This window comes from Megascapheus bottae, chromosome 9 (assembly GCF_031878675.1).
Source record: "Megascapheus bottae isolate mThoBot1 chromosome 9, mThoBot2.hap1, whole genome shotgun sequence".
Taxonomy (NCBI): Eukaryota; Metazoa; Chordata; class Mammalia; order Rodentia; family Geomyidae; genus Megascapheus; species Megascapheus bottae.
The window spans coordinates 30,760,567-30,904,745 of record NC_143517.1 but is presented as its reverse complement, the minus strand read 5'-3'; the positions used below and the strand labels follow the sequence as shown (position 1 = coordinate 30,904,745).

The window sequence follows — 144,179 nt, the reverse complement described above, 5'->3', positions numbered from 1 at the left end:
AATAATAGAAATAGGAGAAACAAATAGAGTTCAAAACTGATCTCAATGTGTACAGAAAATAAAAGGAATAAAGTGGGTATGATGGTATATTCCTATAGTCCCAGGAGTGAGGCAGCTGAGGCAGGAGAAACATGAGCTCAAGGACTGCCTCAGCCTCACAGGTTAGTTACAGGACAGTCTGGGTTAAATTTCAACTCCGGGTCTCACACAAAAATAAATAAAATTGGTAGGAATAAAACCAATGAGTAAAAAAAAGCAAACTTTATAAATTACCCAAAAGCTGTCTCCTTTTTATGATCAACATCACATAACACAAAATTACACCTTGACTTAAGTGTATAATGTTTAACAGTGTTAACTAATGTGTATTATTGTCTAATTTGTCTCTAGAAAAATTTTACCAAGACAAAGGAATCTTCCTACTCATTGAACAAGAGCTCACTTATTTCCCAAGTTCCTGAAAACATCCATTTTACTTTTTTGCTTATAAGCACTGCTTTAAATTACCTTATGTCAGTGGATTCAAATGGTAGTTATCTTTCTATCCTTTAGTTATCTCACTTAGCTTAATGGCCCCAAAGTTACTCCATATTATAAAAATATAACAGATCTTTTTTGCTTCAATAACTTCTACTGTTTATTTCCTCCTTATTATAGGCATTTTACTAGCTTTTAAAAACTATAATTAATAGAAGGGTTATAGTTATATTTGCCAGATAGAAGGTGCATTACTTCACACACATTGATACCCCTTCTCATGTTTTTGTCCCTATTTCCCTCCCCAACCTCCTCCCCTCATCTTGTTTCCTCCTCCTTCCCTTTCCTATTTCAAATAAACATATATACAAATATCAGAAAATAAGGTAAAATAATGTAACAATATGAGAATAATCAAGGGACAACAAAAGAGATGAGAAATAACAGTACATTAAGAACAACAATCACACATTATATAGCTCTTATTTCCATATCCTGGAGGTCCTTTCATTTAGTCTCATCTAATATGGCCTTATGTATCTAGGTTTTGAGCTATTGCAATCCTCTGCTAGGAGAGTCCAAGGTTTGTACGTATTATTACAAATGAGGGAAACCATTGAGTCGTTTACTAGCTTTTTTATGCTTTGATTTATTCCTAAAAGTGTATAAGGGTTGGGAGCATGGCCTAGTGGTAGAGTTCCTGCCTAACATGCAGGAAGTCCTGAGTTCTTTTCCTCAATGCTACATACACAGAAAAAGCTGGAAGTGGTGCTATGGTTCAAATGGTAAAGTGCTAGGCGTGAAGAAGCCCAAGGACAGTGCTCAGCCTTGAATTCAAGCTCCAGTATGTAAAAAAAAAAAAAAAAAACAGTGAAGTACTTAGTAATGAGTTACTTATGCTGTTCTCTTCTGGCATCTTAATGAATTATTCTAAAAGAAGTAGATACCGTAAGTGGGACTGAATAGAGGAAGAGATTGAGAAGCTTGTGAAAAAGATATGTAAGCTGTGTCCATAAGTAAATGACAGATCTTTTTAAGACAATAATTGATTGTGAGTGCTGGACCTTTCTTTACATGTTTAAATTAATTGTACAAGATGATTATGGTTTTGACTTCTATTTCCTTATTGATTGGCAATGTTCAACATCATTTTTTATGCACCTGTGGCCAATGTAAATTTTCACTGGTGAAATTTCTATATATTCCTTCTCCTCTTTAGATAATTAGGTTGGTACTATATTTTTCTATTGAATTGTTTGAATATATATGTGAATTTTATAAATTTAAATAACACCTGCTTAGAATTTTGCTAGAATTTTAGCCCAAGATGTTCAGAAAACAATCTACTTATATTTGTAATATACATCCAAATAAAAATCAATTTATTTGTATATTTGCTAATACACTCATTTTTCATTTCCTGTGATTTGGGAAATTTTTATTATTTATATATGTATGAACATATGTATACATAAAAGAACTTTAAGTTGAGTACAATATATGTAGATATTACTTTATTTTTATCTTCATTGTAACTGCAAATTTTCCTTTTGCATTCTGCATTTTTTCTTACTTTGCATGTCATTTATTTTTCTTTTAAATCAATCTTGCCAGATGCCTCCCTGAATCATTAATCACTTCAAAGGTCTATTTGGAGTTTAGTTAATCTTCTCCACTGTTTTTGCTGGAGTTATTTTTGTATAGTATTTCACGGATCTCTACCCATTATTATTTCCTTCCCAGTTGTTTATTTCATTTTTCTCAATGCTCCATTTCTAACTTCCCAAGCTGAGCCCTTAAGCTAACTTGTTTCGTATTTTCTGATTAAAATTTTAACGCCGTAAATCATCACCCTCACTCTCTTCCTAGTTCTGCTGGAACTATTTCTGACAGAGAAAAGCGGGTATAAGATAACTGACCCTGGGCAGAAAATGAGTCAAGGTCTCAGATTTTACAAGATACTCCTTGCTTTCACTGTGAATGTTCAAATACCATTACAAAAAGATATGGAAAACATGAGATGAAAATGGGAAAGTCAGAAATGGTTAATTTCACCCATGTATGTTGATTGGTAAAGGAAGAAAAAGAAGCACTGGAGATGGGATTAATAATGAATGCCTTTGATATTGTGATTTGTTTTAGTGAATTGTTCCCCTCACTCTAGGATAGTTCCTCTTTTTATGTTTATTTGGCTTATCTTATTTCTTTTCCTCTCATTTCTTTTCCTCTTTCCTGATTCCAAACGTCAAGTGAGACCCAGACAGGCTCCTCAAGCCGTTACTATTTGCCAGGCCTTTACTATATGAGCTAAGCATTGGAAAAGTCATGAGAAAGATAAGCATATTCCTGCCATCAACGTTTTAAATCTGTAAATTCTTGTACAGAATACCTGATAACTCTGATTAAGCATCTTCTCAGTAAATATATGAATAATTGTCACTTTTCCTGTATGAAAAAAAGACTAATAGTGATATTGACTAGACACTAAGTTGACAATGTAGTTTACAATTTGTGGGAGGAAGGGAGGAAAGGAGAGAGAGGGTGGCAGAGGGGTAACATTGCTCAAAAAGAAATGTACTCATTATCTTACTTATGTAATTGTAAGCCCTGTGTACACCACCATTACAATAAAAAATAAGAAATAAAAAATAAATAAATTTTAAAAATAAAGTCAGCTCTGGCAGGATAAAAGAACTATAGATGCTTAATAAGCACAATAGAGTTCTTAATTGCCTTGAGTGGAGTTTGCTCCTCAAACTAAAAGTGAAGAGTTGGGTGTTGGAGTTATGTGGCAAGTGGGATATGCTAATTTCTTCACTTTGGCTTGTATGAGGTGCAGCCACTGGTGTAGAAAATATATAAAGATGAGGGATATGGTTAAAGAAAGCTAGTTCAGGATTTTACACACAATTTGGGTTTTTTCATATGAAATTCAAATAACTGCATATTAAGTTATAAATACATATTGTTGGTTATACTGGTCTAGGTTTTAGGAAACATTTAGTCTGGAGAATAAGATATGGAAATCATGTTTCCATATATGTTTATCAAAGATATTACTATAGATGCTATCACCCAAGGAAACATACAGATAAGAAGAGCACAAAACCAACATTAACTGCAGCTCCCAAAGCTAATGGTTGTAATTCCCATCTTCATACTCGTTTAACTTAATGGATGAGGAGTTATCATTTACTGTCCAACAAACTCCTACTCTCCTGCATCCTCGATTGGATGCACTTGATGAATTGCAACATTACCAGTGTTCTATTTGTCTCCAGTCTGTTGATTATACCACACAATTACTTTTGTATAAGCTACAGAATACATTCATCCAATGAAGCTGACATAAGATATTAACTATTAGTAGTCCATCCTTTTTCAAACTTGGCATCTTATAAGTAATCATTAGTTTTCTGCTTTGGTTTACATATTGATATATTTGTATATATATTATTTTAATCTTATTGAAGCACAAGATGTGTATGTGAAATACCATAGCAAAGCCCCTGTGGACAATTAGCACATCTTTTAACAGGAATGTGTATTAAGGAAGTGAAACATATCCTGAAGAGATTATGTGTATCAGTAGAAGTTTTCAGGGCAAATGAAAAGAATGAAAGAGGGTGGATATGGTCAAAATACATTACCACTTGTGTAAAAACAGAACAATAAGGCTGTTAAGTTTGGTTGGGGAAGAGAGGAAGAAGCATGAGAGAGACTGGAGAAAGGCATATGCAGGATTAAGGCACATCATGTACAAATACAAACTTACTGAAGTGAACCCCAACCCATACTGCTAATTGATACTAATAAAATCTTAAAACTGTTTTGCTTTAATTTTGATTTTTAACTATTCCAGTTTTATATTCTAAAATATTTGTATTAAAGTTTCATTTCGAAGTAGGTAATGTGAACTATATACTGGTATAATGACATTAAATATTCATAGAAAAAAAGGAGTCTCAATGTGACTGCTTAGTGAAGTAGTATCTGGGGAATGAAAAGACAGGAGGGTTTTAAGGAATTCATCTCTTTGATATTGTAGCACATTTAAGCTTCCCAAGGAGATACAGGTTACCAAAGGTAAATTCAGGCAACCAATCTCTCATTTTAACTCTCTTCTTCAAAAAAAAAATCTTTCCCTTCCTTTGAAGTTTGAGAGCTCTAAGACTTATAGGAATTGGTCCAGAAAAATAAACCTGTTTCTTTCCCACTGCCTACTGGAGTAATGGCTTCTTCTACACATAAACAATATTTGAAGAAATAAATAAATAAATAATCAAAGATTATACACTCTGTTTGAATAACTTACACCTACTATATACTACTTAAATCGCTATTCGCCATGAATATTGCACTAAAGAATTTGAAAGATATATTAATGTTCACAGAGACACATTTCCCATCAAAGCACGACCTACAGGTCAAATTTGTCCTGACATATTGCAGAATTTCAATTAGTGAATCATTTGGGAAAACAGAAAAAAATGTGATGGCATGAAAATTAAACATGGGGGCATTTAAGATATGAAAGCTTTCATGCACATGAACTAAAATTGTATTCTTCTCCATCTTACAATTGGTTAAGTCTTGACTACACAAAATCCTAGATCACTTGAGAATTTATAAAGAAAAAAAATATCAGAAATTGTATCTCAAGCAACAGAGCACTCACTTTGAGTGAAAAAGCTAGATAAGAACTGGAGACCTGAGTTCAAGCCCCAGAACTGGCACAAAACAAACATACAAGAAATAAATCATTTTTAAAAATATAGGTGGTGGTGTTCATACTTCTAGTCTTAGCACTTCAACATATTAAAATCTGAGTATGTCAATTCAAAGCCATTATGGGCAGAAAATCCCATGACACTCTCATCAAAATCAAACCTTAATCACAGAGTGCAGCAATGGCTCAAGCTGTAATGTGGCATCCCTGAGTGAAGAGTCTAAGGAATAATATACACCTCAATACTGGCAAAAGAAGAAGAAAAAGAATGAAGAAAGAAGATGAGGAGGGGAGGAGGAGAGGAGAAGGAAGGAAGGAAGGAAGGAAAGAAGGAAGGAAGGAAGGAAGGAAGGAAGGAAGGAAGGAAGGAAGGAAGGAAGGAAGGAAGGAAGGAGAAAAGAAAGAGAAGAAAGAAAGAAAAGAAAAAGAGGGAGAGAGGAAGGGAGGAAGGGGGGGAAAGAGGGAGGAAAGGGAAGCAAAAGGAAGGGAAAGAGCCACTAGCACTATGATGTTCATTGCAGCAGTATTTACCTTAGCAAAGATATGGAACCAACCCACATGCCCCTCAGTTGATGAATGGATCAACAAGATGTGGTATTTATACACAATGGAATTCTATGCTACTCTCAGAAAGAAAGACATTTCCCCATTTGTAAGGAAATGGAAAGACTTGAAAAAGTCATATTAAGTGAAGTAAGCCAGACTCAAAGGAACATAGGCTCAATAGTATTCCTCATCTGTAATAATTAGTACACATCTAGGACTCTCCTAGCAGAGGATTACAATAGCTCAAAACCTAGGAATATAAGGTCATATAGGATGAGACTAAATGGAAGGATCTCTAGAATATGGAAACAAGAGCTTTATCTTTTTATTTTTCTTGTCTTTTTTGACCCTTGATTAATCTCATATTGGTACTGTTTCTGACTTTGTTACCTGGTATATTGTATATGCGTTTATTTGTTTGTTTGAAATAGGAAAGGGAAGGGGGGAAACAAGATGGTTGGGAGGTAGTTGGGAGAGATAAATAAGGTAAAAGATATAAGGAGTATCAATGTATAAGAAGTAATGCACCTACTATCTGGCGAATGTAACTGTAACCCTCTATACATTACCTAGACAATAAAAACATAAAAGAAAAGAAAAGGAAAAAAAAGAAAAGGAAAAGGACTGTTATAAAAGGTATCCATAACTTCGAGTAAAGCCTTGGTCTGCTGTCTTCTGATGCTAAGTTAGAGGCATTCAGTCATAATCCTACAAAGGCTGGGTTAGGCCCATTGGCTCCTCAGCCAAGCACACACAATTGTCTGAACATGAGGCTCCTTTCCTACTAAAAAGGACTACCATGGCAACAAGACATTTGTCAGTAGGTTAAAACTAACTCAGGACCATTGAATCCCAGTTTCCTTTCCCAGTTAGTGGATGCAGCCTCCAATGCTGGGTGACTTGTGCTTCACAAGGAAGAAATGACATCAAAGGTTCAAGAAGCAACGCCACTAGGCACACCTGGCTGCCACAAGCCATCGCCATTTCACCTTGTATTACCTTTCTGGTGCCTCCTGTTTCAACACAAAAGGATGTGAAGCCCCAATTTCATAGTTAGCACTTGTACTGAAAGTTCAGATCAAAACCCAGGCACTGGACAACAGAAGCACAATGACCTCAAGGCAGGAATGTTAGTAAACATGCAGGTTCTGATTCAGGAAGTCTATTGGGTAAAGCCTAAAGAGAAGCTTATTCTTAACTGTTTTCTTTTTTTATTTTTGAGAAAAAGTCTTGTTTCATATCTCAGACTGTCTTCACACCCACAACTCTCCTGCCTCCACTGCCCAGGTATGAGAATATTGGCAATGTAGTCATGTACAATCATGCTCAGCTTCAAACAAGTCTTCAAGAATCTGTGTCATGGGGCGGGGAATTTGGCTTAGTGGTTAAAGTGCTTGCCTAGCATGCATGAAGCCCGGGTTCGATTCCTCGGTACCACATACATAGAAAAAAGCCGGAAGTGTGCTGAGGCTCAAGTGGTAGAGCTCTAGCCTTGAGAAAGTCCAAGGACAGTGCTCAGGCCCTGAGCTCAAGCACAGGACTAGCAAAAAAAAAAATCTGTGTCATGCCAGGGTTTAAGAGTGTTAAAGTATTTCTTCATACCAAGAAACACAAGTGAAGATTCGATAAATTGCCAGAAGCCTCCAAATAAACGGGATTAAATTTTTCATGGAAAAAAAAAGAAAAGAAAACCAACCTATAGGACAAGTCTGTAATCTCAGTTACATGGAAGATAAGAAAGAGTAAGATTTGAAGATGAACTAGGTAAAAACACATGATCCTGTTTGAAAAATAACTAATAGAAAAATAGCTTGAGGGATGCCTCAAGTGCCAAGATGCTTACCTAATACTCTCAAAGCCTTGAGTTCATTCTGTACTCAAAAATCACACACAAACTGTTAATTGTTGACAGGGACATTTAGTAGTCTGGTGGTGCTCCAATTATATGGGGATTAGGGTAAAGGTTTGGCAAATTAGGAAATTTAAACATGTAATCAATAAATCATGTTATCTTTTTATGAAGCAAAAAATATCACCACAAAATTTGGCAAATAGGAAAAATACAGAGGAAGAGATCTGAAAAGAAAGCAGGGCTGGGGTGTCGCTCAGAGGCAAAGCACTTGCCTACCATGTGGGGTTTTTTTTCTTGCTATTTTGTTTTTGTGTTTCTCCTTGGATGGCTATTTTTGCTTTCTGTATCTTGAATCTAAGGTTTTCTGTTTGGAGGATGGTAAGGTGGGAAATGGAGAGACAAAGGGTGAACAAATGCAGCCATTATGCTCACCAGATACTATGTTGAGAATGAAATAAACAACTTGTGGGTGAGTAAGGGAGAAAAAACTGAGAGAAAGTAAGGAAGGGGGTGACACTATTCAAACACAAATGTACTAACTACCTGATCTATGTAACTGTAACAATGACAATTCTTTAAAAAATAAGCATCCAGACAGCATGCCCTCATCTCACAATGAAGTACCCAATCTTTCTTACATATACAGCCCGAGTGAAAGCGGTTATCTCCATAGACTGACACACTGTTCACTAAGATGACTTCTGATTATCATTTTTTTCTTTTTATAGTTTTCCTTAGAAGAAAGAAAATTCACTTATACCAATATAAAGAGTCTTCCTTACCTGAACACTCAGTATTTAGAGTGGTAAATTAATAAGCTGGAGTTCTTGACAACATACCAGTCTCTTAGGAATTGCATTTGGTAGCAATGCCCAGAGGATGTCAACTCAGAGCAAACTTGAAAAATTAATTTCTGGGCTTGCAGAGATGAGAATCAGACCTAGCAAGTGATGACCTCATCAAATAATGATTCTCACCTTGTCTAAACCACCAGCTGGCTCCCCTAGTGTGTACTTCCTTAACCAGGGCTATTACCACAATCTGCATAACCAATTGTCAGGGAGAAAAATGTTTTCTATACTACTTTTTAATTTCTGACTTCTTTCCCGGAGGTACAACTTCTTAATCAAAAGCTACTTTGTTTTCTTGCATTTCATGTTTAGTAACCCATTATCAAGCCATTGGCAGATGATAAATTACTCACAATTCTACTTGGTGTCTCGTTGAGGAAAACTGCAGCACAATCTTTTCTGTACTGAATCATTTGTGTGGGTTTACAAGGAATGTAGTGAGAACTGAATCTGGAAATGTGGCAGATAGGCTTTCAAAAGGGGAAAAGTAAGCATCCAAGGGATATGAGAGAGCTAATTCGTTTCTGCCAAAAGCCACTGGATAATTACAATATCATTTGCAGGCCATAGACCATGATCGGCACAGGCAGATAACCACGAACAACCGAGGGGAAGCATAAGAGAAGCATACTTGTCCATCCTGCCATGTACCAAATGCTTTCTGGGCCTTTAAATGGCCCTTAGACCAAACACTCATTGTCTCTGTATCTAATATTAAACATCAGTGACTTCAAAGTAAAACTTTCTTATACACAAGTGAGTTGTGGTTCTCAAACTTTAATGTATGTAAGAACTGGAGTAAAGAGCATGTTAAAATCCAGATTGCTGGGCTCCATTCCACAGGTTCAATTTGGGAAAGTCTGGAGCCTGGCCAAATAATTTGCATTTCTCCCAAGTTGCCAGATGTTGCTGATGTTGTTGGCCAAACGTGCATGCTTTTGAGAACTGCTGCCTTTATTCAAGGAAGGTTTCAAGGAATACTTGAAAAATCGGCTTACAACAATGCGTGGTCACACTGCATGGAAATCACCCGGATGCACCTCAGACCAGTTTAAATAAGGGTGGTTGTCCATGTTCTATGTTTTCATATTTTATTAATAAAAATCCAGTGTGTGAAGTTTGAGGAATGGTGGCAGGCTGCACTCAACAGTGCATGTGGCATACAGTCAGTGGATACTACGTAGGAAAATGACTCTGAGGCTCATTAGTTCCTATGAGATCATGAATCTTACTTAGATAAGTTCTTGCATCTTACTCATAAGAAGCAAAGTTCTAATCTCACTTCATCCTCTATGTGTCTTATCTTTAAAATAAATTAATAATAATAATAATAGCACTTGTGCCTAAAGTGAGGTGGATCTATCTCTGACATGTAGGAAATGCAAAATAAACATTTCCTTTTTATGATACACATATCTACTACATATAACATCCAAGGTTGCCCAGGATCTCAGCCCTTCTCAAAGTGACTCTCAAAATGAAGACAATACTGTCCAAAAATGACTGTGCACAGAAATAACTTGCCCGTTCCTCAAAAGACTAAACATAGAGCTCCCCTATGACCCAGCAATTCCACTACTTGGCATTTACCCAACCGTCCAGAAACAAGGGCATACTAAATCCACTAGCACAACAATGTTCATTGCAGCACTATTTACCATAGCAAAGATATGGAACCAACCTAGATGTCCCTCAGTTAATGAGTGGATCAAGATGTGGTATTTATACACAATAGAATTCTATGCTGCTGTCAGAAAGAACGACATCTCCCCATTTGTAAGGAAATGGAAAGACTTTGAAAAAATCATATTAAGTGAAGTAAGCCAGACTCAAAGGAACATAGGCTCAATGGTTTCCCTCATTTGCCATAATCAGTAGAAACCTTGGACTCTTCCAGCAGAGATTTGCAATAGAGTAAAACCTAGATACATAAGGCCATATAGTATGAAGCCAAATGAAAGGACCTCTAGGATATAGAAACAAAAGCCATATAATGAGTGATTGTTGTCCTTAATGTACTATGTTATCTCTCATCTCTTTTGCTGTCCCTTGGTTTTCTTGAATTGTTACAGTATTTCACTATGTTATCTGATATATTGTATGTATGTGTATTTGGTTATTTGAAATTGGATAGGAAAGGGAGAAAAACAAGATGAGGATGGGGGTGGGGGAGGGAAATGGGGACCAAGACATGAGAAAGGGTATCAATGTATGTGAAGTAATGCACCTTCCATCTGGCAAATGTAATGTAACCCTTCTATTAAGTACAATAAAAAATATATGAAAAGAAAAAAAGAAAAGATTTAATTATAGTGGCAGTACATAGTAAAGAGGCCTACTTATTTCCTTCATCTAGAGGAAGAAACTAAAGTTCATAAACTTGTGAATTTCTGAAATCTGAAGAGTTATTTACTGCTGAAACTGGATCTTGAAGCCATATTCTCTAATATGAAATATTGTACTTTCCCTATTATGTCTCTTTCTGATAACATAAATGATTCTTTAACTACAAATAATAAATGTACTAAATATCAATATGCTAAAATGAGAAAATTAAAACATTGTTAGTATTTCATAATGTACACAAGGTCCCTTCCCTCTTTCATCCTGTTGACAAAGAAATAAACTACCTGACATTCATAAGCTCTTTATTTACCTTCAATTTGTGAAGTAAAAAACTGAGCATAAGAAAAAAATTAGAAAAGTAGAACAATAACAGTGTTAGAGATTTATAGAAAGAACCAGGAGAATTTAGAAAATGTAACAGGTATTACAATTTAGTTCAAATTATATAGGCTTCTATTAGAAGATTCACTTAATAATTTATTTTCCAGATACACTATTAGCCATCAAAACTCTTTGCCTGCCTCCCAGTGCAACGTCAGTGTTCAATCACTAGTAAAAGTGACAATAGTTAAATTATACTCAATTTCAAATATAGGCTATTTTTCACAGAGATTAGGATATTTGACATCTTTTCATTACTATATGTATTTATTTGGCAGAATATAGTGCATGCTCACATATGCAGAAACAGTATAAAGCTCACAATTGCTGTGTTAACATTACTTGCATCTAAACTGGGGGGAGGGGAGAGGGAGGGAAAGAGTAGAGGAGGAAAGGAAGGGAAAGGAAGGCCAGGGAAAGGCAAGACAGAGAAAATAGATTGCAAAGTCATGGAGATTAAAATGAAATACATAATCTAGAAATGAAGTTTTGACTAGAAAAGAAAAAAAGAACATTCCGTAAATAACTGGTAGAATGCATACAAAGTCTGTAGATTGAATGGACATATCATTTTCTGTATTACTTTTCTGAATTGGAGGTTAAATTGAGGTCATATGGGACAGTGTCTAAAGCACAAAATGGGATATTTAAGTGTGAAGGGAAATTGCTTGCAACTTGCTGTCAAATCATTGAGAAAAAGACTATTAATAATTAATACATAATGTTAATATGTAGAGAATAGCAGCACAAGTATAATAAATGTAAAATGTTGCCAAACTGAAGAATTGTCATGAAGTGGGTCTTGACTTGTCTGTAGTGCTCTGTATAGTATCACTAACAAAATAGAAACTCAGAAATGATTGCTGAATTGGTGGTAAAAATGACAGATTTCTTTTTAAGGAGGGTGAATGTAAAATGATTTACAGACAGTCCAGACTAAACTTTGAGCAGACTGAAGGCATCATAGTGTTGAACACAAAGATAAAGTACTTCTAGGTTCTAAATGAAGAATTAATAATACTTTTAGAATCTTGGAAACTTATATCTTTGACATCTAGTCCTCTGTTCTCACAAACTAAATCTAGTAAAGTTTTTACCATTTGTAAATTTGACTGCTTGAACATAATATACTTCTGTCAAATCAAGGACTAAAACATGTTTTTGACATACTTTATTAAGATAATCAACAGCTATTACTCATAAACCAACAACCACTTTATTACAAATTGAGCATATGTTTTATTGAAACAAGACTATGCCATCTTAGAAATTTCTAAACAGCAGAATCAAACTGTTCATAAATTTACAATACAGAAAATAAAAAAACACAGTTAAAAGCAGCTTAGCTAGAAAGCTAATTGTGGATAGTCAATCTTCTTTGGGAATTGTGCTATTAATCTCCTTACATAACAGTAAATCTTGATGTCCAATTAACTGAAATGCTTTCAGTTAGATCAACAGATGATAAACAATATATAAATAAGTAATAATAGTGCATAATTGTAACCAAATAGTGAAGGAGGATAATCAACTTTTTTAAAGAATGAGAAAATGTCACATATATATTCCATATACAGAGAACAAAATCCATCACAACTCAATTACTGTTTATAAAATACTAACATAAGGAATTTTTCAAAACATTTATTCTATTAGTCACAGTCTAAACCAATATAGAATTCATTAGTCACAGATGCCACTAGTTATTAACAATTTCCTGAAGGCATTTTTACCCTTAATATCTGTTATATTTGCTGCTCAGACATTTTAATTGTACATTTTAAAATCATTGCAAATATGATAATCAAGGAAATGCAGTACATTTCAACTAAATAATATGTACATTTATTTATTTAAAAATCCCTTCAGTTTCAGAAATTCTTTATGTCAGCTGAGTTGTTTTACATTTAGTCTCATTATACCTGCGGGTGAGTGAAAAGAAAATTTCTAGATAGTCTAAATTTGTCATCACATAATCACACTGGAAAATATTTATAAATTGTGTTATACATGAAACAAGGAGATGCTGGTGGGGATGTGGCCAGGAGGGATTGATAGTACACTGTTGGGGGGAGTGTAAACTTGTTCAACCACTCTGGAAAGCAGTATGGTTCCCCAAAAGACTAAACATAGAGCTCCTCTATGACCCAGCAATTCCACTACTTGGCATTTACCCACTCGTCCAGACACAAGGACAAACTAAATCCACTAATACAACCATGTTCATTGCAGGACTATTTTTTAGCATAACAAAGATATGGAACCAATCCAAATGCCCCTCCGTTGATGAGTGGATCAACAAGATGTGGTATTTATATACAATGGAATTCTATGCTGCCATCAGAAAGAACACCATCACTCCATTTGTAAGTAAATGGAAACACTTGGAAAAAATCATATTAAGTGAAATAAGCCAGACCCAAAGGAACATAGGCTCAATGGTTTCCCTCATTTGTAATAATTAGTACACATCTAGGACTTTCCTAGCAGGGGATCACAATAGCTCAAAAACTGTGCACATAAGGTCATATAGGATGAGACTGAGTGACATGAACTCTGGGTATGGAAAGAAGAGGTTTAACTTTGTGATTGTTGTTCTTAATGTACTGTCATTTCTTTTCTCTTTTTTCCCTTAATAGTTAATCTCATGTGGTTACTGTATCTGACTTTGTAACCTGTTATATTGTATATACATTTATTTGTTTATTTGAAATAGGGAAGAGAAGTGGGGGAAACAAGATGATTGGGAGGAGATGGTGGGAGAGAAATGGGGATAAAAACATGAGAAGGAGTATCAACGTTGGAGAAGTGATGCACCCACTACCTGATGAATGTAATTGTAACCCCTCTATACATTACCCCGACAATACAATAAAATAAAAATAAATTTAAAAAATTGTGTTATACATATTTTATGATGGAATGTCTCCTTTGAGTGTCAAATTTTATAAGATCATTAAATATTCGATATCATCAACTCCAGAAAAACAAATATGTTTAGAAATTTTTTGCAGGTTTATTATTTTTGCAGTATATTATTGGCTCTATAAAAACTAAAAGGAACATGACATTGGTATCTTCATTCCCCTTTTAAAATGAGGTTGTTCAAAGGTAATACATATGTATAATAAAGAGGTAATATATATAATATGTATTGCATGTGTATTTCATGCTTATTACTAACATTTAATAGTATTTAACGTATCTTTGTTAGGGAGGTCTACTGAGAACATTGCTACACACAAATTGCTACCTATTTTAATACTTTAGCTAGATGCTGTTTCTGATGTCTTCATAGTCCTTCCTTTTCATGTTTGCTGAGAATTCCTCATCCTTCCCAACTATCATAAATATGAGCTCCTCAGAGCTAATTCTCCATTTTGCATCACTCAGGCAGACTGGGCCACTTGCATTTCCCTCCTAATACAGCATAGATACTTCTACCCGAGAAGTGCTCTACTTGCTCTTTCCCTTTCTCCCTCTTCCTTTTCCTCTTCCCCCTCTCTCCCTGCCCTTCACCTTACAGTACACCAGGGATAGGTCATGTGGTCACTTCTATGTACTCAGAAAAGCTACTAGAGCATCTGAAACACAATAACAACTCAAAGATTATTGCCCTATAAAATTATATATGGCTTCATAAGTAATAGTTCCAGAAGCATATTTTATTTCACACAATTAGTAGAAAAACTTTTGTGTGTCAGTCTTGGGTCTTGAACTCTGAGCTTGGGCACTGTTCCTGAGCTTTTCTGCTCAAGGTGAATCAGCTTTTCTCTTTCTCTTTTTTTTGGGGGGAAGTGGGGGGCCAGCCCTGGGCTTGGGCTCAGCGCCTGAGCACTGTCCTTGGACTTTCTCAAGGCTAGCACTCTACCACTTGAGCCTCAGCACCACTTCCGGCTTTTTGCTATGCATGTGGTACCAGGGAATCAAACCCAGGTCTTCGTGCATGCTAGGCAAGCACTCTACCACTAGGCCAAACTCCCAGCCCGGTGAACCAGCTTTTGAGTGGTTAATCACAGGTAAGAGTCTAAAGGACTTTCTTGCCCAGGCTAACTTCAAACCATGATCCTCAAATCTCAGCCTCCTGAGTAGCAAGGATTACATGCATAAAACACTGGTGCCCAATGATTTAACATTACTGTTTCCATGTTATTTCATCATTGAATTACACAATCTCCAAATTCTGTAAGAGCTGGTTCTCTTAGCTTCCATTGTGCTGATGATAGCTAAAACCTTGGGTGATCCAATAACAGAACAAGAGCTTTTGCCTCTGAAGCATTATAACTGAAACAAATACCCATAATTTAACACCTACTTTCCTGTCAGGAGAGTGATCTTTTTTCAAGACTCTGCCATTGCTTAAATGTATCATCAGTTACCTTTCTCCTATACATATGCATCAGTCTTATCAGAGGAGATAGGAGAACTTCCACTGCTTCCTCTCAAGTTATTACTTGTGGTTATCTATAGCATACCACTTATTCCTTTTATACTCAATGTTTGTTTCCTTTCCTTATGAAAATAATATTTAGACTATTTGAATTTAACTGAGGGGGGGATGACAGAGAATTGCTTAGAAGTTATTTTCCAGAAAGTGCAGGAGCAAAATGCAACTAGTTGGTGTTGTAGCTTTCATTTGTTTTCCATAGACTGTCAGAAAAACAGAACCACTACCCCACCAACCCATTTCCTATCATGTTCCTATCAAAAGGCATAAGAGATATTAACTTGAGTTCTGGGTAGAGAAGAAATGCTCTTTAATAATTGTTGATCTTCTACCTATACCTCACAAAGACTTAATGCTCAAATTTACGGACACACACACACACACACACACACACACACACACACTTTCACACACACATAAATTAAGTGGGTTTTTCAGCAATCTGGATCAATCATGAGCAGAACAATTAAAGTAAGTTTAAAAATAGTAAACCCCAAAGTGTAAGACTAGACAAGGCCTAGAAGAACCTCTGGGCATATTTTGCTTTTTAATTATTTTAATCATTTGCATATATTATTTGTTTAGATTTATACACATAAAGATAATTACAAAGAAAACACATAAAGCAATAGCATTATCACAGTTAAACAAATCAACCATAAACCATAAAGTTTCGTTTCATCCTCTCCTCATACGTGATTCACAGGGGACATTTGACTATCAAAAGTTCTGTGCAATTTACCTAAGCAGAAGTGATTTACTGCTTTTAAGCCAAATCCCTGACTAGCTAGGGAGTTGGCTGTAGGCTTTAGCCGGAACAAAATCCTGCTTAAACAACTAATTGGCTTGTCTACTAAGGAAAAGAAAAACAAAGTACATTTCTTTACCTATGATAAAAAGAGACAAGTGATTTCTAAGATGTGGCCCTCACTCACATTGAACAAGGTTGCACCTATCGAAGAGAAGAGTGAAAATGGACAACACTCTCATCCTAGCATTTATGCACACCAATCCATGCACCAGGTACGTTCTTTCCCATCCTGACTTTAATCTTGCCATAGTTTGCTTGATAATGGAAGATAACATCTGCTGGTATACACAAGGTTGCCTCAGAGTTGGACCTTCTATCCTCTGGGTTGTGGACTGTTCAAGTCACATCTTCAGTATTTTTTATTTGTGTTTTTATTAAAGAATTCATTAACATTGATTTTTACATCATATTTCAAATAACATGTTAAACAAATCATCTTCAGTATTTTTATGTATTCTCCAAGTACTTTATTAAAAGACGGGTTAATAAGTACTTAGGAGATTACATTAGAAATTTGAAAAAGCCAAATGAGACTGTTTCTTAATGATTTTCACCCCTATTATCATGAACAATGAATCCCTTCTCAAATATTTAAGTCTGACATCCTGTTCTTGGTGAATCACATTTTAACAATAAATTCCCTAGAAGAAACTTTCTCCACAGGAAGCAATTTTACCACTCAGAGGACATTTGAAAAATTCTGGGGATAATTGTGGTGCTCATAGCTTGTGGGTTACACACTGACATCTAGCAAAGTCCAGAAATGCTGCTAAGCACTCAAAGATAACTGCCTAGACCACGGACTTCCCTGCTGCAGAACACCCATCATGTCAAGATGGGGAGACTGACGGCAGACAAATCTTTTCTTATATTCATCTAAGCCTATTCATCTGTAAAGTGGAGATCATACTAGCTGCTTTTTAGCTTTGGTAGAAATGGTAATTGTGTTTATCAGTATTAATAATCTGTGCCTGATAATAGGTATAAATCCAAAGTGATAGTGACAAGAAGAATAATATGTAACTGTCTATGCTTTTTAAAATTACTCAAAAGAGGTACGTGAGAATTTTAGATTGATAGTTATTTTCCTTTGTGAGAAAGCTAGATGATGGATGTCAAGAAGAAGCAGGAATGTACCCTAGGGCCTAGGGCAGCACAGCCTAATGAGTCAGGCTAAATGATCCTAGAGGATGGATAACATTGTGATTACTTGACACTGGACTGGGAAAATTGCTGTTCTATTCTGATTAATCTTGGCTATTCTTGTGTGAAGAGAAGTAGAGGATTATACTTAGCATTACTTCACAAAAATACCTTGATTCCATTCTAATTCTTGTGTCAAAACAAATATTTCTAAATTCAACAGTTATTTATGTATAAGTTTTAAACACATAGAGTGTCACCAATATTGAACTTGATATGACTCTTTTTGCTTTATTCCCCTATATGAAATTCACAATATTCATATTTAACCATTCCCTATTGTGATTATTTTCACAGAGAGGCCAAAAAATAATCCATGCTTTATTCTCTTAGAGAACATAATAGCTAACTGCAATTACTGTGCTTTAAGTAATATACTAAGTCCTTTCCAAATACTGGTCTATGTAATCCTCACAAAAGCCAGAGGTGCTAGTTTAATTTGTAGCATAGAAAACAAATGGCAATGCATGGACTGGGTTCCTATTTTACTTCACATCAGTACATAAGGGCTAAAATATCAGGGTCTATGGCCTCAGGCATCAGGATACTGGTTGAATTTTCCTTTCCACATAGTTCTACCTACAAGATAACTAAATGATGGAGAAAAAACTGAGAAGAAAATGCTTAAAGTGTTATTCTTTAACAATAGCAGATTGTGGCACCTATCAGTTAGTAAGGAGGCCAAATCAAAGAGGATCTCAAGTACAAGGCCAACTGGGGAAAGAAAAACGAGATTCAATTTCAAAATCAAATTAAACCAAGCATGGAGGTTCACATCTCACTCCTCAGGGGACTGATATTAGGAAGATTGAAGTTTGAGGCCACACCTGGAAAAAAAATTAAGAAGACCCTCACCTCAACCAATAATCTGGATGTGGTGATATGTACTTGTGATCTGAACTATACAGAAAACCTAAGATATTAAGTCAGATCATATAGTTTGTCTCCCAAGGGATGCACAGTCTAATCATGGAAAAATGAATTCACAATCATGAGAGTGAAAGGAAATATAGGGAGTTATATGAACTCATGCCTTTCTAGCTTTGTACATCTGACTACCCACACAGTATCCTAAGTCAATAACACCCTCAACATTATCATATCAGTCTGATATAACACACAGGATTACTTTGAGACTTAAATAAAGTCATCTGATTCAGTATCTTTACAACCAAAAGTGCTTCTATAACACTATCTATAAATGAAGCTAGAACTCCCATATTGTGGCACTCAACACTTACCATGCTTCTTCCCACCAACTAGACTAGAGCCTTGTCTTATCCACTGCTTTCTCATCTAACAACTGTGTACAGTATCCTCTCATCCCCCCCCCTCAGCCCCCTGCCAAACACACACTCATTTGTCATCAATCAGTAACATCTGACTGGAATGCATGCCTTATTTTCATGGAAAACAAACAGGCCATCTGTGTAAAATCAAGAGTCACTCCTTTTTTAATAGTCCCCTTCCCTTTACTTCAACACAAGTAGAAATGACTACTCCGTTACACATTCCATCTCCATCCAATATTATCCCATCACCCACATTTCCTTGCACTCACATTTTTGTGTATTTGTTTCCTCCATCAGATTGTGGCATAGCTTGGAAGACAAGGTTTCTATGCTCTGAGTTAATATCTCATTTCACCATTGTCCCTCTGGCACACGTGACTTTCCCCTGTGTTACAGTGTGACATAGCTATGTTGCAGAGTGAAGTTTCAATGCCCAGGAAAATGTTGTGGTAGAGCCAAAACTAAATCATGGAAAGAATGAAGAAGTAGATGAAGGGATGAAACTGCCTTCTCTCTGCCATTTTAAATTTAATCAATAAATAGATCTACTGGCATCTGTGTTAGAGTTATGTGAGATTGAGACCATGATTGGGAGATACAGAAGCCAGAGTAACACTGATAAAATCAATATCAGGTGAAAATGAAAATAGTAAAACCAAAGAAAGTTCAACAGTAGAACCAAAGATGTCTAATATATGTATAAGAATTGTCATTTTTAGAAATCACAAATGCTCGGGTTTAATTATCGTACTAATAATGAGTGCCTTTTGCACTCATTTTTACATCATTTTTGAGAGGCTTTTTGTTCTTGTTTTTATTTTTAAACTAAATTGCATGGACAATATGAGGAATCAATTCCACTTATATGAAGAGTCTCTATTTTATTTCACAGAAGGGAGGAAACAAAAGCAAAAAAGAGTATGTGAAAACCAAGAGGATGCCAGTCACATTTGAAGAGTCACACATCAAAATGCAAGGTAATAATCTGTATGAAAAAAGTGAAATTCATCTTTTTCTGAAATGTATTGTCTGATAAAACATTTTTCCTTGACTAAGAAAATGATCTAGAGTTACAGTGAAGCTATCTGAAGAACTAACAAGAATATTATTTCTCCATCCACCCACTGGATTTTTTTTTTATCACTTAGCATGTTCCAGGCACCATTTCATAACCTAGAAATATAATGGTTTTACAATATAAGCCAATCTGGGCTAACACTAAACTTATATTCTACAGAAAATAAAATCAATATAAACAAATAAGCACATTTTTATGAGCAATGTAAATGACAAGAGTTAGTAAGTCAATAAAGCAGAAATAAATTGTACATACTTGAAAGTTCCTTGGTGGGTCCTCCACTGCTCTCCCTCTAAATCCCGTCCATTAGAAATCTCATCTGTTTATTGTCATCATATTCTTTTATGATTTAGAATCCATATCACAACTTCATTTTTGTTTTTGTTTTTGTTTTTTGCCAGTCCTGGGCTTGAGCTCAGGGCTTGAGCACTGTCCTTGGACTTTCTCAAAGCTAGAGCTCTACCACTTGAGCCTCAGCACCACTTCTGGCTTTTTTCTACGTATGTGGTACCAAGGAATTGAACCCGGGTCTTCATGCATGCTAGGCAAGCACTTTAACCACTAGGCCAAACTCCTGGCCCCACAACTTCATTTTTAGTACCTAGTCCAATTTACATATTTTTGTATTTTCAAAGAAAACATGTAGCCTAAGAACATGGCTCAAATGACAGAATATTTATCTAGCAAGTACAAGGTCCTGAGTTTAAACCCCAGTACTTCCAAGAAAAAGAAAGGAAGAAAGAAAGAAGGAAAGGAAGAAAGAAAGAAGGAAAAGAAGGAGGGAGGGAGGGACGGAGGGAGGGAGGGAGGGAGGGAATGAGGAAGGGATGGAGGGAGGGAGGGAAGGAAAGAAAACAAAGAAGAATGGAGGGAGGAAAGAATGAAAAGTGGAAAGAAAGGAAGGACAGAAGGAGGGAAGAACTTTTTTTTTCTAACAATTAGTTGAAGATAATATTCAATCATTACATTTTTAAAAGGAGAGGAAGACTCTTCTGCATGTCATTAAAAGGCCATAGAATTATCAAGATAATGCAAACTCAAGGTTTCTCAGGAGTTGCATGGTAATAGAGATGATCTCTAATATGCAGTTCCTCGAACAGAAAAATACAGCTTCAGTGGCATAAAACCAAGAAACACGTATTTAGGATAATGAGTTTATACTTGTCCTTATTTTAAAGTGTGCCTGTAAGCTGAAATTTTTCATAGCTAGTAGTAAAAACTCTTTGTGAAAGTTTCATTTAACAGAGGAGCTTTTGCAGTAGGAAGGGAAAAAATCATTTCATTTAAATCTGCAGAGTATGCATATCTTTAAAACATTCAATAGAACTAAGTTATATTTAAGATATCTTGTAAAAAGCAAAATTATTAGTGTTCAAAGATAGCTTTTCATATATGCTTGATATTTTTACGCTCTTTATTTCAAAACTTGCAGGTGCAATGTCACAAAATGTGCAGCCGCTGATTTCTGATTATAGGACTCTTATCTTCTGCAGAGCTTGGTTTAATTTATATCTGCTGTGGAAATGAGGAATGCAGCACATTTTGGATTCAAATAAGATAATTTACTAATGCCATCTTCTGATTACAATCATCTTTCTTAGGCCTCTACCTACTTATGTTACATCAAATGCTTCTTTAAGCAAATATTTTTGTGCCAGTAGAGAATATGTAAATGACTGAACTTTACAATGGATTATCATACCTGAAAGTGACCTTATTTGGGTCAAATTGTGTTCTTATCACAAGATTGTATGCTAGACTATATAATGGTTACTCAAAGGCTATGTTATAATCCCCAAAACACATAGATTCTGTTTTCTACCTGAAAGAAACATGTTTTCATGGGGATCTGAGATTGGAAAATATCTTGGATTATTTGGATATCTTCAGTGTAATGAGGGTTTCCTGTGAGAGGAAGAAAAGAGCGTCCAAAGCAGAAGAAAATGGAGAAATAAAGTCAAAGTTGAACTGGTACACTCTGGGAGTGGAGGAAAAGACCATAAGCCAAAGGATGCAGGCACCCTAGAAACAAAAATACAAAGAAATTGAACCCAAAGAACTTGAGCACCTCAAAGCCTTCAAAGCCCTTAAACCTCTAACTTCCACAACTAAAAGGAAATAAACTTTGTGTCACTTAAAGCCATTAACTTTGTGGTGATTTGCTACAGCAGCTATAAAAATCCAGCATATATCGCTTTAAAATATTCCAACTTTATAAGTAACCATTTTGAAAAGCAAATATCTTGTACTGTCAGCCATCATGAAAATTCATAGTAAAGGCAACAGATTATAGAAGGAAGAGCATATCAGAGTTGACACCCCTAAATTCAAATCACAGCTCCATTTCTAATCCTTGAGTCAAGATACTAACATCATTGAGTCTCAGTTTGCTTGTGTGCAAAATAAACATCATCATTGCTAGATTTTGAATGATACATGGGAAGAATTTAGCATTAAGATTGGTAAATTGCATGGTGACAGAAGATATATGAACAAAACAAGGAATAGTTACACATCTTTTTCTAAATAAGCCAGGGGCCACTCAGTTCTGCCAATTGCTGCTGTATAAGAATAAGAGCCAAGCACAACCAGGCATTCAATCTTATCTATGGAGACTCTAAACATAATTTTGATTGTGGATTTTGCACTTTGTTTAGTAATTAGACACTTCCTTTTTTTAATCACTAAGAGCCTAGATGAATTGTTGTCCAATTTCATCTGTTCATTCTGTGGCCTCTAGTGACCACAAGGCAGAGACACAATGTTGGTCACATAAATAATAAATGACATACTAGACAAAGTGCTTAGGCTGGCAATCTCTAGTTCTCCACTTACTCTTTCTTCCCTGCTTTCTCATGAAATCTACCTGAGACTGCTTTACTGCCATGCTAGAAGGGAGATGGCCTTTTTGAGCCACCTGTGTCAAATAGGCCATATTGGCAAACCACTAGGCTCCAAGCCTAATCCATTTCCAGTACTATGAAGGTGTGCTAGGTCTCACCTCAGCTCCAATTGTTGACCTAAACTGACATAGCTTGTGGATCAACCAATTCTCATTTTGCACAGCAGTCCAGAAGACTGAAAACTTACTTTAAAAATAAATACATAAACCAACACAATTATTTTAACAAGAAGGGAGTAGGCAGAAAAATAGTAAAGCAATGGTGGCTTATTTAAGTAGGAGACCAGTTTTCAGTCCTTGGCAGTAACCATGAGCAGATAAAATTTAATTTGATCTATGTGGAATAGAAAAATAAACAGACTCAACTGAAGGTTTTAAGACTTAGGGAGGTATCCTAGTATTATATGTAAGAATAACACGTTTGGCGTTGCATGGTAGGTACCACGATGGCTAATTTTAACAATATAGTCAGTCCACCTCCTGTATTATCAGTTCTATTCAATAGTCAAAGGAGAAGATGGAGATATATTGTTAAGTACCATTACTTTTGTCAAAACTCCTCAAAAGTTTTCATTTCACCTAATGAGAACTTGTCTTTTTTTATTGTATTTTATTGCTAGGATAACATCTAGAGGGGTTACAGTTATATTCGTCAGAAAAGGAGTGCAGTGTTCCATGGGTCCCCTCATTTGAAATAATTAGCACACATCTAGGATTCGCCTAGCAGAGGATCACAATAGCTCAAAAGCTATGTACAGATGCCCATATAGAACTAGTCTTATATAGTTAACAACCTGACTTATCGAACTTGGCTAGAATTATACTTTCAAAACGATATTTGATCAGATGACAGAAGAATGAGAAATGAATGAAATCAGCATGTGAAATTTCTGAAAACTTAGTTTAGGGGAAAAAAAAGACAAATAAGGATGTACTTTCTAGTTGGAAGTGATGAAGCAAATCCCCAACTGTGCCCATTTGGCCACGGATAGAGGTATCACCAGGCCATGTTCAGTGGTGGCAGGAGCTCATTGTAAGAAACCTGTGCAAAACTGGAACTGAAAAAGAGATTCAGGACAGAGGCAGTCCTAAGAGCTAATTGCTTTCTCTGCCTCTCCCGCACAGTGAATACAGCTTCATTTCCCATGACTACCGTGTTTGCTCAGCATGTCTACTGTGCACTGCTTCTCATTCCCATTTACTCATTTCCAGAGAGAATCATCTGCTTGACACAGATAAGAGCCACTGTTCCCATGGGCAGAGCCCTTCCTGCTGCCCTCCAGCTCCCCATAGGCCACACTGGATGCTGAGCTATTTGTTTTATCAGTAACTTTGCCTTCCAAACGTAGAGGATGGCCTCACTCTAAAACACTGAAGTCAGTCAACCAAGAGGAGAAGCCAAACACACAAAAACATTCCATTTTTTAGTATCTAATGGAATCCCAGACTCTGAGTGACAAAATTACTGCTAATAGTTTTTTATACCAAAACCTTAAGAGATTCAAACCACATGCATAGAATATTTTTAAGCTCTTTTTTTTCAGTTGCTTGATTTGAACAAATTTGCATAATTCAATTAAACACTGCTTTTCAGCTTCTTTCTGCTAAAGAATACATCTGAATTATGGGAAATCACATCATATTTTCCTGCTCTCTAAACTTTATTAAGTAAATGGGAATACTTGCACGGTCCCCTATATAATCATGTAATAGTGCTAGGCAGATCTGAGTTAATATATGTTTTTAAAAAGACAAGTTGTCTGTTTACCAGGTCTGTCTAATATGGCATTTTATATTCCTGTTGCATTTTTCTCAGATGGGGTCTTAATCTCATCCCTATAGGAAATCTTCATGAAAAAAGCATTTCTCATTGCATGGATGAGAAACTGTTATAGAAAACCACTTAAGCAGAATCACTGAGAGAATTAGTGATGTGAGGATTGGAGCTCTTTATTAGTACCAATGTTGCTTACTCACTACGTCTTAAGATCTAAGTGTGTTTACTAGACGAATCATTCTCAAAAGGCAGGTCCCTGGAACCAAGTGTGACATAGGATAGGACAAGATCCATGAACCTGACATAGCACCAAAACTTACTTTGATGGATCCATATTGTTTATATTTGTTCATTTGTTCATTTCTATGTTCAAGATGATACATAGTCAAAAATCTTCCTAAATAACACTTTGAGAACTGACCACTTGGTAAACAATACCTAAGCGCTGAGCTGTCCTGCTTGCCTTCCTTAGAAGTCTCCTGCTTTTTCCAGAACACCTACAGCCAAGGGAGCTCTTGCTACCTTATAAGTTTTGCTGATAAATGAGTTCTTAGCATGTTCACGTGTTTGGCTTACTTACTTTGCAAATTCCATTGACAGGTTCTACTTGGTTTTCTGCAATATAAGAAATATATTTTTAACTGGGCAATAGCCCCTAAAATAATTTAAAATTGCCCTCAGGTCACAAGTTAATCTTCAAAATGTTAGAGAGTCTAAGAACCATTCCTTATATAAAATAGTTTCCACAATGATTAGTCTTTCTCTGGATTGTTTAATAGATTGTGTATATATGTCTTTATATTAATGTGCCATTTTTTCATTCTTGTGTGATATTTTGGGGCATTTTTTCAGGTTCTATTTTATATATATATATATTACTATAATGTTTGTCAACTTGCTCTGTTATTTTTGTCATCTACAAACATGCAATAGAATTTCAATTTGATCAAAATTCCAAAATTACTTTTGTAAGTACTTTACATTGTATAACAATGATAAAAATTGACTATAAACTGAGACAAAAATACAATCATGGATGTGATACAAATATTCAAGCATTCATTCATAATACCATCTAATGGTGGAATCTTTTATTTTATTTTGATTTGGTTTGGAGTATTTCACAGTAGCCAGTTTGAACTCAAACCTTTCAGGCAGGAATCCTACCACTTAAGCTACTCCCCTAGCCTAGTAATAATGCACTTCTTAAGACTGATTTAATCATTATATGTAATCATCGCCTTATTTACATATTTATTTACTGAGATTAATTAGATTAATTTATACATCTAATAAAAGTATTCATATTTAATCTCTATTAATTCATCAAGGATGTAGTTACTCAAGTACTGCTAGTACACTTAATACAAAGAGATTCACTTTTTTAAGCATACAACCAATAAAGTATTATAGGAATTAAAAATTCGATCAAGTAAATCATCCCCTAGGACACACATTCCAACCAGTGAAAGCATTTTTCAAGTCTTTTTTGATATCCATTTTTTCAAAGACTAATTGAGTGTCTTTCTAATTCATAACCTTAGTCCAAATTAGGTTTCTGTCTTTGGATTTATCCTTTTACAGCATTTACTTAATGGCTCTGATGAAAAATATAGAAGGTTAATGCATTTCTGCATCACTTAGTTCCTCACTCGAATCGGTAAGCAGATGTTTCACACCTGCTCTGGTCTCCATGATGCACTGCTACAAGAGCCAAACAGATTTGAAGTGGATTACCCAGGCCCAGTGTGAGATGCTGCCAGCACAGAAACAGGCCCAACCAGGTGGGCAGAGGAAAAAGCCCAATAATACTCAATCTCACACATTCAATAAAAGCAACCATAGTGGAGTCCTTTAATTCCAGAATTTACTGTGTACTGTAGGTACACATTCCAGGACAGAATTTGACCAAGTGTTCTTATGAGACTGGCAATGGCTATACAATGTGCAGAGAGCATGCTGGCAGAAAAAGTTCCACTATTGCTTTGGGCAGCTACAGGAGAGGGAATCCTGTTGCCCATGGTGAAGTTGGGAAGAAATTCAATATGCAATTGACAAAGCTCCATCCAGATGCCCCCTCAAGATTTGCTTTGTATTATAAATTTCTCTTTCATGAGGATGAAGCACACACTCTAACCATCTGCTCAGAGGAATGACTTGCTGTATGATAAAAGACACAAGCACAGTGAACTACAGTTGGAGGGGACTCTTGGATTAATCCTCCTGGGTTTTACCATCATTCTACTTTAAATCCAAGAAGAGACAAGAACTGGATTATGTCCATTGATACTGAGAGTTAGGATTGAGAGATATTTATTAGTTCCTACCATTTTTAAAAGCTTTCATTAGGGCCTGTGTCTTGACAGTTCTTGTTGGATCCTTCTTTGTCACCTTGCATTAGAATTAACTCCAAATGGATCAAAGACCTGGAGGTAAAAGCTGACACACCGAAAACTTTACAAGAGGGAATAGGAGATACACCAGGCCTCCTTGGCATAGGTCAAAACTATCTTAATAAGGACCAAGAATCACAACAAATCAGAGAAAGGCTGGATAAGTGGGACTGCATTAAACTACAGAGCTTTTGTATGGCAAAGGACATAGCTAGTAAACTAATTAGGAAGCCTACAGAGTGGGAGAAGATCTTCACCAACCAAACAACGGACAAAGGCCTCATATCTAAAATATATCAACAGCTCAAAAAATTGAATCACTCCAAAACTAATCTCCAAAGACAACCATCCCATTAAAAGATGGGCCAAAGACTTAAAGAGAGTCTTCTTTGAAGAAGAAACAAAATGGCCTATAGAGACATGAAGAAATGCTCAACATCTCTGGTCATAAAAGAAATGCAAATCCAAACAACTCTAAGATTCCACCTCACTCCAGTTAGAATGGCCAGGATCAGGGGATGTGGCCCGGAGGGATCACTACTACACCGTTGGTGGGAGTGCAAACTCATTCAACCACTATGGAAAGCAGTATGGCAGTTCCTCAAAAGGCTAAACATAGAGCTTCCCTATGATCCAGCAATTCCACTACTTGGCATTTACCCAACCATCCAGAAACTAGGGCATACTAAATCCACTAGCACAACAATGTTCATTGCAGCATTATTCATCATAGCAAAGATATGGAACCAACCTAGATGTCTCTCAGTTTATGAGTGGATCAACAAGATGTGGTATTTGTACGCGATGGAATTCTATGCTGCTGTCAGAAAAAACGACATCGACCCATTTGTTAGGAAATGGAAAGACTTTGAAAAAAGCATATTAAGTGAAGTAAGCCAGACTCAAAGGAACTTAAGCTCAATGGTTTCCCTCATTTGTCATAATCAGTAGAAACCTTGGGCTCTACTAGCAGAGATTTGCAATAGAGCAAAGCCTTGATACATAAGGCCATATAGTATGAAGCTAATTGAAAGGACCTCCAGGATATTGAAACAAAAGCCATATAATGAATGATTGTTGTCCTTAATGTACTATGTTATCTCTCATCTCTTTTGCTGTCCCTTGGTTATATCATATTGTTACAGTATCTCACTTTGTTATCTGATATATTGGGTATATTTGTATTTAGTTATTTGAAATTTGATAGGGAAGGGGGAAAACAAGATGAGGGGTGGGGGTGGGGGGAGGGTAATGGGGACCAAGACACGTGAAAGGGTATCAATATATGTGAATTAATGCACCTTCTATCTGGCAAATAATCATGTAACCCTTTTATGAATTACAATAAAAAATATTAAAATATTAAAATATTAAAATATTAAAAAATATTAAAAATTTTAAAAAATATTAAAATATATATATAAATCCTTCTCTTGTATATCACATACTTCTTAATACAAAATAATTTATTAAAAGGATAATTTCTTACTCTAAAAGCTATTGGATGCTTATAAGCTCAATAATTGACCCTATGTGCTTGTATTAAAGAACCCTATCCCACAATGCTAGGTAAAAGAATGTATTCCCTTTGCAACATTTCAACATATCTTTGAAGTGCATAAAGAGCCATTACACACTTCAGATTCAATGATACTAGCAAAGGCTGCTTTGAATGCCCAAAATAAGTTGGGGAGCTTGGGGAGCTTTCAATTTTTAATCATGTTTTCTGTTTTATAGACAAAAATGTTATATAATGTCAAAATAAAAACAATATCCTGGGAAAATCAAGGGTTTAAGCTTTTATTCATAAACTTAGTGTGATCAAAAACATTAGTATGATCACTAAAACTTCTTAGAGTTTTATGGTGAATTTTTTAATGTGATTTAACAATTTGGAAAATTCACATTTCAATACTGAATTTGTTGAAAATGTTAAAGTATAATGCATTAGAGCACAATATGATTAATGTTTTGAGGTTTTTCAATTTTCTTAGTATAGTACATCCAATTAAAAATTAATTAGAAATTGTGAGAAATGCATAACCATTAAATTGTACTCTTTTCTTTTTATCTTTTCTATTTTCTTTTAATATTATATAATTTTCTTTAATTAAAAATTCTCTATAATCAAAATATTTACGAGTGAGTTGATTATTTCCTGGATAAATTATCATTTTTAATAGCAATTGGAATTTTTGTAGATTTGATGAGAAAATTTTAATTTTGAACTGAAAATAATGCTAGTGTATACAAATTCATGTTATTTATTTAGAGAAAATAAGATAGCAAAAGATAATCAAATCAGAAGTCAAGATTTGATTTCATTAAAAAGTCAAAATGTGAGTTTAAAGCAATGTCATCAAGATAATTTCTGCCTGTTTTCCTTTGATTTATGTTGTGATGTACCAATTCCAGCCAAGAATTATGAATAGTTTAGCAAAATAAAAATGTATGAAAATAGAATAAAAAGTTTGTTGAGACTGCCTTAAGAAGGAGGGGAGGAGGGAGTGACAGAGGAGGTGGGTTTAATCAAGCTGCATAGTATATATGCATGGCTCTGTCAAAATGAAATGCCTGGTACAACTAATGGGTGCTAATGAAAATGTAGAGAAAATGCTTTTTTGAGGAAATCAGCTTTGTTAATATCAAAAAGAAACACACCCTGTATACTTTATATTCTATAACCCACTTTAAGAGCAGTTTGCATTTACCCTATAGGTTAACTCCTGTGTAAAGTGCTACTTTACTAAGAAGGAATCCCTCTGGAGGTCCTCCTAGCAACACCTCCATAACTTATGTTCCCGAATACATCCATGTGGAGACTGGCACACATTCTTCTATATGCTGTTTCCTTGCCATAGATGAATCAGCTGAGACAATATCCTTCAGAGATTCCGCCGCAAAGCCTGACCTTCAATGTCCAACAGGACAGAATGGAACAGTATCACAGTGGAAGGAAATGGAAACTGAGCAACAGAACCCAATCAGGTGAGAGCTTCATAAATCACTTAACATATATTGGAGGTATTGCTCAGCTAGCAAAAACATAATGCAAACTGCAATTTCCCTCTTTGGTTTAGTTAAAGGGTAAAGGAAATACAATAGTTGTATAAGCGAGGGAACTCAACCAGAACTTAAAGATTAGTTCTGTCTAGCCAGCATTGTACCTTGCCATCCAGCTATGGCCACTAAAAGTTCCAGGCAACCATTTTGGGTAGAGGCCAAAATCATACCCACAATAGTATCCCAATCACATATCTGCATCACTATATCATCATGGAAACAGCCTACATGTTTACTAGGTCTGTACTTCAAATGAAAGAATAGATGAGAATTCTCAAAGTTCACTAAGAAATTGCTATCCCAATTTTGTAAATATTTTATTGTGCCAGAAGATTGATTATGATTTCTTTTCAGCTGCTAAGCAAAGAACAGCATGAAAACCAAAGATAATTATAGAAGCAGGCAATCTTTATGCCATTGAGGGAATCCAGTGTTATAAATACTTCCCCCAAAATAATTGTCAATAGCACAAAGAGATGTCAATTTAAATGTGAATCCACAAAGCCACAATAATACACAGCTAGGAGGACCTTCATTTTGTTACTTCTTCGCATGGTGTTATGTGCCTGCTGCTCCAACTCGAGTTGATTAACTATAGTTCAGATAATTGTAATCAGCTTATGAAACAATGAATGCATATTTTTATTCTTAGGAAGGAAGGCCTGTCATTTAATAGATCAAGGTACATCTTCATTTATCCCACCCCATAATATCCCACTTTCCTTTTCTCAGTAGTTCCTCTACATTCTCAATGCATTTCCTGTCAGTAGGCACTTTCCTGAGGATCTCGGATTCAGGATGAGGCTGACTGAGCAATGGGCACTAAAACCAATGTATTTTCTGAACACAGACATGTCTACATAAGGAAATACACACAAGCTCACTCTAAGAAAATATTACTCCAAAAAATAAAACTTAACATATTGTTCTGAAACAGAGAAGATGCCTAAACCCTGCAGTAAGGACTAGAATCCTACCATAGGATAAGTATTTATTTATATGATTTATATAATTGTTGGTGTTTACAGAATGATTTGCACATCTATTGGCTGCTCATCCTTTTCTTTCCAGCACAGATAAGCAACCAAAGCTTACAGAGGTTAATTAGTGTGCTTGTAGTAATAGGGTCAGTTCAGATAAGATTCCACTGCAGGAGACCTGAATTCCTAAGTAGAATTTTCCCCTTTCTCTCACGAATATGCACCTTTTCATCAACCCATTAACCTTCTGAAATAATCCCTTCCTAACATTTATGCGAGTATATATTAAGTTTTTGGAAAAAGAAAGTAGTAGTAGTAGCTTTTCAAAAACTGTCATTGAATCCATAACTAATATTTTAGGGGAGATATTCCTGTTGATGTAGGTTCTAATATAATACTCTTACTCTACTGAAAGGTGAAAATGGAAAACTTCCAATTGCCCAGAAAGTAGGTCAATGAATACATATAGCCTCCAAACCCAAAATCCCTCCTGGACTTGACAGATAAGGAAGAAGGAAATTTCCCTCTTTGGTTCAGGAAAAGGGTAAAGGAACTGCAATAGTTGTATAAGCATGGTCTACCTCCCTCCGAATTTTACTTTGCCCTATTCCAGTACACAACTCTGAATCTACCTCCTCTTCTCTCAGTTCTAGCCACACCCATCCAATTTCAGTCTCTCCCCTCCTGCCACAGGCTTTGCAGCATATTAGTTCTCCTGTTCTTCAAGTCTCCTGAGTTTTGTTTTGTTTGTTTGTTTGTTTGTTTTGCCAAACCTGGGACTTGGGCAGTCTCCCTGAGTTTCTTTTCCTTTTTTTTTATCAAGCCACAGCTTTTTCTGTTTATGTGGTACTAACTAATCAAACCCCAGGCTTCATGCATACTAGGCTAGCATTCCACAACTAAGTTACATTCCCAGCCCCTACCCTTCAATTCTCTACTCTTCTACTAGCCCAAGTAAACTTCTCACTCTTACAAAATCTGTCTGCCCATTGCTTCTTTGGAAAGTTTTTCCTGGTCTCCCAATTAGGAAATATCAGAAGTGATATTAACTTCAACTGCAATTTATGTGGCTATCCCTCAGTTTCTTCCAATCTGCTGTGTCCTTTCTGATGACATGGTCTGTTGATGTCAGTTTGTTGATGACTGGTAGTGTCAGTTCTTAGTTCAATGTCTGGCACCGAGTATATACCCAGCAAGTATTAATAAACCTAATGAATGTATCACATCATACTTGATTTCTCAGTGATATCCAAATTTCCACAGTTGCATAGTGTGTTCAAGAAGAGAGAGGAAGATGCAAATTGGAACCAAGCCTCTCCATTCTTATTCAGAACCCTGAGCAAGAGGAAACATGTCACCATCATAAAGACCATGAAAATACAACTTTAGGCTTTCAAGACTTAATCCTTACCTTTCTACTGACTTGGCTTTTCGTCAAGTATTACAATCCTGAGTTAGCAAAATGTTTTAAACCTAGATCACATGCTGATGTCTTACTGAGAGATTTATTTTCTACAACAGAGGTAGCACTGCAGCTTGAGAATTCATTGACAAACTGAGGAACCCAACTTAGCTTCAAGCTTGTGCTTTGTTACTAGACAGATATTAATATCTTCATCAAGAATGTAATAAAAATACACTTACACAAAAAGGGAAACTTAAAGTGGGCATTGGAAGTTGCAGTCTCACCTTGAACTAAAATAATGAGAATCTAAATGGTCCAATGCCATGTAATACTTACCAGAACTTTCTGCTTTAATGTCATACACATCAGTGCTATGACATCTCAAATCCTAGGACATATAATCACATATAATCCAGTGACTATGTGTGATTAGATGTTATCAAAGAAAAAATAAGTGTAGTAATATTCTTTTTTCATATATTTTATTGTAATTAATAGAAGGGTTACATTATATTCGCCAGATAGAAGGTACATTACTTCACTAATATTTATATCCTTTCTCATGCTTTGATCCCCATTTCCCTCCCCCCAGCCCCCACACTTCATATTGTTTTCCCACTTCCCTATCCTATTTCAAATAACCAAATAAACATATATACAATATATCAGATAACAAGGTGAAATACTATAACAATATGAGATAACCAAGGGACAGCAAAAGAGATGAGAAATAACATAGTACATTAACGAAAACAATCACTCATTATATGGCTTTTGTTACTATATCCTGGAGGTCCTTGCATTTAGCATCATACTATATGGCCTTAAGTATCTAGGTTTTGCTCTATTGCAAATCTCTGCTAGGAGAGCCCAAGGTTTCTACTGATTATGACAAATGAGGGAAACCATTGAGCATGTGTTCCTTTGAGTCTGGTTTACTTCACTTAATATGATTTTTTCAAAGTCTTTCCATTTCCTAACAAATGGGGCAATGTTATTCTTTCTGACAGCAGCATAGAATTCCATTGTGTACAAATACCATATCTTGTTGATCCACTCATCAACTGAGGGACATTTGGGTTGATTCCATATCTTTGCTATGGTAAATACTGCTGCAATGAACATCACTGTACTAGTGGATTTAGTATGTCCTTGTTTCTGGATGGTTGGGTAAATGCCAAGTAGTGAAATTGCTGGGTCATAGGGGAGCTCTATGTTTAGCCATACTGCTTTCCATAGTGGTTGAACGAATTTGCACTCCCACCAACAGTGTAGTAGTGATCCCTCTGGGCCACATCCCCTCCAGCATCTGTTGTTATTAGTTTTCTTGATCCTGGCCATTCTAACTGGAGTGAGGTGGAATCTTAGAGTTGTTTGGATTTGCATTTCTTTATGACCAGAGATGTTGAGCATTTCTTCATGTGTCTATAGGCCATTTTGTTTCTTCTTCAGAGAAGACTCTCTTTAAGTCTTTGGCCCATCTTTTAATGGGATGGTTGTGTCTTTGGAGATTAGTTTTGGAGTGAGTCAATTTTTTGAGCAGTTGATATATTTTAGATATGAGGCCTTTGTCCGTTGTATGGTTGGTGAAGATCTTCTCCCACTCTGTAGGATTCCTAATTAATTTACTAGTTGTGTCCTTTGCCATACAAAAGCTCTACAGTTTAATGCAGTCCCACTTATCCAGCCTTTCTCTGATTTGTTGTGATTCTTGGTCCTTGTTCACAACGTTTCGACCTATGCCAAGGAGGCCTAGTATGTCTCCTCTTCCTTCTTGTAAAGTTTTCAGTGTGTCAGCTTTTACCTCCAGATCTTTGATCCATTTGGAGTTAATTATAGTACAGGGTGACAAAGAATGATCCAACTTTAGTTTTCTGCAGATGCTTAACCAATTCTGCCAGCACCACTTGTTGAAGAGGCTGTCTTTCTTCCATTCTATTTTTTTGGCTCCTTTGTCAAAGATTAGGTGGCCATAGGTCTGTGGTTTAATATCTGGGTCCTCAGTGCTATTCCATTGGTCTTCAGGCCTGTTCTTGTGCCAGTACCAAGCTGTTTTGATTACTATAGCTCTGTAATAGAGTCTAAAGTTTGGAATTGAAATTCCTCCTGCGCTGTTCTTTCTGCTAAGAAGTGTTTTTGCTATATGGGGTCTTTTATTATTCCATATGAAATTTTGGATTGCCTTTTCTATTTCTTTAAAGAATGATATTGGGATATTGATGGGTATTGTGTTGAAGTTGTAGATAGCCCTTGGCAAGACTGTCATTTTCATGATGTTGATTCTTCCAATCCAGGAGCATGGGAGGTTTTTCCATTTCCTCACTTCTGCTTTAATTTCCTTTTTCAGGGTTTTAAAGTTTTCATCAAAAAGGTCCTTTATATTCTTAGTTTAAGCTAAATTCTAGGTACTTTATTTTCTTTGAGGCTATTGCAAAAGGAGTTGCTTTCTTGATTGTTGTCTCATTCCTCTCACTGTTGGCATAGAGGAAGGCAGTTGATTTTTGAAGGTTAATTTTATACCCTGCTACCTTTCCAAAGTTTTGAATCAACTCAAGGAACTTGGGAGTGGAGTCTATAGGATTCTTTAAATACAGAATCATGTCATCTGCAGAGAGGGATAGTTTTTATTTCCTCTTTCCCTACTTGGATCCCCTTTATGCTTGCTTCTTGCCTTATTGCACTGGCTAGGAATTCTAGTACTATGTTAAAGAGGAGTGGAGAGAGTGGGCATCTTTGTCTCATTCCTGATTTTAGAGGGAATGGCTTTAGCTTTTCGCCATTAAGTATAATACTGGCAGTGGGTTTGTCATACACAGCCTTTATTATACTGAGGAATGTTCCATGGATTCCTAGTTTCTCCAGAGCTTTTAACATAAAGGGGTGTTGGATCTTGTCAAATGCCTTTTCTGCATCTATTGAGACAGTCATGTGATTTTTGTCCTTGCTCCTGTTGATGTGTTGAATTATATTAATTGATTTACGTATGTTAAACCAGCTTTGCCTCCCTGTGATGAATCCTGTTTGATCATAGTGTATAATTTTTTGATGAATGGTAGATGGTTGGCCAGTATTTTGTTGAGAAGTTTTGCATCGATGTTCATCAAAGAAATAGATCTATAGTTCTCTTTCTTTGACGAATCTCTGTCTGGCTTTGGGATGAGGGTTATACTGACTTCATAGAATGACTTTGGTAAAGAGGCTTCATTTTCAATTTCATTGAAGAACTTGAGGAGTATGTAGCTCCTGAAATTTTAAAGACAGAAAAGTCCCAAGATTCATAGTAAGTAAATTTCAGAACCCAGAGAGCTGATGGTTCAAGACCAAGTCTGAGAACAAGAAGCACTGACATTAAAAGTTCTAGGTTCAACACTCAAAAGGATTATATGTTTCATTTCCCTGAATAAAGACATGGAAGTTTAAAAAGCTTGAAAAATTCAGGCAGGAAACTTTTACTTGATGGATGATAAGTTTTTGTTCTTTGCAGGCCATCAACTGACTGGATTAGACCCATGCACCCAACTAAAGGCAGTATTTTTTCACTCAGAACTCTGATTTAGATGTTAATTTCATCCAACACATCCAGCACAAAAACACTGTCAGAAGTGTCATTGAGTCTGGTGACCCAGTCAGTCTGATACTTAATAATAATTACTGCATTTAGTTTCATTATATACATAAAGAAATCAAAATGGGGCTAAGGGGTTGGCTCAGTGGTAGCGCACCTACCTAATAAGGGTAAGGCCCTGAGTTGAAGCCCATTACTGTCAAAAAACAGATGATGAAACTATGGATCCTGACTTTTATGCTTTTCAAATACAGCATCTTCTTGACATTTCATACCCTTATGGCTTCAGTGAACCCATAAAACTTTTTCATATGGGTCCTATCAACCAGGAGTTTGGCCTAGTGGTAGAGGGCTTGCCTAGCATGCACAAAGCTCAGGGTTTGATTCTTCAGTACCACATACACAGAAAAAGGCAGAAGTGGAGCTGTACTCAAGTGGTAGAGTGCTAGCGTTGAAAAAGACCAAGGACAGTGCCCAGGCTCAGAGTTCAAGCCCCAGTATTGTGTGTGTGTGTGTATATATATATATATGTACATATATATACATGTATATACATACATATACATATATATGTATATCATATATACGATATATAGGAGATATACCCTTGTCCATACAGAAAAATGATCATCATACCACATAATCTTATGTTATCTATTAATCACAATTGATCACTGACTTTATATAATGCTCCTTTTACTCTTGCCTCAAATATTATTATAAGATGAAAATATGTATAATATATTTAAGCATATTAGATCTATTTAGGTGTTTATATAAACACAAAAGAAATGAATAAAATTTGCCTTTTCATAAAAATAGACATTTCACAAAGAAAAATCACTTTTGTGATTTGTTTTTTAACCCAGTCTCCAGTAAGATTGGGAAGTTATTTCATATCCACACCATAGTAATAAGATTCTTCTCAAATACACATCAGACAAGGAAGAGTTTTTTAAGGTATTTGTTATTACATGTCCACATTTCTGATGGAAATTTATTTGCATTAAACTAGCTTCCATTCTTCCTTTCCTTTTTTATCTTTTCACAACATTCTCTCAAGTTTCCATCAGAAAAAAGAAATTCTCTGCAAGTCTTCCTTTAAAAAAATAAAAAGAAAAACAAAACTTGTTATCTTGTCAAGTGAAACATTTAGCTTCTGAAACATGTGGGGTTCCCCCTGAAATGACCCACTAATGTCATTGATCCATGACCAAGAAAACGCCTGCTTTGGCATCCTTTACCCCAGCACATCTTATTTTTTAATATAAAATGCTATTATTTTGATGGACACTAATGAATGCCAAGCAAAAGAAGATGTATTTTGCCTGAAAATGTCAAATAAGTATGTCTGATAACGAAGACAGTGGAATGGCTGAGAGGTTAAGTGGTTCAGTGAGAAACAAGCTGGGCATTGAAGGCTCAGCCTGTGACTAGGGGTTGCAGTAAGACAGCACTCACAGTACTGTGCACACCATACATCACCACCGCAACCATGGTGCTGAGAAGGAAGTTTAGGTCTATGAGTAATCTCCTTTGTTCGTAACAGCATTCAGTCTCTATTTGGGTGGTTTTAAAATAGGCAATCATTTCACAGCAGGAACAATGAGAGCAGAGGAGATTTTAGAATCTTATCAGCACTCATAAACACTAATGTTTATTACCTCTTCACCAGAGAAAGCACGAATCACTGCAGGAAAGTTGCTTAAAAGTCCATATGTGAGTTGATAGCTAAAGAAAAATAAGAATGTCAGGGATCACGTTTATAAAAACAAAAAGTAATTTATATTTCTACAATTTGTAAGCATGTAATAATAAAAAAGGGAAAGCAGATACATATTTGTCAGTTTTGTGAGATGCATAATGAGAATTATGCATCATTAAATGTTTCCTTTATGGTAGGCAATGCTTTTATAAATAAGCAATAAAACACTTCAAACAACAGATTATCAGTTTATGTGTAATAATGATTGCACTTGTATTTCTGACAGAAACATTTTGTAGAAAGTAGAAATTTTCTGTAAAAGTTTGGAGAAAATATAATTCAAAATACTATCTAAAATATAAAACCATACCATACTAACAAATGCTGAGTACGAATCGAAGATAATTGTTAGTGATACAAAATTTTAAGAATTACTTTTTACTCTGGGAAATTTTTCTCTTTTATAAAAACAAAGTATTTTCAATAACTAAATTTGAGAGCCCAGAATCTCCACAAAGGAAGTTCCAATAAACATGAATTTATTGTAAAACATTAGTAAATACTTCAAGAAATAAATCACTGGTAGCACAACCAAGACAACAGAAATAAGCTGAATTGTAGAAGCAAAATCTTAGTATCTAAAGACCATACAATTATCAGACACATGATATAAAATAGACATAAGTATACTTAACTCAAATGGATGACTTAAAATAAGGCAAAACAAAAATTGTCAATATTCACAAGACATTTTTACAGAAGAATTAAGCTGAACTTCTAGAAGTAAAAAGTTTAACCCCTAAAATTAGAGCTGGAAGATTAAACAAGATTAGACATTTGAAGAGTCTGTAAAATGGATGACAGACCCAAACAAATAACTCAGAATTCCACTATAAGAAAAGATGGAAAAATTACTTGAGGGTTATGTGTGCATCTTTAGACATGCACATGTATAAGAAACAGAGTCAAGCGAGGGGTTCAGAAGCGTTGAACATAGTACAGAAAGTACAGGAAGGTACAGCATACATATAAACAGAATGTTAGGAAAGGACAAATGGTGAAAGACTAATTCTCAAATTAGTTCTTTGTTTGACTTAATGTATTAATGAGCCATTTAACAAAGTAATTCATGAATGCAGTGCATCTTTTTTTTTTTTTGAAAGTGGTGAGCAGGGGATTACAGTGACATAAATAAGGTAATGATTATATTTGTTTTTAAACACTATTACTCCTTCCCTCGTTTTCTCCCATTTACCCCCTTTCAACATTCTCACAAAGCATTAAGATCAACATAAGTAAATTCATCCCAAATATATACTAATAGAATTTTTTAAATTTACTTATTTATTTTGTGGGTCATGGAGCTTGAACTTGGCCTGGGCGCTGTCCCTGAGCTCTTTGACTACCACCCTACCCTCAAGCCAAGCCCCACTTTCGGTTTTCTAGAGGTTAACTGGAGATGAGTCTCAGGTTCTTTTGTGCGGGGGGGGCTATCTTTTTGAACCTTGATTCTCAGATCTCAGCCTCCTGAGTAGCTAAGATTACAAGTGTGAGCCACAGTGCTCCACTCATACAAAGCCTAATAACTTATTTAGACAAAATTAAGATCTTTAAATTAGCCAAGAAACTAAATCATCTAGGATGGAAAACTAGCCTTCTAGACTGTAAAATAGGTCTCAAAAGATGTTAAAATTTTAGTGTGATTTGAAAACTGTTTACCAACTACTATACCATGAACCTAAAAGTTAATTTTTTTCAAAACCAAAATTGTGAAAACATCTGGCATAATTAACATTTTTAATGTACATTGACATTGAGGTAAAAAACTGAGTTATAAGTGAAATGAATAAGGAAAAACCAGGAAGGTTTTGCATACCAAATCTGATAAATCAAAGAAATACTATAAGGTACCTGTTTTTAGCTTTTCGTGTTTTTGTATTTTTTCTTTAGACAGTTGATTTTAGTAACAAGCTGATTATAACGTCATTTAAAGAACAAAAAGAAAGCAAAAAATAGACAGGAAAATAATGCAAACTAAGAATTACAGATGTGATTTTATGCCTACCAGATGTTAAAAGCTACTAAATCCTTTCTAATTAAGTAAGTATGGCATTGGCACATGAGTAAATAAATCAATAAAAGAAGTAGTAAATACACAAATAGAAGTCATTATGTAAAAAGTGTTTAAGGTTGGCATCTAAAATTCTTAAGAAAGAAATGGTCTTAAATAAGTAGTATCAAAATAACTGAATAGCTACATGAAAATTATTAAAACTGGATTTGACTCTTATGCCACACACGAGTATAAATTCCCAGTAAGCCAGAGGTCTAAAAGCAATGTTAGAAATGCTTGGTAAATTGTACTACATTAAAAAAAAAAAGACAGTGGTACAAAAAAAAATGTTGCAAGCAACCTAACATAAATAACTCACACTTGGGGCCAGGATTTTGGCCTAGTGGTAGAGAGCTTGCCTAGCATGCAGAAAGACCGGGGTTCAATTCCTAGGTATCACATACATAGTAAAAAACTGGAAGTGGTGCTGTGGCTGTAGTGGTAGAGCACTAGCCTTGAGAAAGCCCAAGGACAGTGCTCAGGCCCTGAGTTCAAGTCCTGGGACTGGCAAAAAAATAAAATAACTCACACTTGTAATTCCAGTATTTGTAACCCAGGAGTCCTACAGCATCAAAACTTGAAACCAGCTAGGGCAGGAAAATCTTCTATACTATACTTTACACACTCTATATAGTAGTACACATCTAAATATATAATAGATGACAATAAAATACACATTCTTTTTGCCAGTCCTGGGCTTGAGCTCAGGGCCTGAGCACTGTCCTTGGACTTTCTCAAGGCTAGAGCTCTACCACTTGAGCCTCAGCACCACTTCTGGCTTTTTTTTTCTCTATGTATGTGGTGCTGAGGAATCGAACCCAGGTCTTCGTGCATGCTAAGCAAGCACTCTACCACTAGGCCAAACTCCCGGCCCCCATATTTTTATTACACATTATATTTCACCACTACAGCCTCCACTGTGAGTCCTCTACTCAAAAGTCCCTAAAAATCTGACTTGGTACTTGGTGTATTTTATATACGTTTATTTGTTTATTTGAATTAGGGAAGGGACATTGATGAGACAAAGGACAAAGGGTGGAACCAATACAACAGCGATATTCACAAGACTATATACATTGGAAATAAACTCTACAACTTGGGAGAAGGTGGGGGAGGGAAAGTGGGAAAAAACATGGCAAGGGGTAACAATGTTCAAGAAGTAATGTACCCACTACCTTACTAATGTACTGTAACAGCACCCTGGCAATAAATTTTTTGAGAAGTCCCTAATAATACTACCAAAAATTAAATACCACTCACCAAGTTGAAGCGGAATACATTGAGAAATGTTAAGAGTAACTTTCCTGGTAGGTGGTTATAAATGACTAAGTAGTTAAAACACCAAATGTTTGAATATGTGCACTGGTTCTGATTAAGGATCCAGCCTATAGACCCAGTTTGAACTACTGTCATAGAAATACTCTAGTCTTTAATGTGGAGATGACAGCTCAGATGCCTGTTGTCATTAAAAAGAAAAATCACAGAGGTGACACAAAATTTTTGTTGTTTCTCTTTGTTTCTTTTTCCCTTCCTTTCAACATAGAAGAAAATTAGGCAATTGTTATATTGTTTTACAGTACTTAAATAACAACTTTCCCAAAAAAAAGATCTTCTTGAGTACCTAGAAAAATGAGAGAAGCTGTGATACAATCGATTGATATTGACTGAACGTTTTTGAAAATTACATGAGAAGAGCAGAAATCTACAAGAAAGGCCAGTAACACTTGCGAATTACATACACTGTGGATCAGAAAAACACTGAGCAAACCTGACAATAATAGAGACGGGTTGGAGGGAAAACTGAGCTGAACTTATGAGCACAGTTTCACAAAGAATCTATCTGCTGAGAGTTGTCCTATGGGAAATGGGATCACGTGATGCACATGCTCTGATTTGTTTTAATTTTTATCTAGAAGTCCATATTTTGATGCTATAAGAAAGCAAACTTAAGGCCAAGCAAAATGCAGCTATAAATCACTTGTGTATTATCTCAAAAGACTAGACAGGTTCTAAAGAAAGCCACTGTCAAAAACATGTATTCCATTATAAACTTAGAGGTGGTCTGTAGGGAAAACATTCATTAATGTTGTTTACAGAAGGTAGATCACCAGAATAATTTGAACAGTCGCATTCAGTGTATTGCATTTCCTTTCTTTTATTTTTATTGTTGATTATAAGGTTTCTGTTATATTTTAGTATTTTGTAAATATTTAATATTATTATATATTTTTGCCTGACAGTATTTAATAAACAGTCTTTCATGGTAAATAGGATATCTGTGTAACCAACCTCTTGAATGTATTTATAATAGCCTGACTATACATCAATAGCAAGAGCCAAGAAGACTATACAAAATTCAAATGATTGATGGAGGCTGGGAGACCTGGTTCAAATGGGTGAAATGGATAAGTGAGTGAGTTGTTGTGATTTCTAAAATCTTCTAGAAGAAAGAAAATGATTGGTCTGCCTAAGACTAGCATTAGCAGAAGACAAGTGTAGAGATAGATAGCATGTCACCTGGTGCTGACAGGACAGATAAGTAGCAGATATTCACCAGGGAAAGGAAACAGATTTCTGCCTAGTGAGAGGACATTACAGCCATGGGTGATGGGAAAACTAGACACTGCCTTGCAGCACAAAGATTTGCAAGCAGCAGCAAAAAGGCCCAGAGAAGCTGAGGGAAACAAGAAGCAAGCCCAGAAAGAATTAAACAAGCAAACAAAAATCAGGACTCGGAATGTGGCTCCATGGTAGAGCCCTTGCCTAATATGCATGAAGCCCTGGGTTCAATTCCTTAGTATTAGGTAAATGAAATAAAAATTTTGAAAAGCAGCTGATCTATGAGAGTCAAGGTAGAGAACGGCAGCTGTGGACAGAACCCTCATCCCTCGTCTTCCCTTTGTGAGTAAAGGACTTACCTATTACAGGAAACCAGCAGCAAATGTATTGGGAAAAACCATTTTCTAGTGTGAAGCCATTGCCAGAGGGATAGAGATTTTCATCCCAAATATTGAATGCAGGGTCCTGGCCTTAAATTATGTAGTTGACAATAATGCCAGTGTGAAGAAAGCACTGTAGGTTTTACTCTAGTGGGATCCTATAAAGGCAGTTACCAAGTGAAATCACAAACATAGCTTTTTAAGTTTTCAATAAGAAAAATTATCAATATAATTAAGGCTTAAATATTACCCTCATATTAAGATTTTATTAGAAGAAGTTTACTACCCATAAAACCTCTCAGCCCTTCTTTCTTTATATAAAAAATAATATTTTCATTTATTTTTGCACTATTCCAGTACCCCATGGTATCTGGACAGTTAGTTCTATGATATGGTAAAACATAAAACTGAGAGATAAAACATCTAATAATTCTCTCTCAATAAATGTTCACCCTAATTCTGCTGAGACAGTAATAGCCCAGCAATTAGTGTATGTGCCAACAATCAGCTAGGCAAATTGCCTCTACCTGGCCTAATGATTCATTTCATCACAACTGTTCACCAGTGCCGCCAGCTTGCAGAACAGGCTTGTGTGTACTAAGCCAAGCATTGGTGATTGTAAGACACCAACAAAAAATGATAGAGCAATAACTAGGCTAGCAGCAGAGGGACAAGTGGGCAAAATAGGAGCCATTAGAAGAAGAACTTTGTATGCTTCCACCCTCGTCCCCAAGCCTGTAGGTGTGTATTACTCTCTCACCTACCCATCCTCCTCTCTCTGGCACTATTCCTCTTTCTGTCCTACAACCCCTAGTTACAATCTCTCCATTGCATGAAGGCTGAGATTACAAGAGTCTACCACACCTGGCTCATATTTTGTCTTTAAATATCTGTTTTATCCATCCCTCCCTACTAAAAGTAAAGCTATGGAGGATAGGTCCTTGTTATGTTTACTTCTATAGCCTCAGTTCTCAAAAGACTTCCTGACATACAGTAGTGCTATGATAAACATATGCTAAACATCAGCATCGATGAATGAATGAGATTCTTACATTGCATCATTTTGCAAGGAGGATGAGATTTTTTCCCATAACATTGTCACTGTTCTTAAATCCTTAAGTTTATTATGTGGCCAAATTCATTTCCCTTAAATAACTCAGCACACATTTCATGGGTATATTTGATCAAGTTCCATGTGATAACATAACCCTAAATACCACCAAGTCTTTTCCAATAGCTCTTAGGGGAAAAAAATCACAAATGAATGTAGTTTCAAGCTATTTGGGGCGAGGAACAAAATTGAACTCTCACGCTTTAACTGATTCCATAGGTACAAAAAGTTATGCCTTCAATTTCCTATCTACCATAGCTGGTTTCAACTGCAATTATTCTCATGGCATAAGTAGATTTCACAACAGTATCTCCATCAGTGCTCTAGCATTCACCTCTCCAGTCTAGGACACAATAAGAAAGTTAGATGAAAAGGCAAGCAATGGCTGAAGCCTGGGCTTCAGTAAACGTCTATCACATAACAAGAGCACCAGGCTGTGGGATGCAGTAAGCCCTTCTATTCAGGGAAAAGCTAATTGGAGAAAGGTTTTACGTCCCTCTGGATTAAGACACAAATGGTGGCCACATGAAAGAGTTCTCAAGGCTGTTGCTCTTTTACCTACTTGCAGTTCACTGCAGCGCTTTTCTCACACTAATGAGCAGTGCCTTCACTCACATGCTTTTCAAATTAGAAGCAGAGGATATTTTTTAAGTAATGAAATGTTTTGTTTAAACCGTACCAACATGTGTTTTGAAAGGCACTGAAAATGTAACATATGGTCCACATAGATTTCAATAGGCCAGCTCTGTTCAGGCATTCATCCAAGTAGAAGGGGAGCTGTTTCCTTTGTCCACTCTTTAGGCTATCCCTGCTCAGTCATCTAGCCATTCTTCTTTGATCAGATATCTGTGTTAGTGAAACCTGTAAAAGTAATGGACGCTATACTTTCAAGGATAATTTGTTTCAGTAGTCCTTAAAAATTATACACTACTACATAAGAAGTGTATTGTTTGCACACAAGTGATTTAGACAAAAACTACATTTAGATTATAATACTTAGCTCACTGTTGATATGGAGGTTCCACAAAGAAAATCTTCCCAGCTATACCCACAATAGCATCAATTTTGTCTCTTTCATTCTGATCATCCCCATCTGGTTCTGTCTCTCTCACCCTATATTTCATGTCTTTCTAGGATCCACACTAATTGGATCCACTCCACACATTGGGCAAATACCTAATTAGTAGTCCTAACAACTTTCCATCTCACTGCATACCCCAAGCCAAAACTTCTGGTGCCACATATAAACCATGTGCGGCCCCAACCTGGAGAGTGTCTGTTGGAACTGCATGCTCCGATTGGTTGTGTCCCTGAAACCCAATCTGTCCTTACTTTTGAGCTTTGGTGATTTTTTTTGTATTTGCCACTCTTCTCTTTGCAGCCAGAGAAGGTTTTCTGCTTTTAAAGGCTTACATGATTAGACTGGACCCAGCTAGAGAATCCAGGATAATCTCTCATTGGAAGCTCTGTAATCCATAGGCCCATTCACTGTGAAACAATCACAGTATCAAGAGAGAAGAGGTGGACATACCGGGCCACCATTCTGACAGAATCTTCATTTTTCTTCACACCTGAGATTTATTTGATCTTGAGAGATTAGTTTATTGATCCATGGAATAATTTGAGCTGGTAAACACTGTGAAAACCAGAACAAAACCCAAACAGCAAAAATGAAAAGCTTTCCAAGACAGTAGTTTAATTGGCCAAAGAAGAAAGCTGCCTACTCACTAACAGAAATACATATGAGACTTCTACTCAGAGTAAGATGTTGGCAAAGGAATTTAGCAGATAATTAAAAATCCTAGACAATTTATTTCTTCCAAGATGCTTTTGGGGAAAGGCTTATTGTCTGCAGATAATTTTAAAATGCTTGGACATGAGCTAGTTTACACTCATTTCAAAGCTAATTTTTAGCAACAATCTGTTCTTAAAGGCTGCTGCTAATACCACATTTCCAGTTCCTGGATTGCTACTGACTTCTGAATTTAAAAAAAAAAAGAACTACTATTTTCTTGTCATTTTTTTCATACAGATGATACCATTCTTAAGAAGTGTTTTGAAAATCACTGGTTCTTTGAAAGTCATAATGCATTTTCCACTGTAACCATGTTTTAAAAAATGACAGATGTCAAGCTCACAAAACTCAACTTGAATTGTACTTTATGTAGGACCAGGACTGCATAAGTACAGAACTAACCCTGAGTTCTAGTTTAGAGCACATCATATTACAAGACAAGGTTACTCTCTGTCTTTCTGTTTTCCAGGCTGGAACAAGTCCCAGTCAGCTAGAGAGAATCCACTGAGGTCCAGATATGACCCTCAAAGCCCAGTCCAGAAAGTCCTTCAGACAGGTAGCTAAAGCTACACAGCTTTCAGAAGCATGGAGTCAGCCACAGAGTTCAAGTTTCCCACCCCAACCACCTGAAGGAAGCATGATGTCCAGGGATGTGTGTTTTGCTTTTCCTTTCCACCTACTCTTCCATGATAGCCAAATTGTCTCCATTCCTGGTTAACAGTCTAAGAAAAGGCAGCCTAATATATTTTCCTCTTCTTTTGACTGTCTCATAAGCACAGTCCTTTAATAATTTGCACTAACTTTTGACTGCTAGAAATAAGAATTTTAATTTGTATAGTAATTTATTCTTTCTCTTAGGATAATGTTTACGTCTACTACTGTCGAAATTTTGAAAACAGGAAAGCACAAAATAAAAGTAAAAATGGATCATAATCCCAGCAGTCACCATATCATTCTTTGTGGAATCCCAGCAGTCACCGTATCATTCTTTGTGGAAAGACATAAAAGATTGAATAAGTTTATAGTGTAAGATCCAAACAATGCTTTTCTTGATTGCACAGACTCTGTGGCAGTATCCCATAGTCTTCTCAGTATTAGCTCCTATGAGGAGCAGGCTACTGGACTAAATTAAGAATAAGAGGCACAGGAGCTATCAATCACAGCAAAGCTCAGCTATGCTGGGAACTGCCTTTGAACAGCATCCTGTTGCACACACAAACATGCAGCTACACTGCCCTCTAGTGTCCATCCACTAGATGTCATGCAGCCCCACACAAAATCAGGATCTTTGGGGAGCTGAGATCAAAGGAAAACCAAGACTTCTGGTTGAGGGAAACAACTAGAAAGGTATTATGGGCACTCGGTGAATTCCTATTATAGAAAAAAATTAAAAATTATTATCCTTAAGCTCTTTTTTTCTTTACTCTCCTACTCCCAGTCTCTTTTTCAAGATAGTACAGGCTGGATTTGGGGTTGGTTTTTTTGTTTGTTTGTTCGTTTGTTTTGCATTCTTACCATGACTACTCCTGAAAGGAAAATCATCATTCTGATACAGCTATGAAGAATGACTTCTGTGCAAGTTACAAATATTTGGCCTTATGTAAAGCATTTCAGTCTAATTCAAAATAGGAATCTAAATTCTAGATAAAGAATAAAGCCCTTAAAAGGCAATGTTAGATGACATCACAGATCACAAGAAAACAAAGGAGTATTTCTAAAGTTGTGTTAGATGAGGAACTATTTCTAAGAAAGCTGGGCACCAGTGACTCACACCTGTAATCCTAGCTATTCACGAGGTTAAGATCTGAGGATTGCCATTCAAAGCCAGCCTGGGTACAAAAGTCTGTGAGACTTATCTCCAATTAACCAGCACAAAACTGGAAGTGGTATTGTGGCTCAGGAGTGGAGTACTAGCCTTAAGCTGAAGAGCTCAGGAACAGCACCCAGACAGGAAGGAGGGAAAGAAGGAAGGAAGGAAGGAAGGAAGGAAGGAAGGAAGGGAGGAAGGGAGGAAGGGAGGAAGGGAGGAAGGGAGGAAGGGAGGAAGGAAGGAAGGAAGGAAGGAAGGAAGGAAGGAAGGAAGGAAGGAAAGAAGGAAGGAAGGAAGGAAGGAAGCAATATTTACCTCCTCACCTCAAAACGGCCAAACAGATCTCACAGAGAAGCAGGTAAAATGAAAATTGTTTTAATTTAATGAAAATTAAAGTGGATCATCATCAAATACATGATGTACTTTCTAATCTGAAAGAAATGGTAAAAGCAAATGTAGGTTGGTTGGAACATCTGAAAATAAAAGCTTCCCTATGGTTAAAGAATAGAGCAGGGACACAATGAACAGTTAAAATGTGTTTATTATTCACACTTACAGAACGCATGAAAAGCTTATACAAAAGAAAAGACAAAATGACTTCAAAAGCAATACCACTTAACAAGTGGGAAAGGGTGGCCAGTAAGTAGATATCACACTTGCAGCTTCAGAGTAACAAAAATCAGCTCATTAAAATTACATGTCATTTCTTGGCCTGCCGAATTAGTAGAAATGTCCTTAAAAAAAACAGCCAGTGGTGAAAAAGGAAGAGAAAACATAATCCTTCTCAAACAATAACATTTCTTCAAAGAAGCCATCAGTGAGTTACCAGAATTCTTAGACCTAGCCATGCCCCAAAATATCCCAGGCTGCTATTTTGGAGAATATATTCTAAGGAACTATTCTGATGTTTATAAAATCTTCCTGGTAGGGCTGGGATGTAGCTCAGTGGCAAAGAGCTTGCCTAGCCAGTGCAACGTCCTGGGCTGGACCCCAGAACAAAGACTTAATATGCACCAAAATAGGTTAGAAGGGTTTTTTAATTTTCTCATCCTTTCCCTTTATTATAGCTCCCAAGTTTTCAATAATGATCACTTACTTTTTAAAATAATAATAATAATAATAATAATAATAATAATAATAATAAAGGAAAAATCCCTACCAAAGAACAAAGAAGTATGAGCATGCTATCACTGAAGTCATCACCTTCAAGTGGTTATCTACTGAGTGAATGTTAAATAAAATCTGCTATGAGGGGACATGGTTATGATTGCACAGTATGTTAGCATGCTGTGCTCTTCCTGGTGTGTTACTCTTTTCCACTACTTCAAGTAGTCCAAGAGGGTCATTTTCAAAGAGCAGGCAGTTATCTGTCCAGGGAAGAAGTGGAACAGACTCCTGTTTAAGATAAAATGTACTGCACTGACCTCCAAAACCTGCGTTCTCTTCCCCAAGCTATAAAGTATGCATTATAAGTGTCAGAACCCAATATGGATTTCAGGAAATAATTTAACACGAATCATGAACTTTGTTAATATAAACAGTGTTGATATATTTGGGCATTTTAAATTTAAAATTTTGAAGTTGTGCTCTATACTTTTTATTCTTAAACTTGCCAAAGACATTTTCCTTTTTTTCTTTTTTATTGTAATTAATAGAAGGGTTACAGTTATATCAAAGACATTTTTTCAGGACTACCCGAATCTAAAAGAAGAAAGGAATAGTTATTAAGTGCAAATTTTTCAAGTTGGATACTTGTGAACTCCTAGCAAGTAAAATAGAAAAACAAAGCTATGCTCATATAGAAAGTATTTTCAAAATAAGAACATTCACACAAGGCTGAGGAGGCAAGAGATTTACTGGTGTATACAGTATCTGTGATATTACTTACATTTAAACTAGATTTAACATGAGACTTAATTTCACTGTTGAAATATTTCTTAAAATGCATATTTGTCTCTAACAATAAAAAACTAAAGCTATTTATAAAAATAAAGATATTTTATAAATAGAAAATAATGGTAGAGAAAGAAGTTATACTCTTTAAGAAAAAAATTACCAATTTTTATCCTTCCAATCATTTAAACAAAACTAGCTAAAAATGTTCATTAAGGAAATGTCTTAGTGTTAATTTTTCAAACATTTAAGTAAATAGTACTGAGTATACAAGTGTTTGGAAATGGAAAGCAATATACTTTAATAATTTCCAAGCTGTCATATCAATGCTTCATTCATAGTTGAGCTAATCACTAACACACAGCAAAACAAAGAACAGAGATTGAGATGTTTATATTATTTAAGTGAAATAAACCAATAAAAATATTCTTTTTTATTCTGTAATGCCCTTGTGTAATAGTAATTTGCTTTGCAAATGTTTAGACTTCCTTTTCTTGAAAATGCAATGAAATATTTGTAGTAATATTCTCATATTACTAAAGGAAATTGAACATGTTTAAATTTCATGGAGATTTTGCTCCTTCATGTGGCTTCATTTGGATGAAAGGAAATGAAGAAGAAAGAGAAAGAGAAGAGGGAAGGAAAGTAATGACAGAAAGGAAAGTAAAGGAAGGAAGATAATAAGGGAGTGGGGGGGCAAACAAAGAGAAAAAGAGAAATGCTAAGATTCAGAGAGGAAGGCTACAGAAGAAAAGCAGGAAAGAAGATAAACTGAACTTTTGATCCCAACTGATTCTTCTCAGGAAGCCTAAGAAAGAAAATTAAAGTGGAATATTGTGAGCAGTGCTCAGATAAAATACTTCTAAAGCCCTATAAATTTAGTCTAAGGAATGTATCAAACTAACTGCAGTTTTTGGACAATGAAATATTTTATAACTTTCAGCAATTTTTTATTTGATTGTTGTGAGAATCAGTTACATTATTTATCCAAGGCCAATATCTATACAATATTCAACAAGAATCTATGAATATTAATCTTATTAGAAATTACAAGAATATACAATATATTAGCACTTGATCATATTACCACTGTTATTTATCTTCAAATGTAGGCCCACTTCTTTTATACTTTATGATCAAGCACTGCAATATGCATTTTTTTTCACTCTTGGGGCTTGAACTCGGGGCCTGAGCACTGTCCTTGGGCTTTCTCAAGGCTAGCACTCTACCACATGAGTCATAGCACCACTTCCAGCTTTTTCTATATATGTGATATCGAGGAATTGAACCCAGTTCTTCGTGAATGCTAGGCAAGCACTGTACCACTAGGCCAAAGACCTAGCCAACAATATGTATTTTATAATCAATGGGTTACAGCATAAAAATAAATCAAGCATTAAAGGAATTAAGAATTGCCGGGTGGGGTGGCTCTTGGCTCTAATTCTGGCTACTCAGGAGGCTGAGATCTGAGGATCAAAGTTCAAAGGCAACTCGGGCACAAAAGGACCTGAGACTCTTATCTCCAATTAACCTCTAGAAAACGGAAAGTGGGGCTTAGCCCCAAGGGTGATAGTCTTGAGCTGAGCACAGGGACAGTGCCCAGGCCCAAAGTTCAAGTCCCATGACCCACCAAAAACAATGGAATTAAGAATTATGCTTTCATATGGAGAATGAAGGTCTGAGAGATGGTGAAGCCCATCCCCCACACATATCCTGCCCAGGTAATGGGTGTGCATCAATCTCTGGAGATAGGGGTGGGCACTTAACTGACAGATTACTAGATCTGTCACTCCAGTACCTGGGACTGGGAGTTTTCTGTGACCCTGTCCCCTGACCTGACGCTATTTAGGCCTGGATCAGTTTAGGCACCATTACAGCCATTCCGTGTGTCTCCATGTTCCTGTCCGTGTCCTGTCTCCTGGCAGTTCTGTGGTCACCATGGCATTCCAATTCAGCTCTTCATTGGAGCTGTTGGCTTGTTGGTATTGTTTTATTTGTTTATTTCCTCTCTGGCCTGTATCCTAACTGTATTATGTGTATTATCTGGTTGCTGGTCTTTGAGACAGGAGTCTACTGTGCAGTCACTGGCCTTCTAATAAAGACTCCAAGATTCCAACCCTTAAAAAAAACTGCTTTCAGAAGAAAAATCAAATTGTATTCCACTTCACTAAACTTTAAAGTATAAAGAAGTATCCAAATAATCACTTTCTCCATCATTAATTGCTTATTGTTGGGAAAACAGTCGATAGCTGATTTTACAATACATTGAAAATAAAAGTAAGAGTAAGAGGATGGACAGAACTCAAAATGTGAAATTTCAAACAAAAATTTAAGAAAGTAAATAAGAGAGAAAAGAAATATGTTTCCCCAATTACAAACTATAGTTATAAACTAACTGAAAACTTGCTGCCGTCCGGCCTGATCCAGCATTCAACTGTGAAATCGTTAAAGTTTCTCATCATGACCCCAGGAGCTCCTTGGTCACCAGCTCAAGATTTTTCTTTTTTTCAAACTTCTATCTTTTCCCCATTGGAAATCCCAAGTTTCTAGTTCCTCTTGTTACAATGCACTCCTTTCCCTGTAACCACTTCTCACTCCAACATCTAAATCCTCTTTAAGAAATAAAATAAGCTGGGTATTTTGTATCTTAGTGCAAATCATGTACTGCCTCTCAAAAAGGCAAAACAAGTTTAATTCCATTTGTGGAATGAAAGCTTTTCCCTATGAAAACAAAATCTTTAAGGAAATCAAACACATGGTGAAATTCGAGTTGTTAGTGGAACCACACTCCATAGACAAAGCTTTTTGCCATTCATAAAAATGTGCTGTTGCTTCAATCAAAGACTTCAATAAATGTGAGCTTGAAATATGCCTTCTGTACCGCTCCTAAAAGATAATTAATTACTATCATCTTTCATGTCATAATAATGCTTACACACAGGTAGATTCAAATATCATTTTTCCCTGATGAAAAAAATGATACTTATATTTGATTTCTAAGGAAGCTCTAAATATCAATTAGAAGAATATTTATTTACAAATACTTTTAATCTCATTTATAAAATTGGGGGGGTGAATTGATTTCCAAAGAGGGATATGTCATAAAAATCAGGAAACTAGAATTCATACAACTTTATGTCAAACCATTCAACAACATTAGAAGAGGTTATAAGTTTCCTGGTGTCTTTAACTACAGTCACACAGAACTCTTTTTTTAGTTAGCATATACTAATTTGTTGAAAGGTGTTCAATTGGGATATTTCCATAGAAATGTAAATAATATTTGGGCCATATTCTCTTCCTCTAATTCTTTTCTTATCACTTTTCTTAAGATTTGCTTTTTTTTTACAATTCTATGAGTCTCTTTATGTCATTTTTCCATAATATATGTAATATAGTTTGGTGTTTTTTATGGTAGTATTGAACTCATTGCCTCATTCTTCCTTGGCAGGCACTCTTTCAATTAAACCACAAGTCCGACACTTTTTTATGTTGGTGATTTCCAAGGCAGGATCTCACTTTATGCCTTGGGTAAGATCCACCTACTCATGCTTCTCTTGTCACTAGGGATAACAGGCATGCACTACTGCATGCCTGAAATGGTCTCTCTAGCCACATTTCCCTGATCTAAACTTGAACCAATGTGGCTTGGCTTACTTTGATCATTCTTGTGGTTTTTTTCACTTTCTTTTTTTAGTACTAGGGTTCAAAGCCAAGATCTGCTCTTGCTAGACAAGTATTGTACTATCAAACTGCATCTCTAGTCCTAGAATGAATTGTTAAACATAATTTTTGACCACTGAAAAAGTAACAATAGCATAATATTTTGCAGAATTCCAATAAGTTTCTCAGGGGCAAGGTCTTCTGGCATTCTATCTCTAGCACCAAGTCAAAAGCCTAGTATATCAAAAAAGGCTTATTGAGGGAATGAATATGATGAAATTTCTAAAGAATGGATTAAGGAAGAAATTTTTATAGCAAAAACATCTCTTAGAAATTTAGCAATTAAGCTGGGCATGGTGGCTCATGCCTTTAATCCTAGCTACTCAGGAGACTGAGATCTGAGAATCAAGATTCAAAGCCAGCTTGGGTACTAAAGTTCGTGAGACTTTTTTTTATTTCAATGTACAGAGGGGTTATATTTATAATCGCCAGATAGAGGTTGCATTACTTCTCATATATTGATAAGCCTTCTTATGTTTTTGTCCCCATTGCCCCCCTCATTTTTTCCCTCCTATTTCAAATGAACAGGTAAACACCTATATAATGCTCCAGGTAACAAAGTGGGATACAGTAACAACATGAGATTGGTCAAAGGACAACACCATAGAAGGGAGAAAAACATAATACATAAAGAGTAACAGTCACTTATAATTAAGCTCTTGTTTTCATGTCCTGGAGGTCCATTAATTTGGCCTCATCCTATATGGCCTTATGTATCTAGGATTTGAGCTATTACAATCCTCTGCGAGGAAAGTTTTGGAAGCATACTAATTATTACAGATGAAGGAAACCATTGGGCCTATGTTCCTTTGAGTCTAGCTTACTTCACTTAGTATAATTTTTTTCCAAGTCTTTCCATTTCCTCACAAATGGTGCAATGTAGTTCTTTCTGATGGCAACATGGAATTCCATTGTGTATAAATACCACATCTTGTTGATCCACTCATCCACTGAGGGACATCTGGGTTGGTTCCATATCTTTGCTATGGAATATAGTGCTGCAATGAACATCACTGTGCTAGTGGATTTAGTATGCCCTTGTTTCTGGACGGTTGGGTAAATGCCAAGGAGTGGAATTGCTGGATCATAGGGGAGCTCAATGTTTAGTCTTTTGAGGAACTGCCATACTGCTTTCTATAGTGATTGAACAAGTTTATACTCCCACCAAAAGTGTAGTAGTGATTCCTCCTGGCCACATCCCCACCACCATCTGTTGTTATAAGTTTCTCGATCCTGGCCATTCTAAATGGAGTGAGGTGGAATCTTAGAGTTGTTTTGATTTGCATTTCTTTTGTGGCCAGAAATGTCGAGCATTTCTTCATGTGTCTATAGGCCATTTTTGTTTCATCTTCAGAGAAGTCTCTCTTTAAGTCTTTGGCCCATCTTTTAATGGGATGGTTGTCTCTTTGGAGATTAGTTTTGGAGGGATTCAATTTTTTTAGCTGTAGATATAGTTTAGATATGAGGACTTTGTCATGAGACTCTTATCTCCAATTAACCACCAGAAAACCAGAAGTGATGCTGTGGCTCAAGGGGTAGAGTGGTAGCTTTAGTATGAAGAACTCAGGACAATGCCCAGGCCCAGAGTTCAAGCCTCACAACCAACAAGAAGGAAGGAAGGAAGGAAGGAAGGAAGGAAGGAAGGAAGGAAGGAAGGAAGGAAGGAAGGAAGGAAGGAAGGAAATTTAGCAATTAAGTAAGTTACTAATTTTGCAGTGTTGTAAAACCATCATTTCTGTTTTCAAAATGTTTCCATCACTCTCAAGTAAAACATTCTTCACCCACTGAACAGTTTCTCATGGTATCTATAACTCTGAATTCTTGTGTTCACCATTTATTTATGTATTTGTCTAGAATACAAATGGAATCACACAATATGCATCCTTTTTTGTCTGTCTTCCTTATCTAATGTTTTTAAGGTTCATCTATGTTGTAGCCTATATCAACACTTCATTCTTTCATAGACAAAAAATGGCCCATACTAATGCCATACATACCATGATCTGTATGAGAAATAAATACTATAATTTTCTACCCACTTTTCCACTAATGGATATTGGGTCATTTTTGTCATATATACCTAAAGAGCTGAAGCATAGGATAAATCTATGACTAATGTTTTGAGGAACTGCCATAATTTTTTTATTTTAATTGTATTTTACTTTGGGGGTGATATATAGAGGTTAAATTCATCAGGTAGTGGGCATAATTTTTTTGTCTTCATTGTTAAGAAACAATGAAGACAAAAAATTGAGTTCTGATTTCTCCATATTTTTTTGTTGCAGCCCACTGAGTGGTGGATCTTAAAACATGAAATTGTTTTAAAAAGACATCTTAAATGAGTTCACTGAAAAGCTAATAAGACTTGAGTTGTGTTCCAGAGCCCCTCTCTGAAGACCTCATGTTGAAATGACAACTGAAGATTTTCTGTTTTGTTTTGTTTTGTTTTCGTCATGTGGCTTGAACTTTGGGACTGGGCATTTCCCTTTGAGTTCTTCACCTCAAGGCTATCTCTATATCCCTTGAGCCACAGTGTCCCTTCCCTTTTTTTAGTGGTTAATTAGAGATAACAGTCTCACAGACTTTAGTGCCCGGGCTGGCTTTGAACCTCAGTCCTCAGATCTCAGCCTCCTGAGTAGCTAGGATTACAGGCCTGAGCCATCGTGCCAGGCTCTTTTGTGTTTTTAAGTTCCCAAATTCTCTGTCAGGTTGTGAATATTAATCATAAGTTGATAAAAGATGAATGTGGTCCAAGTAGATTGTTTGCGTCTATAAAACTAGAACAATGAAAATGATTGAATTGTTTGAAGGGTACAGAAAGGACAGTAATAGAGAAGATAAGTTTGGCTGGAATATATTATAAAAACAAGTGGTGATGTAGCAGTAAAATCCTCCCCAGTTTAACTTTAATACCAAAAAGAAAGAAAAAAATTAAAAGACCTTACAACACTATAAAACTTCCTCCTAGCAAATAAAATTGCCTACTTTTTATGGCTATAACACAACCCTATACTCACTTCCAGAAATGGCGCTGTGATCTTTTATCAGCAGCTTCACCATATTCATATTGAAAAGCCTTAAGCCAATATCTCACCATCTGAGTAAAAACCTATTGTATCATGAGATTCACAATAATTTCAACTGCCAATCAATGTAAAATACCACAAGTTCAAGATATTGCATAAAAGATAGATACAATTTTTCAGTTTCCCAAAGAGTTCAGGCACAATTCTGCTGACAATTCCCTCTTCTTCTCAAATGTCAATTAAAAAAAAAAAAAGAAATCCATAGGGTATTTGTAGTACTTTAAGGATGTTATCTCTCTTACATTGCTTATGTCATTTGCTTGTGGCCAACAGAATGATTCTGTCACATTCCTTAAGAGGAATCAAGTTGCAGATGCAAATTCACATGACTGTAGATGTTCTTCATTTACATAAAAATTGGTGATGCACATCTGCCCTGACTCCAAATGGATCAAATGGCGAACATCCTCAACCATGCCCACATGATTTATGAGTAAGCTTTACTGCTAGGAACGGTTATGCCATTCAGAAATGAGGTCAGTTGAAGTGACTATTCAGTGCAACACAGTATATGACAGCATGTGCACAAATGTGTTTGTACAGACACTGCAACCTATACTGACTATAAGATTCAATGACAATGGCTTATCAGGGATCTATCCACCTCTCTGAAATAGCAGGGGAAATCTATGTTCCTCTTCCACACAGTGTTCCTCATTTTTCATATTGTCCTCTTCGAGAGCCAGTAGTATTTACCTATAGTTTGTCATGTTCCTCACCTCTGCAAAATATTAGCTTTACCTTATGGACAAGCAACTAAATTAGTATGCTTCAGTTTAAATATTAACAATCACCTTCTAGCACATACTACTAAAATAGGACAGAAATAACTTCTGTGTAGATATGTTCAATGAACTCTGACTATTCTCTGCTTCCTAAGATGAAATATTCATTATAACATTCATTTGACCTCTTAAAATCAAAATACTCACCTTTCAAGGATGAACAAACATGAGCTCAAATTATTTCCTTTTCTCTCTTCTATGGTACTAATTTGTTTATAACCTTCTAGCACCTATTTGCATGCATGGCTTTTCAACCAGATAGAGTGAAATTCACTTCATTTATCTGAAAAAGAAAAGACATGAGGGGCTGGGAGTTTGGCCTAGTGGTAGAGTGCTTGCCTAGCACTCTTGGGAAGACCCAAGTTCTATTCCTGGGTACCTACATAGTAAAAAGCCAGAAGTGGTGCTGTGGCTCAAGTGGTATAGCACTAGCCTAGAGGAAAGCCCAAGGACAGTGCTCAGGCCCTGAGTTCAAGCCCCATGACTGGCAAAAAGAAAAAAAAGACATGAAAAGCCCATCTCATTGGTTTAAAAAAAAAGTCATATGTCACACTGTCTCAGCTAGTATTCCAGAAAAATCAGAACATTTCTTTCCTGCAAGAAAAAAAAAGAATAAAGTGTAGATAAGATCTGAGCTCTAAGAAGCACTTTTCAGACAAATATGCATAACTTCTCCAGATACAATATTTCACAGCTTTTAATGTCCACACAGATCATCCTCTGAAATGTTGGTTCCAGTACCACAGGTCTCAGTAGGATCTGATCAGCTCACACAAGAATGCCAATGCTACAGGTCCATGAACAACTCTAGAGCAATCGGAACTCCATATTTTTTCACAAGTATGCTACATATAACTAAGTTGGTGGCCTGTCCTCAGGTTGATGATGGTTGTTATTAATTAAACATGTAACTTGGATATAACTTTTAAAAAAAATAGTATTGAAAGATCCCTAATTCTCCTAATGCTAACATCATACAGCATGTAGTGCAAGAAACCCAACCCAGGTGTTAATTCCGATAATCTACTGATTTTATTCACATTTCTGATTTGCGTGCACATACATTTATGTATGTATATGTAGTTTCATATACCTTTGGCACATGTTCAAGTTCATGAAGGCACCACCATAATCAAGGTACAAAACAATTCTATAACTATCCCATAAGTGGCCAACTTCTGAGCAAACTATTCTCTCTCTTCATGTCCACACCCCACTCAACTGACCCCTGACTATAGATCAACACTTTTGTTATTGAAAAAAATGGTTGATGATTGGAATCATAACATATCAATGGTTAACCTAGTTACTTTAAAAATTCAGAAACATAGCTTTCTAATCATCTTCCATGTCTAAATATAGAAAGTTACTGCCAGGAGCCCAACTTTTTTCTAAGTTTAAGTCCCCTCTCTCTTTTCTAGAGCAAAGAGGAAAAGCCTTGATTTTTCTAGAATACTAGTTGTATCAACATGACACCTTAATACTGGCTTTTGAATAGTATCATTTACCAGTGACTCATCCAGATGTATATCAATAGTTCATTTCTTTTTGTGTATTTATTTGTTCTGGTTGAAAAGTATTCCATTACTTGGACATGCCACAATTTACTTAAGGCACATCCAGGTTGTAACCAGATTAGGGTTGTTACCTAAAAATCTATTGTGCACATTTTTGTACAGACATTTGTACAGACATTTTTATTCTCTGTGATAAATGCTCAAATATAATTGCAGGCTACTTTTCAACAGTACCTATGCAATTTTCTATTGCGAATAGCCATGTATGAGTGATCTGTTTTCTTCAAAAACTTTCCAGAACTTGGTATTCTCATTATTTAGTTTAAATAAGCTATTTTGAAAGAGATCAAGTAAAATACCATATGGTTTTAATTCACATTTCCTAGTAGCCAATGCTGCTGAACATCTCCTTTCCTATTTCTTAGTCATCTGTGTATCATATCCTATGAAATACCTGTTCATGTCTTTTGCCCACTTCATCATGAGATTGCAGTCTGGGAATACATCTCTTGGTACAGCACTTGCTTATCATGTACAAGGCCATGGGTTCAGTCTCCACCACCAAAAAGAAATAAAAACTTGTACCATAATATGATTATCTAGGTTAATTTCTAGATGCTAAGCCTCTGTCTTACATGTGGTCTACAAACATTTTCTACCAGATGGTAGCTTGCCTTCTTGTTCTCTTAATAGGGCCTTTCATAAAGCAAAAGTTTCAGATTGTTATTCCATTCGTCCTTTTCAGAGCTGTGATTTTTGTGTCAAATTTAAGAACTCATTATTAACCCTAACCCTAGTTTTTTTTCTCCTTTCTAAAAGGTTTATAATTGTGTGTTTCCTATTTAAGACATGGTCCACTTTGAGTTAATTTTTATACATTGTTCCTTTCTCTATTAATGTCTAAATTACCCTTAAACCATTTTTTAAAAGGGTATCTTTCCTCCTTTAACTTTCTTTTCCATTTCTGTAAAAGGTCAGTGGATAAGCTGTTTTGGGGTTGTTTTTTGTTTTGGTTTGGTTTGAGGTTTTGGAGGTTTTTTTGCCAGTCCTAAGACTTGAACTCAGAGCCTGGCCACTGTTCTTGAGCTTTCTCAGGTCTAGCACTCTACCAGCTTTGTCTGTGTACGTGGTGCCAAGGAATCAGACCCAGGGCTTCATGCACGCTAGGCAAGCACTTTACCGCTAGGCAAGCACTTTACCACGAGGCCACACTCTTGGCTATGGTAGCTTTTTAATAGTGTCCCCCGTGTTCATCAGGTCTATCCTCAGCAGCAAATAGCAGACAACAATCAAGACCAATTGGCAAATACAACTATCTCCTCTATCCATTACCCCAACAATAAAATAAAATTTAAAAAAAAATAGTCAAGACAATGGCATGACCCAGGCAATACAAGTTTCCTCATGAATATAATTTCTGAAAAAAGAAGGAAAGTCATTACCACTGAAGTTCTTTCTTTTAACAGTATCAGCACCTTACTTAATTTTTTTCATCTTGCTTTTTTGGGTGGTATGGGGTGGAGGGGAGAGGGTACCTTGTAGTACTGAGGTTTAAACTCAAGTCTTTACTTACAAAGTGGGAGCCATACCTCCAGTCCTTTTGCTACAGTTATTTTTCAGACAGGATCTGACATTTTGTAGAAGAAAGCCTGGGCAGTTAATCCTCCTTTTTATGCTTCTCTCTGTAGCTGAGAGAGAAGCTATATCCCAATTTTTTTTTCTGTTGAGATGGTGTCTTGTGAACTTTCTGCCCTATCTGGCCTAAAACTTCAATCTGATCTTCAATTAGCCACCTAAACAGGTAACATTACACATGTGTGCCACACGTGTGCTTCATCTTGCTTTTTAGTCATCTACTTTTAGTAGAATTTAGACACTTCAGCCTTTTGTTGCATTGTTTAAAAATCAAAATTTAGATTTTTCTACTTGCTACCCACTTTCCTCAGCATGTATAGTTTGCTTCTCACACTTCAGATTACTTCATTGAATCTTCCCAGCTCTAAAAGAAGAAAAAGATTCAGCCATTAATTTGACACTCCATCTAGCCTTAAACATAAGCACTGCTCTCTCCCTTACCTCAATGTCAAACTGAGTATTTACTGTGTGTTCTTTTTTATTATGTCCTCTTAACTCTTTCCCTGGAATGAAAATGATGTCTTTCTTTATGCCTTCAAAAAAACAGTTTTGCAAATATTTTCCAGTAAAGGAAGTGAAGCCCTGAAAATCATTTGCTTCTTACTTACTCCTTAGGAAGAATGAACATGAGAAGTTTTCACAGACACACACTGCATCTTCTCATTTCTAGATCAGTGGGACTGGGAATCTAATGTTCAATCTCAGTGCTAGTAACAGCCACACACAAGTCAACAGAGTTGAAAATTCTGTACCCAGATGTGCAGGATCAGAACATGGCCTTATTGAATTCATGCAACCTCTGAATATTAGCACCCTGACTTTCTCCTGCCTGGGTCTCATTTCCCTTTGTGCTATATCTGGCTTCTCTGAGCCTCACATATGCTTCATTTCACTGACTCACAATGGTGGCTTCCTTCTTTCTACAAATTGCCTTCTTTTTGCATGTAGATTATTGAATTGCTCTGAATGGATCCTCTCCCAGACTGACAGGCACATCTCCACTGGCAGTGAAGCTGATCTTTGCACCACGAGCTTCTACTTCCACTGGCACCACACACCAGTCTAATGTTCCACGGCAGAAGCAATGACAAAACTGCAAACGGGGAAGGGGGATGTTGGCTCACCCAGGAATCGCAGCCACTCAAGGCCAGTCCAGGCAAAAAGTGAGCAAGACTCTCTCTGAAAAACATTTAAGTGGTATGGTGCTCCAGAGGCCCTCATTTCAATCCCTAGTACTAAATGTGGGGAGGGAGGAAGTGAGGGTGGATGAAAAGAAAGGAAAACCATGGAGTGGTTGACATTTGTTTGGGTAGGAATGTTTTCTATGGTCTTGCTTCTTGCTATCCTTGTCTTCTCATTTACTCAGTTGGAGAAGTTGGGTCCGAATCCAAGACATCCATCTACCCCACCTTTAGTACTGATTGGAATTTTTGTGCCTTAATGACAAAGAACCAGGTCTCACCTTATCGCCAGATTTATTTCCTCTTCTGCATTGAAAGTTATGTCTCATGAAAATTCTCCCTCAAAATCCATAGTAAGGTAGACACATTGCCTAGCCTGTGATAAAGCATATTAACCTCTTCCTTGGTAAAGAGTTTCTCAACCAATCTTTTATCAGAGCTCTTCATTATGCAACAACAGCAACAACAACAAAAAGTCCCAATTTCTTTCTCTGCTTCCTCCTCCTTTTAAGCACTTTTTACTTCCTAATTGCTCATCCATTTGAATCATACCTCTCACCTTCCATTTGCCTCATAAAAACAGCCTTACACACCCAGATGCTGCTGGCTCACACTGGTAATCCAAGCTACTTAAGAGGCTGAGATCTGACGATCACAGTTCTAAGACAGGCATTCCATGAGATTCTCATCTTCAAATAAACACCAAAAAGCCAGAAGAACTGTGGGCTAAGTGGTAGAGCACTAGCTTTGAGCACAAAATACTTTAGGAACACCTAGGCCCTGAGTTCAAGCCTCAGGACTGACACTAAAAAAATAAAAATAAAAGTATCCTCTGTGTCTAGATACTGATATTCTATACAAGTACAATAGTGCTGTCTGTCATAATTGAGATTTACTTTCTGATAGTTCCAAAACCTAGAAGTCTAATATTAAGGTTCCAGTCCGGGATTTCTGGGGACAACTCTCTTCTGGGTGGCCACCTCTTTGCTATCACTCCTCATCACTGATTTCTGGGTTATGTAACAAAAATATCCTCTGCTACCTCTCACTTTCTTATAGCCATCAATCCTAGCCCAGGAAGGATCTGAACCATGTCAGAGCCCTACCTGCTAACGAAGTCCTACTGAATGTTAGAGTTTTAGAACATACATGCAGTTCATAACATATTCAAATAGGATAGCTTACAAATAAAGGAAATATCAATTCACATAAAATAAATAAGAACAACTTGTACAGTATATTCACAAAGAACAAAATACTAAGAAAGCTTCAAAGTAAATAAAAAACGTATCTTTCTTGATACAATGAATATCTAGTGAGTAGATATATGGGATATTCAAAAGGCATCTCAGAACTTCCCTATGGCAATTTTCAGAAATATCTATGAATACATTATTTGGCTTTTTCTGCCAGCTACCATGCATATAAAAAGAATGGTAGAAAACACAGTCACCTTACTCATTTATAACCTATTCAGAAAACTCTGAAATGTAACATACTTATTGAGGTGAAGTGTATAAGTATTGACAATCTATGTGGCATTGTTTTAATAACTTTTTTGTTACTTAACCTTCAAAATTGTTATCTAACTTTTAATAAGATTGGATGCAAAGAGCCTTTGTTTTCAATTTCATTGAAGAGCTTGAGGAGTATTGGTGTGAGCTCTGCTTTGAAGACCTTACAGAATTCAGCTATGAGCCCATCTGGCCCTGGGCTTTTATTAGGTGGAAGGTCTCTTATTGCCATTTCTATTTCAGTACTTGAAATAGGCCAGTTTAGTTGGATTAGGTCTTCTTGATTCAGTGTGGGTATGTTAATATTGGCTAGGATTCATCCATTTCTTCTAGATTATCAAACTTGTTGGCATAAAGGTTTGAAAAGTATTCCCTCATGATGCTCTGGATTTTGGTAATTTCTGTCATGATATTACCATTCTCATCTGTGATTTTGTTTATTTCGGTATGTTCCCTTCTTTTTTTGGTAAGATTTTCTAAGGGTCTGTCAATTTTGTTAATTTTCAAAGAACGAACTCTTTGTTTTGTTGATTCTTTCTATAGTTTTTTTGGACTCCAATTCATTTAATTCTGCTTTGATTTTAATAATTTGCTTCCTTCTACTGGGATTAGGGTTGGTTTGTTGCTCTTCTTCCAGGAGCTTAAGGTGACATATTAAATTGTTGGTTTGCAATTTTTCCAATTTGTTATTGTAGGCACTCAGAGCTGTAAATTTTCCGCTGAGTACTGCCTTTGCTGTGTCCCAAAGGAGCTGGTGTTTTCTGTGTTCCTTTTTGTTAAATTTCATAAATTGTTGGATTTCTGTTCTGATCTCCTCAATGACCCATTAAAATGACAATCTTGCCAAGGGCTATCTACAAATTCAACACAATACCCATCAATATCCCAATGGCATTCTTTAAAGAAATAGAAGAGGCAATCCAAAATTTCATATGAAATAATAAAAGACCCCATATAGCAAAAACATTTCTTAGCAGAAAGAACAGTGCTGGAAGAATTTCAGTTCCAAACTTTAGACTCTATTACAGAGCTATAATAATCAAAACAGCTTGGTAGTGGCACAAGAACAGGCCTGAAGACCAATGGAATAGAACTGAGGAACCAGATATTAAACCACAGACCTAGGCCACCTAATCTTTGACAAGGGAGCCAAAAAAAATAGAATGGAAGAAAGACAGCCTCTTCAACAAGTGGTGCTGGCAGAACTGGTTAAGCACCTGCAGAAAACTAAAGTTGGATCATTCTTTGTCACCCTGCACTAGAATTAACTCCAAATGGATCAAAGACATGGAGGTAAAAGCCGACACACTGAAAACTTTACAAGAAGGAATAGGAGATACACTAGGCCTCCTTGGCACAGGTTGAAACTTTCTTAATAAGGACTAAGAATCACAACAAATCAGAGAAAGGCTAGATAAATGGGACTGCATTAAACTGCAGAGCTTTTGTATTGCAAAGGACATAGCTAGTAAACTAATTAGGAAGCCTACAGAGTGGGAGAAGATCTTTGCTAACCATACAACAGACACAGGCCTCATATCTAAAATATATCAACAGCTCAAAAAATTGAATCACTCCAAAACTAATCTCCAAAGACACAACCATCCCATTAAAAGATGGGCCAAAGACTTAAAGAGAGACTTCTCTGAAGATGAAACAAAAATGGCCTATAGACACATGAAGAAATGCTCAACATCTCTGGTCATAAAAGAAATGCAAATCAAAACAACTCTAAGATTCCACCTCACTCCAGTAGAATGGCCAGGATCAAGAAAACTAATAACAACAGATGCTGGAGGGGATATGGCCAGGAGGGATCACCACTACACTGTTGGAGGGAGTGCAATCTCATTCAACCACTATGGAAAGCAGTATGGCAGTTCCTCAAAGGACTAAATATAGAGCTCCTCTGTGTCCCAGCAATTCCACTACTTGGCATTTACCCAATTGTCCAGAAACAAGGGCATACTAAATCCACTAGTACAGTGATGTTCATTGCAGCACTATTTGCCATACTAAAGATATGGAGCCAACCCAGATGCCCCTCAGTTGATGAGTGCATCAACAAGATATGGTATTTGTACACAATGGAATTTTATGCTGCTGTCAGAAAGAACAACATTGCCCCATTTGTAAGGAAATGGAAAGACCTAGAAAAAAATCATATTAAGTGAAGTAAGCCAGACTCAAAGGAACATAGGCCCAATTGTCCTAATCAGTAGAAACCTTGGGCTCTCCTAGCAGAGATTTACAATAGAACAAAATCTGGAGACATTAGGCCAAATAGTATAACACTAAATGAAAGGACCTCCAGGATAAGGAAACAAAAGCCACATAATAAATGACTGTTGTTCTTAATGTACTATGCTATCTCTCATCTCTTTTATCATGCCTTGGTTATTTCATATTGTTACAATATTTCACATTGTTATCTGATATATTTTGTATGTGCTTAATTGGTTATTTGAAATTGGATAGGGAAGGGGAAAATCAAGATAAGTGCGGGGAGGGAGGGAGGGAAATGGGAACCATGTCATAAGAAAGGGTACCAGTGTTTGTGAAGTTATGCACCTTCTATCTGGAGACTATAGTGTAACCCTTCTATTAATCACAATAAAAAAATGCCTGTGTAATGACTAAATCAAGTGAATGGACATTACAAACAAGTATCCATTAAAAAGTAAAGGTGGACTCACCAATAAACATATTCCAGGTAAATTATATATTTAAATAATAAACAATGGAATTCAAAGAGACATAGAAAAAAAAGATTGGATGCATTATATTTATGGGTTATTAGAGCATGACATACCAATACAAAGAAATAGGTAACATCATAGGCCTAACAACCAGGACTACATATCAACAGAAGAAAAGTTCTACAGATTAGACTGCTGATAAGCATAAATAACAAATTTTAGAGCCATTTATGCCTGGAGCATATTACAGACAGATAAAGATTAATTTAGGTTAAGAAATCATGCAGCACGATGTACATATGTACATTACCATATGTACAAATGAATGTGTACAAACAATACCATATGTAAAAGTGAAATGTGATAAACAATTCAAACTCTTCATAGTATTTAGGGGTGAATGTGAGAAGGCGTTGGTTGAGCTATATCCCTACTGGGTAAAATTTGCTAAAAATGAGTAGGTTTTATAGTAGACAGTCAGATACATTGCAAAAAATATATATAATTTTGTGCTATTTCAACTGCTTGAAATGTGCCCCACCCCAATGCTGCCTACTCAATTTAAAGCAGAATTCTTTTTATTAAATGCAGTGTGTGTGTGTGTGTGTGTGTGTGTGTGTGTGTGTGTGTGTGTGTCCTGGGGCTTAAACTCAAGATCTGAGTGCTCTCCTTCAGCTTTTGGCTCAAGGCTAGCCATCTACCACTTGAGCCATAGTTCTACTTCTAGCATTTTGCTAATTAAGAGAACTTTCCTACTTGACTGGCTTCAAATCACCATCCTCAAATCTCAGCCTCCTCATCAGCTAGGATTATAGCAGTGAGCCACTGATGCCCAGCCAAAAAGAACTTTATTAACAATCATTTTCAGGGGCGCAGAATGAAGAAAGAAATGATAATGACCAAGAAGTATTGTAGTCATAACCTGACTTAGGAATCATAACCCCTTTGTATAACTACTGCATAATAATACTGAGTAATCAATTTCAAAATTTATACCTCACTTGTGTGCCTTTCTGAAGAGTGATACCTTGAGATACCACCTTACCCCAATCAAAATGGCCAATATCCTGAATTCAGACAAAAACAATTGCTGGTGAGGATGTGAAGAAAGAATAACCCTACTGCACTGCCGGTGGGAATGTAAACTAGTACAACCATTCTGGAAGGCACTTTGGAGGTTCCTCAAAAAACTAAACATAGACCTTCCTATGATCCAACCATACCACTCTTGGGCATCTACCCTGTGCATCATGACCCAAGATATGATAAGGACACCTTCTCAGCCATGTTCATTTCTGCACTATTCACAATTGTCAAGTGATGGAAATGAGCTAGATGTCCCACTACAGATGAATGGATACAAAAACTGTGGTTCATATATACAATGGAATTCTACATAGCTACCAGACAAGATAAAATAACTGTATTCACTGGGAAGTGGATGAATCTACAGCAAATCATTTGAGTGAGATAAGGCAAGACCAAAGGAACAAAAGGTGAATGGATATTAGATCCAAACAATACAGAGCAATGACTCAATACATAGGTACTCCAGGTCATTGACATGAACTTGGAGATATAAATATATCTATATAGACATAGGACCATGATGGGATATATATTTTACAGACCTATATTGATATATATTGATATATTATACAGATCAATATGTATCTATTGCATACAAAGATTCAGCTTAATTTTAATTATGTTCTTAAATTTATGTGCCAGTGATTGCATATAGAGATTTTTTTCTTAAATACTATGTAGGGGATGACATTTGAAATATGATATAAAAACTCAGCTTTTATAAAAAGTTTTAATTTAAAATTTAAAAAAAGGTTTGGGACAGTGACAGTATCCAGGCTCTGAATTCCCATCCCCAGAACCGGGACACAGAAAACTGAAAATAAAATTAGGATCTGAAAAAATATTTTAAAAATTAATTAATTTGAAAAGAATTGGGCTCTGAGCATGTCCTAGGTGGGGCAGTGTGCTCACCTAGCATGCAGGGAGCCCTGGGTTTGATTCCCTTGAACCACATACACAGAAAAGGCCAGAAGTAGTGCTGTGGCTCAAGTGGCGGAGTTCTAAGGATAAGTGCAAGCCACCACTTTACTGTCTTATTTTACCTTTTACAAAGTCTTTCTACCACTTTACCAAAAGAACAAGCCTTCCTATGACACAGTCCCTGAGGGCAATATCTCTGTAAACCTAACTAAAAGATACTTACCAGCTATATGATTTTTTATTTTTTGCCAGTCCTGGGCCAGTTCTGTACTCTGCCTGAGCACCTTTTGCTCAAGACTAGTGCTCTACCACTTAAGATATGCCATCACTGCTGGCTTTTTCTGAGTAGTTTATAAATGAAAGAATCTCTAGGATATGGAAACAAGAGCTTTGTGTATGTGATTGTTGTTCTTAATGTACTAGGTTATTTCTCTCTTCTTTTTTGCCCTTTGGTTAATATCATAGTGTTACTGTATCTGACTTTGTTACCTGGTATATTGTATATACATTTATTTGTTTATTTGAAATAGGAAAGGGAAGGGGGACAACAAGATGATTGGGAGGGGCAGGGGGAGGAAATTGGGACAAAAACATGAGAAGGGGTGTCAATATGTGAGAAGTAATACACCTACTACCTGGTGAATGTAACTGCCATGTATTTCTGCATTCATTCATATCTAATTTTACTCCACAGTAGCTTAGCCTTCATTCTTACACAGGCTTATATATGGCTTACCTGAATCTGAAATCTGAGAAAAGACTTTGATCCTTTGAAGGAGGTGTAAATTATATTACTATCATACAAAAGGAAGAGGGAAAACAGTTATAGTCCAGGAATCTGTAAACCATCATTGACATGATGCATTCAGAAACCAAGTAGCAGTTTATGAATAGAGGCTCACCCTAGGAATTCCCCTAAGCGGATTCTATGGGTTACCTAGTTCCAGTGTAATCCCCAAGAGTTCCAATTTGTAACATAGGAAGGTTATACATGGATGTGAGTGGATGAAATGCACGGAGCTGACACAGAGCAGTGATCAGACTTTATAAGGAAGAGTGTGAGATCACTTACAGAAACCTCTGAGGAAAGTCACATTTCTCAGATACACTAGTTTACACCATGTACACACAGCTTCAGGAGATCTTGGTTATCTTAGATTTCTACCTTCTCTTCTTTACTGTTTCTGGTGACACAGTGTTTTTTTTTAATTTGTCTGTTTGTTTGCTTGTTTTCTTTCATTGCTCTAGTATAGTCCTCGCATATTGTACATGAGCAAGTTCTCAAGCTACAGCCACAGCCCTACTAACTCTATTTACTGACTTCATATTCTCAAGAATATCATTAACTTCCTAAATTCTAAGTTTCCCAACATCAGTAGCTGTACTGATAAAGCGAGCCTATGGATGCTAATTTCTAAGCGACAAGCCTGCATTCCACCAAAGCTATTTCCATTAAATTTGAATGTTTGAATTTTTCTTTTGAGTTACAAATAGAGGAAGTTTCTAATCTTGACTTGAAAGTTACTAATCTTGAACTGAAAAGAGGATTAACATATTCAACAGTGGGACCTTGTATGTATCTCCTCATGATACATGATCCCTATCTCCATTTTTTATTCCTCATTTAGTGCAAACAGCAAAACACTTGGGGCCCCTGCTATAAATGAGTATGCTGACGCCCAGCTGCACAACCTGGTGAGGAGAATACAACAAAGAACAACCCTGTACAAGAGGAAGTTAACAGAGGGAGAATTATCTTCACCGGAATCCAGCCCACACACAGGTAAGCATCGTTTTTGTTGTTGTTGTTGTTGTTGTTGTTTTCCTTTTTAAAGCACTTGAATTAGGAAGTTATAAAGGGACTCATATTCTGAATAGTTTTAGTTTGGGTCCCATAACATCAGATCCTGAGAAGATGATTTAGGTTCAAACAGTTTGCTTTGAGAATGATCAGAAGGTACAAGTGACAAGAGTCAGAGAAGGAAGATGGAAGAAAGATGCATTCAGATTCCTAATGCAGCAGAAAAATGATGAACATCACATCAACAAGGTTTCCTAATGAAGAAACTGGTTTCTGTTAGGCATGTTACTAACTCCCCAGGACCTTGTACAACTTGCTCACAAAAAGTAATTTTCAGACAGAGAGGAAAGGTGGAAACCGCTCTGCAGGTGAACTGAAGATACAAAGCTCTACAGGCCACCAGCCATATCTGCCATAGGAGGTTGTATTGTGAAAGTTAAAAAATAGCTATGCTGTTCAAAGTATATGTTCTAAACATGTAGGAATATTGCCTAAGTTGAGTATGCAATAGAGAAAAGGACATTGGCCAGCTCATCAAACAGGAGACTGAAAATTCTCAACCCTCTCTATTAATTGCAGTAGTATATTTATGAAAAAGTCATGACAATACAGTATAACATAAAAGGTGGTATAAACTGTGATTGCATCTACGTAAAGCATGTACCTACATATAGATACAGAAGACTCTTTTCATATTAGACAAACAAAAATCAAATTAGTAACTACATGCGAGTTTCTAGGAGAGTGGGTTTTCACAATGAACAACATATTATATGTTTCATATTTTTAAAAGTAGAGACTAAAATGTATTGTAATCCTTATAGTCTGAAAAAGAATTTTTTTGAATTGTATTTTCCCACAGCTTGAAGAATTAGTGCAGAGGATACGTTATGGCAACAAGCTAAAACCTGGGGGAGTTTTCACATTTCATATGTAACACTTCTGAAACCACTTTATTAGTGAGTTAACTAACTTACTGTATAGTTCCTAAATTCCAGTGTTTCCATCATGACTATTTTTATATATTCCATTGCTTTATTTCACTGTATGTATTTAAAGTACACAACATGATGTTTTAGTATCCATATAGTTAAATCAATGTAGCTATTTTGAACACATGAGTTTTGTAAGGGGAAAATGGTCAAATATTCTAGCTTTATCAAATCCCAGCTTTGTGTTCGTGAAATCAACTTGTGTTAGCTTAACCTATTAAAAATGTTGCCACTTTTTTCCCTCTCATAAAGCAAAGCCCACAGCTGCATCATCAACGCAAGAAAGCAATTCCAAGCTAAAAAAAGAACATAACGATGGCATGTTGTGTTGCAAATTCCAGAAGGTGCCTATGAGAGAACACTTAAAGAGATTCAGAATTCCAAGCAGCATAGATGCACACACAGGTACCATCAAAGGGGTATCTCATTGAGAGGTCTGGCTATCACCAAGAGTCCTTTTGAACAAAAGTGACAGAGAGCTTCTCTCTGACCACATTTCAAACCTGTCCAGGAAAGCTTAATGTAAACTATATCATAGGCAAAGGCTGGTTTGTGAAGACCAAAGATAAAATATCCCTGCTTGTTTTTAAAAGGCAGTCTAGAGCCTGTCTGTCCCTAATTACCTTTGAAAAAGAAAGCCCCAAAGCACTCAGCAATAAGTATACTGACAGCAAAAGAAAAGAAAATCATTACACCGTGTCCATCTTCCCCCATGGCTTCACACAGCTAATTATTCTAATCAAACAAATTCCCTCCTATGGCTTCCCATGGGCAGAAGAAGGCAATATGGGAAAGGACGTGGACTGCCTTAATGTGTTGATTCTTTACTCCCCCACTCAGAGCTACATCCCTCCTGTCAGGGCCCTGTTTGGCAGCTTATCTACCAGGTGTGGACCTATTGCCTCATTGGGGTTACCTCTGACTTTTCTTGGGTTTCTTTTTTCCCAAATCCATAGTGTGACTGACCATTGTAACACACACTATATGGTCAAGACGCAAAAAAGGAAACTGTACTGTTGAGCATTGTCATTTTCTATCCCAGACATAATGCAATGCTTCCCACTCTAGAGGTAGAATTGGATTGAATGTTTAGTGGAGGCCCTTATTAAAAATTGTTATTTCCAGCCAGGCACCAGTGGTTCACACCTGTAACTATTTATCAGGACCCTGAGATCTGAGGATCACAGTTTGAAGCAAGCCATGAGACTCTTATCTTCAATAAACTACTCAAAAAAAGCCAGAAGTGGCACTGTGGCTCAAGAAGTACTGTGCTTACCTTGAGCAAACGAAACTTAGAGACAGCACCCAGACCCATAGTGCAAGTCCCAGAACAGGCACAAGAGAGAGAGAGAGAGAGAGAGAGAGAGAGAGAGAGAGAGAGAGAGAGAGAGAGAGACAGAGACAGAGACAGAGACAGAGACAGAGACAGAGACAGAGACAGAGACAGAGAGACAGACAGAGAGAGAGACAGAGAGAGACAGAGAGAGACAGAGAAAGGGAAGGAGAGAAGGAAGGGAGGGAGGGAGGGAGGGAGGGAGGGAAAAAAGAAATTATTTCAAAAGTGGAATGCCTCAATTGACCAATCTAAGCCAAAAAACTCTCATTAATATTTGTTCTACATCATTTGAATGACTCTCTTGTTTTCCAGATCGACTCTATCTCCTGTGGCTCTTCCTTGTCAGTATGGCTTACAATTGGAACTGCTGGCTGATTCCACTGCGCCTTGTCTTCCCATATCAAACACCCAACAACACGCTCTACTGGCTTGTTATCGACATTGTCTGTGATTGTATCTACCTTTGTGATCTGCTATTAATCCAGCCCAGACTCCAGTTTGTAAAAGGAGGAGACATAATAGTAAGTTGAGTTCAAGCCCCATGACCAACCAAAAAATAAAAATCTAATAGTAAGTAAAGTTTGGGAAAAGAAGCTGACAAATATATAGTATCTCAATGAACTATTAAAATAATAAATTAACAACGGTTTTATTTAAAGTTTAATTTGGTGCTTGTGCCTGGATGAGTCCATAACCCAGAGGAAACCCCTATATAAGAGTAATTATAATGATAAAATAACAAAATTACCATTGAGTAATAACTATGAACAGACATCTCTCTGTGTTTTGGTTTCCTCATCTTTCAGATGGGAATATTATAGTGCCTTGATAGTACTGATAGTGATGTTTGAATCAATGCACATAAATTACTTGAAACTGCCCTGGCACATAGTGAGGTCATATGAAATGTCAATTGTCATTATTATTCTCATGCCTCACTTAATCCCTCCCATGACACTACAATTCAGATGTTAGTAGCCCAATGTAAAGATGAATGAACTGAGCTTTGCCTGGGGTAAATGGTTTTCTCAGTGCACAAAGAAAGAGTGCCAGTATTCGAAGTAAGATTTTGTCTCCAAAACCATGCTGCATCAAGTTGGTAAGTTTTGCACACATGGATAATATTTGAGGGTACAAAGATAAATGCCATGCCTGGAAAGTCAGGATCTTCACATATTTTAGCTGCATAGTATCTTTAATTAAATGTATAAATTATCAATGTAAAAGGAAAAATAATTGACTCTATATTCTTCCAATAGTCAAGCCACAGTCTAAGAAACAGTTGGCTTCTATCATAGCACTGTTTACCTCTCACCTCAATATTCAAAGAGAAAGAGAAAGGCATTATTTCACTCATTAGTACCTACTCAGCCTTCTAAGGAGACAGCTGGCAGGAAGAGAAAGCACTTGATTGTAATTTGTTCTGCAGTCTATGCTTGCTTTATCATGTTTTAGTCAGAACCAAGTCCAGAGTCTGCAGGAGCATACAAATCAAGTCAAAGGTCTGGAACTTGGGGAAATTTTACATTAAAAAGTAGTTCTATCTTGCTGGGTAACCCTGTGATCCTAGATACTCAGAGGCTGAGATTTGAAGATTGTAGTTTGAAGCCAGTCTAGGCAGAAAAGGATGTTTTTTGTTTCCTGGTTCCAGAGCTTACTCTGGGCCTGGGCCCTGTCCCTGAACTTTTTTTTTTTTTTTTGCCAGGCCTGGGCTTAAGTTCAGGGCCTGAGCACTGTCCTTGTACTTTCTCAAGGCTAAAGCTCTACCACTTGAGCCTCTCAGCACCACTTCAGGCTTCTTTCTATGTATGTGGTTCTCAGGAATCAAACCCGGGTCTTTGTGCATGCTAGGCAAGCATTCTACTACTAGGCCCAACTCCTCCCCCCACCCAAATCCTTTTTGCTCAAGGCTAGCACCCTACCACTTGAGACTCACTACCACTTCCAGTTTTCTGAGTTTATTGAAGATGAGTCTCATGGAGTGGGGAGGGGGGGACAAAAACATGAGAAGGAGTATCAATGTTGGAGAAGTAATGCACCCACTACCTGACAAATGTAACTGTAACCCCTCTATACATTACCCTGATAATATAAAACAAGAAAAAAGAAGAGTCTCACAAACTTTCCTGCCCAGGATTGGCTTTAAACTGCAGTCCTCACATCTCAGCCTTCTGAGTAGCGAGGATATCAGGCATGATTCACTGGCACCTTGGTAGAAGTGATTTTACAAAGACATACCCACCTCTCCCACACCTGTTTCTGGATCCTCCCCTGGCTAACTAGCAGAAAGCTCATTTCTGACTGATGGAATAGGCAACATACTTCTCACAGTCCCAGCAAAGACTGCACAGGTCAAGCCCTTCAGTACCCAAGCAGGAAAAGTAGACAGGCCAAGAAGTAACTTAAGTGTATACATATTTTTTAGAGAGAGAGTGAGACTCTTTAATGTCTGGAATATTTTCCTTTGAGTCTCTAGAAGAAGTCATGTTATCAAAAAGCTGGGGGAATAAAATAAGTTTCCATTATTTTAATAGTGTATCTTCTATAGAGTGCCCACTATATTCAAAAGTAATTGAAAAGGAAGAGCCAAAGCTGTAGCAAAAATTTCCTCAAAATATTTCTTGTGCTGACTTGAAAGCATTTGTTCACTTACCAGCACCATCCCCCAGAGTCCACTGGCAGCTTGATGAATGATGATGATGGTGTACAAATAAGAAGTAAACAACTCTGAAAAAAAGAGCACTAATTTCAACCTCCATTAGATGCACAAAGGGGAGAAAATCAATGTTTGACAAATGGAAAATGACAAAATCAGTAAGGAGAGACTTTTATTTTCAATTTTCTAAGAGGCCTTTGCACACAATGGAGTGTTAAAACCTAGAAAAATAACCAATAAAAACACGCTCAATGGGCTCTATTTAAAATGCATTATCACAAGCTACAAATACAGAGCAGGATCTAATTGCTTTGTTTGTTCATAAGAACTTTAATGGTTTCTTTAATTTAAAGTAGGTAGTTTAAGACTTTGAAACTTGCTTACTGTTAGTCTATAGACTCATGTAACAGACTTCACCAAATTAATTTGCCCACAAACATCACCAAAGTTATTAAATTGTTTGGCACACCTGTATGTATGTATACATACATACTGTATGTGCATACCTATGTGCTACTATATACTGTACCAAGATTGGAAGTTGGAAAAAAATATTTTGCAAAGAGTTGAGAGTAAACAGGTGACTAGGCACTGGTGACTCACCTGTCATTCTAGCTATCCAGGCTACTAAGACTTGAGGATCGGATCACACCTCGAAGCCAAGCCAGGCAAGAATTTCATGAGACTCATTTCCAAACAACCAGCAAAAAGCTAGAGAGAGAGCTGTGGCTCAAGTGGTAGAATGCTAACCTTTAGCAAAAATGCTGAGGGACGGCATCCAGACTCTCAGTTCAAGAGCCAGGACTGGAACCAAAAAAAAGATCAAACAGGAGCTGGAAGTTTAGCCTAGTGGTAGAGTGCTTGCCTAGCATGCACGAAGACCCAGGTTCAATTCCTCAGGACCGCATTCATAGAAAAAAACTGGAAGTGGTCCTGTGGCTCAAGTGGTAGAGCTCTAGCCTTGAGAAATAAAGACAGCGCTCAGGCCCTGAGTTTAAGGCCCAGGACTGGCCAAAAAAAAAGTAAACAAATGGATAACAAAAAACAGGCCAAAGTGCTAAGAGTCGCAAAAGAGGGAATGAGGTATATACACATTCAATATTTATTTCCAATATCTTTCCTCTGGAAATATGGAAATAATTCTACATACTCTTGATATATGGCAGCAGCAATATTCACAATAGCCAAGTTATACACTAAGCCTACATGCTCAAAAATAGAGGAAGAAAGGAAATGTGATATATGTAGACAATGAAGTATTAAACTCAGCATAAAGAAGACTGTAATAATGTCATTCATAGAAAATGAATAAAAATAGAGACTGTCATATATGTCAGACTCAGAAAGAGTATTACATGACTATCAACAAATGAATATTGAAGGAGGGAGGAGACAAGAAAGAAGAATGGAGGGGCCAAGAGTTTGGCCTAGTGGTAAAGTGCTTGCCTAGCATGCACAAAGACCCCAGTTCGATTCCTCATTACCACATACATAGAAAAAAGCTGGAAGTGGTGCTGAGGGTCAAGTGGTAGAGCTCTAACCTTGAGAAAGTCCAAGGACAGTGCTCAGGACCTGAGCTCAAGCCCAGGACTGGCAAAAAAGAAGGAAGGAAAGAAAGAAAGAAAGAAAGAAAGAAAGAAAGAAAGAAAGAAAGAAAGAAAGAAAGAAAGAAAGAAAGAGAGAGAGAGAGAGAGAGAGAGAGAGAGAGAGAGAAAGAAAGAAAGAAAGAAAGAAAGAAAGAAAGAAAGAAAGAAAGAAAGGAGAATGGAAGAGTAAATATGATTAAAGTATATTATTCACATGTATGAAAATATTATAAGGAAACCCACTTTAAAATATGCAAAATATAGGGTGCTAGAAAATTAAGGGCCTGTACAAATGTTTCTTGGATGAAAATCCTTGCATACACATTACGATTTAGATTAGAACTAACAGTGGATATCATTTAGAAATGAGGCACTTATATCTCTTGGATAGCTAAACCTACTAATCACAAGATCCATGGAAACACTAGAAAGTCATGTAGTTAAAACATTAATTAGGCCTTCTGTTATAGTCACTTAAACCTAATTACTGTTCTAAAGAACAATAACCAGAGGTATTTCAGATACCTAACTCCAATTTCTGTTCATTTTGTTCAATAAAAGTTAGTTTACTGATGTTATAACAGAAACAACCCCACAGGTTACATTTCACTTTTTGCAAGTTCTAGGCCTTAAACTCAGGGCCTGATCACTGTCGTTGGGCTTTCTCAAGGCTAGCACTCTACCACTTGAGCCACAGCACTACTTCCAGCTTTTTCTATGTATGTGGTTCCAAGGAATCAAATTCAGATATTCATGCATGCTAGGCCAGCACTCTTACCACTTCTATAGTTTACTAACTATATTATTTTTTTTAAAAAAAACTAATTTTTTCACTGAGCACTTTCTTTTCCACCTATAAAGTGAAATTCGTACCAATCTTGTATGCCTATTATAATAAAGTGCTGACCTGAAGCCCAAGGTCTGGCATGTAGAAGATGCAAAGCAAATTGTTAAATCAGTTAAATGAATAGATTCTTATGCACTTGACATTTCCTTCTTTGTCTCCTATTTACATATTTATCTCCCTTTCTTACTTGATACATTTCTTGAAAATTGGAATCATATTCACCTCATCTCTGCAGACATTTCCCAATGATATTCTTTAAGGTTAGAAAAGAAATTGGTTCAAACATTTTCTTTCCTTAGATAATTATGGTTTAATCTATATGACCACTGTTTCAGATTATATTCTTTTTGACTTTTGTATGTTCTATGTAAAATTACAGAATTAATAAATATACTGCCATCTGAGTAGAGCTTCTTTGGAAATGATCTGATGGAGAACTTAGGTACAATTAATATGTTTTTCTTTTTTTTTTTTTTGCCAGTCCTGGGCTTGAGCTCAGGGCTTGAGCACTGTCCTTGGACTTTCTCAAGGCTAGAGCTCTACCACTTGAGCCTCAGCACCACTTCCGGCTTTTTTTTTTCTATGTATGTGGTACCATGGAATCGAACCCCGGTCTTCATGCATGCTAGGCAAGCACTTTAACCACTAGGCCAAACTCCAGGCCCTTAATATGTTTTTCTTGAAGTCATCCTCCCCTGAAGAAACATTGCTGCTTAATGAGGAAGCTTAAAAGAGGGAGGGGATTAAATAAGGTGATATTTAAAAAATAAGCACCTAAAGTTTAGCTTGGAAAATGCTGATCTTCATAAAGCTAATGATGCCAAATTTATTTAACACTCTAAGTAAGAGATTTTAGAAGCACTGCACAGCTCTGGTTTAATCCAGCAAGCTTGACTCCCATTTGCATTTATTCAATCACAGCCTCGCAGACAACTTTCCAAGTAAATAGATAAAGATACTAAAATTATTCTTTCTGAGTCCCAGGAGAAAAGTGTCATTTAATTCAAGTGCTCGGGCATTTCCCCCATATCTGTTCTGTCTCATATAGGCTTTGAAGGGGCTGGCTGATTTTCCTCCATGTTGTCCTATAATTTATAAAGCCATCAATTCAAATCTGCCTCTGCCTACTTATGGCTGGCTTTGGCAGCCTTTCTATTTCACAATTCAGACTGTTAAACTGAACATGTCGTAGAGTTAGGGTACACATGGGTGTAAAATTCATAGCCCAAAAAGAGGCGAAGGCAGCAGGAATGGGGAAGTTGATTACCTAAGCTTTGCTATTACTCAGCAGAAGTTTCCAAATTCTGTACTTAAACATCACAAGTGATCATTGTTAGGTGATGTTGCTTCCATGTGATCTATTACTTTAATCTATTCCTTTAGTCAACTTATTAAAGAGATGTGACAAGTTTCTTCTTATGTATCACAGAAACCGGTGAGTATAAGTTCAATAGTAGCATTAGTTCTTTTAGGTTTGAGTATTAAGTGCCTTCCTACTCATCTCGAACACGGAACACATTTATTGAGCACCTATTACATTTATTGAGCACCTATTACATGTTAGAAACTAGAAAGAACTGAGAAAACAGATTGAAGATCTGTACCTGTTTCTGACATAGCCTTGGTGTGAGAGACAGTGAAACAAAAATAAATGTACAGAAATGTTATGTTTTAAGTCTTAGCAAAGATGAACCTATGGGCTCAAATCTTGATGAACAGTTGGAGTTGACTGACTAGTTCTATTGCTTTAATTAAATATATGTCTAATATCAGCATGGGTGAAGTGTTAAGGTGACAGCTGGTGCAGTGGCTCAAGCCTGTAATCCTAGCTACTCAGGAAGCTGAAATCTGAGGATCACAGTTCAAAGCCAGCCTGGGTACAAAAGGACCTGCGACTCTTACCTCCAATTAACCTCTAGAAAACAGGAAGTGGGGCTTGGCTCAAGGGTAGGGTGGTAGCCTTGAGCTGAAGAGCTCAAGGACAGCGCCCAGGCCAAGTTCAAATCCTATGACCCACCAAAACGTACCATGAAGGGAGCTTGGGTTTTTCTTTTTCTTGAAATTATGAAGAGTCATGGGATTTGACACAAAAGGGGACTGTTAAGTACTCTGATTTGTAGATCTGCCTGCAATTGTATAATAGATAAAAGGGAGCAAAGACTTAAGACAGGGAGAACATGGTCAAAAGAAGAGAGTATGGATGCAGGAGCATCTCACAAGGAAGAATTTGTAGAAGTGGGTTGCTGCTGAGAGGAGAGGTGAGGAAAAGACAGGTCACAGATCACTGACAGTGTAGTCATGTATTTAGGTGTGGTGTAAACAGATGACAAAAACAAGGTCATCAGGAAGTGACATCATCATATAGGGTAGTCTTTGAAACTGCAAGAGTGGATGAGGTTTTCCAGAAATCAGGGTTCACTGAACCAAAAAGGGAATCAAATCTAAAAACACCGAAGAGTATGTGTTTAACAAATACAAAGTAAACCAAGAAGGGCATTACTAGTTGTTGGGGGGAAAAAATTTAAGAACAAAATTGTCTGAAAAAATAGCAACTACTTGCCCCAACAATAAAATACAATTCAAAGAAATGTCAACTATTTGGTAAATTTTCATTCATCTTTTCATTCTGATATCTTTCCATCCACTCAGTATTTACTGAACTTCGAAGCACTAGCTATATCCACCTTGTCCTCAGATAGATGACTATTTCATAAAGCAGACCAATTTTAAGTAAATTACCCAAGAAATAAGTGCAACATTTGGAAGTGTGGTAAGTGCCATAACATGATGTTAAGTGCAGATAGGGCTCTCTGGGTGCCATAATTAAGACGTTACTTGTGGCCTTTGCACTGTTAGTCTGGATGAGATGAGAGAAGTGGGAAATGCACAACTGCCATTTTGTTGTCCTGAGTAACACAGAGTAAAGGAAAGATGTGGTGACTCTCCTGAGAATCTCAACTCTGGAAAACTGTAAGAAAATAACAAATAGAAAACAAAAGTCAGGGAAGAGTTTATGTCTTTAAGTGGGAGAGAAGAAGCATATTTTAGGCTAAGGTTGAAAGAAACCAGTAGAGAGAAGTAACTATAAACATAAAGCAAGAAATGAGACTATAACTCAGGAAACTGGCTAAATTTATTGAAAAGTGTGTGTGTGTGTGTGTGTGTGTGTGTGTGTGTGTGTGTCTTTTTTGCAGGTAGAGTCAAATGAAATAAAGAGACACTACAGGAATTCTACAAAATTCCAGGTAGGTTAGTTACAAGTAATTTCAAATCTGTTCACGGAATCCGTTTCCAATTTGAGTTGAAGTTCTATTACTATGAATAATTATACTTTTGTTCAGACAGGTGAGACAGCAGCAGACCTGTTTCCTTTGTTTTATTTCTCAACAAAGTTACAAAGTTTATCTGAAGGAAAAAAATCAAAGATGAAACAACACTTAAAACTCGAAGAGGTTAGAAATGACTAGTAGCTTCATAGTGTTTTATTTTTCAATATAGAGCTTCACTAGGCAGCCCAGAGTGGCCATAAATTTCACATGCAGTGCAGGCTCACCTTAAACTCAAGAGTAACCTTTCTTTCTCAGTAGAGTATTCGGATTACAGGCATGAACCATCATGCCTGGCTCAGGACCCAAAACTGTTGTTTCTCAGTCATTTCACAGTGTGCCTTTAAATGTGTAGATGAGAAATTCCATGTATGAGTCTGTATCCAACACACTAAAATAAATAAATTCCCACATTTTAGATGCAATTTAAATGTCAATAAAGAAAGGTAGGGTGCCATGTTTCTTTTCTAAAGTATTCCAGTCTCCAAGTCCTATAGCACAATTACCTTTTCTTTTCCTTGCTCACATAGTAAAATAAAAAATGAAAAGAAGTAATTATTTAGATATCACAATATTGTCTTTTCTTAAATAACAATATGTTTTGTGCAAGTATTGAAGCTTTAACTTCAAGACTCATATTCTTGCTCAATACACACACACATACACACACACACACGCACGCACGCACACACGCACACGCGCACACATACCACATCCAGTACTCTGTACCTGAGCCATATCTTCACTCCCAGATCTTTTCTAGATAATTTCAGAGAAGAGTCCTTTTAATACATCTGCCCAAGAGGACAAATAACAAATATAATCATACATTCTTTTCACTCATAAGATGATGAAAACTAAAGAAAAAAATTAAAAGATGAGAAAATGTTGTTTATAAAATATTTTTCCTCTTTACTCTGAGGAATAGTTAGGTTACAAAATTTATCTATGTAAACTCCAGTCTCCAACTTGAAAGGATAATTTTGTTGCCTCAAATTTTGTTTAAAATACTCAAATCTAGGTTTAGGTCCCAAATTGTTAAATATTGATAAGTGAAAAATCTCATTCTGTCTTTATCTTTACAGCTCTCTTGGACATAGTCATAAAAGATCTAGACTACTTTGATAAAAATCCTACAAAGACAATGAATATTATATGTCTCTTAAAAAACCACAAACTTAATATTTTTAAGAATAAATAATGATTAAATTAATATACTTAAATTTTGTGCTTATGAATATAAATTTTGAATTTATTTAATTATAGTCACTTCTTAGGCCCAGAGAAACAAAGGTTACGTGTTTTCTATCAGATGTAGAAGCAAGAATTAGTTTATAAATATATAAGTAAATACCTTGGGTGGTAATCAAGTAAAGACAAATGTACTAACTGAAATAAGATAGTTTCAGGGGGAGAATTCATACAGTGCAATTCCTTAGAAAGCTAAAATCAAAAGTCAACAAAATAAACATCAGAAAATAGTTTCTTAAAAAGGGTTGAGTTGGATCAAGGAGAGGGAAGTAGATGAGTAAGAGAAGGGAGAAGAATGTAGTCAAAAATTAAATACCTACCCCACAAAATTAAGAAAAGTGAGGGAAGGGCTAGATTTGGAGAAATGGGTGAGAATGTTAAAAGGGACGACATTGATCAGTAGATATTGTATTCATAAACCGCTGTTTTGAATGGCAACTACTTAAAAAAATTAAATTTAATTGGAAAAAAATCTTATTTTACCTCCTATTTCAGCCTCAAAATGCTATACAACGTGCCTTATACAGAGTTTTAGTGTTGAATAAACCTATTCAATTCATTTTTCTGCAATTCAAAAAAAAAAAAACAAATCATCTCTGTCTTTACAAGTTCATTCCAAAAGGTTAATATTGAAAGTCACTATGAATAGGAAAGCTGAATGGACAGAAATCAAAGAAAGTTGTCAGATTTTTTGTTTGTTTTTGTTATTATTGCTGTTTGGGGCCAGTCCTGAGGCTTGAAATCTAGGCTTGGATGCTGTCTCTGAGCTCCTTCTGTTTAAGGCTAGCACTATACCACTTGAGCCACAGCATCATTTCAGGTTTTTCTGCAATTAAACAGAAATGGGAGTCTCACAGACTTTCCTTGCCAGGCTAGTTTTGGAGATCCTCAGACTTCAGCATTCTGAGTAGCTAGTATTATAGGCATGAGCTGTCATTCTAATTGAAGCAGAAGCACTAAACAAGTCCAACAGCCCTATGCTCCTGCTTCCTTTTTAGCAAGATATTATTTTAGGAAATGTTCTGATCACCTCTCAACTTACCACACAAATCAATATCTGCAGGGTAAAATCAATGATGTCTAATGAAATTATATGATGAATAAATACATATCTTTAGTAATGTGTTTATAATCGATAATTTGCTTGATCCTAACTACAAGATCCATTTCTATTATTGTTATTATTCACAGTAAGGATTTGAACTATGGGTCTCCCACACCCTAAGCTGGTGTGAATCTCATGAGCCAGGCTTCAAAGCCCCATTTTTTACCAACTCTTTTCAGAATAGGGATTCACTTTCCTATCCTGCCCAAGCTGTGCTTTGCCTACTATTGGCTTCCTGTAGTCTTTAGAACGTGAGATGTCTGCCACCATATCCAGCTCCCTTTCGTGGAGATGGAATCTCATGGTCTGTTCTGCTCAGGCTGGCCTGTATGCACGATCTGTTCAATTCAACTTCCTGAATGACAAGTGTATACTATGGAGTCAATCTCTGAGTTAAGAAGAGGTCTGTGACAATAAGCCAGAAGTGCAGCTATTGCACAAATGGCAGAGAGTTAGCCCCAGTATTGGCACCCAAAAATAAAAATAACAGAGAACAGGGTCACTTAGTTCTACTTTCTAAATCAAACAAGAAAATAAATATTGAGAGAAAAGAGAAAAATAAATCAGTCTTTTCTCTGCAAGTGGATATTTTGCCTGTATATTTAAATTTGGACTTTAGAAACACAAGAAATAGAAGGGAAGATCCCACAGATAGAGGGGCTCTACCCAAGCTTAAAAAGCCACATTTTCTCATCATTAGATATATGCAATCTCATGGAAGAAGCTCTTAGTAATAGCAGCTATTAATGGTTAGACATTCTTTCTTCAAAGTAAAAGAAATTATTTTTATGTATCAGCTTACCTTTGTCTTTGCTATTTAAGATTCCCTAAATACACTATAGATTTGGTACACTCTATGAAAAGCTAATAATGTAAGTATTATTCATGGCCTTTTATATGTTTGGAATCAGAGTAAAGAAATGGAATATTAAAAAAAGAAGAGGTCTGTGAATATTTCTGCATAGATTGACCTCAACCTATAATTCTCCCACTCTCAGCCTCCAATTACTTGGTGAGTCACCAGAGCTTGGATGCATGTTCTATGTCTGTTCAGTAGCAGTTGGCTTTAGAATTATTTTACATTATTAATTTTTTCAATTCTCTATGGCTGATCTCCAAATATCTTCCTAACTGCTATTGTTTTAAGATAAGTTAACAAAAAAGATAAAGTAAAATGTTTATTGTATCCTATATTATCATTTCCCAGGTCATTTACCTTAGTAAAATTACCAGGATAGGAGAAGGCCAGAATAGTGTAAATGCATAAGTATTGTGTAGTTTTAGCAGTTAATAACATAGTTTGTTTTTTATGTCTTTACTGATCAGAGCTACAGAATAAATAGCTGATAATCTTCCTTGTCTTCTGTCTTAGCGTGAATAGTGTTTGCTAGATATTCCCATAGCAGTTAACTTATAGCAAAATAATCCAAAATAGATAATGGGAGAAAAACATTGAGGACCATAGATGATCCACACCAACAGAACCTATTCTACACCCTGGAGAATTGTTGGAAACAAACATACATGCAATGTGTAATGGATTCAAACAAAATAAGGACTGCACTTGGTTTTTCAGGTCCAGAGATTCACATTGAAAAGGCTACAGAAATGGAATGGAATGGTTGACCATGCATCACTGAAGTACTTGTGAATGCTCAACAAAAATTCTAGCCAAGATAGTAACTAAGCAGTAATCAGGTTCATAGAGGTAGAAATAAAATACAATAGGAATTTTTGTTTTCATGGCTCCAGCATGCCATTCAATGGCACCATGTGTATTTATCATTATGAAATCTCAAATTAACAATGAAGTAATTGTAGCTGGATATTTTTGGCATATTATCTGTATAAAACTCTACATACACCAAAACTTACATAAACATGATATAATTGTGGATGTGTTCTTCCAACAGCTGGATGTTGCATCAATAATTCCTTTTGATGTTTTCTACCTCTTCTTTGGGTTTAATCCAATATTTAGGACAAACAGGATATTAAAGGTAAGATAAGTTCATTTAAATGCCTTCTTGTAAAAAAATGGAAGTACCTTACAATTATCATTGATATTATTTTCTTCCAACTGTCCTCTATTTTTTCTGTCCTTGTGAAAGCTATAACAGTTTTTTTAGCAAAGGAAAGTGCCATTACCTCTACTGATAGAGAATTTTCTTGTCTGTAACCTACATATTGCCACAGGAATAGTTTAATCTGAATAGGTAATGTTTCTATACTATTAAGCACAGCTATAATTTAAAATGCATCTTTTATAATTCTTTTCTAATTGTTTTTTCATCAAATAGTTACCAAAACAGAGACTTATAATAGAACATGTAGATTGTTACCCTTGAACTTTATGAAAACACATCACTTTGCATCACAAAATTACATTCTACAAATAAAAATGTTCATCAAGAGGGAAGTAATTAAAGGTATCTCTCCCCAGCTACGCCACAGAGTACTTTGTGTCTTTAAAAAACATAAAAGAAACCTTCCTTTTTCACACTATCTCTCTATATGTCTCTCTCAGTGTCTCTCTGTGTGTCTCCATCTCTTTCTCTTCTCTCTCTCTCCCTTTCATATGAAGTCTCACTATGAAGTCCAGGATAGTCTGAAGCTTGCAATTCCTCTTCTCAGCTTCCCAAATATAAGGACCACAGCCATGCACTACCATGGCTGTGCAAGAGGAGATTTCCTACACAGTAAAATGGAAAGACTTCCAAAATAAATTGCTAAGTAAAAAGAAAAACAAGCTAGATACAGAATCATCTATAAAATAATGCTCCTGGCCATATTACAAAGAAAGGAAAAAATATCCAAATTTTATGCTTACCCATAAATATCTAAAGACTAACAAAAGCTAATTAAATTAGTGGGAAAAAGGAAGGCAAATCATGATAGCTGGGGCAAGAGGAAGAGCAAGTCTTCTGGAGATGTATATTTAATATTGACTTTGGAACTATAAAAATGTCTAAAAATTCATGAATATTTCACAACTCATAGACTTGTTAGGTATCTAGAAAGAACTTGAGAAGAATCAGAGTTTGAAATTTCACATAAATCTTTCAGAATAGCAATGATAACTTGTATCTCTAAAGACAGCCTTCTTTAGGGGTACCAGTGATTGTTAAAAAAATGTACCTTCTATCTGGCAAATATAATGTAAAACTTCTATTGATTACAATAATTTTTTAAATAGCCTTCTTAGTTCCTCAAAAGGCTAAACATACAGCTCCCCTATGACCCACCAATTTCACTACTTGGCATTTACCCAATCATCCAGATACAAGGACATACTAAAGCCACTAGCACAACGATGTTCATTGCAGCACTATTTACCATAGCAAAGATATGAAGCCAACCCAGATGCCCCTCAGTTGATGAGTGGATCAACAAAATGTGGTATTCATACACAATGGAATTCTATGCTGCTGTCAGAAAGAATGACATTGCCCCATTTGTAAGGAAATGGAAAGACTTAGAAAAAATCATAATAAGTGAAGTAAGCCAGACTTAAAGGAACATAGGCTCAATGGTTTCCCTCATTTGTCCTAATCAGTAGAAACTTTGGGCTCTCCTAGCAGAGATTTACAATAGAACAAAACCTTGATACATAAGGTCATATAGTATGATGCTAAATGAAAGGACCTCCAGGATATAGAAACATAAGCCATATAATGAGTGATTGTTGTCTTTGATGTACTATGTTATCTCTCATCTCTTTTGCTGTCCCTTGGTTATCTCATATTGTTACAGTATTTCACCTTGTTATTTGATATATTGTATATATGCATATTTGGTTACTTGAAATAGGATAGGGAAGGGGGGAAAACAAGATGAGGGGTGGGGGTGGGGGAGGGAAATGGGGACCAAGACATGAGAAAGGGTATCAATGTATATAAAGTAATGCACCTTCTATCTGGTGAATATAATGTAATCCTTCTATTAATAAATATATGGGAAAAATAAATGAGAAATATATTGCAAAATACATAAAATATATGGGAAAATCGCCTTCTTTAAAAAAACAAAGCACAAAAGATTTTTATAAAATTCAAATGATTATCAATTTTATATCTTGGGAAGAAAAGATACTATGGTTTGATGACATTAGTGGATCCTGACACAAATCACACTAGCTGCCATTTGTTTAATATACCTTTGGACTACATACTTTACCAAAACTAAACACAAATTATCTCATCTATTCTTTTTGTTTGTTTTTGCTTTTTCATATATTTTTATTGTAATACAAGGGTTACATTACATTCACCAGATAGAAGACGCATTACTTCACATACATTGATACCCTTTTTCATGTTTTGGTCCCATTTCCCTCCCCCATCCCCACCCCTCATCTTGTTTCCCCCCCTTCCCTATCCTATTGCAAGTAACTAAATATGCATATATACAATATATCAGATAATAAGGTGAAATACTGTAACAATATGAGATAACCAAGGGACAGCAAAAGAGATGAGAGATAACATAGTACATCAAAGACAACAATCACTCATTATATGGCTTATGTTTCTATATCCTGGAGGTCCTTTCATTTAGCATCATACTATAATGGCCTTAAGTATCAAGGTTTTGTTCTATTGTAAATCTCTGCTAGTAGAGCCCAAGGTTTCTACTGATTAGGACAAATGAGGGAAACCATTGAGCCTATGTTCCTTTAAGTCTGGCTTACTTCACTTATTATGATTTTTTCTAAGTCTTTCCATTTCCTTACAAATGGGGCAATGTCATTCTTTCTGACAGCAGCATAGAATTCCATTGTGTATGAATACCACATTTTGTTGATCCACTCATCAACTGAGGGGCATCTGGGTTGGCTTCATATCTTTGCTATGGTAAATAGTGCTGCAATGAACATCGTTGTGCTAGTGGATTTAATTTGTCCTTGTATCTGGATGACTGGGTAAATGCCAAGTATCTATTCTTACAGCTAGAAATAAAGGAAATTAAAATGGGCTGGTAATCATTCAGACACACTACGAAGATTCAGTGTCTAGACTTCATCACACACTTACCTGACTATAAATTCTTTTCTAGAATCAAACTAGCAAATGGACTTCATGCAGAAAATGCCTTCCTTCCATGCTTTATTTTGTTTCCAAGTTAAAAGTATCCTACCCGTAGTTTCACACACTCAGGACAACTCTAGGTACCTCTGATTCCGGTCAGTCTAGGGTCCCAATTTACAATTTTACTCAATAGTTTCAGGAGGCACTTGCTCAAGGACAATTAATTTTCAGAAAGATTTGGAGGCCTAAGAATTTGGATGTTTATCTGGCATTACAATAAAACCTTGTAAAATATTATCACTTTATACCCCACTTCTGTACACTTAAATTGTTAGAAAAGCTTATTAAACTTCAGTTGTTAGAAAAGTAGAAATTATAAAAGTCAACATAGATCTTTACCTAGCTTTAAAATACTGAATGTCACTTATTTTATAAGGATGTCATTGGAAGGGACAGTTCTGTAAGATATATGTTCATCATCTGTCTTCAGGTTCTAAATGGGAAAAATTAAGTATAAACAATGTTGTCTATAATAAACACTTAAAGTATATTTTAAAATATTCCTCTTTTGTGCAGATGCTCAGTTAGAGCATGAAAAGAAAGAATTACACATTGGAATGAGCATACTCGAAATATTTGCAGGATATTTCCTTGCTCAGAAATTTGAGGTGGGGGGAATCACTCATTTGTGTATATTTGTAGTTTAAAAGTTATTGCCATTACATATGCAAATTTCAATCCTAAGTATTCTATTATAGTCACATATATATTAGGTGAACTTCTGTACTAATCAATCTAGCATCCTGTCTATCTGCAAGATCCTGCAATAGGAAGCTCACTAATTATATCAGTGTATGGGACATGCATGTTCTCTAATTTCATTTGCTTTTCAGAGGAGACAACTAAGATGCAGAAATAGTAAGACATACCAAAGGTCATATAATAAGTGCCAGTGATGGGACTGGCATTTATCTCAGGGATTCATAAATTTTACTCCTGTCTTGCACTGCATTGAAAAAGGAAGGGCCTCGGAGAGGTAGGGGGACAGGAAGGCAATGAGAATTGAGATAAGGTTAGAAGTGAACAGGAAAAAACCTTGAAGGAAACGACCACTCTCACTGTACTTTTGAATAATGTGAAGAATGGCTGGTTAATGCTAACACCTAGTGGACTTTCTATGTCGCTAAACAAGTATACGTTTACCACATCTTGATTAAAAATAGTGTGAATATGGAGCAGCAGAGGTTCCTACTTCAATGAATTGCATTGTGCTTTTCCTGTTTTGACTGAGGTTTAGGGGAGTATGATTTTTAATTATTGTGAAATAGAATTCTACTATATACTAAAATGGAAATGGACAATTGTTACCATTAAGGCTATAAATGGATACTAGAGTGACATAAAGCAAGATGCTCTGGAAGCTGCATTTCATGCTTCAATGTACTAGTGCCCACAGGAAAAATGCCATTAAATAGGATCAAGAATCAAGACTTTAAAGAGATCTATGACTAAAATCATTGCCAGTAACAAATAATCCATGTTTTATATACTGATATCTAACAGAGGACTCAGAAATTAATATACTCTCAATTTTTTGCATATTTTCCACATAGTATACTTCATTTGGGGAGTTTAACCATCACCTTGAGTCTCTAATGGAAAAAGCATATGTCTACAGGTAATGTATAATCTGTATACTTGCAGGAACTAGAAAGATAAATGGTACATTTTAGGTAGCATTTGGGAGAAAACGGCCATCATACACAAAAAAATGGCACAATTTCAGATTTGGGAAATCTTCTGAAGAAGATGAGGTGTATTTCAAGTGAGAGAAAAACATGGAAATCATATCCGATTTTAGAAGAAAGCTGGATTAAGAAATAGGACTTATTGCCTACTTTAGCAAAGACAAGCAAGTTTTTTGCTCTTTTATAAGTCAGCTTTACATCTCTCTCATGACAACTGATTTGTATTCTAAGTTTCACTCATTTGTTGTTAAGAACTTCTTGCCCAGAGACCTCTAGTCATGGTTCATAGCTGTGTAAAGACCCAGGAGAGCTTTGCAGAGATAGCCAGTTAAATCAGCATTACATATTTTATGGGACTCAAACTCGAGAGGTGACCCTTGAGGCATGTCTTTCACAGAGTTGACTCATACCATCTGTGAAAAAAATGGAATATTTGGTTTTTACACTCTGTCAGTCCCAGTCAAGACACTGCAGTCAGACAATCTGCTCAGGTACCTACACTTCCTATGGTTCTAACAAGAGTGAACAGTTGGCAAATCTAAAACTAGAGGTTCTGGTGGAGACTTAAAAGAAAAGAAAATGTTAAAGTAGGCTCTATTCCAGAAACCACATGAATCCTAACTGTGCATTCATTCCCTGTGACAGAATCATTCGAACAACTGGATACTTGCTGTTTATTCTGCACATCAATGCCTGCATTTATTACTGTGCTTCAAAGTATGAAGGAATTGGCACAACTAAATGGGTTTATAATGGTGAAGGAAACAAGTAAGTTCAATTTTGAAAGAAACTTTTATTGATTCTTCTTAATTTTCTGTTTCTGTTCATAAATTTTCTTGTCTGTCTTTTCATTGTCAATAACAACCCATTCATGAGAAAAACCCCTGTAGTATGGCCGTTGTGTGTTTAAATAAGAGCATAGAAGACATAAGTCTCTCGGATACTAAGGGTCCAGGTAAGCCCATGAATGTATATTTCTTACTCAGGATATATTGTGCTCAATATATCTGTAATAAGGGAACTTTTATTACCTCCAATATTTGTGGCTAGTGATGAGCAATGTTAATTATTTAGAGAGTATGTGCAGTGATTAATTAGTTTTCTACTGAAAGGTTTTGTGGGTTTGTGAGTCAGCTATAACCACTAACTCAGTTAAACAGAGAGCAACAAGGATCATAAATAAAATTTGACAATTAGCTATGCAAGTATCTGAGTAATAAAAAAATCATTTGAAGTATGCAATGTAAAAGAATCAGAACTCAATAAATGGCAACTGAGATATTTATAGAAAAGTTTTCTTTGGGTAAATGTAAAGGCTTGATACAAAGTAGACACAAAGGAATTTCTGATCTAATAAAGTGATGTTGAACATATTATAAGTCAATATTCTTGCAGGAAGAATGTAAGCCACAATTGAAGATCAACATACCACCCTTAAGATGGAGAAAAAAAATTATATGATAGAGTAGTAGAGAAAGTACCTAAAATAATACACTACCTAGAAGACATTGGACATACGCAAGGGATTAAAATATTTTTGAGCTTCTAACCAGAATTTATTTCTTTAATTTATGATTAGAAGAGCCATGAAGTATGAGTATACACGTGTACACTCAGATAGAGAGAGAGAGAGAGAGAGAGAGAGAGAGAGAATATAATCTTAGAAAGTTTATAACCAAACCTGTAGGTTCCTAACCAAAATTTATTTATAAATAGTTTTCTTTAGAATGTGGGTTAAATTTCAATATGTATATCCTTTGATGAAAACAACAAATTTTACAGAAAATTAATGTACCAATTTTGTTAAATGTATATTCACTACATTTTCTAAAATTTGAAGCATTGATAATGCTAGGGGTTGTAATAAAACTGATGTTACAATTTTATCACCAAGACGCATGATAAATCAGTGGAGGGCTGGAAATATGCTTAGTGAGAAAGTGCCTGCCTAGCATACATGAAGTCCCGGGTTTGACTCCTCAGTACCACATAAACAGAAAAGGCTAGAAGTGGTGCTGTGGCTCAAGTGGAAGAGCACTAGCCTTGATCACAAAGAGATTCAGGGACATTTCCCAGGCCTGGAGTTCAGTGCCAGAACTGGAAAAAAAAAAAAAGAAAGAAAAACAATGGAAAGGAGGAAAGGTTGATATTGATTCCACTTTACAGGCTGTAGCCCATAGTAGGTTATCCCCATCACTGATGTAGCCACAGCAACAGGAGAAATAAAAAAAGAGGCTGTGCACGTCATGGCTGCCAGGAAGCAGAACAGAAAAATTGCCTACACTACCAGGCTTTTGCCTGTTCCCTCTGTCCAGACACTCTAGCCTATAGGAGCTTGGCAATTCTTCCTCAAAATGGCCTCACAGTCATCCTGAGGCATGCTTTTCTAATGTCTTAGGCATTTCTTAATTCAATAAAGTTGACAAAGCTACTAGGTTTCTCATAATTTTTTAATAGTGACAAATTTTATTTCCTTCTGCACTTTTTATATTTTCAGATTACAAAACAATTTTAAACTGTTGAAATACAGAAATAAAGTTATTATTTAGTTTTACCAAGTACTCAGCTCCTTGTAATAATATACTTGCGTTTAAAATTAAATCTTTTACATTTTGGTCACAGAAATATTGGGCAGTGGACAATGGCTCACCCCTGTAATCCTAGCTACTCGAAGGATGAGATCTGAGGATTGCGGTTCAAAGCCAGCCCAGGCACTAAAGTCCGTGAGACTCTTATCTCCAATTAATCACCAGAAAATGGGAAGTGGGACTGTGTCTCAAGGGTCAGAATGGTAGTCTTGAGCTGAAGAGCTCAGGGACAGCGCCCAAGCCCAGAGTTCAAGTCTATGGCTGATAAAAAAAAAAAAAGAAAAAAGAAAGAAAGAAAAGAAAAGGATATATTTACTAGTGTATATGTTTACCTGAATTTATGAAAGTTTCCAAACTATTCCAGCTTATAAATCTTATTACCTCAACTTTGGCAAATCTATCACATTTCATCTGTTGGGAATTCTTATCTTGGGAATGACATAAAAAGGCACAATGATTTGGGGAAAGATTAGTTTCTTTTTGTTCATTTGTTGTTTTTGTTTATTTGTTGCCAGTCGTGGGGTTTGAACTCAGGGGCTGGGCTCTGCCCTTAAGCCTTTCTGTGCTCAAGCCTAGTGCTCTACCACTTGAGCACAGCACCACTTCCAGTTTTTTTCTGTTTATGTAGTGCCGAGGAATTGAACCCAGGGCTTCATGCATGCTAGGGAAGCATTCTATCACTAAACCACAACATACACATGATACAACTCAAAAATTTCAAGCTTAGATATTTACCCAAGATAATTTAAAATATAAAGCCAGAGGGAAAAAAATAAGAACTACTTTTTAATGGTTGAAGGTTGCTAGGTATTATGACTACATTATGCTATGACATTATGACTACTATATGAATACATATATTCATCCAGCTCACAAAGAATAAAAGCAACAGATAATCATTTGCATTTTTGAGTCTTTAATTCTCATTTTCTGCATGGGGAACAGGAAATGTTTCTCTTTTTCATTTCTTCCTAGTTAAATCAAGATATACAAGAATAAATCTTTGCCAAAACTGCCATCTTTTTTATGAGATACCTTGAAATGTTTTCATGAGTTTATCTCAAGAACCTGTGATGGTGTGTGTGTATGTGCATGTATGTGTGTGTGTGTTTGTGTGAGTGTGTATGTATGTATGTAAACCAGGAAGGAAGGGAATTCCTCTTCCATTCTCTGGTGTCAGTTTAGTGACCAAATTATCTTAAAATAAATTTCTAAAAAAAAAGACATACAAATACCCAACAGAGAAGTTATATAATATCATTAATAAATATAGAAATGCAATCTGAAACCACAATGACATGTCATCTCATCCAAGTTAGAATGACTGTATTCAAAATGGTAAAAAAAAATGCCAATGATGCAGACAAAGAGGAAAATTTATACACCCTTTCTGGGAATGCAAATTAGAATAACCACTATAGAAGATAAAATGTTCTTTTAATTATGGCCATACCAAGTGAAATGGCATCTCTGTGGATTTGACTTGAATTTCCCCTATGATTTATGATATTGAGCCCTTCATTTTTCATATCCTTTTGCAGCATTTACATATCTTCTTTTAAGAACTGTTCATATATGTTATTTTCCTATATTTAATAGGATTGTTTGTTTCTTATTTTTGCTGTTAAGCTTTTCCAATCCTTAGATAATCACAGAGGAAGAATTTCTATGTTCCACAATTTGTCATGTAAAATTCTGCTATATTTCTTTAACTTGGAGTTGTGTGTATGCATGTATATATAGTCTGTGTATTCAATCAGCCAGATAGAATCTCCTTGAAAATTTCCATCTGCCTGGGGTGTAGATATGGGAGATGGACACACTTGACTAATTAGGGTAATCCTAGAAAATCAATATGATGTCTTCTAATTAAATTACAAATCCTATCTTTGGTCGTGTGCATGTCTGGGTAAAAGACATGGCTAAGAAAAGTAAACACACATACACACACACACACACACACACACACACACACACACACACACACACACAAAGTATAGGAGCAGAAAACTTCCAATTAACAAAGCAGGCAATTTAATATTTTTAAAAAATGTTTAAGGCTTATGGTTTACATCTGGAAATTCATTATTAAAATTTTACATTTTATTATTTTTAACATGTATAAGTAAGAAAAAATATAGCATGTATATTTTTTTCCTGTTAACACTGAAGTAACCTTGGAAGGGACCAGACTCCCAATACTTATAACAGATTGACTGTATAGGGAGACAATCTAGTCCCTCTTCACTCTGGAGCAACATTAGATTGAATAAATTTCCTTAATTTAAAGAGATGCACAGGTCCAGGGCCTGTGACCAAAATAAATTATGTAACAGGATATTATAAATTAGAATCAGAAAAGTTAAAATGCAATCCAGAAAATTACTGTTGCACTTCTCCAAGGTGGTTTTCTTTGGCATCGAGTTCACTGTAGCATTAGTAAGTCCAAAAAGCTTGGTATAAAAAAATAATTATTCTTTTGTACCGTGATTTAAACCCCACCAAACAGTTCATTACTTTTACTGTTCCTATAACTACCAAATTAAAACAAAATCCCCATGTCCTTTAAAAGGTGTTGGATTTTAAAAGTAGTGATTTCTTTCTATATCTGTTTATTTTTGAATATTTATTCAGTTTATTTCATCAATTGAAAATCCCAACCTCTTAATAGTTGAAGATCATAAAACCATACACCATTGCACAAGGAAAAGATCATCCTTCCTCTAAAACTAATAACAGTAAGAAAGCTCACTAGAATAAACAAATAAAAGCCCATCCAGGAAAAATTTCTGTAAAATTTTCTGTATTTCTGTGTTTACCATGGACACTAAAATTGATAGTTCAGACCTACTAAATCCAAGTGATCCTAAAATATCTAAGGCTAATCCTTATGTATAGAATCATGTTTATGGATTCAATGGGAACACTTGTCCCAAATGATAATCACAGCACTCTATGAAGCTTAACAAATGGAATACCTAAAAATGCACAAAAAATAAAATATATAATTGGAATTTTACAATGAGGTTGTACTATTAACTTTTATCCCCAGATCACTACGGACTACACAAGCTCTATAACAAAACACAGACAAATCAATGTGCTTTCCTAATCTTTATCATAGTCTTTTCTGTTCTTCTTCTCTGGGTTATAATCACAGCAACCTCTTCATTTTGCAGCTGTTCAAGTCGAGTGCTGAATCTTTATCCTGTGTATCTCTATGAATATTTGGCTTTCTTCCTTACTAAAGATCTAAATAAATTATGTATTGTACTTGAGATTAATTTTCCTACTAAGATGTTTCTCACATATTCACTGCTGTCTACACCGTGGTTTGCATATTCAATAATACAATAAAATGTGGACAGATAACATAGTGAAAGCATTTATCCGTTCTATGGGCAGTAACCAAAAACAATTAGATCTGAACTATAAAAGGCTTTCCAATCAGCATACATCTATTTAATTTCTATAGTATTCCTTCAAATTCATTTGTTGACACTTAAATGGGGTTCGTTTTTGCTATTCCTCAGTGGACTGAGAACAGGCCTAATGATTTGCTTTGCAAATAAAACATAGCAAGACATCAAGTTGCTATAGGATTTCTGGATTGTAGAAAAACACTTAACTGTTTCATCAGTGCTATGCCTTAAAGTAAGCAGCTGTCAAATAAGAAGTCTAGTTCCTCTGAGGAAACCATATTGGAAAGCAAAGGGTGAAGCATAATCACAGCCTCAGGTTTCCCAGATCACAGATTCAAATCTATAAGAGAAGAGGTTACCTTGGGCGTTACAAGTATATTCTATTAGGCAGGAGAATAGAATAACCAACCCAACTGTAAAAATCACTCCCTCAGATTACATCTTCAAGAAAGAGCCATTGAGGCTCTCCAGATGAGGGCCTATCTATCACAGATCACAGATGAGTCATCTCTGAGCAGCCTTTCACAAATCCTTCATTCACAAAATAGAAACCTAATAAAAATGATTTTAGACTATTAAATTTGGGGGAAAGTAGACTAAAATCCTCCTTGGGTTTAACTACTTCATCATTTCACAGTGTTTTATTAAGAAGCATACATTACAAAACTCCTTAATTAGTAAGAAAATTGTTATAATTTAGTAGTTATCTATGCTCCCAAACAAAATATCTTAATGACATAAAAAAGAAAATATTCAAGGATATAAAGAAAGAAAATATTGGAGTGATATTTCAGTGAATAAAAAAGAAAGTGTGGATTTTCTTTTTCCCCCAGGTATCTGAGATGTTACTATTGGGCAGTTCGAACGTTAATAACCATTGGGGGTCTTCCAGAACCACAAACTTTGTTTGAAATTGTTTTTCAACTCTTGAATTTTTTTTCTGGAATGTTTGTGTTCTCCAGCTTGATCGGCCAGGTAAGCGGAATATGAATCCCTAGGGTTTTCATTTTTGAAAGCTAGGAAGTACAAATTTTATGGAGAAACTAAATTTTGTTCTTTCTTACCTCATCCCTCTTCTTTTCCTTTTCCTCTTCCTCTGCTTATTCTTCCTACTTTATCTCTACTGTCTTTCATTTACTTTAATGACATGCTTAAATCAGCATTGTCTTTGCATTTCTCAACCATTAAATCTATCAGAAAACCAGTCAGCAAAGTTCATTAGTTAGGACTTTTAGGGAAAGGATAACAAATTCACTGGCAGTTCCAATGAAAAAGTAACTTTGTTATACTCAGAGGTCTCAATAGGAGAAGTTCATCACTTCATAAAGAATGAGAGGAACTGGTTAAACTAGGGAAGCACCAGGACAAGGTTAGGTAAGGAAAAAGAAACAGGATTAGGACTATTTCAAATTATATTGTACTTGGCACTGAGCATAAATAGATAGTGGACTGAATGTGAAGCCCATGTGAGGACCCTGTAAAGAAGGAAGCTGGGGGCCAGAAGTTTGGCCTATTGGTAGAGTGTTTGCCTAGCAAGCATAAAGACCCAGGTTCAATTCCTTGGTACCACATACATGGGTTAAAAAAAAAAAGCTGGAAGTGGTGCTGTGCCTCAAGTGATAGAGCTCTAGCTTTGAGAAAACCCAAGGACAGTGCCCAAGCCCTGAGCTCAAGGCTCAGGACTAGGAAAAAAAACAGAAGGAATTTGAGAATATGAGCACTTACATTAGTTTCTGTGTAGATGACCCTCCATGGAATGTTTATCACTATCTGTAGGAATAATCTAACCACTAGATAGGCAATAGTTCCCAGATATACACAAACACAATTAAAAAAATAAGAATAATGTAGATACACAGGATATGGCAAATCTACCCTGAAAAAAAAAACTAATGAGCTAAAAAAAATTTCATTTAGAAAATATTTTGTTCATTACTTAAATTCCCACATGTATTTATAACAGTGACCACATCCTAAAACTAATCACCCTTTAACCGAATAATATTTTAACTGCAATATTTGGTTCTCTTTTGCATCTCATAGTATCTGAAGTGTTCATTCTTCATAACCCCATATTCTTTTTTTAACTTATTTTTATTGTAATTAATGGAAGGGTTACATTATATTCACCAGATACATTGATACCCCTTCTCATGTTTTTGTCCCCATTTCCCTCCCCCACTGCCTGTCCTCATCTTGTTTTCCCCCTTCCCTATCCTATTTCACATAAACAAATAAACATATATACAATATATCAGATAACAAGGTAAAATACTCTAACAATATGAGATTTGGGGAGAGCAAAAGAGATGAGAAATAACATAGTACATTTAGAACAACAGTCACATCTTATATCTCTAGTTTCTATATTATGGAGATCCTTTCATCTAGCCTCATCCTATATGGCCTTATGTATCTAAGTTTTGCCCTATTGGAAACCTCTAGGAGAATCCAGGGTTTCTACTAATTATGACAAATGAGGGAAATCATTGAGCTTATGTTCCTTTGGGTCTGGCTTACTTCACTTAATATGATTTTTTTCTAAGTCTTTCCATTTCCTTAAAAATGGGGTGATGTCATTCTTTCTAATGGTAGCATAGAATTCTACTGTGTATAAATACCACATCTTGTTGATCCAATTATCAACTGAGAGGCATCTGTGTTGGTTCCATATCTTCGATATGGTAAATAGTGCTGCAATGAACATCATTGTGCTCATGGATTTACATACCCGATATTCTTCCTTAGATTAGACTAAGGCATAAGTCTTTCACAATTCCTACACCAATACAACCCAACATTTCTGATGGATAGCACATACACTATTCTGCCAGGACAAACATCAATCATTGATGCTTTCTCTTGTCTAACTAATACTCTATTAGATCTCGCAAGCCAACATTCACTATCCCAAGTCCCCCAGCCTTAGGTGACTGGACGTAAACCAGTCAGGAGTGCCATTGAAAAGGATCATTTAGGAAATGATATTGTGGAAGAATGTTTGCAACAGCCACCGAGAAGTAGGAGGTTCAGAAAGATATAGTGGGATTGTCTACATAGCTCTTCAAGAGATACTTTTGAAAGGGAGAACTTAATAATGTTAAAGAAAATTTAGGCTAGGCATGGTGGCTCATGCCTGTAATCCTAGCTACTAGGGAGGCTGAGATCTGAGGATCATGGTTCAAAGCCAGCCTAGGAACTAAAAGTCCATGAGACTCATCTTCAGTTAACCACCAGAAAAATGGAAGTGACACTGTTGCTCAAGGGGTAGGGCGTTAGCCTTGAGCTGAAGAGCTTAGGGACAACACCCAGGCCCAGAGTCCAAACCCCACAACCAACAACAACCACAAAAAAACAATTTAGAAAGATATTATAAGTCATTATTTGAACAAGACTCAAAAATATGTATAGTTGTGGGGTTTTATTTCATAAGCCAAAAAGGCTCTACAGCTACTAGATGAATGAACAAAGTTTAGCATGAAAGTGAGGCTCTGGCTTTCTTCCTATTATAAACCCACACTCAAAGCAAATTTACAACCACTTTCTTCACTCTATGTGAGAGGAAGAGTCAAGCAATATATCTTTTTTGTGCTGAGACCTTAAAGATGAGCTTTTAACCTAGAGTGGGTTTTTATGGCTGAGTTATAAACATCCAAGAACTAAACCTGACAGTTTCTTAAGTATTGTCAAAGCAGTAAAAGATGCTTCAGTAATTTCAGCACACTTCAGCTTCCTGAGTACTGTGCCTTAAGCATGATGAGATTTGATTTTATCTGTCTAAACAATACAAAGAGAAACACAGAGGTTGCAATTTCCTGATGAAGTGAGCCTGTGTAGTACACTAACTTGGATAATCTGTGAAGAATGCTTGCAGAGTCAGATTCACCAAAATGGACTAGCCATTCTGCCAGATAATTGCTCACCTTTTATTACACATTCCTCAAATAGGCATGAGCTATATTGGTTTTTAAATATCAACTAACAATTTCTTCTGTAATATACATGTGTGTGTATGTGAAAATAATTTGCAGTAACCTATACTCTGTGTTTAAATCCTTGCAAAAATCTTACATGGTATGACAAGTTACACATTATTTTATGGAAAAGGTGTGGCATTAGGATCCAGTAACAGCATGTTAAAATCAAGGAGCCAATAAACTGGAAACTGAAATTTGTGTTGTAGGGACAAGTCAAGGGAAAATGGGGAGATGAATAGACAGAGAAAGTTTGGGAGAAAATAGTCATGATATTGGAAGCAATGGGAAAGAATGATGGAAAGGATGACACTGACCAAATGACACTGTACTCAGACTGCCACATTGAATGAAAACCCCTTTGTATAGCTACCTATAAAGAAGAATAATAGTAATAATCACAAAAGGATGTGTAAAACATTTAATTCAACTAGATATTTTGTAACTTTCAATTTCTCAGCTGGATTCAGAGTGACCATATTTGTAATTTTAGATGCGAGATATAATTGGAGCATCAACAGCCAGTCAGAACACCTTTCGTGTCTGCATGGATCACACCATTGCCTACATGAACAAGTATTCCATTTCTCAAAGTGTGCAGAGTCACGTTCGAACTTGGTTTGAATACACATGGGATTCTCAAAGAATGTTAGGTAGGTGTGATAGATTAAACTGAATCAGTTTATTGTATATGCATTTATTTGTTTACTTGAAATAGGAAAGGGAAAATAAGATGATTGAGAGGAGGTGGGGGGAGGAAATGGGGACAAAAACATAAGGGGTATCAATGTGTGAGAAGTGATTCACCTACTATACCCTATACACCCCCCCTATAAATTACCCCGACAATAAAAAATAAAATTAAAACAATTTTAAGAAAAAAAAATGGTTTAAAAGTCAAAGATAATTAAATGATCATTAAGACATGAGCTTAATACCATGGAAAATGTTTTCTTAAATAGGAGTTATATTTTGTAGGATATGATAAATCTTGAAAGAGAAGACATTATACTTATTCAATAGTTATAAACTTTGTCTCACTAAAAAAACAAATATTTTTTAAATCTGAAAAACTAGGCACATTTTAAGAGACAAAGAAACAGCATATATTCCTAAGAAATTTGATCAAGGGTACAGAACCAATGAGTAGCCACTAGAACTCAGATCTGCATCTATTCTCTAAACTCTTCCTCTTCCTCCAATATCTCTTCCCTGGAAAGAGCAACAAACTCTCAGGCCAGGTTCTAGTGCAGGGCAGAGTTGGTTCTAATTACTTGTGTCTACAAGTTATGGCATAGTACTGGAGTTAAAAATGTTTTTTATTAAAACATATAAAGTTGCATGGTATCCTTAATATGTGGCTATTAGATCCAAACAGTACAAGAGTGAGGACTCAATATTTGCATACCCAATGCTATGGATATGGTATTGGAAATATAAACACAACTACACAGACATAAAAACCTATGATTCTATAGACATAATGTTTTATTACATAGATTAATATGTATCTATGATATACAAACCCTTAGCCTAATTTTGATTATGTTCTAACAACTAAGTGCCAGTGATTGTATATAGAGATTCCCTCCTTGAACACTTGTTTGTTAAACTTGTCATTTGAAATATGATGTAAAAATCAATGTTAATAAATTCTTTAATAAAAAAATTTTAAAGATATAAAGTGACTTGAAGATAATATGCTATTTAATAAGTAAATTCAACACTTAATGTAGGCTATAAAAATAGGAATTAGGGCCACTGAGACTTTTTTTTTTAATTACTGCATTTAGGAAAAAGTAAGAGTCTCATGTTTCGAACATACCTAAGAGGGGTTAGTGGAGTGGCTTAAGTAACAGAATGCCTGTTTAGCATGTCCGAGGTCCTGTGTTCAATACCAAGTATCATTTTAAGAAGAGAGCCATTAAAAACAAAGAGCCACAGGGAAGGGGCACTGTTCAAAAAGAATACTCAATACCCGACTTCTGTAACTGTAACCCCTGTGTATCGCCTTTTAATAAATGTACTTTATAAAAGAGAGAGAGACAGAGAGAGAGAGAGATTCCTAAAAGCAGAAAGGACTAACTGGTCATTCATCATAGGACTTTCTTTGAGCTTTCCAACCCCTTTGCCTAGGAAGCAATTGCAAACATACAGCCTTGTGCTTTTGTCCGGAGATGCTTATAAATCCAGTCTCTATTGGAATAAAGTGGGGGTTTAACAGAGTGATTTTTCTCTTTTCTAAATAGATATAAGAAAATATAAAATATAATCAGCCCTCATAAACCCTGGGTATACTAGACATTAAGAATAGGCAGTTTTGTTTATGAAACATTTTGTCAGTCTGAAGGCCCATCGTTTAATTCACATATAAAAATTCTGTAATGTAATCAAATTCTTTATTGAGCTAATAAGAAACTAAGTAGCAATAATTTGAATTTACTCACTTGGTACATTTGTACCTTAGATTCCATTCCCAGCTGAGCCACCTACTAATTATGTGCAATCCAACAAGTCACTTATAGCCTCCTTGGGTTTTCATTCTTTTTTGTTTTTCTTCTGTCTATAAAGTAACCATGAGAATGCTTACCCTTGGGCTGTCACAGACTCAAATAAGATAATGGGCATGACAGAGCTCTGAAAGCCTTCACACACCACCTGCTGCTCCTTAGTACTCACCACCCCTAGCCTGCTAGGGCCCGAAACAAGAAACACAGAAAAGAAGAATTCGATCCTTTTTCCTACCCTTGTTTGTTTACCAGCCCTGTCCTTTGATCTTTAAATTCCCTATCTAATGTTTCAGCAAGCAAACACTCTGGAATTCTTCAGTGCATCACCCATAGTTCAAAATACTTTTGCTCTCTCACATACATACACAGTAGTACAATAGACGTCATGAATAGAATGATTCCTCTGTGTATTACATGTGTGCATTTTGTTTCTTTCATTTTTCATAATTCCTATTTGTTTTTCAGTGAGGTCTTTTACTAAATGTTCTTTTTTGGGGGGGTACTCTTATTTTTCGTCATGAAGATGAATCTGGCTTTCTTGAGACCTTGCCAACCACAATGCAGTTATCGATCGCCATTGATATGAACTTCAGCCTCCTCAGCCAAGTCGACTTATTCAAGGCAAGTACTTTAGCATATCAGAAATTAAGATCAATCTATCTGAAAAATCTCTCCCAACACATTTTTTTTACTGTATGCTTTAGCAAAGTCAAAATAACCTAGAGAATTTGTGAGAGCCAAAGAAATTACAGGTCTCTCCTCAACAGGTGACTTACTCTTTAGAAGCCTTTCTCTTCTAATTGGTGTCAACAAAGGAGAGTTCTTCAGACTCCTCTTGCATTAATTTAAATATAATTAAATTCTATGGCTCTGCATCTTTGCTAGTCTATAGTTCTTTGAGCTAAAAAGATGCTGGGGACCTTGAGCAGAAAATGATTCATTTGTGATCCATTTGAAAGGGATTATCGTTCTCCACAGTTGGAGAATTCACCTTAAGAATGACATGTGTGAGTCAGAAAAGCAAAAAGGAAGTTATAACTGGCTTCAGAAAAGATGGTGATGACCAGAGCCCGGGTAATTGGGGCAGAATCAATGAGAATTTCTCTAATATTGAGTGGGTAAGGGGAGCAGAAACAAGAATGTATAGAGGGAGGACAGAAACAAGAGTGACTCAGGGAACTGAGGCCTAAAGATTTAGAGATTGAAGTATTATTTATAAAACTGAAAAGAAAGCCAGGCACTAATGGCTACTCAGGAGGCTGAGATCTGAGGATCACAGTTCAAGGCCAGCCCAGGCACAAAACTCTGTAAGACTCCTTTTTTCTTTTTCTTTTGCCAGTCTTGGAGCTTGAACTCAGAGTCTGGGCAGTGTCCTTGAGTTTTCTGAAAGCTAGCCCTTTACCACTTGAGTGACAGCACTACTTCTAGCTTTTTCTGTGTATGTGGTACTGAGGAATCAAACCGAGGGTTTTATGCATGTTAGGCAAGCACTCTACCACTAGGCCACACTCGCAGCCACCCAGTAAGACTCTTGTCTCCAATTGACCATCAGAAAACTGGAAGCAGCCCTGGAGCTTAAAGTGGTAGAGCACTAGTCTTGAGCTGAAGTGCTCAGGGACAGCACCCAGTCCCAAAGTTCAAGCCCTACAACACAAAAAAAGGAAGAAGAAGAAGAAGAAGAAGAAGAAGAAGAAGAAGAAGAAGAAGAAGAAGAAGAAGAAGAAGAAGAAGAAGAAGAAGAGGAGGAGGAGGAGGAGGAGGAGGAGGAGGAGGAGGAGGAGGAGGAGGAGGAGGAGGAGGAGGAGGAGGAGGAGGAGGAGGAAGAAGGAGAAGAAGAGGTGGGAGGAGGAGAAGGAGAGGAGGAGGAGGTGGAAGACGGAGAAGAAGAAGAAGAAGAAGGAGGAGGAGGAAGAGGATGAGGAGGAGGAAGAGAAGGAGAAAGAGAGGAGGAGGAGGAGAAGGAGGAAGAAGAAGAAGATGGAGACGAAGAAGAAGAGGAAGAAGAAGAAGAGAGAAAAGGAAAGAAAAAAGTGATGGCGTTTACAAACCCACGGCATATAGTTTGAGTGATGGTTATCTCCTCCAAAATCCATGTTAAGTTCAATTCCCAAAGCAATAGCATTGAGAGGTATGGCTTTTAAGTGATGATTAAGTCATAGAGACTTTACCTCCTGAGTATGATTAGCATCTCTATAAAGTCGCCCCAATACAACATTGTTTAGTCATATAAGGGACACAAAATGCCTCCTCTCCAGAGACTATCTTAGAAAACAGAGCATCCCAGACAAAACACCAAACCTACTAGCACCTTGATGTTGAAGTCATCACCTCTCAACACTAGAACAAACAATTTATATTCATCTATGCCATGTTATTAGAGCAGCACAAACAGATTAAGGCTGGCATTAATTTGCAGTGACTGTTAAAATTCAATGTGGAAATGCCATGTAGGCAATTTGGTTCATAAATTCGTGTTCTAATGAGAGACTCAAATTTGAACAATGAATTTGGACCCTTTAGCCTAATGATGTATTTTAAGCCAAGGTACTTGATAAAGACAGAAAAGAACCTTTAATTCATGAATAAATGAGTGCCTTGTAAAGACACAGATGTGGAAGGCTTGTTTCTAGAATCACAGCTACTTGGAAGATGAGATAAGAGGATTGTGGTTGAGGATTGTGGTCATCTGGAACAAAATGATTAGCAAAATCCTAATTCAAAGAGCAAACTGGACATAGTGGTGTCCATTCTTGGAGATTATTGGAAAGTAATTTCTGATTTATAGTAGAAGGATTTTTTCCACCATAAAACCTGAGGGAGTAGATTCATCATGGAATGACATGCAAAAAAGTTCTGACCTCTCAGGAAAGATATGGATGAGGTACCTTCATTGGTTCGCAGGGCTCTGAAGATAAATGATTTACATGCTACAGCTGGTCATCTGGTGCAAAACTGAATAAATCTTAGTGAGTCACAACTAGAAAATAAAATGGAGAACATATAACAGCACCTCAGACCTAAGAACCGATAAGATAAAAATGTGTTTCTTTCAGTTATTTATTTATTTGTTTATTTATTTATTGCCAGTTCTGGGCTTGAGCTCATGGCCTGAGCACTGTCCTTGGACTTTATCAAGGCTAGAGCTCTACCACTTGAGCCTCAGCACCAGTTCCAGCTTTTTTTTTTCTATGTATGTGGAACCGAGGAATCGAACCCAGGCCTTTGTGCATGCTAGGCAAAGCACTCTACTACTAGGACAAATTCCCAGCCCAGTCTTTCATTTATTTTTAAATGTCTACATATGTATTCATTTGTATGTTTGGCCCAGTAAAATTGTTTATTTTACATGCTCTGATCAAAAACATATGAAAACCACTAGACCATATTGACAGTGCTTTAAAATGTTCTAGAATTCTTTATATTTTTTATCTAACTAAATTAAAAATGGCAATAACTAGGTTTTCTTCCTAAGGGGAAAAAGGTACTATAAATTAAATGTCAAAGAATTTTATAGATGAGTTCCAGATTTTCTGTTCACTATTCTGCCTTCACTTTTACATATGGTTGTGAAAATCTATCAAGTCAGCAGCATCTGATTGGAAAAACAGTTCAATCTCCACATCTTGCTAGCAGTGTATATAAACAGATTCTTTCCTGACATTTCCACTAAAGATGCAGTCCCTCCCAGAAATAGCCCATTTTTATCTATATTTCTCTTTAATGAAAAGGTTGAGTCCCCCGCCCAAATCCAAGTGAAGAAAAAAGTAAGTAGATATGGAATCTTTCTAAATGCATTTTCTTTGAGAGTCTTTACAGTTGATACAAATTTATTATTTTCTAGGGAAGAAATTGGTTGATAATCTCATACCCTATGTCTCATAACACAGACATTGGTGGTGATTCTTGCCTTGTTTCTGAGTCAGTCATCTGAGCTCTCTGTGAAGCCACCTTTGGATTCCAGGAGTTGAGTCTACAATGATGGGTGGAGTGCCCAGATTGGCACTCAGGAATTTTCCAGAGATGGAGAGCTTTGAGGCTCACATATGTGGGAAAAATAAACCTAGTCACTGAAAGAAGTCTTTGGAACTAGAGCACAGGATAGTAAAGAAAGATGAATCCGGAAAGGTTCATGCAAGTGTGAAAGGACAAAATAAATAAGAAAGACTTCAGTTTTACCAACACAAACCAGCATGCAACATGAAGTTACCAGAATATCTAGATTCAAAGAAAGTGACTCCCAATTATTTACTGTATTCTCTTGGGGGAAAATAAACCTGTATCTTTGAAAAGCAAGACAGGGACAGACAAAGGCCTAGTACCTGTAGAAAAGGCTGGCAGGTAAAATCTTTATCCTTACAGATAGGATTATTGAAGAGATTTATAATTACTAATTACACAAATGCCTAATTTAGGATGCTGAGAAGAATGCTTTCAAGTGTGTGTTCTGAGCATTTAGCCAAAGATTTCAGAACCTTCTTCCCTTTTGTCAGTCTGGGAGTAAATATACCTCTTATCAATGTTATTAGCACCAGAGAACAATACTGAGTTGAATAACCTGCTTCAGTTTTTCAGCACACACTTCTATTGTTCTAATTTTATATTACAACCAAATTCACCCTCATGTGAGAAATGTACTTTAATTTTACATTAGACCCAAACTTATGGTATAAATGTTCCTATATTCCTTGCCCTATAGCCTCATGAAATGTATGTCTATTAGTAAAATAAAACATGTCGTAAGAATTTAGCAAAAGTAGTATAAGCAAATGTCACATCATCATAATTATATTTAGACTGATATCATATGAATGTCACCTGTAATCCTTCAATTTCAACAGTACTGACAACCTTCCACCACCCCCAGTTACTACAAGCCTCCCAAGAATTTTCAAATCAGTGTGGAATGAGTAAAATTCAAGGAATCAAACTTTTGATCCCCTTATATTTTAAAAGAGCTATGTATGTTCACACAAAGTAATAGATGCTGTTTATTAAATATATACTATGTATTACATTATGCAAACTGCTTCGTTACCTTCTTTGAATTAATTCTCACAAAGCTCACTTGTTAGAGCCTGAATTGTGTCCACTGCCTCCAAAATTCAATTTTATAAATATGATCATAATTGAAGATAGGACTTTTAAAGTGGTAGGTAAGTTAAAATGAGACCTCCAGGCTTGGTTGACCCAGTCTGACTGGGGTCTTTTTAAGAAAAGGAAATATGGATATACTTAGACTTACAAAGGAATTGTGTACAGAGGATAGATCATTTGAGGACATGAGAAGAAAGGGGGACCAGCATGCCTACAAGACAGACCTAGAAAAGAACAATCCTTAAAAAACCTGGGTATTATTAGACTTCAGGTATTTAGAACTGTGAGAAAATTATTTCTGATATTTAAATGAAATCTGTTGAATTTTCTTTACAATACTAGCAAACTAATGCATTTGCAACTTTTATTTTGTTACTATCATGATTTTTTTGTATGTATGCCTCTCTTGAGGCTTAAACTTAGCTTCTTTTTGCTCAAGGCTAGTGCTCTATCTCTTAAGCCACAGTGCCACTTCTGGCTTTTTCTCAGTGCTTTGTTGGAGATAAAAGTCGCATAGACATTAATACCCAATTTGGCTTCAAACTGTGATCCTCAGATCTCAGCCTCCTGAGTAGGTAGGAATACAAGAATAAGCCACCGGCACCCAGCACTAACCTCATTGTTACAGAAGAAGCAAATAACTTCTTGAATAAGTACTAATGCAATTGACAGAGAGTGAGCATGGGCTTTCTTTGTATATTATTGTCTATGAACCTAACTAGAGTTAACCAGTATGTGGTAGGTGTGTTAGCTTTTCATCACTGGGACAATATGATTGATATAATCAAAAGGAGGAAATATGCCTATCAATTTTAGGGGCTTGGGGGGGCAGTGTGGGGGAGGGTAAAGGGTACCAAGACATGTGAAAGGGTATCAATGTATGTGAATTAATGTACCTTCTATATCACAAATATCATGTAACCCTTTTATTAATTACAATAAAAAATATAAAAAAAAATTTAGGGGCTTACTCCACTCTGTTTCTTTGGGCCTGTGGCACCATAGTGTGCCATGTTGGAAACATGTGCTGAAAGAGGCTGTTCATCTCATGGAGACCAGAGAGCAAAGAGACAACATGCAGGGTAATTAATCCATTTCACAGATATGTCCTCTGTGACCTACCTTTCATTATGAAGCCCCACCTCCCAAGAGCTCCAGCACTTCCCAATAGGACCAAATTTCAAATCAGTGCTTTGCACTGAGGAAAAGTTTCATTTTCATTGAAAGATTACATATAGCTGGATGCTGGTGGCACCACACCAGTAATCCTACTTACTCAGAAGACTGAGATCTAGAAGATCAAGATTTGGGCCAGATGGGGGGAAAAAATGTCTATTAGGCTCCATCTTTAAGTAAACTAGCAAAATGTCAAACTGGAATTGCATTTCAAGTAGTAGAATGTGAGAAAGCAAGCAAGTTATTAAAGTTCAAGGAACCAATCTCAAAATCCTGTAGTGAAGAAGGAAGAAAGAAATCAAGCTTCTTAAAACCAATGGAATAGAACTGAGGACCCAAATATTAAACACAGACCTACGGCCATCTAATCTTTGATAAGGGAGCCAAAAAAATATAAAAGACAGCCTCTTCAACAAGTGCTACTGGCAAAACTGGTTAAGCACCTGCAGAAAGCTAAAGTTGGATCATTCTTTGTCGCACTGCACCAGGATTAACTCCAAATGGATCAAAGGCCTTGAGGTAAAAGCAGATACACTGAAAATTTTACAAGAAGGAATAGGAGATACACTAGGTCTCCTTGGCACGGGTCGAAACTTTCTTAATAAGGACAACAAATCAGATTAAAGTCTGGATGAGTGGGACTGCATTAAACTGCAAAACTTCTGTATATCAAAATATATAACTAGCAAATTAACTAGAAAGCCTACAGAGTAGGAGAAGATCTTCACTAACCATACAATGGACAAAGGCCTGATATCTAAAATATATCAACAACTCAAAAAATTGAATCACTCCAAAACTAATCTCCAAAGAGGCAACCATCCCATTAAAAGATGGGCCAAAAACTTTAAGAGAATTTTCTCTGAAGAAGAAATAAGAATAGCCTATAGACACATGAAGAAATGCTTGATATCTCTGGCCACAAAAAATATACAAATCAAAACAACTCTAAGATTCCACCTCACTCCAGTGAGAATAGCCAGGATCCAGAAATCTAATAACAACAGATGCTGGAGGAGATGTGGCCAGGAGGGATCACTTCTGTTGGTGGGAGTGCAAACTCCTTCAACCACTATGGAAAGCAGTATGGCAGTTCCTCAAAAGACTAAACATAGAGCTCCCCTATGACCCAGCAATTCCACTACTCGGCATTTATCTAATCGTCCAGAAACAAGGAATACTAAAGCCACTAGCATTATTTACCATAGCAAAGATATGGAACCAAACCAGATGCCCCTCAGTTCATGAGTAGATCAACAAGATTTGATATTTATACACAATGGAATTCTATGCTGCTATCAGAAAGAATGGCATTGCCCCATTTGTAAGGAAATGGAAAGACTTAGAAAAAAATCATATTAAGTGAAGTAAGCTAGACTCAAAGGAACATAGCTCAATGGTTTCCCTCATTTGTCATAATCAGTAAAAACCTTGGTTTCTCCTAGTAGAGATTTACAATAGAGCAAAACCTTGATACGTAAGGCTATATAGTATGATGCTAAATGAAAGGACCTCTAGGATATAGAAACAAAAGCCATATAATGAATGATTGTTGTCCTTAATGTACTATGTTATCTCTCATCTCTTTTGCTGTCCCGTGGTTATCTCATATTGTTATAGCATTTTACCTTGTTATCTGATATATTGTATATATGTGTATTTAGTTATTTGAAATAGGATAGGGAAGAGGGAAAACAAGATGAGGGGTGGGGTAAGCAGAGAAAAATGGGGACTAAGACATGAGAAAGGGTATCAATGTATGTGAATTAATGCACCTTCTATCTGGTGTAACCCTTCCATTCATTACAATAAAATTTTTTTAAAAAAGAAATCAAGCTTAAAGTGACACTTCTTTGGCCACTTTCACAAAACTAGACTCAGCATATTTGTTAGAGATCTAAATGTAAATGCTCTTTCCTATTCTCCTCCTACAAAAGACGCTGAATGCCCAGTATTGTTCCCTCTTAAAGGAAGTAAAATCCAAGTCTTTGTATTTTTTTTACTAAAACTTTGCTTTGGTCAATTATGGTTTATTGATAGGATTTTCTGCTTTAACCTGGGGGTGCTCAGAGTTTTGAGACAGCTTAAACATGGAAAGATTCATCACATACTTTTTTTTTAATTGTTGACCAGATGGATGCCATTCCTTGCAATTTCATTTTATTCCAGGCCTAATCATAGGTATTAAACTAATAAGGAGATGTTGTTTTTTGAACTTGGGCAATTTTTGTCTCCTTTATGATGAGATATTATTCTGATTTTTATTTTTAGATATATTTTGCCAAATTAAATGCTGTAGAAATCACACTTTATCACTGAAATGCCAAAACTAGAAGAAAACGTAATGAGAGTTCTACTGTGCCATCTAGTGGCTGGAATTAAAACTGCACCCTCTAGAAAGAGTCTACAGCTCAAAGGGAACTCAAACAATCTAGAAAGGACAAAATTGTAGCATCGCTAACATCTGTCCATCAGAGAAGGCAAAATGTAGACACAAGCAGATGCTTGCTACTCTGTGAGAAATACAGAACCCAGTGCAAGCAATACTCCTTGCTGTGACCTAGGACTCATTATCTGTGATTATTTAGCAAAGAGCACTTCTATTCCTGACTCAGGAATAGATGGGAATGACAAAATAACTTATACTACTCATACCTATATTTCCAACAGTGACAACCCATTTAGACAAGCTGTCATGCATTTACTAACAATTGCCTGAGGTCCATGCTACCATAAAGCTGTACCGTTTTTACCAACTGCTATTTTTATCACAGGGATATCAATAAGAACGCATGACTGCAAGGTTTTATAAAGCATTTTGAACAATGATCTTATATGTCAGAACTCTATTTAACTGCATATCCAGGTTAGTTTTTCTGTGTAAAAGCATTGAGTGGAGACAGTAGGTAAGGAAACTAAACAAGATGCCATGCTTGACTGCTGTGTGGTGATTAAATGTGTCATGCAGCTAAAGTGCTTATATCAGTGTCTAGCACAGAGGAAATTACAATTCTTATTGCCTTATAACTGAGAAATCAAACTGATGTAAGTTCCCACATAGACAAAAATCACGTTCTTCCCCACTTGATCATAGAAAGACAGATTAGCTTCATTCTTAGGAGTCCATCCAATTTATGATTTTTTTTTCGGTCAGTCTTGAGGTTGAACTCTAGGCCTGAGTGCTGTCCCTGAGATCTTCAGCTCAAAGCTACTGCTCTAACCCTGGAGCCACAGAGCCATTTCCACTTTTCTAGTAGTTAATTGGAGATAAGACTCTTACAGACTTTTATGTTAGGGCTGGCTTTGAACCACGATCCTCAGATCTCAGCCTCCTGAGTAGCTAAGCTTACAGGCATGAGCCACTGTGCCCAGCTCCAATTTATGATTTCTTACTATGATTTCCTGAAGCTTGGAAATGTAGAAGTCTTGCCAGTTCCCCAGGAAAAGTGATGTTTGCTAGTGTTTGCCAATGTTAAGTGTAAAGTTAGGCCTGATATTATGTAAAGCTCAATCTTGGTAAGCTGTGACACCACACTATCTTGCAAATTATTTGTTATATTAGACTTAGCTGCTCCAAACAGCTTCCCATCAGTAGCATCCCTTGCCAAGTCCATGGCATAAACAACTGAACCAGCTTCTTCCCTCTTCAAGAAGAAGCTGCCATTATTTGTTACTTTACTAGGGATGGAGTTTAAATAGAACAATGCATTTCCTTTCACAGTAAACATTGCTAATACTTAAGGGTGGGTACTAAACCAATTTCTGTTTCAAAGAAAAGAAAAGTGAGCCTAGAAGTGGATAGGTTGTATAAGCAAAGCAATAAACATTCCAAAGATAACTTTTTACCATCTTTACCATTGTGGCCAGTTTTCCATTATTAAAAAGAACTTTCTGGGTAAAGCAATAGCTACCTAACCTATAGGCTATGTTTTGAACAAGCAAGGATATCCCCTAACTCAATTCCAGGCTTCACAATCTTTACTCAAATATGTAACACAGATTTTAGAGGAGTCCATGCTGTCCAAAATAGAATGGCTCCTAACATTTTAATCCCATACATCAGTCCATATTTATTTAACATGCAGCATGTCCCAGCCCTGATGGCACCATGGGTACACCACAGGGAGTAAACACACTTTGACCACAAGTTGATCCAGATGTAGACAAAACACACATACTGAAGTAAGAAGAGTCAGTCTCTAACACCTGCTATAGGTGTGAACTGAAGAAAAGTCAGAAAGGCTTCCTGAGACTAACTTTTATCTGAAAAGGAGAAGTGATCACAATATTCATTAATGCCAGATTTCACAAATTTAAAAAAAGAAGTTAACAAAATAAAAAATTAAAGAAGTTAACAAAACAATAATTAGCACAAATATTCAGTACCAATGTTACAGTTACACACCTATCTTCATTTTATAGACATGAGAGCAAAGCTCTACAATCCCACCTATACAGGAAGTAGATGAGAGGGTCCCAGTCCAGAGGAATTCTGGGCCCAAGTTCTGATCTGAAAAAATAACTAAATCAAAACGACTCTATGGGCCAGGAACATAGCCTAGTGGTAGAGTGCTTGAATGCATATAACCCTGGGTTGAATTCCTCAGTACCATATACACAGAAAAAGCCAGAAGTGGTGCTGTGGTTCAAGTGGTAGAGCTCTAGCCTTGAGAAAGCCCAAGGACAGTGCCCAGGATCTGAGTTCAAGCGTCAGGACTGGCAAGAAGAAAGTGGGAGGTGGGCCTCTTTGTGTAGCTCATGTGATACAACTCTTGCCTAGCAAGTACCAGGCCCTGATTTCTAATTCTAGTGCAGCCATAAAGATGAACCAAACAAGGGTTGTTCTCTGTAGTGTCCCCAGGATCTCACCCAGGTGGGGGCATACTGAGTACTGAAAAAATATGGGCTGATGTGTGGGGTAAAATGTCAGAACCCATTCCATTCTGGACAATAGGAAGTTCAATTATGCTAATCAGAAAACTTCCTAATGACTTCTGTCAAAGAACTAGAGCTAACACAGAACTTCTGGCTCCGCCTGTAATCTTGTCCCTATCTACTCAGGAGACTGAGATCAGAGGATTATGGTTTGAAGCCAGTTGGAGCAGACAAGACTGTGAGACTCTTATCTCCAATTAACCAGTAGAGGATGGGGGGATGGGAGGGGAGAGAAGGGGAAAGGAGAGAAGGGAGTGGGAAGGGAAAAGAACTAAATTACAAAGGAAAGCTAGTCCCAGGATGGAATTCTTTTTAATCATATAGTAACAAAGCAAATTGTATCTGGAGAAAAATTATTTTGTGCATAAAGAAAGAAAAAAGTCATCCAACACATAAAAATAAAATGATTTTATGACACAGACTTTATTTCACTAAGCCTAAATCCAGATGAGAAGGATTTTTGTCCTAAACCACAGCTGTCCAAAGTTAAAGGTGGCACTTTTCCATAAAGCCATCCTCAGAGACATGGGTGAGACAAATTCTAAATCTTTATGCAGCTGCTATATTTAGTTAGTTTGTGTGATTTAATCCACATTCCATCCAAGAATGTTCATAAAAAGTTATAATCAGAATAGCTCAATTGTTTTTCTCTGAGAAAAATCTATGTCCTGAGCTGAAAGCTATTGATGCAGCTCTGTGTCTTCCTATGAACAAAACACTAATTGTTTACTTATCTATTTTAGGGTTTATCTCCCTGGTTGGTCTAACACCTCTCATCTATTTGGTCTCCTTATTAGTGCTGTCTGCCAGTGAGCTTGTGTGAAAACTTGTAAAGGAGAGATGATATGCATTTATCTGCAGAGAAAGAAATTATTTTATTACTATTTTAAATTAATACAATTAAAGTTGAAGTCTCATCAGTTTTTTTCCATATTCTTTGTCCTTTCTTCACAATGGGGTTACCAAGGTGATTTTTAAGAATATTCTTTTTGCCAGTCCTGGGCTTGAGCTCAGGGCCTGAGCACTGTCCTTGGACTCTACCACTTGAGCCTCAGCACCACTTCCGGCTTTTTCTATATATGTGGTACCAAGGAATAGAACCCAGGTCTTCGTGCATGCTAGGCAAGCACTTTAACCACTAGGCCAAACTCCCAGCCAAAGAATATTTTTATCATTTTTTCAAATTTTGTATTTTCTCAAGAAAATATAATTTTGTGTAGTATTTTTTAGGAATCTCATAATATATTCTATAAACATATAATAAATCGATAAGTTCTATACTTTGCTTTTGTTCTGATCACATTATTTGTTGTGTTCTTTGCAATCAAATATTATTTCAGCTGAAAAATATACAATATTTTGTCTACTAATAAGATAAAAATACCATTTCCATTTTTCTCGGTATTGAAAAGACATACAGTTACAATGGCTCAATCTTGCTATCCTTGCTATTAGGAAAGTAGAAATTGGGAGATTGAAGGTAGCCCAAGGATAAAAGAACCAGAAGCCTGTAGCTAACATCTATAAATCCTAGAAATTCAGGAGGCTGAAATCTGAGGATCAGGGTTCAAAACTAGCCTAGACAGAAAAATTCACAAGATTCCTATCTCCGATTAACCAGTAAAATGGCAGAACTGGAATAATAGCTCTAGCATGATTGAAAAATCCTAGCAAGAGCATGAGACCCAGGGTTCAAGGCCCAGGACTAGCAGAAAATAAACAAGACAAATAGCAACAACAATAACAATTCACACACACACACACACACATACACACACATGTTTTCAGACTACCTCACTCAATGACTGGGTACAGGGTCATCCCCATCAATGTGGATAACATATTGCATATATGTAGGTTGTAATATTGCAGAGTGGTTAAAACAATATTTGATGACAAAGAATATAACTAATAGTATGGTCTGAACAACAAGCAAAGTATAGAACTTACTGGTTTATTATAAAATTATAAAACAATACTACACAAAATACTGCTGATTGATATTTTACTGGTAAAATAGCACCCTTATTTGTTTGTTTGGATGGTTGGTTGGTTGGTTGATTTGGGAGCTTCTGAGGTGCTAGCTCAGCACATAGAACTCACCAGGCAGGTGTGTTCTACTGTTCCAGTAACAACATCAGCCCTATTTGCTCTGGATTTTTTTAGAGAAGAATCTCACTTTTCAGCCAGGTCAATCTTTACACTCCCTACTGGAACTAAGATTACAGGCACAAGCCACCATCCCTGGATTTTTCAGTTGAGGTAGGGTCTCATGACCTTTTATCTGGCCAGGGTGGCTTGGAACCATGAACATCTCAATCTTCACCTCCGAAAGAGTATAAATATCATTTTAATAATAAGTGTACACCTTAGGAAAGTGATAAAGGAAAAGATCACATAGTAATAAGTAGTACAAACAGATTCATCCCAGGTCTTCTTGATCAAATTCCTGATTTTTACTATTGTATTCTAAATGTCACTTCTTATCTCAGTCTATACTATTCATAGTTCATATGTTAATGCTAATGCAAATATCTATTAATGTTTGTTTTCACTGTACTGTAATTTTCATTTGAAATATTAGTTTTTAGCTGTCTATAATTTTTTTTCCTTCTATAGGGCTGTGATACCCAGATGATTTATGACATGTTGCTAAGATTGAAACCTACTATTTACTTACCTGGTGACTTTGTCTGCAAAAAGGTGAGCGCTCATTACTTTCAAATACCTAACTAATAAATACACCTGAGAAATTCAGACATAGGTCAGGAACATAGTTGAAATAAAAGCCCAGGGTGACTTCTACAGAACAGAAATAATTATGATATATAATTCTGTAAAACATTCATGTACTCTTGGGGTTAAAAATGGAACAAGGCAATACAGACCTCATTACATATATCACAAGATAGGAGTGTGGATGATCTGCAAATCTGCTTTGTGCAAATGTAATTACCAATCACCACACCCCATTAATCCCATACATTTAATGAGAAGGAATATACAGATGTGATAGGTGGTTCTGCCCTTTTATGTCTTTGGTAAGCAGTTACCTCCATTTTGTGCACCCAGCTAATAGATAATCAATGTCACGCTTTAAACAACTTTCCTGTGCATTTTGTGAATGCAAAAGCAATACATATTTATTACTTTTAAATGGAAAATGCCTGACACAAAAAATTCACCGTTCCTAAGCAGTCATTATTTATCTATTTTGCCTATCTTTTTATACAAATTAAGGGTAGCTACGGCTTGTTTTATGAAACTTGCATCCTATTGTACAAGTTTTGAAACTATTTTTCATGAAGTAATATGTCCTATGAACATTGTACACATTAACAACTGATCTCCTACAACCTCATTAAAGTTGCATAGTATTCCAGTCTATATATATATATATATCAATTTCAAAATTGGTTGTTATTATAAATAACTCATAAAGGAACTTCTTGGGTAAATATTTTTGCATATCTCTCAGATGAGAGGAAGAATTAGAACCTTGGGTTTTATATACAGTTAATCTAACTTAATGATGAAAACAATCATCAAAAGGAAAATCAGTTTGAATCAATGAAAAACTTCAGAAATGATAAGAAGTATTTCGACCCAAAACAATGGCAAAATAAGCATGGGTATTTTAGAAAATTAAATAAGAGCATTTACCCCTCCTAACACTGGAAACATTTCCTAAAGATGATGTTTAGGCTGTTTTTTTAATGAATTGGAGTGAATCCGGTCAAAGAAGAAAAAGATGATGTAAGCTATTAATTACAATAAAAAAGAAATAGAAATTGTGAGAAAAGGAAAGAACCCTTCATGAGGAAAGGTGGAGGGAAAGAAAGCCATCTGCAGAAGATGAAATTATGTAAATATATGATACAAAAGGTAATATGAATTATAAAAGGAAAATAGGAGTCCCTGGAAAGAGTGTCATGGATAAGGTACTTAATATAGATTGCAGGCTGAAAGAGAGGGAGGTTTTCAGTTTATCAGATCTGACCTGTTTTAAACCTCAACAAAATTAACTATTTGTTGGAGAAAAAAGGTGGAGGAATTAAAGCAATGAACAAGATAGTCTTTTTGATAAAGAGTTGGAGCCATAAACCAATATGCAAAACAGGACTTAGCATACCCAAAGAATGGAAGCAAGTGATCAGGATTAGCTCTAAATGGATCAAAGACCTCAAGGTAAGAGCAGATACACTGAAAATTTTACAAGAAGGAATAGGAGATACAGTAGGTCTCCTTGGCACAGGTTGAGACTTTCTTAATAAGGACCAAGAAACACAACAAATCAAAGAAAGTCTGGATAAGTAGGACTGCATTAAACTGTAGAGCTTCTGTGTGGCAAAGGACATAGCTAGCAAATTAACTAGAAAGCCTTCAGAGTGGGAGAAGTTCTTCACTAACCATACAATGGACAAAGGCCTGATATCTAAAATATATCAACAACTCAAAAAATTGAATCACTCCAAAACTAATCTCCAAAGAGACAACCAGCCCATTAAAAGATGGGCCAAAGACTTTAAGAGAATCTTCTCTGAAGAAGAAATAAGAATGGCCTATAGACACATGAAAAAATGCTCGACATCTCTGGCCATAAAAGAGATGCAAATCAAAACAACTCTAAGATTCCACTTCACTCCAGTTAGAATGGCCAGGATCAAGGAATCTAATAAAAACAGATGCTGGAGGAGATGTGGCAAGGAGGGATCACTTCTGTTGGTGGGAGTGCAAACTCCTCCAACCACTACGGAAAGCAGTATGGTAGTTCCTCAAAAGACTAAACATAGAGCTCCCCTATGACCCAGCAATTCCACTGCTTGGCATTTATCTAATCATCCAGAAACAAGGACATACTAAATCCACTAGCACAACGATGTTCATGGCAGCACTATTTACCATAGCAAAGATATGGAATCAACCCAAATGCTCTTTAGTTGATGAGTGGATCAACAAAATGTAGTATTCATACTCAATGGAATTCTATGCTGCTGTCAGAAAGAATGACATTGTCCTATTTGTAAGGAAATGGAAAGACTTAGATCATATTAAGTGAAGTAAGTCAGACTCAAAGGACCATAGGCTCAGTGGTTTCCCTCATTTGTCCTAATCAGTAGAACCTTGGGATCTCCTAGCAAAGATTTACAATAGAACAAAACGTAGATTCATAAGGCCATATAAAATGATGCTAAATGAAAGGACCTTCAGGATATAGAAACAAAAGCCACACAATGAGTGATTGTTGTCCTTAATGTACTATATTATCTCTCATCTCTTTTGCTATCCCTTGGTTATCTCATAATGGTACAGTATTTCTCCTGGTTATCTGATATTATATATATATATGTATATTTGGTTATTTGGAGTCAGATACAGAAGGGGAGAAAACAAGATGAGGGGTTGGGGTGAGGGGAGGGAAATAGGGACCAAGACATGAGAAAGGGTATCAATGTATGTGAAGTAATGAATCTTCTATTTGGTGAATACAATATAACCCTTCTATTAACTACAATAAAAAAATATATGAAAAAAGAATGGAAGCAAGTGAGTGAGTGACAGGGAAAATACAAACTCAAATGCACTGGGAGGTACTTTAAGTACAAGGTGGGGATATCAGATCCAGGTGGAAATAGTCTGATGAGAGAAGATGAAACCAGAGGTGATGCTGGGAAATTAAACTATAAAGGAAGATGACTTAGCAAGAAGAAAATGTAAGAGAAAGTTGACCAAGGCTGTTTCTTCCAGCTGGAAGAAAACCAGTTCTCAGAGGTCAATGGAAAACCATCAGAGGAGGACAACTCCAAATGAACTATGACAGATAAACGAGGGAAAATGAAGGACAAATGGATGGAGAAAGTGTAACAAAATACTGTTTGTAGAAATATATAATTCCACACAGACTCAGAAGTTAAAAATAAGAATCCTGGTAAAGTGAAATTGTTTTCATTGCAATGGAAAATACAGTACACAGCACTATTAATTTGCAGACCCCCATGGTGAGTGGTGTATTGAAATGATATGGCCTTAATGCAACAAAAAAAAATGCCAGTTCAATTTGCTCCAATACCAACGGGGACTGCGAATGGAAATAACTCCTGGCAACTTCATCACTTATGCCCCTAAGCAGTGCATATTTGTTTAACCAAGTGTGAAATGCAGAGCATTGAGGCAGCTTTCTCTTCTCATTTCTAATTTTTTCATCACAACTTCCAGTAGAAAATAAAAAACAGTTCCATGAACACAAAGAGAAGATGCTAGAAGGGAAACATCAGTAAGACCTGAGAACTTCAAAACACATTTCTTAGTTGTTCACTTTAGTTTTTATTTTGTTTTATTTTTTAAATTTTATTGTTATTGTAGTGGTGGTGTACAGAGGGGTTCCAGTTACATAAGTCATACAAAGAGCACATTTCCTTTTGGAGAGTGTCACCCCTTCCCTCCCTCTTTCCCAGGTTTCCCCTCTTGATTTTCCACATTGTGTCTAGTAAGTACCATTACTGCATTGTTTTCCCTTTGTCCTCCACTTCTGTGCCACCCCTGCCCCTTGCTCTCCTAAAGACAGAAAAATGAACCAACAAGACAAAAAGTAAGGAAAATAAAAACAGTAACAAATAAAAAAAATTTGTTTCCACTTTCTGAAGTTCATTTCCATAACTATTATGTCGTTGTTAGTCATGGGACTTGAACCTAGGCACTCTCCCTGACCTCTTTTGCTCAAGGCTAACACTCCATGATTTTGAGCCACAGCTCCACTTCTGGTCTTCTGGTGGTTACTAAGAGCTAAGAGTTTCATGGACCTAAATGCCTAGGCTGGCTTCAAACTATGATCTTCAGCCTCATGAGTATCTTAGGATTATAAGTGTGAGCCACCAGTACTCAGCTCAATCAGTATTACTAGATGATCAAATGCACATAGGCATTGTGCCTTTTGTTTCTCTCCTCAGAGTGCCTTCCTTTGGTCTCACTGTGGGTGAATGTCTAGAATCGTGTATAATTTATCATATCCTGGTGTGTTTTAGGTCTAGCTTCTGCATGTGAGAGAGAAAATGTGCCATTTGATTCTCTGGCCTTGGCTTATCCCTCTTACCATGGTTTCTTCTCAATATCTATTTCCCTTCAAATGACTGGTACTATCCTTTCTAACAGCTGTGTAAAACTCCATTATGTGTAAGTACCACATTTTTGAAGTCCACTCATCTATTGCAGGGCACTAGAGCTGTTTCCATGACTTGGCAATTGTGAATAGTGCAGCAATGAACATGGATGTGCAGGTGTCTTTATCGTATACTGGCTTGTGATGTTCTTGGCAGATGCTCAGGAGTAGTATGGCTGGGTCATAGGTAAGATCTATGTTTAGCTTTTGGAGGAACCTCCAGACTGCTGTCTAGAGTGGTTGTAACTAGTTTCTATTCCCAGCAACAGTGCAATAGGATTCCTTATCCTCCTTCACTTTCCCCAGCCGCAGTATCCCTGTCGTTCAAATCATGATGCTGGCCAATCTAACTGAGGTGAGGTTGAATCTAAGTGTTGGTTTGCATTTCCTTTATGTTCAGGGATGATGAGCATTTCCTCTTTGGGCAACTCTTCTTCCATGAAGTCTCTCTTTTTAGCTCCTTTGCCCATTTCGTAATTTGTTTATTAGCTTTGGAAAGGGTTACTTTCTTAAACTCCTTGTGTATTTGGGGTATTAGGTCTTTTTTGATGTGTTACTGGTAAAGATCTTCTTCAAGTCTGTGACTTTCTTTCTAATTTGGTAACTATGTCCGTTGCTGTGCAGAAACTTTTTAGTTTGAGGTAATCCCATGTATCAAGTCTTTCTCCTATCCACTGTGCCCCTGAGGCTCTTTTCAAACAGTTTCTGCTATGTCTATGAATTCTACTATTTCTTCTACTCCTTCTTGAAGTAATTTTAGTTTCAGGTCTGTCATTGAGTTCTTGAACTGATATTAGTACATGGTGACAAATAGGGATTTGCTTTTCATTTTCTGCATCTGAATGTCTTGTTTTCCCAACACTGATAATTGAAGAAACTACTTTTTCCCATTGCTTATCCCCCTTATCAAATATCAGATGGCTGTAATTATATCTTTTTTTAGGATCTTCTAGTTTGTTCCATTGATCTTTATGTCCATTTTTGTGTCTATTTTTATTATTATAGCTCTTTTGGACAGTTTATGGTCTGGGATTATGATATCACCAGCATTACTTTTTTTGCCCAGAAGCACTTGGGTATTTGAGGTCATTTGTTGTTTTATATGAGTTTTTGCATTGTTTTTACAATCTCAGAAAAGAACTTTACTATTTTGATGATGATTAAATTAAATAGGTAGATTGTTTTTGGTAGTGTGACCATTTTCACAATATTAATTCTACATATCCTTAAACATGGGAAGTCTTTCCATTTCCTGATGTCTTAGTTTGTTGTTTGTTTGTTGTCCTGGTCCTGGGACTTGAACTCAACCTGGGCACTGTCCTTGAGCTATTTTACTCAAGGCTAACACTCTACCACTTCAGCCAGAACTCTACTTCTGGCTTTTGTCTGTGAATAATTGGAGATAAGAGTCTCCCAGACTTTCTTGCCAGGTTAGACTTCAAAGTGGGATCCTAAGATCTCAGACTCTTGAGTAGCCAGGACTACCAGAGGCATGAACCACTAGTGCCCAGCTTTTTCTTTGATTTCTTCAGATTTTTATAGTTTTGCTATAAAGGTATTTTGCTTCTTTGTTTGGCTTTGTTTTCAGATTTTTTTTAGACTATTGCTGTGCATTTTGGACATAAAGAAAGGCTACTGATTTTTGTAGGTTAGGTTTTGTTTCCTACTACTTTGCCAAAGTTACCATTCAGCTCCAAGAGCTTGGGGGTGGAGTCTTTCGGGTCCTTTTGATATAAGATCATGTCATCTGCAAATAAGGATAAATTGGCTTCTTTCCCCATGTGAGTCACTTTTAAGTCTTTTTCTTGCCTTATTCCTCTGTCTAGGCATTCTAGAACTATATTGAAGAGGAGTGGAAGTAACTGACATCCTCGCTTTGCTTCTGAGTTCAGGGAAATTTTCTTTGGATGCTGTGCATCCTACAGAAATGGCCCAGAGAGACTAAATGAGAGGATCACTAGGATATGGAAACAAGAGCTTTATCTTGTATGATTGTTGTTCTCAATGTTTGTTACCTGGTATGTTGTGTATACATTTATTTGTTTATTTGAAATAGGAAAGGGAAGGGGGAAAACAAGATTATTAGTAGGGGGTGGGGAAAAGGAAATGGGGACAAAAACCTCCTGAGTAACTAGGATTATAAGCGTGAGCCACAGCTCAGCCCAGAGATCTCCTTAAAGACCAATTTCTGGGATTTTATTCCCAGATTCTGATTCAATATTCTTGCACTGAGAACTGAAAATGTCATCTTTTAAAAGCTCTTAAGGCCCTGGATTGTGCCTAGTGATTTAATGATCAATTGGTACTATATACATAAAAAAGCCAGAAGGGGTGCTATGGATCAAGTACTAGACTGCTAGAATTGGGAAATCTCAAAGACATTGCCCAAGCCCTGAGTTTGAGCACCAGGACCAGCAGAAGAAAAAACAAAATGCTCTTAGGTGATGATGTGGTCCAAGAACTGCAATGTACAGAGCACTAATCTTTCTACTAGTCTGAAAATAACCTTCTCAAACAGAAACCCTGAGATTCAGACACATACTTTCACTAAGGGTTACTTCATCCTTCTTGAAGTTTTTGAATTTCGACACTTTCTCCAAATTACTGCATAAACCAACCACAAGAGCTAAGTTCGATCTTATTTTGTACATGCTGTCAGCTCTTACTCTCTGAGGGACATCTACTTCATTTGAATGCTAATTAAACTTGCAGGAAAGGCTTAAATTAGCATAGAAATATGCAAGAAATAGTGGAAGTTTTGGTTCGTTGATTATGCTAGATCTCCTTGGAAAATTATTGAAATGATCATTAAGAAATAATTAAAAGTGCTGAACTATATTTAAGTCCCCATTATGTACTTCCATCTCCAGTCAGTTGTAATAACTGCCTTCGAAAAATCATTCCAGTTCCTTGAGAACCACTTCATGCAAAAAATAAGGACTATGACCCTGTCTTCATGATTACCTCCTAGAGTACTTATTGGAAAACTAGTATTTCAAACATATTGCCTTAAAAAGAATGTATGTAACCTATTTCATTTTTAAAAATTAGTCCTGATATTGGATTCATCATTGGATATGTTGTATAAGCATGCTTTCTACAGAGTCAGATGACATAGGGGTTGCTACTTCTCATGATATCATCTGACAGCCTTGTAACTTAATGTTTAAGACCTTATAAGCATGATGCTCAATACTGCTGAGGGCCTTCTTGTTAAATCATGACATGACCTCAAATGAGAAAAGAAAAAAAAAAAGATCAACTCAGAGGAAGCTACTGTAGTAAAGCCACTGTGGTGAAAATCAACCCATGAGTAGATTAAGTCATGAAGGAAGAGCTCCTTAACTGATCACCTCCCAAATGGCTCTCCTCCAGATACAATTAGTGACATGTGGGTTTGGAATTTAAGTTGAAATATGAAGGACAAATTTCAATCCAAAGCAATGGCTGAGAATGATGAAGATCTGTTTTTTAAATTTAATTTTATTATCAAGATGATATACAGAGGGGTTACAGTTGCATATATTAGGTAATGAGTACATTTCTTATCAAATACTATTGCCCTCTCCATAATTTTTTTACTCTTACTCCCCCTCCAATTAACCCCCCATTTGAAAAATTACTTTCCAATATGTTGTCTTGTGAGTATGGCTATTTTATTGGTTTACCCCTTTGTCCTTTTCTCACCACTTCCTTGTTCCTCTTCCCTTTCACAAATCAGATAAACATATATGTAAGACACACAGGACCAGTATCAAACACAGTGACAATAGGGTATAAACAAAAGGAAAAAATGAAAGAAAAAGAAATAACTTCACACAGCACATTAAAAATACCAATAAAGAAAAACCTCTTGTTTCCATATCTTGGAGTTCATTATAATTAGCATCATCTGATCTTTTACTCTGATGTGTAGAATCTGCTGTTCAATTATTTCACCTAGTATTTTGTAGACGAACTTATTTATTCTTAATTGCACTTTCTTGACCTTGATGTCACAAAAATTGTTGTAAGACATGCTTGTTCTTTTTTTTCAATAGTATTTTTGTTGGGGTGATATATAGAGGGATTACAATTACATTTGTCAGTTAGTGGGTTTATTACTTCTTGAACATTGATACTTCTCATGTTTTTCTTCCAGTTCCCCCTCCCAATCATCTTGTTCTCTTCCCTATTTCAAATAAACAAATAAACCTATATGCAGTACACAAGGTAACAAAGTCAGCTACAGCAGTAACATGAGATCAACTGAAAGCAGAAAACAAGAAAAAGGGGGGGAGAGAAGAAATAATTTCACATAATGCATTAAGAACAACAATCACAAAGATAAACCTCTTGTTTCCATATCCTGGAGTTCATTTCACTTATCCCCATTCTGTATGGCCATATGCACATAGCTATTGAGTTATTATGGTGCTCTGCTAGGAGAATACAGTATGTGTACTAGTTATTGCAAATGAGGGAAACCATGGAGCCTATGTTTCTTTGGGTCTGGCTTACTTCACTTAAATATGATGTTTTCCAAGTCTTTCCATTTCCTTACAAATGGGGCAATGTCATTCTTTTTGATGACAGCATGGAATTCCATTGTGTATAAATACTAGATCTTCTTGATCCATTCATCTCCTGAGAGACATCTTTGGTGGTTCCAACAATGCTGCAATGAACATGGTTCTGGTAGTAGCTTTAATATGTCCTTGTTTATGGACATTTGGGTAAATGCCCAGAAGCAGGATTGCTGGATCACAGGCGAGCTCATTGTTTAGAAAGTGTGTAAGATAAGTGACCAAGGACTCCACAATCACTCATTATTTGGCAATTGGCTCAAAGTACTCACATAATTCAACATGAGGTATTAAGAAATGTATACTAGGGGCCGAGAGTTTGGCCTAGCATGCACAAAGACCTGGGTTGGATTCCTCTGTACCACATTTACATAGGAAAATCCAGAAATAGTGCTGTGGCTCAATTGGTAGAGATCTAGCCTTGAGAAAGCCCAAGAACAGTGCTCAGGCCCTGAGTTCAAGACCCAGGACTGGCAAAAAAAAAGAAAGGAATAAAGAAAGAAATTAAGTAAGAAATGTATACCAGGCCAGAGTGTGGCCTAGTGGTAGAGTGTTTGTGTGTGAAGCCCTGGGTTTGATCCCGGTACTACATACACAGAAACAAGCCCAGAAGTAGTGCTGTGGCTCAAAAGAGTGCTAGCCTTGAGAAAGCCCAAAGACAGTACCCAAGCCCTGAGTTCAAGCCCCAAGATTGGCAAAGAAAGAAAGAAAGAAAGAAAGAAAGAAAGAAAGAAAGAAAGAAAGAAAGAAAGAAAGAAAGAAAGAAAGAAAGAAAGAAAGAGAAAGAAAGAACGGAAGGTATACCCAAAGATACAGTCAGGAATAGTGACAAAAAGATGTATGTGGGCAAAGACTAGAGATTTCCAAGACAGTCATACTAGGTTCTACTTATGTATGGGACACTTGAGTACATTTTTATTCAGTGGATAACAGAAACATGACCAAAATATCTCCAGCTCAAGAAGTTCATCTGAATCTAAGGTCCACAGATTTCAAATGAAACTGACCATACACCTACATGACAGACCTTGGTTCAGACTTTAAACCAGCTACTAAGTACACATCAAAACTCAGTGCATTTATACTAAACAATGCTGACTAGTCGTTACACATTACTGTGTACTTTGAGTACACAGAATAATACCACTAGCCAGTAACTCTATGGAAATTCAAGCAACTGAATTCTCAGAAACTAGACATGGAGCATGACCCTCACTTCCAAAGTCACTTCAAAGAGAAGAGAGAACGTTAAAAACCACCTGTTATCTTAACAATCGCTCTACATGTGAAATCATAATTAGATACCAGGGACCGGAAGTTTGGCCTATTATTAGAGTGCTTGCCTAGAATGCATGAAGCCCTGGGTTGATTGCTTGATACCACATATACAGAAAAAGCTGGGAGTGGTGCTGTGGATAAAGTGGTAGGGCACTAGCCTTGAGCTCAAGACTTCAAGCCTAACTAGAGAAAGAATGAAAGAAAGAGAGGGGTGGGGAGAATAAGATCCCAAAGGTCTCCTATACCTTAAGTCCCAAAATCAGACCACTAATGGCAGGACAGAATTAACCTATGAACAACTACAGCTCATGGCTTGTGAAGAGCCTATGAACCCTCTTCAGAGGTTACCAAATCTGGCCTTGACCAGGGGTACAGTCAGCTACTTCCTCTAACCACACCTATTCCTGGAGCAGTGTTCTGACTGAAATACCTTCACATGTCCAGTGGCAGCTCAGAGATCATAGCTTGGGAAGCATCAGCTTCCAGATACTTTCTTTCCCTTAATACATTCAACCAATGTCAGCAGTCACCTCAAGTCATCTGAAAATTAGTTTTACAGTTCCCTGCTTCCTTTCTTTGCATTCACCCCTCTAGAAGACGACTATCTATTTTGAAATGCATGGTGGGATTTTCAAGATTCGATTATCTACTACTTCATCTTTATGTTTGTTCTACAGGGAGAAATCGGAAGGGAAATGTACATCATCAAGCAAGGAGAGATCCAAGTTCTTGGAGGCCCTGATGGTGCTCAAGTTCTGGTTACTCTGAAAGCTGGGGCAGTGTTTGGAGAAATCAGGTAGGTGAAAACCAACTCATACCTAAACTACTAAAGTTCATCACTGTCGGAAGTAAAGTTGCATCTTGAATTTGTCAAATGTTTAATTGTGCTGAGAGCCATGGATGTTCACACTTCTACTCATCTCTCCTTTCTTTTCCTTTCCCTCAAAAGAATAGGAGAAAGACACTGGGTAATTTTGCTTTTTCAGTCCTAGGTCCAGGACGTAAGTCAGTGCCCAACATGAGATAGATTGATGTTCCATATGTGTTCCTTGAATATGCACATGAATGAGTGTAGGAATGAATGAATGAAAAATGACAGAAAAGTTGGGGAAGAAAGTTGCCAGTTGAAAGCCTTGAATTCCAGGATAATATGGGTTTTAAATAGTTTTCTGAACTTACCACAGGTATAAAAGTGAATTGCCTGAATCTAAGTTCTACTTTTTCTACTTACTAGTTTTGTTTTTCTATCATAAGAACCCTCGATTCCTCAGTTCCATGATCATTTTTCCCATGTAGCCCAGGCTTACTTAGAACTCTCTTTGTGCCTCAACCTCCAAGTTCTGTGATTACAGGCATGCAACATCATACCACCTGTTCCCTTGCCATGAGACAATTAGAACTATAATAGTACATATTTTATTGGGTTGGCAAATGAATGAGGTTATTGAAAGCACTTAGAACACTGTTTTGCATCTATGTCAAAATTCCACAAATATTAACCTTCTTAACATTGTTTGACACAGGCCAGAAAAACTTTATCCTTAAACAAGAATATCTCCAAAAGCAAGAATATAGAAATAAAATTTAGCATTTTGTGAGATAAACACTTCCATAAGCATTCTTGTATTTAGAATTATTCATTATTCATCCAAAAATGAAAATGCTTATTGAGTGCCTAGTACATGTCACATTGTCATATACTGTTCTAAACTCTGGAAATGCACTGTTCAAAAGAGTGCACCAAACATTGTCCTTCCCAGAAGGACAATAATGGAACCTTTAAGTAGATAAGATAAATTCACATGGTGATGACTGCTCTCAACATACTAAATTGTCATAAAGTGACAAGGAATACTATGTTAGAGTGATCACAGATGGTTTTTCTGAACAGATAATTGTTGGTCTAACCTATGATGATAAATGGAAGAGCTATCAAGTAATGGGGAAGAGTGTTTCAGATGACAGGACATCAGAAACCTAGTGACAAAACCGGGTTGTTGAGCTGGGCGTCAGTGACTCAGGCTTGTAAGTCCTAGCTACTCAGGAGGCTGAGATTTGAGGTTGGTGGTTCAAAGACAGCCTAAGTAGGAATGCCCATAAGACTGATCTCTAATAATGAGCAAAAGGTGTGGTAGAGTGTTACTCTTCAGTGGAAAAAATTAAGGGACTGTGCTGAGGCATTGAGTTTAGCCCCAGTACCAACACAGATAGATAGATAGATAGATAGATAGATAGATAGATAGATAGATAGACAGACAGACAGACAGGCTGACTTACAGACTGTCTTTTTTTGATCAAATGACAATGTTGCTGGAACATATGTCAAGGTGAGGACACATTGAATAAGAAGCAGATCAGGCAAAGCCTCTTAAACATGATAAGGAATGGGTGCCATAGAAAATATCAAGCAAAGCTGGGCGCTGTGGCTCATGCCTGTAATCCTAGCTATTCAGGAGGCTGAGATCTGAGGATCAATGTTCAAAGCCAGCTCGGGCACAAAAGGACCTGAGACTCTTATCTCTAATTAACCTCTAAAAAGTAGGAAGTAGGTCTGTGGTTCAAGGGTAGGAAGGTAGCCTTGAGCTGAAGAACTCGGGGACAACACCCAGTCCCAGGGGTAGGGCGGTAGCCTTGAACAGAAGAGCTCAGGGACAGCGCCCAGGCCCAGAAGTCAAGCCATATGACACTCCCCCCCTACACACACACACACATACACAAAAACGTCAGACAAAATATGGCACATTTTGAATTATTATTTTAAAAGATGATTCCAATAGCTATAGGGTAAAGAGGTAGTACAGGAGCAGAATACAAGGAGAAAGGACAATCAGAACTCCTTTATAGTGACTGAAGTGAAACATGGTGGTGTCATGACATGGAAAGCTGGTTCTTTGGACGGGGTACAAAAATATACTGTCAGAACCGGGAGTTTGGACTAGTGGTTAAGTGCTTGCCTAGCATGCACAAAGACCGGGTTCAATTCCTTGGTACCACATACCGGAAGTGGTGCTGAGGCTCAAGTGGTAGAGCTCTAGCCTTGAGAAAAAGGACAGTGCTCAGGCCCTGAGCTCAAGCCAGGACTGGCAAAAAAAAAAAATGTACTGTCAGGTAGTTACCAACCATTCCATAATTAAAAGAATTAGGTGTCTTGTGCAGGATGAGACAGCTCAGGAGTGATAGGAACAACACTAAAAGGTAAATCTTCATGGATCTGAGTCTAAGGCCACCATACTATAGAAGAAAAGGCCTTTGATTTCATGGCTGCCAAAATACTTTCTCTATATTTCTAAGAATTTTAGATGGCTTCCTATTGGCGTAGCTAAAGTTTCCTTTGAATTTTGAAGTGTGTTATTTCTCTGTTAATAGTATTGCTTTGCCTTTCAATTCTTTCCACCTGTCTGAGTAATCAACTCCTTTGAAGGCACCACACAGGGGAAATTGTGTAAACACTTCTCAAAAAGTTCAAGGCCTGTGTTCTTGGTCTACTTTCTATCATTTCTTTCCTGAGAGCCCTTGCAAAGGTGACTTAATATTTTTGTGATTTAATAATCACTGTCTGCCTTCAAGATCATAAAACATGCCAAGTCTAAACCGAAATGCTGCAGAAATTAATTAGCTACTCTCTCCCAAGGGTTGAGCATTCTCTGAAGAATAAAGCTTTTTTCATACAAGTTTATCAATTGCTGATATTATCATCACAAGAAGAACAAAGCTAGGAATACAATCCAGATGCTACTGGGTTACAACTGAAAGTAATCATAGATTCCTGACAGCAGCTTCTCAAATAAATTTCCTGCTTCCTTTAATCTGTAAAGCCAAATTGACAACAGTAGACCAGACACACTCAAACTTGCTCCAGAGTCTGGTTGACTCAAATAAAATGGAGCAGTTTGCATTGACTTGCTTCTGGCTGGGGCTAAGAAGAAATGAGATGTATCTGCCTCTTCCAGATGTCCAGGAGCCGTCCAGGCCCACAGCTGTCCTCTGCCCCTGGTGCTCTAGTCATTTATTTCAGAAGGAACCAGGCCTGCCGAATACCCAGACACTGGAAAAATCCAGTAATAGTGTTTACTACTCAGAAATGCTGTGACCTTTGCTGAAAATGAGCAAACTACAGCACTATCATGTAGCTTTTTAAAAGATGGTTGTTTTTCCTTAGGAAAAAAGAATGAATAAAAACAGAAAAGGACTGAGGGATTTCAAGGACACTATATATGAACCCAAAAGAGCAAAGACTTGATGAAAATATAAACTTACAGCCTGTCCTAGAGAAAACCTACACCATATTTCCGTTTAACATCTGAAAAGAGCAGACACCCCATTAAGAGAAGAACTCACATTCTGCCAAGAAATGACACTATTGTGGTGTAGGGCTCCACTGTCCTTATTACATGTAGAGTTTGTGTCAAGTCTTATTTACTGAATGTGTTTAACCAGTCCTTATCTGCCTTCTGCATCTGTAGAAATCTCACTTTTCTCGAAATGACTAAACTTTTACCACTGTTGTGCTCTTAGGATTCCTCACTGGTTTCATTTCACTGGAGTATCCTCTCCCTGGAAAAACACCTACTCATCTTTCAAAAACTAATTCAAATACCATCTCTTTGAAGCTACTTCTAGCTACCCAAAATAAATAGTACCTTTCTGTTCTTTACCTTCACAGTGCTTTCATTATAGTGACTATTACTGACTTAGAGTTAATTTGTTTAGTTGAATCTTTCCAACAGATTGAGGCATTAAAATACGAGAACTAGTACTTACATATGTTACTAATAGCTACATGGTAACTATACAATAAAAGGTCATTTCTATTTCTATCCTGTTTCTATTTTTAAAAAGTAATATCATGTATTTAGTAATTTTTAATTAATTAATGCTCATTGCCGCTTGATAAATACAACAAAAGAAGATTATATATTCAGGACCCATTATAACCAAACACAGAGTGCCTCACAGATGGCTAGGCATTTTCTTCTTTCTCAGCCTTACAGTGCCAACCATAGGTGATCAGGAAACAATCCGTCTCCCGCCCCTCTCAGTAGCCTCACAAACCCTGTGATGGTAAAATCAAAGCTTCAGTGCCAAGGGATTCAATTGGCTCCAACGATGAGAGTACACATAGCATACCAGGCAGAACAAAGACTTCATAAGGACCAGTGTGTCCTTCAGATTTGACAACTATTTCAGGCTATTTGATGTGCTAATGAGTTTTCAATCACTGTAATAAACACTGGCAGTAATCAACTAATAAAGAAGATAGATTTATGGATAGATCATGAGAGTTTGCTCTGCTATTGTTAGGCCTGCCACAAGACAAGACATTGTAATAGAAGCATGTAGCACTGGAGAACAGTTCATACCTAGGCCATGAACTCAGAAAGAGAAAAAGGATGGAGGATATGAGATCCCACTTCTGTATCCCTTCATGGGCTCAACTCCAATGACCTGATGGCCTCCCACTAGATATCTCCTCTTAAAGGTGTTTTTTTTTTTTAACCACTTCCCAATAGTGCCATCACATGGACTTTCAGGAGAACATTTACGATCCAAACTAACAGACCCTATGATGTTCTTCAAATGATGAGTCGAGGTGTTGGGAGTTTGGCCTAATGGTAGAGTGCTTGCCTAGCATGCATAAAGACCCAGGTTAGATTCCTCCGTACCATATACATAGAAAAGAGCCAGAAGTGGTGCTGTGGCTCAAGTGGTAGAGCTCTAGCCTTGAGGAAAGCCAAGGACTAGGGCTCAGGCTCTGAGTTCAAGCCCCAGGACCAGCAAAAAGAAAAAGAAAAAAGAAAATGATGGGTGGAGGCAGTGATGTTGTAATATAGCCTTGGTGGCCTAACTGTGTACTATATAAAGGATTCTTTACTTGATGTCTATAGAGTGGCGTGAAGGGCTGCTTTCATAGACTTGTTTATAGTCAAAGGGTCTTTGGAGATATCTCAAGTTGAGGTTATCTTGATGGGTAACAAATGTTACACAAAAGACAGAAGAGAGAGTTGGGTGAAGGAGGAGGGAGGAGGGGAGAGGGTATCCATATACCAGGATATCTAATGAGGGGCTATGAGGGCAGAAACACAGCCCTCACTCCACTTCCTAGCCATGAGCCCTGGTAAGTGTGTGCCCCTGCTCACTCTCGCTCTCTTTCTCTCTTTTTCTCTCTCTCTGTCTCTCTGTCTCTGTCTCTGTCTCTCTCTCTCTCATATGTGGGTACCTTTCACTTTGAAAAAAAATAACCTGTGAGACACCCTATGTAGTTTCCCCAGTGTTCATTCTCAACCCATAGGACAGTGGTTGGAAAAAGCTGGACATGCCTAACAGTTACCAAATAAATGTACAAATACACATTCATTCTTGTCATGAATATGCATATTCAGCCTTGTGCCCTTTTGTCAATTTTTATTAAGAATAGCACAGCTATATTTATCTTTGTAAAAGCACTTTGTTTTGCTTTTATTTCTTTGAGCTTTATTCCCAAATGCTGAATAAGTAGGTCAAAAAGTAGAAACATTTCTTGTAATATGTGAGCAGATTATTTTTTAACTGAACCAATTTACAATATAACCAGCAATGGATAGCTATTTTCCTCAGTATTGCTGATATTATTTTATTCATCTCATTGGGTTTGCATTTTAATAGGTTGTATTGTACCAGGAAAATAATAGATCTTCAATACATTTTTGCTAAATAAATTAATTTCTCTTGGGCTTATTTATTTTCATAAATGTGATCATTTGCCTTCTGCATTTTGTTGTTCACTATTCTTTTTCCATCATATATAACAACTTCTTGGGAAGAATTTAGGTAATGTATATTCTGGTTTTCCCACAAGATATTTATGGTCTGTCTTTTTATCAGTTACCCAGTCCACTCATCCTGAGGATTTCTTCTTTGATTTTATATCATTGTGAAAAGACCAAATATTTTTTAAAAACTAATTTTAAGTCCTTTTTTCTTTTTTCATATATTTTTATTGTAATTAATAGAAGGGTTACATGATATTTGCCAGATAGATGGTGCATTAATTCCCATACATGGATACCCTTTCACATGTCTTGGTCCCCATTTCCCTCCCCCCCACCCCCACTCCTCATCTTGTTTTCCCCTGTTCCCTATCCAATTTCAAATAACCAAATACAAATATATCCGATATATCAGGTAACAAAGTGAGATACTGTAACAATATGAGATAACCAAGGGACAGCAAAAGAGATGAGAAATAACATAGTACCTTAAGACTAACAATCATTCATTATATGGCTTATGTTTCTATATCCTAGAGATCCTTTCATTCAGCATCCTACTATATGGCCTTTTGTATCAAAGTTTTGCTCTATTGCAAATCTCTGCTATGAGAGCCCAAGGTTTCTACTGATTATGACAAATGAGGGAAACCATTGAGCCTATGTTCCTTTGAGTCTGGCTTACTTCACTTAATATGATTTTTTTCTAAGTGTTTCCATTTCCTAACAAATGGGGCAATGTCATTCTTTCTGACAGCAGCATAGAATTCCATTGTGTACAAACACCACGTCTTGTTGATCCACTCATCAACTGAGGGACATCTAGGTTGGTTCCATATCTTTGCTATGGTAAATAGTGCTGCAGTGAACATTGTTGTGCTGGTGGATTTAGTATGTCCTTGTTTCTGGATGATTGGGTAAATGCCAAGTAGTGGAATTGCTGGGTCATAGGAGAGCTCTATGTTTAGTCTTTTGAGGATTAAATCCTTTTTTCTTGACAGATCACTGTTTGCCTATTTTTACTAATAACCAAGGAGGTATGTTTATTTTTGCAATATTTAAATCTATTTTCTTATTCCTCATTAGGATAGCATTGCTGTTCTTTTTTTTTTCTGCCAGTCGGGGTTTGAACTGAGTTCCTAGGCATTGTCCTTCGACACATTTTGCTCAAGGCTAGGGCCCTGCTACTTGAGGCACAGTGCCACTTCCAGCTTTTTCCATGTATGTGGTACCAAGGAATTGAACCCAGGGCTTTGTTCATGTTAAATGAGCATTCTACCACTAGGCCAAATTCCCGGCCCCTCATTGCTGTACTTTTTTTTATTTTTTCTTTTTTCCTAAAAGGCAAAAGTAGTAGACATGCATATGAGCAATGGTAAGAATACTTGATTAAATACTGAGGCGGAAAATACTCTTTATTTCCATACTTTTCCTATTTCGAATATGTGAATGGTTCCTGAGTTTAAAAGCACATGTTTACACTTTCATTATATTACATTCTCTGGAGTATAGTCTTTTTGATTGTGTGGCATCTTTTGCTTAAAGCAAAAGGCATAATTCATCTAAGTCTCCCAATATCCCTGTGAACAAATGTATTAACAGCATAATTTTTCACATTTGTTCAAATATTCTCAAGAGCCCTCCTAAGAGACTTGATGCAATGCTAAATCACTCACAATCTGGAATAGCAGAAGAGTGTAGATCCTAGGAGTCAGACCTGAGCAGAGTTCATCAAGCCAGCTGGATTGGCTTCCATGCATAGGTTTCCTCATGCTCATTGACAAAAGTCTGCATTATGAGAATCTATCATCAAAACAGTGGCTTCTTTGGTATCACTACAGTTGTTGTAGGAGGAAAAATCCTTCAAGTTAGCTCTCATCTTATGTTTTAATTTCTGTCTGTCTGTCTGTCTGTCTGTCTTTCTTTTCTTTTCCAGTGGTAGAGATCAAACTCAAAGCCTTGCAAGTCCCTAGAATCTTTTGCTTTTTGCTTGTTTTTCAGATAAGGTCTCATTATTTTTTTCTTGAACTACAACCTTTATCTCTCAAGCAGTTGGTATTACAGGTGTGCACATCCATGTCAAGTGTTGCTTCTTCATTTTCAGTGATAAATCCCTTTCAGTATTTGTAGTATTTGTTCTTAAACAAATCACTTTGCTGAGCCCAAAACTCAGTTTCCATATCTATAAGTACAGGTAAGAACTACTTTAGCAAGTTGATAAAATTATTAAACAAAAACACATAAAGAGATTGAGTTTAAAAAGAAAAACACTTCTATTATAAACATTGTGCATAGAAAGACCTAGCTGTTTTGAATCCAAAGAGATACTTAGCTCGTTTACTCTATAGTATTTTCTAGCCAATTGGTCATAGAAAAGCATTCCTATGGAATCTGAAGAAAGGCAAGGAAGTAAGCAGAGAAGAAAATACAGAACACACATTCTATTTTTCTGCTTAGTTCTTCCTGGGAATTTTTAACAACATTCTTCATTTTTCATTCATTTTTGTAGAGCTAATACTGAAGTCAAGCCTGAAAAGAGACAGAACATTCTCTGTCTGTGAAATCTAAAACTCTACAGCTTTCACATAAATCTATAAGTGCAGACATTTCTCAAAATATATTATTAAAAAAGTAAAGCTAAGCGAGGACATGTTTATCATTCAGCAAGTGGTTTTATGATGATCAGAGAATCTGCACTGAGGCAGAAGCCCAGTCAGAGGTGACCCCACCGGGCCTTCTACATTTGCTCACTAACAAGTTTGATTAGAATTTTTTCTGAGACAAGTTGGAAAAGTGTCAAGGAAAAAAAAAAGTACTTCCCAGTAGCACCAACACATAAATGAATAACACACACACACACACACACACACACACACACACACACACGCATGCACGCATGGACACACAAATCCCCACAAGTTATTTAACCTCATATCTCCCCAAATGCAACCCAGTTAGAAATTGGCTTAATGAGTCTGGGTGTGGTGGCTCATGCCTGTAATCCCAGCTACTCAGGAGGCTGAGATCTGAGGCTCAAGGTTCAAAGCCAGCCTGGACATAAAAGGACCTGAGACTCTTATCTCCAATTAATATCTAGAAAATGGGAAGTGAGGCAAGGCTACCACCCTACCCTTGAATTCAAGCCCCTATGACCCACCAAAAAAGAAGAAGGAGGAAGAGGAGGAGGAGCAGCAGCAGCAGCAGGAGGAGAAATTGACTTAATGAGAATGTACATTTAAGATTTAGTCTCTCCCTCAGTACTGATGTGATGCTTTATCTACTTCAAGTATTTACATTAGTCTCTTTACTGCTCTAGGTAGTAGCTCTGCATGAGCAAATGCATTGAAATACTTGATTTTACGAATATTCCTGTTTCTTTCCATTATCAAGGCAGTTCTTATACGAAGTTGTGTTATCTGTCTATGAAGGCTGGATGACCAGGTTTTTTCAGTCCACAGCTATAACTAATGGTCTGTAAACCTGGACAAGTTGCTCAACTAAGACTTCATTCTTCCTCAACCAAAACAAAGTCCTATAAATGTATAACCTACCTTGGAGTACTAAAAACTGTTACCTGGACTCATACACAATTGAAACATGTGACTTACTGTGAGGACTCAGTGTTAGCTATTTATCTTACATTATTAATGCTGGTATTAATATTTACTGGTCTGACTGCCTTCAATGAACTTAGTCTACTCCTAGATGAAAACAGCTTGAAGACAGATGCTAATTGTGTTTATGACCCAAGAACTAGTCTATTATGGGAACATATCAGTTGTACATTTACTTCATTTGTATCTCATTTAATTATTTTATTCCAATACAGGGAATTCTTTATCTTTTTCTGCTTGGTTAATCTCCAAAGCACAATCACCTATATAATCTTGAATCCATATAAAAGAAAAACAAACAACAAGAACAAAAAATGATGTTTATGACCCTAGTTATCAAAGCCCAGCTGTGGCATAGAAAATAGAGGTAGGTCTAGAATTAGAATCAGTTCCTTTGTTCACGGACCTCTCTCCCTCTGCTCAATTCACTCACATTAACCTCAACCCCTTGTTTTCTAGCCTGGCTCTTTAAGAAATTCTGTGTAGGGCTGGGAATCTTTAGAACCTTCTTACTAAGCAATTTAGTAAGTGAAACTTTCCATTGGTGGAATGCTGGAGAAGCATTTTGTGGGCAACAGGGGAAAAAAAAAAGATGCTATTTTAAACATTGCTGAGAGAGTTTGGGCAAAATCCATCTGGCAGACAGACTATTTCTCCCGTTCAAAACCTCATCAAGCACTCCAAATGTGTAACCTGTAGGCAAGTTTAATTAAAGCTTGAGAAATCTCAAAATAACCTGACATTTAAATATGTTATTTCCGCTCTCTTCTTACAGTCTACCACACTCCTAGGGGCTCTTGGTTTCCAGTTAAGCTTCCCAGTGCCACCCAGACCTGCCTAACCACCAGGTTACCTTGTGGTTGAGGCTTCAGGAAGGTGAATCAATCAACTCATCTGATCATTTCCCTTCAAATATCAATAGCTCTTTCATAAAGAGGTAGAACTTCAGTAAAATAGAAGAGAAAGGGGGACAAAAACATGAGAAGAGGTATCAGGGTTCAAGAAATAAGGCACCCATTACCTGACAAATACAACTGTAACCCCTCTATACATTATCCCCACAATAAAATACTATTAAAAAAAGAACTTCAGTAAAATAGATGATTGTGATAGATAGATAGATAGATAGATAGATAGATAGATAGACAGACAGACAGACAGACAGACAGACAGACAGACAGACAGATAGATAGAACCAGTGTCTTGTTAAAACAGGATTTCAGTATGTGGCTCTGGCCTTGAACTCAAGGTCCTTGTATCTCAATATCCTGAGTGTGAAGATTTAAATGAATATCACACCTGTATGGTTTTTGTTTGGTTGTCTGTTTTTCTTGCCTGTACTGAAGTTTGAATTCAGGGCCTCATATTTATTCGACTGATGATCTACCACTTCAACCATATTTTGGGCCATATTTTTGCAAAGTTGTGACTGCTTTCGCTGTAGGTTAACTTGAACCATGAGCCTCTGGATTTTAGCTTCTTGAGTAGCTGGGATTATGAGAGCCACCAGTATCTAGTTCTTCTTCTGGTTTTAGTTGAGCATTTTATATGGTTCATTTTTATCTCCTCTCTCATCACAATAATTATACTTAGCCAAGTGCCGGCAGCATACACCTGTAATCCTGGGCAGGATTAAAAATTCTAATTTTCAGGCCAGGAGTTGGGCCTAGAGATAGAGTGCTTGCCTAGCATGCACAAAGACCTGGGTTCGATTCCTTGGTACCACATACCGAGGAAGAGGTGCTGTGGCTCAAGTGGTAGAGCTCTAGCCTTGAGGAAACCCAAAGACAGTGCTCAGGACCTGATCTCAAGCCCAAGACTGGCAAAAAAATTCTAATTTTTTTAATATTGTAGTTTATGCTTGTAATCCCAGGATATAGTGGTGGAGGTGGGAGGATTCCAAGTTTGAGGTTAAGTTGGGATATACAGCAAGACAATGGAAGAACCATTAACAAAAAGATTTAATGTTTCCCTTAAAGTTTTAAATACACATTTTAAATCAACTTTTCTACCACATTCACCTAAAACTATACTACTTCACATGTAGAGTTATTACTGTAGAACATTTCTCATTCTCTTCCCTTAGCCCTATGACTCTATTTTCACTCATTGCACTTAATCATGTTATTATGATTTACTTTAGTATTTAAAAAAAACTATAGTGGGGGAGTGGCAGAGTTGGGCCTAGTAGTAGAGTGCCTGCCTAGAATGCACGAAGACCCAGGTTCAATTCCTTAGTACCACATACATAGAAAAAAGCTGGAAGCAATGTTGTGGCTCAAGTGGTAGAGCTCTAGCCTTGAGAAAGCCCAAGAGCAATGCTCAGGCCCTGAGTTCAAGGCCCAGGCCCTTTTTTCTTGCCAAGGACTGGCAAAAAAAAAAAGTGTGTGTGTGTGTGTGTGTGTGTGTGTGTGTGTGTGTGTGTGCACTCAGCAGCTGAGATTATGCTTTTTTATCAGCTGACTTCAGACCATATGCTCAGGGATTAGGAGGTGTGTATTATCATAACTAGCATACTTAATTTTTAATTTGGAATTCTTATTCCAAAAGTTGTCTTAAATCAGTCTGTTTCTAAACCATTCCTTGTCTCTTCACATTGTTTCTTCTTCCTGCATCTTAGCATTCCTTGCAGTGGTTGAAAGCTCAACATGAGGTAACAGATAAAACAGAATCTGAGGGGGCCGGGAGTTTGGCCTAGTGGTTAAAGTGCTTGCCTAGCATACATGAAGACCCGGGTTCGATTCCTCGGTACCACATACATAGAAAAAAGCTGGAAGTTGTGCTGAGGCTCAAGTGGTAGAGCTCTAGCCTTGAGAAAGTCCAAGGCCAGTGTTCAGGCCCTGAGCTCAAGCCCAGGACTGGCAAAAAAAAAACAAAAAAACAAAAAAACAGAATCTGAGGTAAATAGACCTCAACATTTTAGATTATCTGAGTAAGAGTTGAAGTGTGCAAAATGTTCGCCACCTCCACGGGTGTGTCAGTTTGAGGTGCCTCTTATGTCACGGTTTTTGTCTCCCCATGATGCTGTCTCTTCTTTAGGTACTCCTCTTCCAGGAGCATTTGCATCTTGGAAGGACTATGATCCACTGCTACAATCCCTACTACTGCATGGCAGTCCTTCCTGTTGATATGGGAGCAAAGTGTAGGGGTGGTGAAAAATCTGAAGTGTCAGTGAATTTCAGTCTTTGCCCTGTGTGTCATCATGTTGTGACCTTCCTAGACCTCCTTATCCTCCCACTACCTTAGATAGGGTAGGCTTCAGGGGCTACAGAGGGGAAAATATTCTTCCTTCTGGTGGGATGAAGTAAACTATTCTCCACTGAGCATGAGGCCTGTGTTTTGAAGAATTAATGTGCTTTGAGTGTGGATGCTTATAACACTTGCTATTCATTTTGTTAAAACACTGTCCAAGAGGAACGAAATGGGTGGCCAGACTTGCTTTTCTCTCTTGCAGCCTTCTGGCAAAAGGAGGGGGAAACCGTAGAACTGCTGATGTGGTAGCCCATGGCTTTGTCAACATTTTAACTCTAGACAAAAAGACCCTCCAACAAATTCTGCGGAACTATCCAGATTCTGAAAAGCTCCTCATGAAGAAAGCCAGGTACAGACTTGAAAAACTCCATTCAGAATAGTTAGTTTGATTCTAAAGTCCAAGGTGAGGATGGTGGGTTATGACTGCAGTCAGACGGTTACGTGAGTGCAGTATCATGCACATTCACAAGTAAGCAAAATTACTATTGTTTTCTTCCTTGTAGATGTTGTAGAAATTCTCAAAGAGCTATCCAAAGCTCTGTTTCTCTTCTGTCCCCAGAGTGCTTTTAAAGCAGAAGAGCAAGGCCACAGAGACAACCCTTCCAAGAAAAGGACTTGCCTTTCTCTTGCCACCAGAAAAGGAGACACCTAAGATATTTCAAGCTTTTCTGAGAGGCTCAGGAAGAGCAAATCTTGGAAGATTCTTCACATCGAAAAGAGAACAGACAGCTGAGGTAAGAAGGGAATAAGTGGAGGGTTGTGATAGAGCATCAGGCTCATTACACATAAATGCGCTCCCATTCTAATTCCATTTCAGATGCTGGAATAATTCTGACTAATCTAATGTTAATAAATGCTGCTTCATATATCATAGATGATATATCATGAATTCTATCTTCATATATCATCCAATTAAACCCTCACAAATGTATACAGACTACCTTTACATATGTATGTATTTACAAATCCTGACAAACTTTATGATTTATAGCTCCTGTGTGAATATATTTATTTTTTTATTTTTTTATAATTTTTTATTGCAGTTAATAAAAGAGTTACATGATATTTGCCAGATAGAAGGTGCATTAATGTGTGAATATATTTATAACACAAATGAACACTCCTGATAATTTTGGGGTCATTGATGAACAAGTGAATATGCAGAGGAGAAGAGAAATATCTATGTGATCCTCCCAACTGAGGGAAGATTCTTGAACCTTTATTTCTTGTTTTGGCTCTCTAGTGCAAAGGAGAGATCCTTTTGTGATCTCTTTTGTGCTCATTTTTTATTTCATTTTATACTTTAAAAATGTTTTAATAAACTATATGCATTATACTTGTTTATTCCTTGTGGGAAAGGGTTCCATGATTTGGGGATTGCTGATTTAAGAGATAAATCTTAAGTATTTTATACTTGAGTATTAAATGCCAGTATTAAATTTTTAGTATTTTTAAATTTTTATTTTATTTTATTGTATGGAGGGGTTACAGTTATGTTTTCCAGATGGAAAGTGCATTACTTCTCACACATTGATACCCCATCTCTTGTTTTTGTTCCTGTTCCCCTCCCCCTCCCCCTCCCCCTCCTAAATTTTAGTATTTTAATACTTGCTTTAGTATGTAATACTGGAGAAATGTGGTTAAGTGCTTTGTTATGGTTCCTTAAAATCTATTTTTAGTAGAAAAGTAATGGAATAAAGAGTTGTTTGAATAAAAAAAGTTTTAGTTATCTGCTGTCAAGGAGAATGTAGTCAAGAAATCAACATACATTCTAAAAAAGTAAGAAGAGTAAGGGAAGAAGTGAGTAAAGGAAGGATGGGTGAAAATGTTGAGAGGGATGACATTGATCAAGATGCATTGTATTCATAAATTGCTTTTGTGAATGTCAACTCTGTTGTACACTACTTAAAGAAAATTTTCTAAGGATAAAAAATAAAACTAAAATTTTCCAGAAGAAAAATAATGCCCCCCCAAATATTGCTGAAGTTTGTAAGTTCCTGGGTGCAAAAATATTTTGATGTTTCTTGCAGAGAAAATACATGCATTTGAAATATTTTATTCAAGCACTAGTTGTAAGGCTGTTGTCTATGAGTTCAATGTAATAAGTCAACAATACATCAGAGCAATAAAGTAACATATATGAACTCAGGAGGCTGAGATCTGAGGACTGTGGTTCAAAGCCAGCCCAGGCACAGTCCATGAGACTCTTATCTCCAGTTAACCACTAGAAAACTGGAAGTGGTGCTGTGGCTCCAGGGGTAGAGTGGTGGCCTCGAGCTGAAGAACTCAGGGACAGCACCCAGGCCCAGAGTTCAAGCCTCACAACTGGCAACAACAACAACAAAAAAGAAGCATACATGAGTATAAAATACCTGACAAATCTAACTGTAAACCCCTCTACACTTTACCCAAACAATAAAATACAATAATAAAAGAAACATTCATGAAAAAAGTTATGTATTGATCAGTTAACAAAAATGTGGCCTGGTTTCCCTGTATATCTTTTTTCATTACAGTTTAGATATGTAAAAATTACAGAGGCAGCCAGGCACCAGTGGCTCATGCCTGGTAATCCCAGCTATTCAGGAGGCTGAGATCTGAGCTGGTTCAAAGCCAGATCAGGCACAAAAGGATTTGAGACTCTTATCTCCAGTTAACCTCTAGAAAACAGGAAGTGGGACTTGGCTCAGGGGTATGGTGTTAGCCTGGTGCTGAAGAGCTCAGGAATAACACCGCCAGGCCCAGGGCTAGGGTGGTAGCCTTGAACTGAAGAGCTCAGAAACAGCACCCAAGGCCCAGATTTTAAGCCCTATGACGCACAAAAAATAATTATCTGTAAACAATCATACTTTAAGCAAGTCTTTCACAAGTTTATCACAAGAATTATCAGTAAGTAACACAGCAAGTTTTTTAAACTATGAAATAGCTATAGATAATATGAAATACAGTCACTCAAAAATGCAACCCAAGCACTTATGAGATAAATGGAGATAACTGAATTAGCAAAGCGATATGAGCGTCTCCCTGAGGTTTTCCCATACACAAATGAAAGAGGGAAAACCATACATCCCACAAGTATTTTGTATTATATTTGGCTAATATTTTTCTGGCCAGTCCTAGGGCTTGAACTCAAGGCCAAAGCACTGTTCTTGGGCTTTACCATCAAGGGTAGCACTCTGCCACTTGAGCCACAGCACCATTTCTGGCTTTTTTCTATGTATGTGGTGCCGAGGAATTGAACCTGGGTCTGTGTGCATGCTAAGCAAGCACTCTACCACTAGGCCAAACTCCTGGCCCAATATTTAGCTAAAATTTTATTAAACACAAATATTAAACATTTCATAGCCAAATTCAATCACCATATGTGAAAGTGGAATTGGATAATTCAAGGAGATGGTTAAGGTTGGGAGAGATGGAAGGAGTGACATAGATGAAAGTACATTATACTCCTAAGGTCATATGGTGAATTGAAACCCCTGTGTACAACCACTTCAAGATAATTTAACAATATTTCATCTCTATAAAACAGATAAAATAAGCCAAAAATGTAAAAGTAAAAGCAAAGTCTCTCAATCTAATGATAATTGATGAATTTAATAATGATTCTAGTCCTGAATCTAATGATGAAAGGACTATAAGAAACACTAGTAAGAAACTTTTTTGGCAGAGCCAGAGAAAAATGTGATATAAACTAACCCTGTAAACCCACAAAACAGCTCAGCACCCTTCTCCAGCATGCCAGTGAACATAGTCCGATGATAGCTGAAAGCAAGGCAGGCATGCTTCATTTACTTCCCTATCTTTGATTCAGTTTTAATACCAATTCTTTATGTCTGCTTTTTTTCCAGAAAGTAATTGAAAATTCCAAAGCAGGAGAGGGCAAAGGGGAAGAGGATGGAGGTAAAGGAAAAGAGCCAGCAGAGAACACATTGGATAGAGATAACTGTAGAGCAAGTCTGTCTACAGCTGAGAAAATGACACCACTGATGAAAAGAACAGTTTTACCCAAAGGAACTAAGCATCAATCCCTCATCATCAGCATGGCTACTTCTGCTGACGCTGGAGAAGAGGTTCTGACTGTTGAAGTCAAAGAAAAAGCTGAGCAATAAATGTTTGATTCTCTTTAGCAATAACCTCACCAGTTCCCAGAGATTGTTCCTAGCACTGTCATTTATGTGAACGAGAGGAATCCTAGCTGGATTCCTTGAGAAACTCCAGGCAAACCTTTAGCTTAGCTTCTGTGACTTATCTGAGAGTCCTTTTTATACAATGATAGTAAGCTTATTTGAAACCCCTATTTTGGGAAAGAAGAAATTAAACTATCCATATTCGCAGATGACATGATCCTCTACTTGAGTGACCCAACAAACTCCACTCCCACACTCCTAGAATTAATAAACTACTTTAGCAAAGTGACAGGATACAAAATTAACCTTCAGAAGTCAGTAGCTTTCTTGTACACCAGCAATACATAAACAGAAGGCCAAATCAAGAAAATGATCCCATTCACTATAGCCCCCAAGAACAAAATACTTAACCAAAGATGTAAAGGAATTATTCAATGAAAACTATAAAAGCCT

The 144,179-nt window shown here is 36.6% G+C and overlaps 1 protein-coding gene across 1 annotated transcript; it reads left to right on the top strand.

The window, feature by feature from the left end:
- The first annotated feature begins 26,385 nt into the window (after positions 1 to 26,385).
- Positions 26,386 to 143,708, top strand: Cngb3 (cyclic nucleotide gated channel subunit beta 3). The gene is made up of 17 exons (XM_090338766.1): positions 26,386 to 26,476; positions 29,947 to 30,073; positions 69,243 to 69,397; positions 70,660 to 70,812; positions 72,056 to 72,264; positions 80,027 to 80,077; positions 84,428 to 84,514; positions 89,155 to 89,219; positions 89,935 to 90,057; positions 96,133 to 96,274; positions 99,767 to 99,926; positions 102,307 to 102,404; positions 115,608 to 115,691; positions 126,665 to 126,783; positions 139,802 to 139,948; positions 140,159 to 140,333; positions 143,448 to 143,708. The coding sequence occupies exons 1-17, from the start codon at positions 26,386 to 26,388 to the stop codon at positions 143,706 to 143,708; spliced, it is 2,247 nt and encodes a 748-aa protein (XP_090194892.1).
- The last annotated feature ends 471 nt before the right edge of the window (positions 143,709 to 144,179 follow it).

Bases quoted from the DNA above. Each gene is read 5' to 3' on its own strand.
- Cngb3 (XM_090338766.1), top strand. From the start codon at position 26,386: ATGATGCACTGCTACAAGAGCCAAACAGATTTGAAGTGGATTACCCAG. The intron at 99,927-102,306 runs GTAGGTGTGATA...TTCGTCATGAAG, and splicing joins GGATTCTCAAAGAATGTTAG to ATGAATCTGGCTTTCTTGAG. The intron at 140,334-143,447 runs GTAAGAAGGGAA...CTTTTTTTCCAG, and splicing joins AAAGAGAACAGACAGCTGAG to AAAGTAATTGAAAATTCCAA.